This window comes from Nicotiana tabacum, chromosome 18 (assembly GCF_000715075.1).
Source record: "Nicotiana tabacum cultivar K326 chromosome 18, ASM71507v2, whole genome shotgun sequence".
Classification (NCBI taxonomy): Eukaryota; Viridiplantae; Streptophyta; class Magnoliopsida; order Solanales; family Solanaceae; genus Nicotiana; species Nicotiana tabacum.
The window spans coordinates 151861914-152006092 of NC_134097.1; the positions used below are offsets into that span (position 1 = coordinate 151861914).

General features: G+C 40.4%; 1 protein-coding gene and 1 pseudogene across 2 annotated transcripts; both read left to right on the forward strand.

The window, feature by feature from the left end:
• The first annotated feature begins 46179 nt into the window (after positions 1-46179).
• On the forward strand, positions 46180-111440 carry LOC142161762 (uncharacterized; annotated as a pseudogene). Its single transcript, XR_012701767.1, has 10 exons — positions 46180-46407; positions 46561-46803; positions 57077-57153; positions 57251-57403; positions 58060-58103; positions 58994-59085; positions 107710-107890; positions 107974-108016; positions 110004-110097; positions 110988-111440. The product of XR_012701767.1 is annotated as an uncharacterized LOC142161762 (transcript).
• On the forward strand, positions 110104-112641 carry LOC107820335 (pentatricopeptide repeat-containing protein ELI1, chloroplastic-like). Its single transcript, XM_075237510.1, has one exon. It carries the CDS (start codon positions 111750-111752, stop codon positions 112626-112628), a length of 879 nt encoding a protein of 292 aa, XP_075093611.1. The 5' UTR covers positions 110104-111749; the 3' UTR covers positions 112629-112641.
• The last annotated feature ends 31538 nt before the right edge of the window (positions 112642-144179 follow it).

Sequence of the window (144179 nt, forward strand, 5' to 3'; positions counted from 1 at the left end):
CCAGGAGAGGCTCAATTATTGGGTACGGATCTGGTTCACGAAGCCTTGGACAAGGTCAGGATTATTCAGGATAGACTTTGTACAGCTCAGTCCAGACAGAAGAGTTATGCAGACCGCAAGGTCAGAGATATTGCTTTCATGGTTGGTGAGCGGGTATTGCTCCGTATATTGCCTATGAAGGGCGTGATGAGATTTGGGAAGAAGGGCAAGATCAGCCCTAGGTTCATCGGTCCATTTGAGATTCTTGATCGTGTGGGAGAGGTGGCTTATAGACTTGCCTTGCCACCTAGCTTGTCAGCTGTGTATCCCGTGTTTCATGTATCTATGCTCCGGAAGTATCGCGGAGATCCATCGCACGTGTTGGATTTCAGCACTGTCCAATTGGACAAGGATCTGTCATATGAGGAGGAGCCGGTGGCTATTCTAGACCGGCAGGTTCGACAGTTGAGGTCGAACGAGGCCTTGAAAACCTCGCTTTTAGTTGCCTCGATTGGCGTGCGCAGTTCGGGCGCGTAGCCGGAAAGTTTTGATGTTAGAATATGTGAATTATGTGAAACATTTGATGAATTTTGGTATTAATATGCATAATGTTGACTTCGGTCAACATTCTAGGTAAACGAACCCGGACCTGTGATTCGACGGTCCCGGAGGGTCCGTAGAAAAATATGGGACTTGGGCGTGTGCCCGGAATCAAATTCTGAGGTCCCAAGCCCGAGAAATGAATTTTCGAAAGAAATTGTTTTTCTGAAATTTGATATGAAAATTTGAAATGAAAAAGGGGTTAGAAAATATAGGTATCGGGCTCGTATTTTGGTTCCGATGCCTGGTACAAGTCTTAAATATGTGTTAAGCACTATCTGTAAAGTTTGGCTAAAACCTGACGTCATATGACGTGTTTCGGACTAAAAATGGAGAATTTGAGTTATGAAAGTTGAAGAAAGAAAATCATGTGTTTGAGGCTTGATCCTATGTATATTATGTTATTTTGGCGATTTGATCGCACGAGTAAGTCCGTAAGATGTTTTTAAGGTTGTGTGCATGTTTGGTTTGGAGCCCCGAGGGCTCGGGTGAGTTTTGAATGGGACCGGGAGGTCTTAGACTTAGAAAAAAAAATATACAGGTTCAGATGTTGCAGGACCAGCGCGGCCGCGGCCATTTCTCCGCGGTCCGCGCTGGCAGCCACGCGACCGCGGTGTTTTTCTATGCGGTCCGTGTGGTGGGGTTCAGAGGGTCGACCAGCGCGGCCGCGCACCAAATCCGTGCGGTCCGCGCTGGGTGGGTTTAGAGAGAGCCCACTTCTCCCCTCCCTCGGCGCGGTCGCGGTGCATTTCTGTGCGGTTCGCGCCAGCCCCCAGAAAAATGTATAAATTTGGGATTTTTAGTCATTTTTCCACTTTTCAAAAACCCAAAACCTAAGAGGCGATTTTCCAAACAACATTTCTTCTTCAAAACGATTGGTAAGTGAATTCTAACTTAATTTCTTTATACCTTAATATCTTTGAATATAATTTCAACTTCAAATCAAAGATTTTCATGGGGAAAATTGGGTGTTTTGGGTAGAACCTAGGTTTTCTACAAATTGAGAAGTTGGACCTCAATTTGGGGTCTGATTTAAAAACAAATCATATATTTGGATTCATGGGGGAATGGGTAACCGGGTTTTGGTCCGAACCTCGAGTTTCGACCACGTGGGTCCGGGGGTATTTTTGACCTTTTTGGGAAAAACCTTGAAAAATCTATTTTCATGCATTGGGGATGATTCATTTAGTAATTATTAATGTGATTAAGTAACTTATGACTAGATTCGAGCAGATTGGTGGTGGAATCAAGAGGTAAAGCTATACTAGAAGCGTGAGTTGAGTTTGAAGCATTCGAGGTAAGTGTTTGTTCTAACTTTGGCTTGAGGGAATAAGATTAGGATGATATTTGCTACTTGCTAATGTGGAGTACGGTGTATAGGCATGGTGACGGTTATCTATGCACCGGAGTCTAGCATGACCGTGAGTCTTGATTGCTTTTAATTCGAATAATGTGACACAAGCTCCTTGTTTATTTGATGAGTTTCATATAATGTGAACGGTTGAGGTAAAATTGTGATTGGTGTACTTTTGGAGCGTTAGCTCGAACATGAATGTGTTAGTTGAGGAAGAATGGATTTAAAAAGGAGAATGTGTTGTGAATACTCCCTTGCCGGGATGTGTAGACTGATATATATATTCTCCCTTGTCGGGATATTTTGGGTTGTTAGTTGTACCCTTGCCGGGTTAAAGTGATATGTTGTTGATTTCCCTAATGGGACACGCCGTCCACTTATATATGATATTATGGGATCGTGTGGCACGTCGTCCACTTATATATGATATTATGGGATCGTGTGGCACGCCGTCCACTTATATATGATATTATGGGATCGTGTGGCACGCCGTCCACTTATATATGATATTATGGGATCGTGTGGCACGCCGTCCACTTATATATGATATTATGGGATCGTGTGGCACGCCGTCCACTTATATATGATATTATGGGATCGTGTGGCACGCCGTCCACTTATATATGATATTATGGGATCGTGTGGCACGCCGTCCACTTATATATGATATTATGGGATCGTGTGGCACGCTGTCCACACACACACACACACACATATATATATATATATATATCATGGGAACCGGAGTCTCTTCTGCTTATTTTCAATATTTCATTTTTTTATTTGTTACTCCACGATAGCATGTCCCCTCCCAGTTTTACTTTGTATTATCTTGTTATTGTTTTCTTGCACTTGTTGTATATATATCTGTACAGGTTAATTGTGGTAGGTACTGTCTAGCCTCGTCACTACTTTGCCGGGGTTAGGCCAGGCACTTACCAACACATGGGGTCGGTTGTGCTGATGCTACACTTTGTGCAAATTTTTGTGCACGGATCAGGGAGCAGCTTACGGACCACAGCAGTAGGATTTCTGGGAGTTGTCTTCAGTCCAGGGGACTCTCGAGGTAGCCTAGCTGGCGTTCGCAGGCCGAAGTCCCTTTCCATGTTTTTTTGTTTGTTCATCTTGTATCAGACAAACATGATGTATTTCCTTTCAGACATTGTTTGTAGTATTCTATAGTAGTCCGTGAGCTCGTGACACCAGACCTTGGGTAGTGATGTGTATTAAACTTCCGCACTTTTGGTACTCCAAAAACATAGCAATCTTTAGAGAAATTATATAATACATCTGAATACATAAATTATATTAATTAAAAAAAACATATAAATACATTCATGGCATATATAGAGATAGTGAATACAATGAAATACATAGAATACAACGGGATACATTGAAATACAATGAGAAAAAAAGACAGTGAATACAATGAAATACATGAAATACAACGACATACATTGAATTACAATGAAAAAAGACAATGAATATAATAAAATACATGAAAATAAAGTGTGATACATTGAAAATACATTGAAATATATTAACAGAAAAATCAAGTTGCTCAGCCCCAAAATCCGTCGTCTTTGTTCAAGAACAAACCCTAATTTCCTGGGAATCCGCCGTCGAGCAAAAATCCTGAATCTCGTTGTTCCCACGCATCCTGTATATTGCTTCTGACACATCTGGCAGTACCATCATAGCTTTTGTAAACCCTTAGCTTTGATTGTTTATGATAAGTATGGTATGGCATATAACGATAATACTAGTGACAAAGAGGAATGAGTAAAGTCCAAAAGAACTGTGATCCTACTTGGGGTTTATCTGTATGCGAAAATATTGGCAGGGCGTGGCAGCTGTATGGATACACAGCGATTCTGATACAATTTTATATGTTGTTTCTTTCTGGGATTGAGATGAAAAAGATTTATAATTGCGTAAATAGAAGAAAGGAGGCAGTGAAACTGTAGCAAAGGATCAAAATATTGGCCTCCGACGCGGAGGAGAGGTGCTTTTGGATCAACGAATCCGGTATTATTTGGAACAGAAAGTGATATGTATCAAATTAGAGAGAGAAAGAAAATAGTGTAATTGAATAGCGTATTTAGTGGTTCAGGAGTAGGAGATGCCAAAATTAAATATTTTGCTATAAACAGTAAAAGGTATCTATAGAATATAATTTTTTTAAATGGTATTTATTTAAAATAAATAAGGTGAAATTCCAAAAAACAACAGCAGCCGAACCTTTTTTTTTAAAGCACGTGTTTTTTTTCTAAATTAAAAAGACTTTTGACTATAGAAAGAAACCTAATGTCATGAGAGCACAAAACTCCTTTTCTTAGAAGAGATTATTTCTCTTCTTTCTTTTTCTTCTTAATCACTAAAAATAATATAAGTTTAATGAAGGATTTTGAAGGAAAAAACTTGTTTCTCTTCTTCCTTCACATGCTGCAGTCATCACTTCCATGGCTATTGGAGCATGAAGCTCCATGCCTACTTGACTTTCAAGCACCCACCATCCTTTTGACAGTGGTCAGCGGTGGCGCTAGGCGGCGATGGGCAGATTGGGACTACTGATCGAAAATCCTTTTTTCTAAACAGTTCTGATTAAGGAAAACTGATTTCTATAATCAAATAATTACCATATACAAAAGCAAGCAATGAAAGGTAATTTGCTGCAAATCAGCTTAACTAATAGTCACCGTCTCATCTGTTTCACGTACTTTATGTTGTCCAATATTTTTTTTAATTATTATTTTGAAAACTAATTTCAAAATCAGTAGAAGATAAAAGATTAATGGGACAAAACGATTAACCTTAATCAACTACACAAAAAATTCTACATGGATAAATATATTGTTCTAGATACCAAAGTATATAGCAAATTGTGTTATCATTCAAAAAATACTATATAGGCGTAGTTCTATACACAGAGTAATCGGACTATTCTTTATATGTTTTTGGACTAGAAAATCATTCTTTATATGTTTTTGGACTAGAAAATCAGTCTATGGCTTTGATACCAATGAAAGAACACGTTAACCTAAACACATTAGATAGCGCGTAAATTATAAAATGAAAACTTACTTGTTCTTCGTGAAGCGGAAGAGAAAACAGATTGAATCGCGGCTGGAATTACTAGTCGGCTGTGACTAGCGTAGAAAAATACTGCAGAGGGTCTCTTCTTTATTGTACACAGTAAGTGTACTTATATAAAGAATATTATGGTTAACTAATAAACCTATTGGATCTTAGAGCACCCCTTATGGGTGAACCCAATATTTCCTACCATAAGTGTTACCTTCTGAAGTATGATATGTGCCCTCCTCAACATTGGTTACTATGGGAGGTGCACTGTTCAAGCACACCTACATAATATAATAAGGGTGTACATGGGCCGGGTTGATTCGGTTTTTATCAAAACCAAACCAAATCAACTATATCAGTTTGGATTTGTTCGATATTGTTGGATTTTTCGGGTTTTTTGGATTTTTTGTTACTTAAATATTATTTCAATCTTACTTTGTTAATTTTTTATAAATAAATATATGTTTAGTAAAAATATAAAAAATTGACAAGCATATTATCTATTAAAATATTCTTATGGGAGAATTTTCTTAGTAACACATAATAGTTATTTTCTTAGTCGCCTAAAGATAATTTTTCGTTGATGTACACTTTCAAGCTTAACCGAATTTTATAATTAAACATAAAAATCAATATGATACCTAAATAATAATACGCACTTCACATTCGAAAAAGATATAAGAATTTAATAGATCTTAGCATATGATATGAATATGGAAGAAAAAAAAGATTGTTGCATTTCAGCAACATTTTATGAGAAAGTGATCATACAACCCATTATTTAAGGTTAATAAACATGGAGCACTTCATATACTATTAAATATTATATCCCGCAAAAGAATCCCAAATATTTCTAGATATTTTTTAAAGAAAATTCTATATAAAATCTTAAAAGTATATATAAAAATTATATTTATATGTGGGTTTGGTTTGAGTTTTTTTACTCAATATCAAACCAAACCTAATCGGGTTTTTAATCGGTTTGGCTTGACTTTTCGGTTTGGTGCGATTTTCGAGTTTGATTTGTACACCCCTATATTGTAATGCTTATATTTCTCAGTTATCTTACTAATTTGCCTAATGAACATCTTTGTTGCATAAATAATTATAATTAGACTCTTAGTGACAATTTTAAAATTGTGTTTTCCTATGCCTAAAGCAGACAAATTACTAGCAGATTGGATTATTACATATGGTATCACTCCACGTGCAAGCTTGGGCGACGATGAGTATATTTTTATGTTTATTGAGTTTAAATAAATTTTACATCATTATGATAGGTGGTAAGGAAAATCTCAATTGAGTTTTGATAAACCCCACATCTTTGAGATGATATAAGACAAATCTCAATGATGATGTTGGGTCCCTAAGGATTTGTTTGGAAAGCCACCAGGTAATTGGAATTAGTGTATTACTAGGGTAGTAATTACATAGTTGTGTAATTACGATGATCTGTTTGTTTGTCATAGTGTAATTACAAGTTTACTATTTGATTGCACAAGTGTAATTATACAATTAGATAAAATTTTGAATGAAATAATTATCAAAACTTAAAAATTAATATAATAAATATATGCCTATAATTTTTTATAAATACAAATGATACTATATTTGGTATTTAAAATGTATATTTTTCGTGAATATACATTAATTAGAAATCATATATTTAAAACTAATATTGTAAAAATAATTTTTATATATTTTTTAGATTAATAATATTTAGTTTAGATACTTACAAAAACTAAAAACATATACTTTGTAAAAATATCATGAAATTCATGTTTGATAAAATAAATTAATATTTGTACATATAATGTCATAACATTATTCAAATATTTGACAAAATTAATCTATCAATTCTAACTAAAAACTGAACAACATGCAATGTGAGCCAATACTACTAAAACATGTAAATTGGAACCATGAATATAACACAATTTTAAAATCCATAAAAAAAAATTAGTTTAACATATGTCAAATTCCAACATAATAATAGTAAGTTTCACCACAACTTAAGATTAGGAAACATAATAAGTTTATAACCATATCTACAACGAAATTTTATTTTAATTGCATCACTTATTATATATCAAGTTTATTAATGACTCATTATTTCTAATATTATGAGGTGTAGTTTTAAAAAATATAATAATAAAATAAATTCAAAAATAAAATATAAGTAATTACATAAAATGATAAGAAGTAAAGGTAGAAAAATAAAAGATAAATAATGTATAAATAAAAATATATTTTAATTTTTTTTTAAAAAAAATTAAATATAAAAAATTATAATAATAGAAATAAAAAGTTATAAAGAAAATAAATTAAAATAAAAACAAAAAGGAAAGAAATTAAAAAGTAACCTTGTAATTACACAGTGTAATTACCATTAATTCCCACCTCCCTCTTGAGAATTGGAGAATGTAATTACACTCCTCTTAGTGAAGATGTATGTAACATCATAAGCAAATTCAAATTGAGGAGACAAAATGATGGATATATAAATAAGCAAATTTTGGGGGATTTGCATCTATACCAGTTTTTGGGTCACATTTTAACTCATAGCAAAAATTTATGTCTGAAGTTTGAACTTCGGAATTTTTTGCCTGAAGTGTAGCCTTATAAAAGCAAAACTTCAAATATTTCTGCCTGAAGTTTGGTCTGAATTGCAAAAGCAATCACGAAAACTTTAGTTTTATTGTGTAATGGCAAACTTCAGTTCAATAAAACTACAACATGTTTTGGCTGAAATTTTTGTTTTTTAATTGCTGAACTTCAGCATTTTAGGAGCTGAAGTTTGTTTTGTATTCGCTAAACTTCAGCATTCTAGGAGCTAAAGTTTGTTTAGTATTTGCTGAACTTTAGCATTCTAGGAGCCGATTGAAGTCTGATCCGAAGGCCCAATACAATCCAGCCCCTTTCCTTTTACAAACATACTCAATATCGAAGGAGCTCTTCTTTTCTTTTTCTGATGGAACACTTTCCTTTCTTCATCCGCAACGATCAAAAACCTATATTTGTCCTTCTTTAGCTCAATCTTCATCTCATTCAAGAACCCACCACCTTCAAATCTTGATAGAAAAATTAAGATCCATCTCGAAGTAAAAGGTAAGAAAATGAAAATATCTTGTTCCACAGTTACTCATTTTTTTTTCTTTTGTTGTTCTTATTGTGGGATTGAGAGAGAAAAGAAGAAGCGGAAAAGAAGAGGAGGAAGAACGTAACGCATAGGTCAGGAGGAAGAGGAGAAAGCTGAAGTTGCCAAAATTAGGATATAGGTTAAAGAATAAAAATATGGGTATAAGTTAAATGGGGGCAACCAAATAGAGCGCTCGTATAATTTTTACGCAAATTTTAGATCCTAGTGACACGAGAAGACGAGGAATATCAATATTGGTCTGCATATTATATGTTGTCATTGTTATTATTATTATTGAGTGAAAATTACAAAAGAAGGACCAAAAGATTAAAAATAAGATTGCGGGTTCGACTTTCCTTAAATCGTCTCTACGATGTTCTTGTATTGCTTAAGAAGAAGAGGAAGCAGTGTTATTGTGTGGAGGGATATTTTTATCCAAACATTATTTACTACTACAGTACTACTTAAGTAACTATTAAGAAAATGGCTGTATTTTAAATAGTTACTCCATTAAAGCATATATGAATTGTCAAGAGCGGCATTAGAGTGGCTATTTATGCCCTTCTGCCCCAAGAATCGGCCTTATTATCAGCGGCCCAATCCCATTAAACGACAAAATCATATTTGCAAATTGGAGCATTTGTATCTATACCCGTTTTTTGTGTCACATTTTAACTTGTGCCCGCTTTGCAAAAAAAATTACAAGCGTACCCGCTTTTTCGCATAACTTCAGCACACGGGGCTGAAGTAGTAAAGGCAATCGCGCAAAATTTCAGCATTCTGGTAGCCGGGCCTGAAGTTCAGCTCTAGAGCTGAAGTTTTTATTTTGTAACTGGCAAACTTCAGCTCTAGAGCTGAATTTTTTGTGTTGTAACTGGGAAACTTCAGCTCTAGAGCTGAAATTTTTATGTTGTAACTGGGAAACTTCAGTTTGTAACTAGGGAATCCCACTATCAAGATGTTCTAGTTTTTGATAACTCACCCAACTTTAGTTTACCGTTATTAGATTTTATGTAATCGGATCCATCGTTCAGTTCCATCTACTGTGTACTCTGTTAACTTTCATGTTTTAAATATATCAAGAGCTACGTTTCATAGCCAAAAAAAACTCAAAAGAGAAAAGAAAAAGAAGAACAAACTCCATGTGCATGGGAAATAATGAATTTGAAACTTACTGTTAAAGGCTGGGTTCCTTGTGCAGAAACATTCACGGTATCAAGTAAATTTCCAGCAATGGATGACGGAGTTGTGTTTCCAGACAATGAGGAAACTGATTTTTAATGTTATAATAATCCAAATGGAAGTCCTCAGTATATTTTGTTTAGCTTCATTAATCAAAGAGAGCAATGTTGAAGTCATCGTTGTAGAAGAAAAAAAAATGAAGGAGGAGAAGGGGGAGGAGAAATGGAGCTGAAATTGTTTAAGGGGTGGGTAAAAGTTAAACGTTTTAAAAAAAATAGGTATAGGTTAAATGAGGGTAACCAAATAGTGCGCCCTGTGCAATTTTTACTCGCAAATCCCAATCCTCAAGTGAATAACAGGAAAAGAAAATAGATAGTATCAAATTAACATAACGATCCAGCCGGTCGTTTTAAGAATTTACGCCCAGATCCCCTATTAACTGTATTCCCCGTGTTTGTTTCTGCTATTGTGAGTTTCCAAGAGGATTTATTTTGTGTTTCGGAGTGTTTTGGGACACTTAGTCCCTAAATAAGAGATTTAGCCTTAGAATTTGGACCGTAGTCAGAAGCAGTATGAAGACGGCTTCGGAATGGAATTCTGTTGGTTTCGTTAACTCTGTTGGGTGATTTCGGGCTTAGAGGCGTGTTCGGATTGTGTTTTGGAGGTCCGTAGATTAATTAGGCTTGAAATGCCGAAAGTTAAATTTTTGAAGTATCCGGTTCGATAGTGAGATTTTGATATCTGGGTCGGAATGGAATTTCGGAAGTTGGAGTAGGTCTGTTATGTCGTTTGGGACGTGTGTGCAAAATTTCAGGTAATTCGGATGAGGTTTGATAAACTTTTTGATCAAAAATGAAAATTAGAAGTTTTGGAATCCTTAGGCTTGAATCCAAGGGTGATTGGGTATTCCGGCATTGTTTTGAGTGTTTCGAGGATTGGTACAAGTTTGAATAGTGATATATGACTTGTTTGTATTTTTGGTTGAGGCCCGGGGGTCTCGGGATGATTTAGGAAGGTTGACAGAAGAAATTGGGAGATTTGGGAAGCAGCTTCAGCTACTGAAGTGCTGTCATAACCGCACCTGCAGATTGGGGACCGCAGGTGTGGGCCCGCAGAAGCGTGTGTCTAGTCGCAGATGCGGTCTTAGGCGGAATTGGATTTGGCCGCAGATGCGTCCCAGGCATCGCAGAAGCGGCACCGCATCTGCGGAATTAAGGTCATAGGTGCGGAACTTTGCTATTTAATGAAAAGTCGCAGGTGCGACTTGGTCTACGCAGAAGCGGGATCGCAGGTGCGGTCCCAGAGCCGCAGATGCGGTTCCACTGGTCGGAAAAGGGCAAAATCGGGGGTTTAGTCTCAAACCTTAGAAATTTTATTTGGGAGCTCGGGATTGGCGATTTTGGGACACATTTTTCACTTGGGTGTTTTAGGTAAGTAATTCTTACTCGGTTTTGATTAATTTTCACGAATCTATACCTAAATTCTTCCTTTAAATTCGAATTTGGGGTGAAAAATTGGAGAAATATTGGAAAAGTTCTTAGGCCTAATTTTGGAGTTTTAATCAAGATTTTGATGTCGGATTGGAGTAATTTCTATATATATGAACTCGTGAGAGTGTGAGGATTCCTGTCATGACCCTAAAGCCGGACTCGGTCGTGATGGCGCCTCTCGTGAAGACAAGGCCAGTCGACACACATGCCCAATTCATTTTAAGCAATTAAAATAATATCAATTGAGTCTTTAACATATTAATAATCCCAAAATAAAGGTAAATAATACAATTTGTGGAATAGACATAGCCTGACATCGGGGTGTCACCAGTCATGAGCATCTACTAACAGATTAAAGCAGGAAGAGTCTACACAGTCTATTACAGAACTAAAATAAGACAAGATAAAATAGGGGAGAAGCACTGGGCTGCGAACGCCGAACAGCTACCTAGTGAATCTCCGAATCCGCCTGAGCTGGAAGAAATCAACACTCGGTAGTAGGACCTGAAGCGCCTGAATCTGCACACATGGTGCAGGGAGTAAAGTGAGTACTCCAACTCAGTGAGTAATAATAATAAATGAAGATTGAACGATAAGAAATCATGTAAAAGCACAACAACATGCTATACAGAGGTAGAGTAAAAACCAGTAAAATGTAAGAAAAACAGTGAAAACATATAAAGTTGCCTTAGTTCAGAATAAGCTTCTTTAAAATACCTTTTTAACAGTTAAATAAGTAAATGACAGGCAGCTAGAAGAGATAAACACATAAAAACCGCCCCTCAGGCACAATACCAACAGAATTAGCCCATTGGGCAACAACATGGAATAACACCAGCCCCTCGGGCTATATCTCATATCACAATGGGTACCCGCGCTCACTGGGGGTGTGCAGACTCCGGGAGGGGCCCCTTACGACCCAAGCACAATATCAAGCCATCTCGTTGCATAATCAATAGACTTTCGGCCTCATATCAACAAGCCACCTTGTGGCGTACAATCTCAGGCCCTCGGCCTCATAATCATAAATCAGTGTATCTTCACAACACAGGGCCTAGACCTTACTTAGTCAAAATCTCATAAGCCACTCGGGCAATAATAAAACATGATGTTCAGCCCAAATTATCATTTAAAATATTATTTAATGTGTTAAAACAGAGTAAACATGGCTGAGTTATGAAAATAATTGAATAGCATGACTGAGTACAAGTATAAAGTCAAAACAGTGAGGAAATATCAGTAAAAATCCCCTAAGGGTCCAAATAGTTGGCACGAGGCCCAAATATGGCATTCCGCCCAAAACATGATGATAGCAAATAGTTTTCAATCAATTACGCGGTAAAACAGTCATTCAGGATGGACTAAGTCACAATCCCCAACGGTACACGACCGCATGCTCGTCATCTAGCGTGTGCGTCACCTCAATATAGCACAGCGATGTGAAATCCGAGGTTTCATACCCTCAGGACAACATTTAAAATCATTACTCACCTCAATCTGGTCCAAACTCTATCCTCAGGCCCACGTCTCGGAATTCGATAAAATTTACATCAATAGATTCCTTATCTCCCCACGAGTTCATACATCTCAAAAGTCCCAAAATCCGACTACAAATGGCCCCTCAAATCCTCAAGTCTAGGTCTCCAATTCTCAAGCCCTAGTTTCCCAATTTTTAACCCTAAATTTCCATAATTACAGCTCTAATCCGTGAATTAATACCATAGAAACGAGTTTTAGGTTCAACAATCTTACCTCAACGAAGCTCCCTTGAATTCCCTCTTCAAAATCTCCCAAAAAGCTCCAAAATCGACTTAGAAATGGTGGAATAACCCAAAAATTCGCAAAGGAAATAATTTATACCTTCTGGCCCAGGATTTTCACACCTGCGGTCCAGATCTCGCTCCTATGGTCCTGCTTCTGCGGTCTAGACCACCGCACCTGCGGTTTTCACTTACTTGACCATTTCCAGATCTGCGGTTAAAATATCACACCTGCGCAACCACAGGCGCGCCTCCTCGATTGCTTCTGCAGTTTCAGCTAATCTTCTACTTGGCTGCATCTGCGGCTGCCTTTTCGCCTCTCCAAGGCCGCACCTGCGGTCCCCTAGCCGCAGGTGCGGTTATGACAACAATGGAACATCTTCAGCTGCCAAAACCAACTTCCAAACTTTCCGCCAACCATCCGAATCACCCCAGGACCTCAACCAAAAACACCAACACATCATATACCACTACTCAAACTTGTACCAATCTTCAAAACACCTCAAACAACATCGAATCAGCCAAATCACATCGAAATCAAGCCTAAGATTCCAAAATCTTCCGAATTCTGCTTTTGATCAAAAAGTCTACCAAACCATGTTCGAATGACCTGAAATTTTGCACACTCATCCCAAATGACACAACGGACCTGCTGCAACTCCCAGAATTTCATTCCAACCCATATATCAAAATCTCACCTAACAACCGAAAAATACCAAAATTCTAATTTCGTCAATTCAAGCTTAATTCTACTCCGGGCCTCCAAAACACATTCCGATCATGCTCCTAAGTTTCAAATCACCTCCCAAAGTTATCTGAACTATCGGAACTCACATCTAATCCCTCTAACATATAAGTCAACATCAAGTTGACTTTTCCAACTTAAGCTCACTCAAAAGAGACTAAGCGCCTCAAACTTTACCAAAATCTCTGCGAACCTGAGGCAACCAACCCGGTAACACAAAAATACAGCTGAACTAGGTAATAAGAAGCAGAAATGGGGTAAACGAAGCGGTAACACATGAAACTACCGGCCGGGTCATTACATCTTCCTCTTAAACAATATTTCGTCCTTGAACGAGTCAAGAAACATACCTGAAGCCTCAAACAAGTGAGATCTCTACTTCACATCTCCTATTCGGTCTCCCAAGTAGCCTCCTCCACAGGCCGACCTCTCCACTACACTTTCACTGAAGCTATATCCTTTGATCTCAATTTTTTAACCTGATGCTCCAAAATAGCTAATGGCTCCACATCATAAGTCAAATCATCATCTAACTGAACCGTGCTGAAATCCAGAACATGAGACGGATCCTCAATATACTTTCGGAGCATAGAGACATGAAATACCAGATGCACACTCGATAAGCTGGGTGGCAAAACAAGCTCATAAGCCACCTCCCCAATCCTCCGAAGCACCTCAAAAGGCCCAATGAACCGAGGACTCAATTTACCCTTCTTCCCAAATCTCATAACACCCTTCATGGGCGAAACCTTCAACAGAACCTTCTCACCAACCATGTAGGACACATCCCGAACCTTCATGTCAACATAACTCTTTTGTCTCGACTGCTCTGTACAAAGCCTCTCCTGAATTACCTTCACCTTTTCTAAAGCATCCTTCACCAAGTCTGTCCCCAGTAGCCTAGCCTCACCCGGCTCAAACTAACCAACTAGAGACCTACACCGCCTCCCATACAAAGCCTCATATGGAGCCATCTGAATACTCGACTGGTAGCTGTTGTTATAAGCAAACTCTGTGAGTGGTAGAAACTGATCCCATGACCCTCCGAAATCAATGACACAAGCACGCAACATGTCTTCCAATATCTGAATAGTGCGCTCGGATTGCCCGTTCGTCTGAGGGTGAAAAGTTGTGCTCAACTCAACCTGAGTACCCAGCTCTCGTTGCACAGACCTCCAAAACTGTGAAGTAAACTAAGTGCCCTTATCTGAAATGATGGAAATTGGGACACCATGCAAACGAACAATCTCCTGGATATAGATCTCTACCAACCGCTCTGAAGAATAGTTAGTACACATAGGAATAAAGTGCACGGACTTGGTCAGCTGATCCACAATCACCCAAATAGCATCGAACTTCTTCAAAGTCCGTGGGAGCCTAACTACAAAGCCCATGGTGATCCTCTCCCACTTCCACTCTGGAATATCCATTTGCTGAAGCAAGCCACCCGGTCTCTGATGCTCATGTTGACAATTGAGACACCAAGCTACAAATCCCACAATGTCTTTCTTCATTCTCCTCCACCAATAATGTTGTCTCAAATCTTGATACAACTTCGCGGCACCCGGATGAATAGAATACTGCGAGCTATGAGCCTCCTCCAGAATCAACTCCCGTAGCTCATCTACATTTGGCACATATATTCGGCCCTAAATCCTCAACACCCCATCATCACCAATAGTCACATCTCTGGCATCATCGTGCTAAACTTTATCCTTAAGTACAAGCAAATGAGGATCATCATACTGGCGCTCTTTGATGCGATCATATAAGGAAGACCGAGAAATCACACAAGCCAATACCCGACTGGTCTCTGAAATATCTAACCTCACGAACCGATTGGCCAAGGCCTGAACATCAACTGCAAGAGGTCTCTCCCCAACTAGAATATATGCCAAACTTCCCATACTCACTGCCTTTCGGCTCAAAGCATCGGCCACCACATTGGTCTTCCCCGGATGGTAAAATATAGTAATATCATAATCCTTTAGCAACTCCAACCACCTCCGCTACCTCAAATTGAGATCCGTCTTCTTGAACAAGTGCTGGAGTCTACGATGATCCGTAAACACCTCACAAGACACACCATATAAGTAATGCCTCCAAATCTTCAACACATGAACTATGGCAGCCAACTCTAAATCGTGAATGGGGTAGTTCTTCTCATGGGGCTACAACTGGCGAGAAGCATAAGCAATAACTCTACCCTCCTACATCAATACATACCCAATACCAACTCTTGAAGTATCACAATACACGGTATATGGACCTGAAGCTGATGGCAAAACTAATACTGGACCTGTGGTCAAGGCAGTCTTGAGCTTCTGAAAGCTCTTCTCACACTCATCCGACCATACAAATGAAGCACCCTTCTGAGTCACCTTGGTCAAGGGCGATACGATAGATGAAAATCCCTGGACAAACCGGCAATAATAGCCTGCCAAACCAAGAAAGCTGCTAATCTCTATGGTTGAAGACGGTCTAGGCCAACTCTGAACCGTCTCTATCTTCTTCGGATCAACCTGAATACACTCGCTGGACACCACGTGCCCCAAGAAAGCCAATGAACTAAGCGAAAACTCACACTTGGAGAACTTTGCATAAAGCTTCTCCTCGCTCAATATCTGTAACACAACTCTTAAATGCTCTGCGTGCTCCTCCTGACTATGCAAGTACACCAGAATATCATCAATGAAAACTATGATAAATGAGTTGAGATGAGGTCGGAACACGTTGTTCATCAAATGCATGAACGTTGTTGGGGCGTTGGTCGGCCCAAAAGACATTACCAAGAACTCATAATGACCATATCGGGTCCTGAAAGTTGTCTTAAGAATATCCGAGTCCCTGATCTTCAACTGGTGATAGCCTGAACGGAGATCAATCTTGGAGAACACTCTCGCTCCCTGAAGCTGGTCAAATAAATCATCAATGTGAGGCAGAGGATACTTGTTATTAACTGTTACTTTGTTCAACTGCCTATAATCAATGCACATCCTCATCGTGCCATCCTTCTTCTTCACAAATAGAACCGACGCACCCCAAGGCGACACACTAGGCCAAATGAACCCCTTATCAAGGAGTTCCTGAAGCTGCTCCTTCAACTCCTTCAACTCCACTGGTGCCATATGATACGATGGAATAGAAATGGGCTAAGAGTCCGGCACCAGGTCAATACCAAAATCAATATCCCTATCCGGCAGTATGCGCGACAAGTCTGCAGGAAACATATCAGGAAAATCCCTCACAACTGGAATAGAATCAATACTGGGAGTCTCTACACCGACATCCCTCACAAAGGCTAGATACAAAAGACAGCCCTTCCCAACCATACACTGGGCCTTCAAGAATGAAATTACCCTATTAGGAACATAATCAGTTGAACCTCGCCACTCAATCCATGGAACACTCGGCATAGCCAATGTCACTGTCTTAGCATGACAGTCAAAAATAGCACGACATGGAAATAGCCAATCCATGCCCAATATAACATCAAAATCCACCATATATAACAACAAAAGATCCACTCAGGTCTCCAGACCCCCAATAGTCACCACATACGACCGGTACACACGGTCTACTACAACAGTATAACCCACCGGAGTAGATACATGAACAGGTGAAATAAGAGACTCAGGGGCGTATTCAAATAACGAGTAAAGTATGATGACACATAAGAATAAGTGGAACCGAGATCAAATAATACAGAAGCATCTCTGTGGAAGACTAAGACAATACTTGTAATAACAACATCAGAAGCAATAGCATCGGGTCTAGCTAGAAGTGCATAAAAACGGTCCTGACTGCCACCTGATCGACCTCCCCCTCTGGGCCAGCCTCTAGCTAGCTGTCCTCCGCCCTAGCTGACTGGGTGGGTGGTGGTGAAGTAACTGGTGTTGAAGCCAATGGTTGACTCCTCTATTGAGATGAACCCGTAAGACGACGAGGACACTGCCTTCACATATGACCCATCTCTCCACACTCATAACAACCCCCGGGTGCTGGAGACGGGGACTGTAAGGAACCCCTAGCACCGGAATGACTAGAAGATGCACCTGGCATAGAAGAGCTCTGAACTGATGGAGCACGGGACGAACTCTAAGCTGGAAGGGCACTAAGTGATGACTGACCCTGATAAGAACTGTAAGAACCATGACCCGATGACGCCCCACGATAACCTGGGCAAGCTGGCTGAGCATGCCTAAATGGACGGCCTCTGCCGTGCTAAAACTGACCTCACGAAGGAGCACCACCATAACTACTAGATCCTCGAGGACTCTTGGCCTCCCTCGCATCTCGTTCCTAGCGACGAACTGACTCAATCTCATGAGAAATGTCTACAACCTCCTCAAAAGTAGCACTAAACACCCTCTCCCTGGTCATGAGAATACGAAGCTGATAAGTGAGGCCATCCACAAACCTCCTAATCCTCTCTCTATCTGTCGTAACCAACTAAATAGCATGACGAACTAACTCCAAGAACCTCATCTCATACTGCATCACAGTCATCTCTCCCTAACGCAACCACTCAAACTCCATGCGCATCTCCTCTCTACAAGACTGCGGCATACACTTCTCCAAAAAGAGAACGGAGAACTGCTGCTAGGTAAGGAGTGCTGCACCAACAAGCCTACGACTCTCATAAGCCTCCCACCAAGTGAAGGTAGCTCCAGAAAACTGAAAAGTAGTAAAAGCAACCCCGCTGGTCTCCAGAATACCTATTGTACGAAGAATCCACTGGCACTTGTCCAATAAACCCTGGGCGTCCTCGCCCTCTACACCACTAAAAGTCAGAGGCTGAAGTCTACCAAACCTCTCCAACCTACGATGTTTGTCCTCTGGCATGGAAGGAGCTACATAGTCCTGAGTAGCTGCAACCGGCTAGGCTGGATGTGCCCCCGGTGTCTGAAGTCCCTGAATGACCTGCTCAGTGTGCAAGCGGTGGGAGTCTGAGTGCCTCCCCCAGCCTGAGAAGTAGTTGCTGCTATAGTAACTGAGACCGCCTGAGCTACGTAGTGCATACTAATATAATCTGAGCCAATGCCTCTTGAATACCCGGAATCATAATGGGCACAACTGGTGCCTGAGCTGGTGCTGCTGGAGCGTTCACCACTGGGACCTGATCCTGAATTGGGGTGGCTGGTGGATCTGCAGATGCTGCCCTAGCTACTGTGTAGGCCACACACATTCCCCTACCGCAACCACGACCGCGTCCTCGGCCTCTAGTGTCCACAACAGGTGGTACTGGTAGTCGTCCATCCTAACCGGTAGCGCGTGTCCTCACCATCTGTGAGAGAATAGAATAACAAAAGTTTAGTACTCGGATCAACATATTCGCACGACAAGAGTTTCAAGAATATGAAGTATTTCACTAATGTTTGAATTAGTTCTAGTATGAATTAATATAAACAACTTAAAATCATTCCCTAAAATTCAATATCGGTTACTATATGTTCTCATTTTCATACACCATATCTTCTTAGTTATATGCATGAGTCGTAATAAAAATACTTCTCTAGTAATATCAAACGTTTATGACTGCTAGGAATTTTTCCCTTAGTCGCTTTTTTGTCCAAAACTATAATGACCAATTCTAGGCCAGTTGCGGTCAAATTCTTAACCTGCTATACTGTAGGGTCTGTCATCTAAATTATCATCATCCAACTTGTGGCTCAATTGCTAAGAATTAAAAATGAAAATTTTCTGTGAGGTAAAACGCATCCAGATACACAACCATACATAAACATGTCCTTCAGAGATACCATCACCTTATAAATCACTTCCTACACAATCCGGCAAGTCCTGGTCTTAATTCAGACCTAAAACATGTGAAAATTTTGCTACAATCACTGTTCTTACATTTTCTCTTAGCACCTGTAGGCATCACCGTATACTCCCAAGTCAGCAGACGTTGGATACACTGAAAATTGGAGATCTGGTAACTAAATAAGAAATAACTAGCATACTGAATAACCATAAACCTGCTAACTGAAAGATTGTATAACTGGTAACTGAGTTAAACTGATAACCATAAAATATAATGACTGCTCTTGTACTTTCTGATAAGGTTATGCTCTAATCTGTACTACTATCCATTGCATTGCATTTTCAACATCCTCTCAAATCTGATTTGTTACCAACATGAACTCCATAGTAATACCACAATAGGCAAATCATCCTTCCAGGACCTTGGGCTTTTTTTTTCCCTGCACATCTTTTGAGCATTCAATACGTCTGGAATTCGATAGGAAGAGAAGGTTACCTATTGCTCTAAGCTTCATGGCATGATCTAGAGTAGAAAGAAATGAGACAATCCTGGATGTCTTGGTAGTTAACCGTTTATATGAGTGGCCAGCACACACATATAAAGGAAACTCCACTGGACATGGCTTCATAGACTTCCTAGGACTCTTGAACCTAGGGCTCTGATACCAAGCTTTGTCACACCCCGAACCTGGGCCTGGATGTAACACGCACCCGATGTCTGACTACTGTGACCGAGCGAACCAACTGGCTGGCTGGATCAACATGTGACATCATAACATACTGAATGTAGAAGATAAACTAACACATGCTGATATACTGAAAGTCTAGATGATATAAATCAAAGTGCGAAAATACTAATACGATTCTGAAACATATTTGCAGCCAACATTGTTAATACAAAAAGCTTGTGACTCTGTCTAATTGATACTCTAGTCTATGAAGCCTCTGATGAAGTACTGAAAACACTAAATGTCTGAAAATACTGAAGACTATAAGATAATGATAATTCCCTGAACAAACTAGGGTTCACCAAATAGCCGATACGATCATCCTAGCGTTCTGAATCGTCAACCTGTAAATCATTATCTGTATCGTGAGATGCAGGACCCGAGCAAAAAGGATGTCAGTACATTTGAATTGCACTGGTATGTAAAGCAACTAAAAGAAAGAATAAATGCTAAAACTGAAACTAAGTTGATAACTGAGAATTGACATTTGATAACTGAAATGATAACTATTGAAACTGAAACTGAAATGATAACTGATAATTGGTAACTGAAATGATAACTGATAACTGAAATGATAGTTGATAATAGAAATGATAACTAATAACTGAAATGATAGCTGATAACTGAAATGATAACTGATAACTGATAACTGATAACTGAACTGAACAAAGGAAGTAAGGATATGAATACTCCCTCTTCTGAATGATGAACAACCTGTTTATTTGAATATTAAACTGCGGCCTCAGGCCTAATATATATGTGCATAACTGCAGCCTCAGGCCCAAAGATACATACATCATAAACTGTGGCCTCAGGCCCAAAGATGCATAAAGCATAAACTGCAGCCTCAGGCCCAACTACAAGTGTTCAACATTCAGGAACTGAGAATCATACTGAAATACATGATGGTGAAATACTGAACCATATTGAGTTACATGATACTTGAATGCTGAATAGAGCTAGACTGAGACATGTATTTATGACATGCTGAGTACTCTAGACTGAGACTCATGGGCATCAAACCCAAGTCTATATTGATTACGCACTAATTTCACAACGTTCAGAATGAAAGTCATGAACGAGTTACGAAGCTAGAGAATAGAAGTTCTGCAACTATTCAAGGAACTAGGATTAACTATATTTCTGAGGCAATTGGTGTAAGCACGTGATTTTTGCTTCACGGACAATCACTCCAAAAGAAAACAAAAATAGTGACCAGTGACCTCGCTGTACAAATTTTCAATTTTTCATGACATGTACTGCTAGTCATTTGTGGTTCGTCCCATTTTTGCATTTTTGATCTTATCAGTCAAAATACAAGGTATGTCTGTCATAGTAATCAAACCGTAATTCGGTCGTTGAAAGAAAATTCAAAAATATATATGTATTGTTCATTCTAGGTTGTGATTTAACCTACTTAAATATTTTTATATGTGTGTGATAATTGTTTTAAAGTGTGCATTGTTGTTTGTTTTAATTTCATTTTTTTTATTTATTTCATTTTTGTTTTAAAATTAGAAAAAAAAAAACAAAAGAAAAGAGTGATGAAAATCGGTTTGGGCCCAAAAATGAAACAAAAATAGGCCCAAAACCGGCACTCAAGTCCAGTCCAAATCTGGCCTGCCCAAACATTGATTCAAACGACGCCGTATCAACGTCCTTATTGGAGCCGTTGATCTGGCTCAAACAAACGGTCCTGATCAGGTTGATCACTTCACCTCAACGACGCTGTTTCAGTCAAATTAATCTGAACCGTCCAACCCTTAGATCCAACGGACCCAGGCCTTCCCCCCTAAACCCGTCCAATTTTGACCCGATCCAGCCTTACCCGGTCTCACCCACTATCAAACCCAAAACGACACCGTCTTCCCTAAGTGAATAGATCCTGGCCATAGATCTCATCTGATCCAACGGCCAGGATCTAAACCCCTAGATCGTATATAAGCTTTCTATCGTACCCCACGCCCCCTATCCGAACCCCCCTCCACTCATCGTCTTCACCAAACACTGAAACCCCCCAAACCCTAGCAGCCGCCCTGATTTCCCTTTCACCAGAACCCGGCGGCATGAACGCCGATGACCACCTTCTGAACACCCTAGGACCACCTCACTGTCCTGAACATGGATCTGTTACCCCCTAGCCTCGAATCACCTTCCTTTGTCTCGAATCTTCATTTGAAGATTCGAGTCGAAATCTGACCTACACCAAACCTCACCATCTTCACACTAGACAGTCCCCGAACCTCCCTCGTGACCAAACCATGTTTGGTTTGGTCCGAATCTGACCAGGGAAACACGAATCCCAGATCTGCTGTTTCGAACCCTAGGGTTCTTCGTGCCTGTTCCGTGTATGTTCCGTGCCTGTTCCGTGCCTGTTCCGTGCCTGTTTAAACCAAGAGTTTATGGTCTAATGGACCTTAATCGAAGTGTTTCTCAAAACACTTCGATTAAGGGTTCCTCGTGCCTGTTCCGTGCCTGTTTAAACCAAGAGTTTATGGTCTAATGGACCTTAATCGAAGTGTTTCTCAAAACACTTCGATTAAGGGTTCCTCGTGCCTGTTCCGTGCCTGTTCCGTGCCTGTTTAAACCAAGAGTTTATGGTCTAATGGACCTTAATCGAAGGGTTTCTCATTTGAGAGACACTTCGATTAAAATCCGTTAAACTTTGAGAAGGGTCTGTTCAAACACAAGTTGATTTTCCTGATTTTTTCTTTCAAAGATTTTAAGGTAAGTTTGTCTTCTCTTCTTCATTCCAGTTTGTGTGTGTGTTAAAGGTCTATTCGTATGGCCAAACATCTTGTTCAAATTGTGTTTTGAATTTTACCAACTGTTTTCTCACACCTTGCCTGGACCTCTGTTATTTGATCAAATGTTTCCTCATTCACTGATAATGCGTGTGTATGTGAACTGCATAACTTACTGAATTGAAACTGTTTGAGTAATCAATCCCCAAGTTAACCTCTGTATTGACATGTGCAATCTGACCCCTTGCTGATACTGTTTGATTCTAATCCTTGGCTTTGATTGTGTATGTTGTAATTAGTATAGTCGATTCGATACATGTCGTTAAATAGTTTTAGCTGTTTGAATGGTAACAGCTTGATTTGTCTCGTTGAACATTGCTTGAATCAAAATTGAAGATCGACTATAGCTATTTACAATTGATGTATTTGAATCAGAAATATAAAGGGATTGATTTTGTTTAGTTGCAGTTAGAATTGGAGGGCATGTGCACTTGTGCACAACATGTGCATAAAGCCCTTTTGGATTAAAATAGTCTGACAGCACATGCTGTCAGATTATATTCTTGCTGCCCATGGCCTGTTTTAGTTTAATAAATGTTAAAAAGGGGGCTGTCAGGGATGTCATGGGAGTCTGTTTATTTAAAATAGCTGAGTGGAAAAAAACAGCAGGGAGGGGGAATTTTGAGTAGTCACACAGACTGTAAAGTGCTGAATTCAGGCTATAAAAGAGGCAGACCTTCCATTGAGAAAAGGGGGATTTTTTGGAGAGATTTTTGGAGCCGGTGGAAAGGATTTTCTTAAAGGCTGGACATTTTTAGTCTTCAGGAAAAAAAAACAAGAAACATAAAGTCTCAGAATATCGTAACCAAACACTGTCTGAAAATTACATAAGAGTTCATGTTGGTCTAGCTTTTTTGGCCGATTGATGTTGGTTGCCTGTTGAGCTGTTTGTGATTGTTGAATTGCTGGTGTGGTTACACTGAATACTCTGTTGTTTCTGTTGGTTCATTACTCTGTTTCTGGGATTGTTTGTTTGTGGCTCGACTGCTCGTGAGCTCCATCATTGTTGGCTGGTTGTTGTTGCTGTGTTGTTGCTGTGTATCTGCTGTGTATCTGCTGTTGCTGTGTTTGTTGCATACTACTCAGCTTATCATTCCTTTCTTCTTTTGCTTGGCTATACCAGGTACACGATTAGAACATTGTCAATGTAACTTGAAGGTTGAGCATGAATACAAAATAGAAGATCTGAAGATTTTTTTTATATAGACTGTTATGTTAAACCTCATGTAATGCATGATAGTTTGCAGTGTTATTTGGATACTGAAGATAGTTTGCATGCCTAGTAGATATCAATTGTAGGGTAATTAAACGTTAGTTTGTATATGCAGGCTGGTAGATAAAAGTATTCCCAATGCAGTAGGTTGAATCTTAGATTTGGTTTAATTGTGTGGTATATTCTGTAATGTATGCCAAGCATGAAAATTGTACATTATTAGCTAAGCTCTTTCTCTTCTGATAAATTGTCTCATATAACTGGTAAACCACACGTTAAGACAAAGAACACAAATCTTGCAATCTCAACCTCATGAAGGTCGAGCCCAGGTCAAAACAGACCAAGCAGGCCCGCATCGAACAAACAGTGGCCCAGGTCTGGCCCATCCTGCATGAGCTGGATTTGGGCCCGTAATGTTCAATCAGCTGTCCGTGTGCGTAATCACGTTTACTTATTCTGTAAAAGCATTTTGAATCCTGCTATAAATAAGCCTATAAGCATGTAATTAACTAGAACTATTTCTGTTTTCTATTAGTTGAGACAAACGCGACAAGAAACGTAGTTGTTATAGGATATCCTTTTAAAATAAGGACGAGATGAGCCTCGACAAAAATAAAGAAAAACGCACAAATTGCGGGGCCCTCATTAAATGTATATATTGAAGCATTCGGTCCCCAAGGTGGGTTGTTTAGCGAATCTCACGACCCTCCCGGAATAATAACGCGATAGCCTCTTTAAGCGCGTATTTAATAATTTTACCTTCTTAAATTTGGGTGCACATTTTATGTGACTCAAATCCAAATCTCGACGGATTCGAGATGTGTTTCTAATCACGGGTACATTGATTGTGACGTGGTTCGAGATGCGTGTCCATGATGTCGCAAAATTCCTTTTAAAAATAAAAATGAGACGAGCCTCGCCAAACAAAAGGGACAAATTGCGGGGCCCTCATAAAATATATGTATTAAATACTCAAAATCCGGGACAGGCCGTTTAGCAAATTTTACGGTCTTCCCCAAAATAACAATACGTTAGTCACTTTAGGCGCGTCTTAATAATTTATTCTCCTTAATTCGGGGGCACATTTATGTGACCCAAATCCAAATCTCAACCGAGTCGAGATATGTCAATAACCACGGGTGCATTGATGTAACGTGGTTCGAGATATATTTTCACGACGTTGCAAGTCCTATAAAATAGCAGTGAATAATAAAAGCGGTTAAAAGTTAAAATTTGCACATAAGTTCATATTTGTATAAAATCAGATAATCAAGCCGAATATAACAGTTGAGCGACCGTGCTAGAACCACGGAACTCGGGAATACCTAACACCTTCTCCCGGGTTAACAGAATTCCTTATCCGGATTTCTGGTACGCAGACTGTAATATGGAGTCATTCTTTTCCTCGATTCGGGATTAAAATTGGTGACTTGGGACACCCTAAATCTCCCAAGTGGCGACTCTGAAATAATCCTGTTTCGATTGTCCTTTAATTGGAAAAAACTCCCTTGCACCCTTGCGGGTGCGGAAAAAGGAGGTGTGACAATTGGTAACGTCGTAAAAGAAACGAACCCAGAATCTCTGGTTCAGGGTTCAAGAATTCGAGCTTAAAATAACTGTTATAGTTGGCTTTATTTATTATCTGATTTTTACATGATATATGCTTAATGTGCTAAGTGATGCTTTTACCGCTTTAATATTATCTGAATTGTGTATATAAAACTGTTGCGAAACCCTTCTCCTTTCTAAGTCTTCTAAATTAATGGTGTACACGTGCGCGTGACCCACCTTTCTGTTAAAAGTCATACCAAATAAGACGAAGTTGGGACAAGTAACTAGGCCAGGTAGACTTTCGTGCTCCCGGTACGTTGCCCCCGCTTCGGCTCAAACTGTCCGTTTGGGTAAGCCAGGTTTAGAATAATATGCCTCAGGTTTTTACCTAGAATAACTCAACAATGTACCGGATCCCTAGTAGGAACGTATATTTGCATCATGTACATCTGACCTTGGAGACTCAACACAGGGGTTGGGTCTGTCTAGGACAGGTAAACCCGAAATAAAAAGACCATCCTGATGCATCCTACTTGCTACCTGTGCACTCATTTGCCTCGAACATGCTTGTTGACCAGCTTAAATGAAATCATGGTGAGAACTGAGGAATAAAATGGGTTGTTTTTTTAAAAAAAAAATTAAAAAAAAATAGTTTTAAATCTTGAAATAATGGTATTTAATCTTGAAAGGTATTTAATCTTGAAAATAGTTTGAAAAATTCCCAAAATAGTTTTAAATCTTGAAAATAGTTTTAACTGAAAATAATTTTTTTAGTGCATATTTTCAAAATGAGTCTTGACTTTATTAAATTAAATTTCAGATACAAAATTAGCACCACTCAAAACCCCCCATCCACGAATACAGAAGAGTTTCTATTTCAGCTTCAAATGTGGTGGTGTGAATTAGGCGCAGATGGTCAAAAATGGGTCGTCAAGCATTTGGGAAATCTCACGGATATTATGAAAGTTAAACCCCATGATGATCTGATTGCGGCATTAGTAACTTTTTGGGACCCTGTTCATAATGTCTTTCGTTTCTCTGACTTCGAGCTCACTCCTACATTAGAGGAGATAGCTGGATATGTTGGTTTTGACGGAAGTTTAAGGAATCAAAGCCTGATATTCACAAAGGCTCCCTCGGTACATCGATTCTTCGGTCTTCTGAACATCAGCAGTCAAATCAGGAAAAGCAATGTCATCAATGGATGTTGTTCTTTCAACTTTTTGTATTCAAGGTTCGGAAAGTCAGATGGGTTCAAAATTCATGAGAAAGGCCTTACTAACAAGCAAGACAAAGACGCTTGGCAGGTCCACCGTCGCTTCGCCTTCATGGTGGTTTTTCTAGGAATCATGGTCTTCCCAAACAAAGAGCGAACAATCGATATTCGCACCGCAAAAGCTGTGCAAATCCTCACCACCAAAGAAAACCACACCCTTGTCCCCATCATTCTCTCAGACATTTATCGGGTTTTGACTTTATGTAAAGCAGGAGAGAAAGTCTTCGAAGGATGCAAAATTTTGTTGCAAATGTGGGTGATGGAACATCTCCAACAACAGCCCAAGATCATACAGTATGGGCCAAGCAACGATAATCGCATCGAGGGTTATGAGGAAAGAGTAAAAAATTATCAGGGTCCAGAAGGGATAGAAGCATGGGTATCTCATCTAAGGGCTTTAACGGCAAATCAAATTGAATGGACTTTGGGATGGCTCCCGATGAGGGAAGTGATACACATGTCAACCTCAAATAGTTATCTGCTACTATTGGGATTGAGAAGCATCCAGCCGTATGCGCCACTGAGAGTCCTAAGACAACTAGGGAGATATCAAGTAGTTCCTGATGATGAAGATTTGAGTACACAAGAAATCGAATTACACCCAGAAGCCACTATTCCTGAGGCTCTACTTCAGCAGATGTGGAATGGATGCCGATACTTGAAAAGTGATACTCAAGTCCCAGACACTACAAAGGGTGAGATAAATCCTGGATATGCATGGTGGTTAGAGAAACGGTCTCGCGTAGATGATGTACCAGAACCTAAGCTAAGAAGGCCAACCAAAAGACCCCATATTCAAAACTTTAATGATAAAATCCAAGAGCGGTTGATCTGGGGAGAAAAAGAAAAGGGGTACAAAGCAACTATCCACGCCCTAAAGGAAAATCTAAGGAACCTCAGTCTGGAGAAAGATTTGCAAGCACAAGAAGCTGAAGGCGAGAAGAAGAGTCTAGCTTGTGAGAATGAAAGTCTTCATGCTCGATTTCTGAGAATGAAAAAGGCTTCTGAAACGCCAATGAGGAATTGGAAGGATCAAAAAACCATCGCCAATCTTTTTGAAAAAATGCAAGATTATGATTCCGTTCTTGCTGCAAATGAAAGGGCGTTAAGCAGAGCAAAAGAAAGGATCCAACAATTAAACGAAGAAGCCAGATCTGATAAGGAACGCCAAGATAGGAAATCCAAGAAAGACAGGGCACAATTTAAGAAGGAAAAAGACCATTGGATACGATCAGAAGACCAACTTCGTGCACAACTCGAAGAGGCAAGAAGGTACAACAGAGAGCATCAACAAGCGGACATTGACAAAGAAAGAGCGCATGCAAGACTAGAGAAGGCCAGGCTCCGAGCTCTATTAGAGTCAGCCCTAGATCGTGAAGACCGTATCAGAGATATAGCCACCACTCGCCAGCAGCAATTGCAGAATCAAGGCCAACATCTCCAAGATTTCAGGGCACAGATCCACGACCTGGCGGTCTACACCTCTCAAAGTTATGTAAACTGCCAATGAAAGGTTTACAGAGCATGCACCCACTTTTGCCCGTCATCTAGCGATGGAGTTGGAAAGGATGTATCGTACGCTGGGAGGTCATCCAGGTCAAGCCCCGCCTTGAGCAAATGATCTAATAATTTACAACACAAGTGGAAAGTGGGGCACGTTGTGAGATGTTAAGAATTGTATCTTTTTATTTCGATTTAAATGTGTGTATTTCAAGACATTTTCTTACAAAGTTTTCAAATGTAATGTTTGTTCATCTTTTTATAAATGAAAATGTTAGCCTCATGGCAGAACTACGCCAAGTCTGATTCGCGCGGGGACGTGATACGTAGGCAATCCCCATAAGATTCGACCGCTCTTAATAAAAAAAAGAAAAAGAAAATACAAAAATAAAATAAAATAACAGAAAAGGGGACAAATGAGCAAACCGGGATGACGCATGTTGTTCGAAGCAAAGCATGTAGAAACGGTTAACTGCCTAGGAGCATTGCATCCTCTATGTGTTATGATCAAATCTGTTAAACTCTAACGCTAACAAAGTTTGTTGTTGTCTGATCCAGACAAGTTAGTTGTTAAAGAACTCTGGCAACACACTCCTATCAAACCAGATCCAAAGGACCGATAGCAACAAGCATGACTACTTCAGAGAATAGTAATGAGGAAGAGAGGCCGATGAGCCAGTTGTTAAAAGAAGCGATGGAAAAGATTGAAAGGATGGGACTAAAGATGAATGCAATGCAGCTAGCCATAGCCAAAACACAAAAGAGCCCTGAAACACTGGGACACATGCCGGAATACCCTCACTCCGGCCCTTCCACAAGCATCCCAAATCCCCGTTATCATCAAGAAAGAAGCCCTCATGATTCCCAAGCTCCACCACCCCATCAACCTCTCCCAACACCCAGTATTCCACTTTTGTGGGACCCACATCAGCCCCTTTGCAAAGGATGACCAGTGAGCCATTGTTTCAGGCTCACGATACGCAATACTATCCCCCCGAGCCTACGTTTCATGCCCCCGAGCCACAGGCTTACAATCCACACTTGGAAGTGCCGGCAGAGATTGAAAAGCCGGTTAAATCCCCTGAACAGGATGAGGTATTGAGAAAGTTCAAAAGCCTGGAGCAGTCCTTCAGGAACTTGCACGGACTGGGCAACCAAGTCAGCGTGGCATACAAAGATCTATGCCCTTTCCCAGACGTCCAACTCCCGGCTGGATTCAAGATGCCTAAGTTTGATCTATATAAAGGGCACGGTGATCCCATGGCACATTTGCGGGGATTCTGTAGCAAAATGAGAGGGGCAAGCGGCAAGGATGAGCTGCTAATAGCTTATTTCGGCCAAAGTCTGAGCGGATCTGCGCTAGAATGGTATACCAGGCAAGATTCCAGTAGGTGGTATACTTGGGACGATCTGGCGCAAGCTTTCGCAGGTCATTTCCAGTACAATCTCGAGATAGTCCCTGACTGTCTCACATTATTAAGAACTGGGAAGAAACCCGAGGAAAGTTTTCGCGAGTTCGGATTCCGCTGGAGAGAACAAGCAGCTAGAGTCGATCCTCCCATGAGAGAAGGAGAGATGGTGGACTATTTCTTGCAAACATTGGATCCAACCTACTTTGGTCACTTGGTGACAACAGTTGGAAAATCTTTCAACGAGGTGGTCAAGATAGGGGTCATGATAGAAGAGGGTCTGAGGTCTGACAAAATCTTGAACTACTCGGCACTCAAGGCCACAACCCAGGCTATTCAGAGCGGCACGGGAGGTGTGCTGAGAAGAAAGAAAGAAGAGGTTGTCACGATCGAGGCAGACAGTTGGTCCAGGGCTGGCAAGCCACACTACAACAAACCCAGACCTCACAGGTCCAACTACCCATACAACCCACCACAAAATTTCTATCCACCTCGAGAACCATATTGTTCCATACACCAGGCCCAGGCATACACTCCGCCTCCGGTTTGCCTGCAATGGCGCGCGCCGGCTCCCCAGAACATATATGCACCACCACAAAACACCTATCCTCCACCGAGGGCGTATAGAAACCCTTCAGGGGCAGGCTTTCGGGGAAATCCAGATGCTAGGAATGACAGGTTGCGGAAACAGAGAACTTTCACGGAGTTGGGAGAAACCTACATCGCTTTGTTCCACAAGCTGAGGCAATTGGGTTTGGTTAGTCTTGTCCAGACTCGAGAACCAAATCCCCCACCTCAGAATTTGGATCGATCAATAAGTTGTGAATACTACTCAGGGATGCTCGGGCATGATACCGAGAAGTGTTGAAAATTGAGGCATGCCATACAGGATCTTATTGACACCAATAAGATCGAGGTCCAGACACAGGAGGCTCCTAACATCAACCAAAACCCACTGCCAGCACACCACGAGACTCACATGATTGAGTTGGTGTATGAGGGTGGAGAGTTGAGAAAACCCTCACAAACAGTGATGATGATCCAGGCCGCCCCGAAAGAAGTCTCAACCAGTGGAGGAACAAGGGTACAGTTGCAGGGAGAAGGCGTCAAACCAATAGTGATATTGGGAAAGAGCTCGTCCGCCATAACAAGCAAACCCGAGCCAAACAAGTTGGTAATATCAGGGATTCCGCCCGCACCTGCAGTTGTGTTGAATGGGGCATATAGAGAACTGGTCACCATAAAGCCTGTAGTCCAGCTGCCGATGATTGATAGCAAGGCTGTGCCTTGGAAATATGAAAAGGCGGTGGTGATGTACAAAGGAAAACAGGTGGAAGAAGTCAGTTGTGAAGTGTAAGGGCTGACTCGATCAGGTCGTTGTTTTGCTCCAGTGGAGCTAAGAAGAACCAACCCGGCTGCAACCAAGAAACCTGTGTCCGAAGAAGAGGCTGAGGAGTTCCCGAGGAAGATGAAAGTGCAGGACTTCTCCGTGGTCGAACAGCTGAGAAAAACACCGGCCCAGATCTCACTGCTATCATTGCTGATTCATTTTGAGGAGCATCGGCGGGCCCTAATGAAGATATTAAACGAAGCTCATGTACCCAATGAGATTTCTGTAAACTACCTAGAAACCATTGCCAACAAGATTTTCGAGGTGAACAGGGTAACACTCTCAGATGATGACCTGCCGATGGAAGGTACAGAGCATAATAAAGCTCTATACCTAGCTGTCAAATGTGAAGACTCGGTGGTAACTCGAGTATTGATAGATAACGGCTCAAGTGCCAATATTTGTCCACTATCTACCCTGAACCAGTTAAAGATCGACCACGGAAGAATCCACAAGAACAACATCTGTGTCCGAGGGTTCGACGGAAACGGAACAGCCACTGTGGGGGATGTTGTACTTGAATTGACCATCGGTCCAGTCCTGTTTACCATGGAGTTCCAGGTGTTAGATGCCACAGTATCTTATAACCTTCTGTTGGGACGACCGTGGATTCATGCAGCCAAAGCAGTGCCCTCCACCCTACATCAGATGGTAAAGTTCGAGTGGGAAAGACAAGAGGTCGTGCTACACGGCGAGGACCCGGCGTGCACCATGGGTGGCGCCATTGTACCTTTCATAGAGACCACTGACGACAAAGGTCCTTGGGTCTACCAGATTTTCGATACAGGGTCGGCCAACAAAATCTCTGAAGGAGAGATCATCCTGCACCCTAGGATAGTTGCCGCAACAGTCATGATGATCTCAGAAATGCTGGGTAATGGATTTGTACCGGGAAAAGGCCTGGGAATCGAGCTGCAGGGGATTGTCCAACCTGTCACCTTGCCTAAAAATCTGGAAACTTTCGGGTTGGGGTTCAAACCAACCACAGCAGATAGGAAGCAAGCGCGAAAAATGAAGAAGAGGGTCTGGTTTCTGCCTAAGCCGGTGCCACGTCTCTCAAGGTCTTTTGTCAAAGCAAGTGCCAAGGGGTCACCGGTCCCAAAGATTCTAGGACCATTGATCGGTATAAATGAGGACCTGAATCAGAGTTTTGAGAGGCTATTCGCTGATGTCAGTGTGGTAGAAGCTGGAGAAGGTTCCAGCAGAACAGAGATACAGTTTGTGGGGCCTGAGGCCAAGACCAACAATTGGACAGTTACTCCTCTTCCTGTCCGAGGGGAGTTTTGGTAGTAGGCTTTGATTTATGTTTTGTTTGTTTGTTTGTTCGGATTATTCCAGGGTGTAATCCAAATTTTACTTTTGTTTTGTAAAAGTGTGAACCCTTTTATCCCGCAAGTTTAATAAAGTTCTCTTCTTTTGCCCATTTTAATTTTGTTTTGTTCTTTTTTTTTTCTGAACAGTTCTCTTTTTACTGGTTCTAATGACATGGCATGCACAGCGGATCTTCGACCTAGTCTAATAAATCAATCTGAATCCGACTCAATGATGCAAGAGGTCGTTTACGACGATGAATTTGAATATGACGAAGATAAGGCCTTTGAAGAGATAAACCGAGAACTGTGCCAATTTGAAGAAAAACCCAAGCCCAACCTAAATGACACCGAGGCTATAAATCTAGGAGACGCTGATAACGTCCAAGAAACCAAAATCAGCATCCACATTGAGCCGAATGTCAGGAAAGAATTGATCAAAACCCTCATGGAATTCAAGGATGTTTTTGCATGGTCATATGACGATATGCCTGGATTAGGCACCAATTTAGTGGTTCACAAATTGCCCACTGACCCGGCATACCCTCCGGTCAAGCAAAAGCTAAGGAAGTTTAAAACAGAAATGAGTGTAAAGATCAAAGAAGAGGTGATTAAGCAGTTGCAGGCGAAGGTCATTCGGGTCACTCGATATCCCGAGTGGTTGGCCAATGTGGTACCAGTCCCAAAGAAGGATGGGAAAATCAGGGTGTGCGTCGACTACCGCAACCTCAACAAAGCAAGTCCCAAGGACAATTTTCCATTGCCCAACATCCATATCTTGATCGATAATTGCGCTGGGCGCGAGATCGGATCCTTTGTAGATTGCTATGCGGGTTATCATCAGATCCTAATGGACGAGGAGGATGCGGAAAAGACAACGTTTATTACGCCATGGGGAACCTACTGCTATCGGGTAATGCCGTTCGGATTGAAGAACGCCGGGGCAACGTACATGCGAGCAATGACTGTTGTGTTTCATGACATGATACACAAAGAAATCGAGGTATACGTCGATGATGTGATCATAAAGTCTTGGCGTCAGGAGGACCATGTAGCAGACCTAAGGAGATTTTTCCAAAGACTCCGAAGGTATGATATCAAGCTCAACCCGGCCAAATGCGCATTCGGGGTTCCATCAGGAAAGCTGCTAGGATTCATCGTCAGTCGACGGGGGATTGAGTTAGACCCATCCAAAATTGAATCCATCCGAGATTTGCCACCGCCAAGGAACAAAACAGAGGTAATGAGTTTGCTGGGTAGACTCAATTACATCAGCAGGTTCATCGCTCAACTCACAGCAACTTGTGAGTCCATATTTCGGCTGATGAGAAAGGATGCTGCGGTAGGTTGGACGGCAGAGTGTCAAGAGGCCTTCGACCAAATCAAAGGGTATCTGTCTAATCCACCCGTATTGGTCCCGCCTAAGCCTGGGAAGCCCTTAATTCTTTACCTGACGGTCCTGGAAAATTCGTTTGGTTGTGTATTGGGGCAACATGATGACACAGGAAGGAAGGAGCAGGCCATCTACTATCTTAGCAAGAAATTCACAGTACATGAGGTCAAGTACACTCAACTCGAGAAAACATGTTGCGCCCTAACTTGGGTAGCTCAGAAGTTGAAACACTACCTGTCTTCGTATACTACTTACCTCATATCCCGTTTGGACCCATTGAAGTATATCTTTCAGAAACCTATGCCCATGGGAAGGTTGGCAAAATGGCAAATTCTGCTCACAGAGTTTGATATCGTCTATGTAACGAGGACAGCCATGAAAGCCCAGGCGCTGGCCGACCATTTGGCAGAGAATCCCGTTGATGAAAAGTACAAGCCCTTAAGAACGTACTTTCCCGACGAAGAGGTAATGCATACAAATGAGATGGAATTAACTGAGGAACCGGGTTGGAAGCTTTTCTTCGATGGAGCTGAAAACGCGAAAGGGGTTGGAATAGGAGCAGTACTCATTTCCGAAACGGGACGCCATTATCCTGTTACGGCCCAACTACGCTTCTATTGCACCAATAATATGGCCGAGTATGAAGCTTGCATTCTGGGTCTGCGCTTGGCTGCTGACATGGATGTCCAACACGTCTTGGTCTTGGGAGACTCGGACCTCATGGTACATCAGATTCAGGGTGAATGGGAAACGCGAGATCTAAAGCTCATACCATATCGACAATGCTTACATGATCTGAGCAAGCGATTTCAATCGGTGAAGTTCAAACATATCCCAAGAGTTCACAATGAGGTTGTGGATGCCTTGGCCACCTTAGCATCAATGCTGCACCACCCTGACAAAATGTATGTTGATCCTCTACACATCCAGGTCCGTGATCAGCACGCTTATTGCAACACCGTAGAAGAGGAACCAGATGGCGAACCCTGGTTTCATGATATCAACGAATACCTCAGAATGGGGACATATCCAGAACAGGCCACTGGAGACCAAAAAAGAGCCCTTCGGCGTTTGTCGAATGGTTTCTTCCTCAGCGGAGGAGTGTTGTACAAAAGAACCCCAGATTTGGGATTGTTGAGATGCATAGATGCCGGTCAAGCCACAACGGTTATGGCAGAGGTACATGCTGGAGTTTGTGGGCCACACATGAGCGGATATGTATTGGCAAGAAAGATCCTTCGAACAGGGTGTTATTGGCTCACCATGGAACGCGACTGTATCACTTTCGTGAGGAAATGCCATCAGTGCCAGATACATGGAGATCTGATCCATTCTCCGCCAACAGAGTTACATACGATGTCAGCACCCTGGCCGTTTGTGGCATGGGGCATGGATGTCATTGGACCTATTGAGCCGGCAGCATCCAACGGTCACAGGTTCGGGATCCCAAAAGTAATCATCACGGATAACGGTGCGAATCTTAATAGCAGCCTGATGAGAGAGGTATGCCAACAATTCAAGATTACACACCGCAATTCCACCCCATATCGTCCCAAGGCGAATGGAGCGGTCGAAGCAGCCAATAAGAATATCAAGAAGATACTGCGAAAGATGGTGGAAGGGTCCAGACAATGGCACGAGAGATTACCCTTTGCTTTGTTGGGTTACCGCACTACCGTCCGAACTTCCATAGGTACAACTCCTTATTTGTTGGTGTACGGAACTGAGGCTGTAATACCAGTGGAGGTCGAAATTCCGTCCCTTCGGATTGTCGCTGAAGCCGAGATTGATGATGATGAATGGGTCAAAGCTCGATTGGAACAGTTGAGTTTGATAGACGAAAAAAGATTGGCAGCAGTATGCCATGGTCAGCTGTATCAGAAGAGAATGGCGAGAACATATAATAAGAAGGTGCGCCCCAGGAAGTTTGAAGTAGGGCAGCAGGTATTGAAGAAGATCCTCCCACATCAGGTCGAGGCAAAAGGCAAATTCGCCCCAAATTGGCAAGGGCCTTATATCGTGACCAGAGTATTGTCCAATGGTGCTTTGTGTTTGACAGATATCGAGGGGAGATGTGTCGACATGGCTATCAATTCTGATGCAGTCAAGAGATATTATGCGTAATTTCTTTAATTATGGCAATTTTTGGTTCGTTTGTTTGTATCTGGTATTTATTGGATAATGAGATGACGGAGGCAATCCTTTCTTCTATCCAAACACTTTTAACCCTTGCTTCCCCCTTTTGAGCCTTAAGTTATTCTTTCATACCCCTCTTTTGGAATCACTAATGGAAAAGACATGAAAAAAAATGAAAAAAAAAAAGAAAAGAAAAGAAAAAGAAAAAAATGAAAAGAAGGAGAAAGAAAAGAAAAGAAGGAGAAAGAAAAGAAGATAAAATCATAAGAAATACAAAACCGTGGGAACTATGTTTGACCTGATTCCTCAAAGAGGATACGTAGGCGCCTCACGGCTCGGTCATAGTGTGCATAATAGGCCCAGTGTGCGTAACGCACGTAGCTCAACATAAATGTAAAAAAAATAAAATTCCCCAAGCAAGAAAACTGGGGCAGAGGTTATGTTTTAAGTTCCGACAAAGGTTTGATTCCAAAAGTTGTAGCAGATCACCCGTCGAAATTATTTCGTTTTTGATAAGCCTTTCTTCTAGCCCCACACCAAAAACAACATCGACGTCCAAAATACCTCCCGATCAATATCCAAGAGATGCCAAGTCAGGCAAATAAAGCCGAGAATAATGCACCGATCCCCAGCAAAAAAGAGGATCATAAGACTGGGAATGAATTGATGGTCAAAGGAATCGCCAGAAGAGAGGGTCGTATCGACAACACCCCGATTCCTCGATGAAGAAATAAAATGAGAGAGACTTATCGGTGAAAACCTTCACAGGCACCGAAAGGCGACATAAGATGAGAGATATAAAATGAGAGAGTCTTATTGGTGAAAACCTTCACAGGCACCATAAGGCGCTGGGAGCTGAGAGAAAAGAGAGAGTCTCATTAGTGAAAATCCCTCGAAGGGCACTATGAGACGACAAGACAGATCAACAAAAAAGCGACCACATTCGCAACGAAATGGACACTCATTTATCATCCCCAGCAAGTCAGACCATCGGGCAAATAGATTGATACAACTAGCCTGGGTCGGGAATCTATGGTGCACGTCATGATCACGGGGACCAGTCATGTCCTTCAGATAAGTTCTTCTGAATTTCTTCTCCCACCAAATAATTGGTTCAGAAAGATTTTCTCCTTTTTCTACCTTTTATTTCTCTTCCTAAAATTTGTCTTGAAAAGGATTTTTCAAAGCTTACTACCAGAGACCGAAGGGGGATTCATCCAATGCAGGATAACCCCAACAGTCCTAAAGGCTGGCCCCAGGCAATGCAATGTTGTGCCCCGCGGTTTTGGAGGAAGTAAACTCCTAAAGGGAGTGGTTTCAGGAGTAAGAGCAGACTCCCATAGCATGTACTGTAAAGAGAAAGCAGAAAAGGGGATAAATTGAAAACCAATCCCCAGCAGGCCGAATACCCCCAGCAAGCAATTTTGTCCACCAACCAATTATGGAGGCATAGAGCAAGAAAAGGGGAAGAGAGAAAAATCATCCGCCAGAAAGGCACCTCCTCCCACCACGATTAAAACTAACTAAATTCTTTTGTCTGCTGCAGGAAAACGAAGGATTGATAATGGCAGCAAGACGCAACGCCAGGGAAATCACCAAAAAACCGGGGCAGAAAATTTTATGCCAATTGTCAAAAAATTTCTCGGAAGAACGGGGAAACTATTGGAATACATTTAAGTTCTAGGTCGCCCACCAGTAAAATGCGGGAATATATTTAAGTTCTAGGTCGCCCACCAGTAAAATGCGGGAATACATTTAAGTTCTAGGTCGCCCACCAGTAAAATGCGGGAATACATTTAAGTTCTAGGTCGCCCACCAGTAAAATGCGGGAATACATTTAAGTTCTAGGTCGCCCACCAGTAAAATGCGGGAATACTTTTAAGTTCTAGGTCGTCCACCAGTAAAATGCGGGAATACATTTAAGTTCTAGGTCGCCCACCAGTAAAATGCGGGAATACATTCAAGTTCTAGGTCGCCCACCAGTAAAATGCGGGAATACATTTAAGTTCTAGGTCGTCCACCAGTAAAATGCGGGAATACTTTAAGTTCTAGGTCGCCCACCAGTATAATGCGTGAATACATTTAAGTTCTAGGTCGCCCACCAGTATAATGCGGGAATACATTTAAGTTCTAGGTCGCCCACCAGTATAATGCGGGAATACATTTAAGTTCTAGGTCGCCCACCAGTATAATGCGGGAATACTTTAAGTTCTAGGTCCCCCACCAGTAAAACGCGGGAATACTTTTAAGTTCTAAGTCGTCCACCAGTAAAATGCGGGAATACATTTAGGTTCTAGGTCGCCCACCAGTAAAATGCGGGAATACATTTAAGTTCTAGGTCGCCCACCAGTAAAATGCGGGAATACTTTTAAGTTCTAGGTCGCCCACCAGTAAAATGCGGGAATACATTTAAGTTCTAGGTCGTCCACCAGTAAAATGCGGGAATACTTTAAGTTCTAGGTCGCCCACCAGTATAATGCGTGAATACATTTAAGTTCTAGGTCGCCCACCAGTATAATGCGGGAATACATTTAAGTTCTAGGTCGCCCACCAGTATAATGCGGGAATACATTTAAGTTCTAGGTCGCCCACCAGTATAATGCGGGAATACATTTAAGTTCTAGGTCGCCCACCAGTATAATGCGTGAATACATTTAAGTTCTAGGTCGCCCACCAGTATAATGCGGGAATACATTTAAGTTCTAGGTCGCCCACCAGTAAAATGCGGGAATACATTTAAGTTCTAGGTCGTCCACCAGTAAAATGCGGGAATACTTTAAGTTCTAGGTCCCCCACCAGTAAAACGCGGGAATACTTTTAAGTTCTAAGTCGTCCACCAGTAAAATGCGGGAATACATTTAGGTTCTAGGTCGCCCACCAGTAAAATGCGGGAATACATTTAAGTTCTAGGTCGCCCACCAGTAAAATGCGGGAATACATTTAAGTTCTAGGTCGCCCACCAGTAAAATGCGGGAATACATTCAAGTTCTAGGTCGCCCACCAGTAAAATGCGGGAATACATTTAAGTTCTAGGTCGCCCACCAGTAAAATGCGGGAATACTTTAAGTTCTAGGTCCCCCACCAGTAAAACGCGGGAATACTTTTAAGTTCTAAGTCGCCCACCAGTAAAATGCGGGAATACATTTAGGTTCTAGGTCGCCCACCAGTAAAATGCGGGAATACATTTAAGTTCTAGGTCGCCCACCAGTAAAATGCGGGAATACATTTAAGTTCTAGGTCGCCCACCAGTAAAATACGGGAATACTTTTATGTTCTAGGTCGCCCACCAGTAAAATGCGGGAATACTTTTAAGTTCTAGGTCGCCCACCAGTAAAATGCGGGAATACATTTAAGTTCTAGGTCGCCCACCAGTAAAATGCGGGAATACATTTAAGTTCTAGGTCGCCCACCAGTAAAATGCGGGAATACATTTAAGTTCTAGGTCGCCCACCAGTAAAATGCGGGAATACATTTAAGTTCTAGGTCGCCCACCAGTAAAATGCGGGAATACATTTAAGTTCTAGGTCGCCCACCAGTAAAATACGGGAATACATTTAAGTTCTAGGTCGCCCACCAGTAAAATGCGGGAATACATTTAAGTTCTAGGTCGCCCACCAGTAAAATGCGGGAATACATTTAAGTTCTAGGTTGCCCACCAGTAAAATGCGGGAATACTTTTAAGTTCTAGGTCGCCCACCAGTAAAATGCGGGAATACTTTTAAGTTCTAGGTCGCCCACCTGTAAAATGCAGGAATACATTTAAGTTCTAGGTCGCCCACCAGTAAAATGCGGGAATACATTTAAGTTCTAGGTTGCCCACCAGTAAAATGCGGGAATACTTTTAAGATCTAGGTTGCCCACCAGTAAAATGCGGGCATGCATTTCATAATTTTGCATTTAAGCAACTTTTGGTTTTATATTACAGATTTTTGGAATCAGTAACCCCACCTGGAAGAAGAAGGTTACAACAGAGATCCCCCGGCAGGAAACAATAAAATCCCCAGCACCAAGAAGCAGAAGGCTGCAAAGGCAAGCGCGCGATTCAAAAGGAAGAAGGAACGCGTCTCAAAAGAAACAGTTTGGGAACGTTATAGCATGGCCAACATAACAATTTTGATGAGGAAAGCTATACCACTGAAGAAACCATTGAAAGGCTTAAAGAAGAGGGCCATGTTCCCAGCAGATCAAGCGGAGTGATGAAAACTGGCATTCAGAAAAGGCGAAGGACCAGTATCATCCCCTGAGTTCACAAAATAAAGGCATCGGAGGAAAGCACTAGCCGACAAGAAAGCAAGGCAACAAGAACAAGTTGAAGATAGATGAGATCTCATGATCCATACTCTAGCTTAGCTTCTTGTTTTTCCTTTCAGAAAATGTAACAAGGAGATAGGTGAGCGGTAGCATCCTACGGCAGCATGCAACAGCGCACAGCAGCAGCTAACACTACAGTCACGCGGTAGTCCCAGCTACCAAAATTTTCCGAACTACATTGACCTGATTCCTGTTCAGCCCAGGATATGTAGGAAACCTCTGAAGCAAAGGTTCGGTCAAACCTTTTTCAAAAAAAAATGCTTCACACGAAGTATTCGCACGGGCAAAAATCGCTCGCTTTATCTTTGCGCGAAAACCCTTCGTTTCTTCGTGCAAAGAGGGGCAGTTGTAAGCACGTGATTTTTGCTTCACGAACAATCACTCCAAAAGAAAACAAAAATAGTGACCAGTGACCTCGCTGTACAAATTTTCATTTTTTCATGACATGTACTACTAGTCATTTGTGGTTCGTCCCATTTTTGCATTTTTTATCTTATCAGTCAAAATACAAGGTATGTCTGTCATAGTAATCAAACCGTAATTCGGTCGTTGAAAGAAAATTCAAAAATATATATGCATTGTTCATTCTAGGTTGTGATTTAACCTACTTAAATATTTTTATATGTGTGTGATAATTGTTTTAAAGTGTTGCATTGTTGTTTGTTTTAATTTCATTTTTTTTATTTATTTCATTTTTGTTTTAAAATTAGAAAGAAAAAAAAACAAAAGAAAAGAGTGATGAAAATCGGTTTGGGCCCAAAAATGAAACAAAAATAGGCCCAAAACCGGCACTCAAGTCCAGTCCAAATCCGGCCTGCCCAAACATTGATTCAAACGACGCCGTATCAACGTCTTTATTGGAGCCGTTGATCTGACTCAAACAAACGGTCCTGATCAGGTTGATCACTTCAACTCAACGACGCCGTTTCAGTCAAATTAATCTGAACCGTCCAACCCTTAGATCCAACGAACCCAGGCCTTCCCCCTAAACCCGTCCAATTTTGACCCGATCCAGCCTTACCCGGTCTCACCCACTATCAAACCCAAAACGACACCGTCTTCCCTAAGTGAATAGATCCTGGACATAGATCTCATCTGATCCAACGGCCAGGATCTAAACCCTTAGATCGTATATAAGCTTTCTATCGTACCCCACGCCCCCTATCCGAACCCCCCCTCCACTCATCGTCTTCACCAAACACTGAAACCCCCCAAACCCTAGCAGCCGCCCTGATTTCCCTTTCACCAGAACCCGGTGGCATGAACGTCGATGACCACCTTCTGAACACCCTAGGACCACCTCACTGTCCTGAACATGGATCCGTTACCCCTAGCCTCGAATCACCTTCCTTCGTCTCAAATCTTCATTTGAAGATTCGAGTCGAACTCTGACCTACACCAAACCTCACCATCTTCACACTAGACAGTCCCTGAACCTCCCTCGTGACCAAACCATGTTTGGTTTGGTCCGAATCTGACCAGGGAAACACGAATCCCAGATCTGCTGTTTCAAACCCTAGGGTTCTTCGTGCCTGTTCCGTGCATGTTCCGTGCCTGTTCCGTGCCTATTTAAACCAAGAGTTTATGGTCTAATGGACCTTAATCGAAGTGTTTCTCAAAACACTTCGATTAAGGGTTCCTCGTGCCTGTTTCGTGCCTGTTCCGTGCCTGTTTAAACCAAGAGTTTATGGTCTAATGGACCTTAATCGAAGTGTTTCTCAAAACACTTCGATTAAGGGTTCCTCGTGCCTGTTCCGTGCCTGTTCCGTGCCTGTTTAAACCAAGAGTTTATGGTCTAATGGACCTTAATCGAAGGGTTTCTCATTTGAGAGACACTTCGATTAAAATCCGTTAAACTTTGAGAAGGGTCTGTTCAAACACAAGTTGATTTTCCTGATTTTTTCTTTCAAAGATTTTAAGGTAAGTTTGTATTCTCTTCTTCATTCCAGTTCGTGTGTGTGTTAAAGGTCTATTCGTATGGCCAAACATCTTGTTCAAATTGTGTTTTGAATTTTACCAACTGTTTTCTCACACCTTGCCTGGACCTCTGTTATTTGATCAAATGTTTCCTCATTCACTGATGATGCGTGTGTATGTGAACTGCATAACTTACTGAATTGAAACTGTTTGAGTAATCAATCCCCAAGTTAACCTCTGTATTGACATGTGCAATCTGACCCTTTGCTGATACTGTTTGATTCTAACCCTTGGCTTTGATTGTGTATGTTGTAATCAGTATAGTCGATTCGATACATGTCGTTAAATAGTTTTAGCTGTTTGAATGGTAACAGCTTGATTTGTCTCATTGAACATTGCTTGAATCAAAATTGAAGATCGACTATAGCTATTTACAATTGATGTATTTGAATCAGAAATATAAAGGGATTGATTTTGTTTAGTTGCAGTTAGAATTGGAGGGCATGTGCACTTGTGCACAACATGTGCATAAAGCCCTTTTGGATTAAAATAGTCTGACAGCACATGCTGTCAGATTATATTCTTGCTGCCCATGGCCTGTTTTAGTTTAATAAATGTTAAAAGGGGGCTGTCAGGGATGTCATGGGAGTCTGTTTATTTAAAATAGCTGAGTGGAAAAAAACAGCAGGGAGGGGGAATTTTGAGTTGTCACACAGATTGTAAAGTGCTGAATTCAGGCTATAAAAGAGGCAGACCTTCCATTGAGAAAAAGGGGATTTTTTGGAGAGATTTTTGGAGCCGGTGGAAAGGATTTTCTTAAAGGCTGGACATTTTTAGTCTTCAGGAAAAAAAAACAAGAAACATAAAGTCTCAGAATATCGTAACCAAACACTGTCTGAAAATTACATAAGAGTTCATGTTGGTCTAGCTTTTTTGGCCGATTGATGTTGGTTGCCTGTTGAGCTGTTTGTGATTGTTGAATTGTTGGTGTGGTTACACTGAATACTCTGTTGTTTCTGTTGGTTCATTACTCTGTTTCTGGGATTGTTTGTTTGTGGCTCGACTGCTCGTGAGCTCCATCATTGTTGGCTGGTTGTTGTTGCTGTGTTGTTGCTGTGTATCTGCTGTTGCTGTGTTTGTTGCATACTACTCAGCTGATCATTCCTTTCTTCTTTTGCTTGGCTATACCAGGTACACGATTAGAACATTGTCAATGTAACTTGAAGGTTGAGCATGAATACAAAAGAGAAGATCTGAAGATTTATTTTTATGTAGACTGTTATGTTAAACCTCATGCAATGCATGATAGTTTGCAGTGTTGTTTGGATACTGAAGATAGTTTGCATGCCTAGTATATATCAATTGTAGGGTAATTAAACGTTAGTTTGTATATGCAGGCTGGTAGATAAAAGTATTCCCAATGCAGTAGGTTGAATCTTAGATTTGGTTTAATTGTGTGGTATATTCTGTAATGTATGCCAAGCATGAAAACTGTACATTATTAGCTAAGCTCTTTCTCTTCTGATAAATTGTCTCATATAACTGGTAAACCACACGTTAAGACAAAGAACACAAAGCTTGCAATCTCAACCTCATGAAGGTCGAGCCCAGGTCAAAACAGACCAAGCAGGCCCGCATCGAACAAACAGTGGCCCAGGTCTGGCTCATCCCGCATGAGCTGGATTTGGGCCCGTAATGTTCAATCAGCTGTCCGTGTGCGTAATCACGTTTACTTATTCTGTAAAAGCATTTTGAATCCTGCTATAAATAAGCCTATAAGCATGTAATTAACTAGGACTATTTCTGTTTTCTATTAGTAGAGACAAACGCGACAAGAAACGTAGTTGTTATAGGATATCCTTTTAAAATAAGGACGAGATGAGCCTCGACAAAAATAAAGAAAAACGCACAAATTGTGGGGCCCTCGTTAAATGTATATATTGAAGCATTCGGTCCCCAAGGTGGGTCGTTTAGCGAATCTCACGACCCTCCCGGAATAATAACGCGATAGCCTCTTTAAGCGCGTATTTAATAATTTTACCTTCTTAAATTCGGGTGCACATTTTATGTGACTCAAATCCAAATCTCGACGGATTCGAGATGTGTTTCTAATCACGGGTACATTGATTGTGACGTGGTTCGAGATGCGTGTCCATGATGTCGCAAAATTCCTTTTAAAAATAAAAATGAGACGAGCCTCGCCAAACAAAAGGGACAAATTGCGGGGCCCTCATAAAATATATGTATTAAATACTCAGAATCCGGGACAGGCCGTTTAGCAAATTTTACGGTCTTCCCCAAAATAACAATACGTTAGTCACTTTAGGCGCGTCTTAATAATTTATTCTCCTTAATTCGGGTGCACATTTATGTGATCCAAATTCAAATCTCAACCGAGTCAAGATATGTCAATAACCACGGGTGCATTGATGTAACGTGGTTCGAGATATATTTTCACGACGTTGCAAGTCCTATAAAATAGCAGTGAATGATAAAAGCGGTTAAAAATTAAAATTTGCACATAAGTTCATATTTATATAAAATCAGATAATCAAGCCGAATATAACAGTTGAGCGACCGTGCTAGAACCACGGAACTCGGGAATGCCTAACACCTTCTCCCGGGTTAACAGAATTCCTTATCCGGATTTCTGGTACGCAGACTGTAATATGGAGTCATTCTTTTCCTCGATTCGGGATTAAAATTGGTGACTTGGGACACCCTAAATCTCCCAAGTGGCGACTCTGAAATAATCCTGTTTCGATTGTCCTTTAATTGGAAAAAACTCCCTTGCACCCTTGCGGGTGCGGAAAAAGGAGGTGTGACAATTGGTAACGTCGTAAAAGAAACGTAGTGTAGGGAGAATCATTAAAATTCCCAAACATAGAGAGTTAGCCTCTCATACCTCAATTTCGCTCCTTAGTGCTACTACAATAATCCACAATACTAAGAACCTTCAATCTACAATAGCAATATCCAACGGAACCAATATTAGTAACAAATTCCATAACTTAAGTCATTTAGGCATATTATCAAATACCTTGTAGGTATAAATCTCTACATCCCATCACCATATAATTAGTTCATCCAACTACCATCATTCATCAACAAATTATCCCACCATCATGATGAACCAATTTATAACTTCCAACATCACATATATGACCATCTATCCACACCCAACCAACAAAATTCTATCAATTAATCATCTTTCAATCTCTACAATAGTTATGTAATTAAATAGGAAACTTATGGCTTCCAATCACTATACCAAGAGTTTCAATAATTATTCATACTCATATTCCCTTAATAAATTCATACATGTAAGTCTAAGAGTGTAATTCATACTCATATTCCCTTAATAAATCCATACATGTAAGTCTAAGGGTGTAGGATTACCTTTTTGGAAGAAATCTTGCAAAACCCTCCTTTGAGTTCTTGAAGAAATCTCTTGAAGATCTAAGTATTTTATGTGAAGATTTCATCAATACTAGTATAGAAATTGTGAAATTTCACACCAAGATAATGGGAATTGCTTACCTTGAAGATGGGAGGGGTTGGAGGTCTTGAGAGAGTAGAGGAAAACCCTAAAAGTCGTCCAAAAGAAATGGGGAAAATAAATCCCGAAATTGTGTTTATAAGCCCAGATTTTGAATGCGGACGTGGATGCTTCGCATCCCGGCAGTCCTCCGCTCAGGAGATCGGATGCTATGGCAGCACTTCACTGCCAGCCCCTCTTTTCGGATGCGGCCTCGGATGCTTCGCATCCGCACACTCCTCCGCCAGCCTTTGATAATTTTGTCATAACTTCTTATAGGAAAGTCCAAATGATAAATGGTTTGAAGAGTTAGAAACTAGACTCAAAGGCCTTTCATTTGATAGGTTGTGCACCACCTAAAGCCATATATATATGTAGGTATGCTCGTCCAAAGTGTGGTCTTGTGCGTACTCATTTGGAATTTTAGTCTTTCATGTAGTTTTCCAACTTGGCTTAGACTTAGGTCTCTCCTTGGATCCTAAATCACTTATGATATACCTCGTACACTTATTATCATAATCAATTGATAATCATCACATTAATACTCATTTAATGTATCCACAACTGATTCAAATTTACGGGGTGTTGCACTATAGAAATATGAATGACCTTTACGTGGTCTTATTTCCAGGAAACTGATTTTAAAGAATGGAAGCTGGTGGTTCAGGAAATAGTTAAGTTTCTAAAAGCTGACTCAACATTTATGAATACCAGGCCATTGAGATATAGTGTCGTATTGGATCTTCATCCAGATTGCCTACCACACGTTGTTGAAGCAAAGAGAAAGCTAATATTACGAGATACTCTACTGTGCAGCTACCATCCCAAAGAGGTGAGTCTTTCTTCCCTTGGCATGTCTATCTTCTATTCCAATTGGAAGTGACTGGGTTTATTGTGCAGCTTACTAATGAACTTGATTGTCCTATTTTCATCTTGATCAACTGTATTAATATTTGCTCATCTTCTCTTTCAATGCAGTGATCAGGTTAAATAGTCAGAGCTGACTCTTGACACTTTTCGAATGCTACAATGTATGGAGTGGGAACCTAGTAGGTCATTTTATCAGACGGGTGGGATTCCTCCAAGTGGGGCTGGAACTGGTATTGGCCAGAATGGAGCACCCGGACCTAGTCGAGTTAATTATTCACAAGATATATCTGATCCTACTCTGCCTTCTAACCCTCGCAAGACCATCCTCTATCGCCCGTCTGTTACAATTTTTTTAGCAGTGAGTAGTTGCATTTACCTAGTATTTGTTCAGGATTTATGTTTATCGAAAAAGCAAATTGTAGATTCTGTGCTCTCACCTGACATTGATCAATATACTCTTATGACTTCACTGAGCTTCATTGAAACTAAAATTTTATTGTCTATCACATCTTCAATATCATATCAGTACAATCTGAATTAACTTGGTGGATGTGAAAGCTTGAACTTGAGACATAGTTATTGTTGTTGTAATGTGAAAGCCTGAAACTTGTTTTGGCACAAATGTGAGATGGGAAAGGTAACTGCTTACTTTTTAGGAAATTAGTTTTACTTTCGTGGTAGCATATTGTCATGACCCGCGACATCATCATGCCACGTAGGTGTCACTTGGCATATATTTTTTCCATATTGAAATATTACATAAGTTAGGGACAAGATCTTGGTGGAATATTCTAGAACTATGGAGAATCTCCTAGGGAAAAGCTTTAGATATTTATGCACTTGTAGGAAGGTTCTAGAGAAATATAGAGGTTTCCCTAGGAAGACCCTACACTACTAGAAATCCGGTAAAAAATGACCACAAAAAGCGACCAAAGTTAGTCGCTTATAGGCCTAAAAGCGACCAAAAAACGACCAAACATGCCTGGTCGCCATATTGCTGGTCCCTTTATTTTAGGGACCATAGTTGGTCGCTAATTAGCGACCAACTTTGGTCTCTAAAGTAAAAGGACCAAATATTCCGGGTAAAGACTATTGCGACCAACTTTGGTCGCTTTATTATTTTAATAATATAATTTTGGCGACCAAAGTTGGTCTCTAAATGTATAATACGTTATTTATTTATTTATTATTAATCATAAAATAGCGACCAACATTGGTCTCTAATCCAAATATTATATTTTAAAATCTGGAAAATAGAGACCAAGATTGGTCGCCTTTTTATTAATCTTTTTAATTTTTTTTAAAAATAAGCGACCAGAGTTGGTCGCTAACTTCAAGAAATAATTTTTTTTTAATTATAAGCGACCAACTTTGGTCGCTATATTTCCAGAAATTTTTTTTTTTTAAATGGAATAGCGACCAAAGTTGGTCGCTTTTTTTGGTATATTTTTGGCAGAAAATGCCTGTATTGACAGCTACACCACCTGTCAGCTTACCAAAAATCCTAAATAGGCATTTTATGCCAACAACAACATTAAAACTAACAAACTATAAAGTTCAATAGAAGTAATACATTAAGCTAAACAAACTAAGTTAATTGCTATTACAAGTCCATTCGAAAACCGATTGTATTTGTCTAGTTGAAAGTGTATAAAAGTCAAGGATTGTTTTGTACATCATTATCATCACCGTCTGATGAACTGTCATCACTAAGACGGTATCCATAAGGGTGTACTTGTCTAGGATGAAAAGAGCGATCACGGGGAGGACGTGAGGAATGGGCACGGGGAAGGCGAGCCTCTGGCGATGAGTCACGAGACCGGGGAATCGGAAAACTGCTTGAAGCTAGGAGAGATTTGATCTGCTCTTGCATGCCAATGTACTGAGCATCTCTAATCTTTTCTCTCTCCTTGGCGGCTTCTAGCTCGGATGTGAGCTTTGTCACAGTCTCCCGCATAGAGGGGAGGCTCTCCCCATCAAGTTGCTCGGCTTGCGAGGAAGTCCCTATTCCTTGCATTCCACACTTATAGCGATGGAATTTCTTAGTAGGAAGCCCGTATACCTTCCCCTATTTTGGACCCCCAGCAGCCTGCATCCAGATTCTTTCAACATCCTCGTCGGCAAGTTGGATTGGGTCGCCCGACTCACTAGGTGGCTGACTGCGTATGAATTCCTCCACTTCAGCTGTGAAGCGACCCTATAAGAAAAATTACATTGAATTAGTATTTCAAAATTCATATAAAAGTAAATCAAAATACTTAATGAAAAGTGAAAACTTACATGTACAGTCGAGGCTCGGCCCTCAACTCACCTTTCTTGATCCGTCTCTTTCTTCTTCTTTACAATATGAGTCTCCTTGAATAGCTCATCTTGGTTCATCGGACGCCCCAACTTCTTCTCCTGAAAACTCATAAATTTTAGTTAATAAACAGAATAGATATACTTTGAAAATTAAAATAAATTAAGCAATTACGAACCATTCTTCTCTTTATTGTCCCTAGGCTGATCGCACCTCCAGTGTGCAAGGATCCTCCCTTCTCAGATGCACGAGCTTTCTTTCCTTTTTCGCTCTTCTCTAAGAACTCTACGGTAAGTCATTGCCTTTGCAAATCCTCCCATAAATTCTGAAGCAACCAGCCAGGCTTCTGGTTCAACTTTCTAGCTTTGGAGAAACAATGCGACAACTGCTTGCGAGCTTTGAGATGAAAATTTGCAGCCACATCCGCGCTATAGTGGTGTTCCCATACACACTTGCTCTGTATTTCAAAAGTTAAGTATTATATGGAAATATCATAAATTCTATTTTTTTTATTAACATAAATTCTATATTCGATATATTATACTTAGCTTTTGTTAGCTAATAATTATTCAAAAGTTAAGTGCATTAACTGCTTATAATATAGTATATAGTATAATAGTGCATTAGCTAATATATGTATATATATAAGCTTTTATCGAATATATATAAAGGTTATATTCGATATAATATTAACTAATGCACTAATACTTAGTGCATAGTGCACTAATACTTAGTGCATAGTATAGTGTAAGTATATATATAGATGGAAATATCATAAATATAAATAATTGTACTGCTTAAAAGAACATTTATACCTTAAAGGCATTGAAAATTTGCTCCTTCAGCGTGAATGGGAAATCACTCCAAGACGCATAAGGGCCATCATAAAGCTTTCTGGTGGCTTTGGTGATAATCCTTGTAGTAATATTACTAGGGATGAACCTGCAATTTAATAAAAAAATACATTAATATCTTAGTAAAACTGTACAAAACAATAAACGTAAAAATAACAAATAACTCTTACCCATCACCCTCAGGGACTATGATGATCCTGCCATACTGATCATAATGCACCTCCTCGTCATCATCAGCATCACCGTCTGAAGCATGTATATCAGAGGCATGTGTGGAAGGTATAGGGGGTCAGAGCTAGTATCTCGCAGGCGAAGGCCTGAAATAGGTGGAGTTTCAGATGAAGATGGCTGCGAGCCCTGTGACTGCGGCATAGCTGTATGGCCCGCAAGTGGACGTGACACTGATAGTTGTGACCCGAGTGGCTATGACACTGATGCCTGTGATCCATGTGGATGTGACATGGATCGATGCGATCCATGCGATGCAGATGGCTGCGATCCACGTGGTCGTGTGGCAGCTGGACTGTATATCGGACGTACAGTCCTATGGCCCTGTGACTAAAGACCTGGTGTCTGCACGAAGGTGTAAGGCTGGTGATGCTGTGGCAGCTCAGTATAGCCATGGGGTAGAGGCTGTGGCATAGTGATAGGCATAGGCATCTCTGAAGAGGCTGGAAAAGATGGAGGATTATCTTCTACCCTCCTCTTTGGTTTCTTAGCCTTTTATCGACCCTTGCCTGTTCACTGCATAATATAATATATATTTAGATTGAAACATATAAAGAAACTAGCTATAAACGAGAGTTATTAAAGAAACCAACTTTTTAAAGCTCATCGACGTATATTTCCTCGTCTGAGAATTCTTCTTCCTCACTAGTTTGAGCTTCATCAGTTGATTCGTCTTCCTTGTTTTCTATAATTCTTACTTCATTTATATCAACTTCTTCCAATATGTATTCAGGATGTTCCAAATCATTTTCTAAAACTTCGTCCACTATTTGGTCAACACTGGAGATATCGTTTTGATATGCAACATCTAACACATTCTCGACTTCCACCCTACCCACAGGCTTAGTTTTTATTACAACCCACCAATCGGACTTATTCCGGCGCAATGGATAAGGAGCATAATATACTTGCCTAACATTATGTGCAAGTATGAAAGGATCATAGCGATCATACTCCCTCGTATGATTAACCTCAATTATGTTGTATTGATTGTGTACTCTTGTACCTCTTGTTGGATGTGGGTCAAACCACTTGCATCTAAAGAGTATCAATTTCTTATATGGCCAACCTGTATATTCTAGTTCTATTATTTCTTTGAGCACACCATAATAATCAATATCTCCATCTTGGTTGCCATCGCCACCTTGAACCCACACCCAACTGTTGTTGCTATGTTTATTTTTAGAGCAATCCTCTCTATGAAACTTATAACCATTCACAACGTACTTAGACATTGTTGTGACCTCAACCCCAGGTCCCCAAAATATATCTTTCAAAAATTGATTTACACCATTATTTGGATCATTTACCTACATATTGTTAAAAATATTTATAAGTTAGCATAACTTTCAAATATTGTTTACCTACATAGTGTTAGAATATTTTAAGGAGAAACTTACAAATTGTTTGAACCACGTATCAAATCTCATATATACAGCATCATGGCCAAATTGACCCACGAAGTGACTGTGACACATCAAATATTTTTAGTAGTTGCATTGAGATGTAATCATAGTAATTTTTATATTTTGATAACCACTAAATCAATACTTACTTGAGAAATGGTACAACTTCTGGACAATTTAGCAACACGTGAAGTGTAGCTGACTTGAACTCTATATCACTCAAACTTCTCTTTCTAACATCCTTAGAACATCTGTCTGGTTGATTGAATATGGACATAGGCGGATATAATAGATCATTCCTAAGGTCGACCGTGTGCATGTTGGGCCTATTCCTAGCACATGGCACATTACTCTCAAAATAATAAGAACAAAAATGAGCAGTTTCCTTTGCAAGATAAGCTTCGTCTATAGATCCTTCAATCCTATTCCTCTGCTTAATAAATTGTTTGCATTTGCCAATTGTCCTACATAATTTCAGGTTAGCCAAGAACATTCAAATAAAACAGAAAATTACATCAAATATATAATATTACCTCTCAAAGGGATACATCCATCTGCATTGAACAGGCCCTCCAAGTCGTGCCTCGTATACAAGGTGGATTGGAAGGTGTTCCATCACATCAAAAAACTCACATGGAAATATATTTTCCATCTTAGAAGAAGTTACACGAATGTTCTGATCCATCCAGTGTAGGTTTTCTTCCCTTAATGTGGAAGAACACAAGTCTTTGAAAAACAAACTAATCTCTGTGATGGGTTTCCAGATTCTTTCAGGCAAACCACAAAATGCAATAGGCACTAAGGTCTCCATGAAAACATGACAGTCATGACTTTTCAAATGGCTCAACTTCCCTACCTTCATATCAACTTTTTCCCCAAAATTCGACGCATAACCCTCATGCATCTTCAATTTCGTTACCCAATCACAAATCTGCCGTCTTTCCTCCAAAGTGAATGTGTAACTTGCTTTGGGATTGAATATCTTACCATTGTTTGTTGTCTGCAAGTGTAATTCAGGCCGCCTACAATATTCTTGTAAGTCCATTCTAGCCTTCGGGTTATCCTTTGTCTTACTTTTAACATCCATCACTGTGTTGAACAAATTGTCAAAATAATTCTTCTCAATATGCATGACATCAAGGTTGTGACGGAGAAGATTATCCTTCCAATAAGGCAACTCCCAAAATATACTCTGTTTGGTCCAATGAGTAACACCGTATCCGGGGAATCTATAAGGTGGAGCTTCAGTAATTTTACTGAAGTTCTGGACCCTCTCCCAAATTTCCTCACCTGAAAGTATCGGAGGTGGATAATCATATTCCATTTTATTCTTTTTGAATGCATTTTTCAATCCTTCTAAACTCATGACCCTCAGGCAAGAATTGACGATGACAATCAAACCATGATTGCTTTCGGCCATGTTTCAAAGTAAACGCTTTACTATTTTCCATGCAGTAAGGACAAGCTAGCTTCCCAGCAGTCATCCACCCAGACAACATTCCATATGCAGGAAAATCGTTAATTGTCCATATTAAATTAGCACGCAAATTGAAATTATGCTTGGTTGATATGTTATATGTTTCAACACCATCGTACCACAATTGTTTTAGCTCTTCAATCAAAGGTTGAAAATATACATCTATCAAACTTTTCGGATTACGTGGACCGGGGATAATACAATTTAAGAATATATATGGACTAGTCATGCACAACTCGGGTGGTAGATTATAAGGTGTAAGAAAGACAGGCCAACATGAATACGGTGTCGCAGATACAGAAAAAGGCGTGAAGCCATCCGCACACAAACCTAACCGAATGTTCCTTGGCTCACTAGCAAAATCTGGATATGTCCTATCAAAGTATTTCCAAGCTTCTCCATCTGAAGGATGACACATAACACCAGGTGGTCTTCTATTTTCAAAGTGCCATCTCATATGAGGAGCAGAACTCATCGACGCATATAACCTCTTTAGCCTAGGTATAAGAGGTAAATAATGCATCGCCTTGATAGCGACCATCTTGCCGTTGGAAAGCCTCTTGAAACGAGGCTTTTCGTAAAATTTACAACTGCTTAAATTTGCATCATCTTTATAATATAACATGCAACCATCTTCACAACAATCAATTCTTATTGATGAAAGTCCTAACTTAGAAACTAATCTCTTTGCCTTATAGGAATCACCAGGTAATTCGATATCGGAGTCAACTAGTTCACGCATAAGGTCAATGACAGAGTCCATGGCTCCTTGAGAAATATTCCAATCAGATTTGATACTTAGTAATCTAACTGCAACAGACAACTCAGAGTGCGGACTTCCTTTACGTAGTGGATGACTAGCTTCCTCTAACTGTTCATAAAAATATTTTGCTTCATCATTAGGAGTTTGTTCAACATTTTCATTGGGCTCACCCCCTAAGTGCATTCCAAAAGCATCTGCAACCATATCATGAATTCTGGAATCACGATTTGTATTCTCCACCGACTTACTACTTTCACCAATAACCATGTTATGAAATATCCCATGGCTACCATCGATCTCTCTATGATTAGTCCACACAAAGTAATTCGCTATAAACCCCTTACTATAAAGATGAACCTTAACTTCCTCCGATTTTCCAAACCTCATACAGTCGCACCTAACACAAGGGCACCTAATTACTCCTTCATTTATGTATGGCGGAAGTGACATTGCATGTCTAATAAAGTCATCAACCCCTTCTACAAAATCCTCTTGCAATCCCCGCCGATTAGGATAATTCCTATTGTAATGTTCCATCTATATAAATAAAGCAAGAACAAATTATAAAAGTCCAATTCATATCCTAATCTTTTTTTAGTTAACTAAAAGTCCAATTCATATCCTAAAAGTCCAATATGACCTTAAGTTCATAATTAATACATTAATAAACTCCTCCCTTTAATTCTTTTTTTCTTATTTTATAAAAGTATAATGCATAGTTTAAAGCATGAATTTAGGTACTCTTATTTAGGTATTGCTCCTCTTCTAAGACAATGAATTATTTCTTTTCACAATTGAACTCAATATAAATTAATACAAGAACTAACAGATTATAATTTCTACCTTAAATTCATAAATCTAATGTACTTCAAACCAAAAACCCTAATACTAAATAGACAAAAACTCTAAAAAATTACATAAAATTATATAGCAAAAATTAAAAATTAAAAAGCTAATAAGGTAGATTACTAACCTTGGTAGATTAAAAGGAGGATTAAAAAGCAGTGGTGGCAAGGGGCGGGGGACAGCAGCTCTGGCGACAGTGGTGGGGCGGACAACGGCTCCGGCGACAGGTTTAGCAGCGGCTCCGGTGTGGTGGCGCGCGGTCACAGTGGTGGCAAGGGGTGGGGGGATTGATTTGTGTAAGGGAAATAGAGAAGAGGGGAGAATATGTTGAGAGAGAGTTTGGGAAAATTTTGGGGAGAAAATAAGAGATTGGGAGGGGAAACCCGATTTTTACTCCTGGATTTAAAAATAGCGACCAACTTTGGTCGCTAATTTGGTAGCTATATAAGTATTGACTGTTTGACCAAAATAGCGACCAAAGTTGGTCGCTATTTTACAAAAAAATGAATTTACTTTTTTTTCTATTTTGATATTATATATATATATATATATATATATATATATATATATATATATATATATATATATATATATATTTCTACTATATACATATCGAATATAGCTTATATATATAATATATATATATATATATACTTATACTATACTCTGCACTATGTATTAGTGTATTAGCTAATATTATATCGAATATAGCTTATACCTATATATATATATATATATATATATATATATATATAGGTATAGCTATAAGCTATATTCGATATAATATTAGTTAATGCACTAATACTTAGTATATGTACTTACACTATACTATGCACTAAGTATAAGTGCATTAGCTAATATTATATCGAATATAGCTTATATATATAATATAATATATATACTTACACTATACTATGCACTAAGTATGAGTGCATTAGCTAATATTATATCAAATATAGCTTATATATATAATATATATACTTACACTATACTATGCACTAAGTATCAGTGCATTAGCTAATATTATATCGAATATAGCTTATATATATAATATATATACTTACACTATACTATGCACTAAGTATCAGTGCATTAGCTAATATTATATCGAATATAGCTTATATATATATAATATATATACTTACAATATACTATATATATATATATATATATACTTACACTATACTATGCACTAAGTATCAGTGCATTAGCTAATATTATATCGAATATAGCTTATATATATATAATATATATACTTACAATATACTATGCACTAAGTATGAGTGCATTAACAATGGTCAAAATTAAAAATCACTTTTGTATTTACTATCTAAATAATATAAATATAAATCGTTAATACTTTTGTAATACAAGGGATGAATAGTACTACGAATCGTGCGTGTGTGTCTATATATATATATATATACGCATATACTTATACTATATATATATTATATATATAAGCTATATTCGATATAATATTAGCTAATGCACTCATACTTAGTGCATAGTATAGTGTAAGTATATATATATATATATATATATATATATATATATATATATATATATATATATATATATATATATATATATATATATATATATATATATAAGCTATATTCGATATAATATTAGCTAATGCACTCATACTTAGTGCATAGTATAGTGTAAGTATATATATTATATATATATAAGCTATATTCGATATAATATTAGCTAATGCACTCATACTTAGTGCATAGTATAGTGTAAGTATATATATATATATATATATAGACACACACGCACGCTTCGTAGTACTATTCATCCCTTGTATTACAAAAGTATTAACGGCTAACATTTATATTATTTAGATAGTAAATATAAAAGTGATTTTTAATTTTGACCATTGTTGACCTGAATAGAGACCAACTTTGGTCGCTAATTATACATGAATTTAATTTAGCTACCAAAGTTGGTCGCCAAATTTAAATAAGATTTATTTATATTTTATATAATATTTAAATTAATAATATAATTGTTAAACATTAGAACTGGGCCCCATATTAGCGACCAAAGTTGGTCTCCATTCCGTTAAGCGACCAACTTTGGTCGCTAAGTTTGAATTATATTTGTTTATATTTTATAAAAAATTTTAAATAAAAATATATTTATTAAAATTTTATAACTGGGTCCCATTTTGGCTACCAAAGTTGGTCGCTATCTTCTGACCCTTTTGATTGGCGACCAACGTTGGTCGCTATTTTAAATTATATATATTTATATTTTATAATTTTTTTAAAATAATAATATAATTATTAAAATTTTGTAGGTGAGTCCCACTTTAGCGACCAACATTGGTCGCTAATATCAGTATACCTTTGACCAAGCAAGTCTGACCAGTCCAGTCAACAGTTTGACTAAATTAGCGACCAGTCTCTTGTGTTCTTTCTACCATTATCTTAGCAATTTTAAGTATAGAAAGGCTGACTTGGTATAGCAAGAACGTTGTGCAAGATCGTGAGCAAGTTATCAAGTGTCACACGTGTACTTAGTTAACGGCTAAGGACGTGACAATATGCTCTATTAAAATCACACAGAGCTTTATTGCAACTAAAATTATTTGCACTAGGTCGAAGTTATTGAATATCCTTTTAGCGTCTTCTATAAAGCTGGCCTCCCTTGGATATGGATATTTTTAGCTCCTGGATTATCTGTATCTTCCTCGTCATTCTCTTTACCTATTCTTCCTTAAATTAACTTTGCCATTTGTTGGCAGGTTTTGGCGACAATCTGCGAGGAGCTATCTCATGATGGAGTTCTTTTACTATATTTATCTGCTGCAGGTAGTAGAAGGTGTAAAGCTCTTATATGTTGACTGAGTTATTCTTTTAAAACTAAATTTTTCAAATTAAACTGATCCTGTTAACAATTTAAATTTCGTGACAGAAAGGTCTCAGAACTTTTTTTCTTCTCCATCCCATGGTGCAGGAAGGAGCTTTATGTCTCGTGCTGTTGACGTAGAAGCCACCTCTACATCTTCGCTGAACTCTGATAATGAAAATGCAAATACCACTTCTACCAGGGAGGATTGCTTAAGTGAGCAGTGTAGTTGCGTACAGAGGCGGATCCAGGATTTTGACAGGATGGGTGCACTATTAAGAAGGGATGGGTCCATGGTATAAATTCTACATGTTCAACCTTTAGGTCTTACTATTGCGCACCCTTTGCACATTCGAATTATAAGTTCAAAATTAAAATTTAAAAAAAAATATATTTTTCTTGCATCTATATCTCTTATCCCGTTGAAAATATCGGGATCAGTCAAACCCATTGATTATATACTACATCATACAATTTTACTAGTTTTAATATACATATTTTGTTTAATCATATAAGATTTTACGGTGACAAAAGAAGAATAAGAATTTTAATGTGTGAAAATTTTGAAAGAATAAATCAACAAAAAAAGAAATAAAAGAAAAAAATACTTCATTAATATGCAAAAAATAATACCAGACATATTATCTCCCGTGGGCGTCTAGTTCTAGGGAAAAAAAAAAGAAAAAAACAACGAGATTGATATAAGATTTGACCTTACAACCTCACTTAGAGAGATAGACTCAGTAACTATCACATTATATAATACTTTGAATATGGGTGCGCACACACATATATTTAAGTATTTTTCGAAAAAATATAACATTACTGTACCTGATTTAGAGAGGGGAGCATGGGTTCACGTGGGGAGGATTGCTTAAGTGAGCAGAGTAGTTGCGTATACATTGGTTCTCGTGGAACTGGAGGTATTGAACACTTTCTCCATTATGTAAATACAATTATCCAACCACAAACAGCTTTGAGGCGAAAAACAATTCTGTATTCATTCTCTCATTGATGTATCAGCTGGTAGAATAGCATATAGGTCTTGTCACATTGTGTATATATGACTCTAAAAGCATTTTCATATTTTCAGAGGAAAGTGATTTGACTAACACTAAGAGCTAATCGTTTCAAGTTATAAACTAGTGAGTAGAGTATTGTTCAGTAAGAATTACCAAATAAAGTGATTATATTATATGTTGTTGGAGATATTGAATAATGGTATTTTGACTAAAAACCAATTAAAAAGAAACTAAGGACTATAAAAATGAGGATTTCATGTAAAGATAATTGAAGGCAAAAATAAGTGTTGCAAAGATTTGGATAGTGTAACACTATGAGCTGTAACGTTAGGGGATTGACTTCACCTATACCTTCTATTAGAGGGTTTTTTCATCAATAAGTATTGCAAGTAAAATATCAACTTGATTTCACGATGAATTAATGTTAGTAGCCATGCCTTTAAAAGAGAAAGCTCAAAAAATTGGCAAAGTCGATAGTGGAGTTTGTGGGGTCGGGCGTGCCATATTAAAAAATTGGATTTCTTAATTGATATTTTTTCACGACATGTGGACTCAAAAGTTGATGGCAGCACCAATTCTTCTCATCTAACTAGTTGAAGCAAATCTGTTACACTCCATTTCTGTCACCTGGCTGGTATTTTGTTTTTACCCTCACATTACATATGCCGATCGATATCTCTTCTACGAATAACACAAAAAGTTATCTTAACCATTTCTTTTTCTGAATTGAAATTAATATGTCATCTTTTGGCTGTACAAAACTAATTCTGAAACTTTATTTTCCTTTTTAGGTGTGAATGGGATTTATCCATGTGACTTGTTGCCATTCACTAGAAGACCGCTTTTTCTGATCATTGACAGTGACGACAGTAAAGTATTCACGGTATGCATCCTGATGATCGCATGTTAATATAGGGACTAACACAGGAAGATACTTGCGTTGCAGATTTTAAACAATCACAAAATACAAATAACCTACAAGGGTTTGGTTGGACTTAAATTTATCGGCATTTAAAACTGTTGAAATGTCAGATCTAAGTTCATGATTTAAAGCTTATGAACTATTTTATGGTCTGAAATGGCCTCTTTTCCGATGTTTTGTGCATGTTTCAAGAGAATTTCTGGGAGAGGCAAAACTCTCTAACATAATTCAACGATTTTCCAACATCAGCTAACAAAATAACTAGTTTGCATGTCATCACTGTGACGACCCGGGCGCTCCAGCAGCACCAGCTCAGGCACCAGCTGTGCCCATTGTGTTTCCGGGTCTTCAGGAGGCCTTGACTCAGATCTTATCAGTTGCACTAGCCTAGCTCAGGCGGTTTCAGCCACTACAGCCGCAGCTACTTCTCAGGCCGGGGGAGGCAATCAGACTCCCGCCGCTCACACACCTGAGCAAGTCGTGCAGGGACTTCAGACGCCGGGGGCACATCCAGCCCAGCTGGTTGCAGCTGCTCAGGACTATGTAGTTCCTGCCATGCCAGAGGATGAGCAGCGTAGAATAGAGAGGTTTGGTAGGCTTCAGCCTCCGACCTTCAGTGGTGCAGAGGGCGAGGATGCCCAGGACTTATTGGATAAGTGTCAGAGGATGCTTCGTACAGCGGGTATTCTGGAGACCAGCGGGGTCGCTATCACTAGTTATCAGTTTTCTGGAGCTGCCTTCACTTGATGGGAGGCTTTTGAGAGGCGTAGGCCCGTTTGTGCAGCACCCCTTACTTGGCAGCAGTTCTTCATTCTCTTTCTGGAGAAGTATGTGTTGCAGTACCGTAGAGAGGAGCTGCGTAGGGAGTTTGAGTGGTTGCGTCAGGGAGAGATGACTGTGACGCAGTATGAGATGAGGTTCTCCGAGTTAGCTCGTCATGCTATTTGGTTGGTTCCGACAGATAAAGAGAGGATTAGGAGGTTTGTTGATGGCCTCATTTATCAGCTTCGTATTCTCATGACCAGGGAGAGGGTGATTGGTGCCACCTTTGAGGAGATTATAGACATTGCTCGGGAGATTGAGTCTGTTTGACGCCAGGAGCGCGCGGAGAGGGAGGCCAAGAGGCCTCGAGGATCTGGTAGTTACAGTGGTACTTCTTCGAGAGGTCAGTTTCAGCATGGCAGAGGTCGTCCATTCAGTCATGCTCAGCCAGCTCACCCAGGTTATCGTGGGGTGTCATCGGGTCACGGTTCTCACAGTTCTCATTAGGGACAGTCATCACTTAGTGCCTTTCCAGCTCAGAGTTCGTCCCGTGCTCCATCGGTTCAGGGCTCTTCTATGCCAGGTGCATCTGCTAGTCACTCCAGTGTAAGGGGTTCCCTTCAATCCCCTTCTCCAGCACCTGGGAGTTGTTATGAGTATGGTGAGATGGGTCATATGTAGAGGCAGTGCCCTCGTCGTCTTGCGAGTTCTTCTCAGCAGAGGGGTCGGTCATCGGCTTCAACGCGAGTTACTTCACCACCACCCGCCCAACCAGCTAGGGGTGGAGGTCAGTCGGCTAGGGGTCGCCCCAGAGGGGGAGGTCGATCAGGTAGCGGTCAAGCCCATTTCTATGCACTTCTAAGTAGACCCGATGCTATTGCTTCAGATGCTGTTATTACAGGTATTGTTTCAGTCTACCACAGAGATGCCTCTGTATTATTTGATCCTGGTTCCACCTTTTCTTATGTGTCATCATACTTTGCTCGTTATTTGGGTACGCCCCGTGAGTTTCTTACTTCACATGTTCATGTATCTACCCCGATGGGCGATAATGTTGTTGTAGACCGTATGTACCGGTCGTGTGTGGTGACTATTGGGGGTCTGGAGACCCATATGGATCTTTTATTATTGTGTATGGTGGATTTCGATGTCATTTTGGGCATGGATTGGCTATCTTCATGTTGTGCTATTCTGGATTGTCATGCCAAGACAGTCATATTGGCTATACCGGGTGTGCCATGGATTGAGTGACGAGGTATGACTGATTATGTTCTCAGTAGAGTGATCTCATTCTTGAAAGCCCAACATATGGTTGGGAAGGGTTGTCTTTCGTACCTAGCCTTTGTGAGGGATGTCGGTGCTGAGACTCCTAGTATTGATTCTGTTCCAGTTGTGAGGGATTTTCCCGAGGTGTTTCTTGCAGATCTGTCGGGCATGCCACCGGACAGGGATATTGATTTTAGTACTGACCTAGTGCCGGGCACTCAGCCCATTTCTATTCTGCCGTATCGTATGTCACCAGCGGAGTTAAAAAAATTAAAGGAGTAGCTTCAGGAACTCCTTGAAAAGGGGTTCATTCAGCCTAGTGTGTCACCGTGGGGTGCACAGGTTCTATTTGTGAAGAAGAAGGATGGCACTATGAGGATGTGCATTGATTATAGGCAATTGAACAAGGTAACAATTAAGAACAAGTATCATTTGCCTCGCATTGATGATTTATTCGACCAACTTCAGGGAGCGAGAGTGTTCTCCAAGATTGATCTTCGTTCAGGTTATCACCAGTTGAAGATCAGGGACTCGAATATTCTTAAGAAAACTTTCAGGACCCGATATGGTCATTATAAGTTCTTGGTTATGTTTTTGGGCTGACCAATGCCCCAGCAGCGTTCATGCATTTGATGAACAGCGTGTTCCGTCCTTATCTCAACTCGTTTGTCATAGTCTTCATTGATGATATTCTGGTGTATTCGCGTAGTCAGGAGGAGCACGCGGAGCATTTGAGAGTTGTGTTGCAGAGATTGAGAGAGGAGAAGCTTTATGCAAAATTATCCAAGTGTGAGTTTTGGCTCAGTTCAGTGGCTTTCTTGGGGCACGTGGTGTCCAATGAGGGTATTCAGGTTGATTCGAAGAAGATAGAGGCGGTTCAGAGTTGGCCCAGACCGTCCTCAGCCACAGAGATTCACAACTTTCTTAGTTTAGCGGGTTATTATCGCTGTTTTGCTCAGGGATTCTCATCTATCGCATCGCCCTTGACCAAGTTGACTCAGAAGGGTGCTTCATTTGTATGGTCAGACGAGTGTGAGGAGAGCTTTCAGAAGCTCAAGACAGCTTTGACCACAGCTCCAGTGTTAGTTTTTTCATCAGCTTCAGGTTCATATACCGTGTATTGTGATGCTTCGAGAGTTGGTATTGGTTGTGTATTGATGCATGAGGGTAGAGTTATTGCTTATGCTTCTCGATAGTTGAAGCCCCATGAGAAGAACTACCCGGTTCATGCTTTGGAGTTAGTTGCCATAGTTCACGTATTGAAGATTTGGAGACATTACCTGTACGGTGTGTCTTGTGAGGTGTTCACTGATCATCATAGCCTCCAGCACTTGTTCAAGCAGAAGGATCTTAATTTGAGGCAGTGGAGATGGTTAGAGTTGCTAAGATTTTGATATTACTATATTGTACCATCCGGGGAAGGCCAATGTGGTGGCCGATGCTTTGAGACGAAAGGCAGTGAGTATGGAGAGTTTGGCATATATTCCAGTTGGGGAGAGACCTCTTGCGGTTGATTTTCAGGCCTTGGCCAATCGGTTCGTGAGATTAGATATTTCGGAGCCTAGACGGGTATTGGCTTGTATGGTTTCTCGGTCTTTCTTATATGATCGCATCAGAGAGTGCCAGTATGATGATCCGCATTTGCTTATCCTTAAGGACAGAGTTCAGCACGATGATGCCAGAGATGTGACCATTGGTGATGATGGGGTGTTGAGGATGCAGGGCCGGATTTGTGTGCCTAATGTGGATGGGCTTCGGGAGTTGATTCTGGAGGAGGCTCATAGCTCGCGTTATTCCATTTATCCGGGTGCCACGAAGATGTATCAGGATTTGAGGTAACACTATTGGTAGCAGAGAATGAAGAAAGACATTGTGGGATTTGTAGCTCGGTGTCTCAATTGCCAGCAGGTGAAATATGAGCATCAGAGACCGGGTGGCTTGCTTCAGTGGATGGATATTCCAGAGTGGAAGTGGGAGAGGATCACTATGGACTTTATAGTTGGACTTCCACGGACTTTGAAGAAGTTCGATCCTATTTGGGTGATCGTGGATCAGCTGACCAAGTCCGCGCACTTCATTCCTGTGTGTACTACCTATTCTTTATAGCGGTTGGCAGAGATCTATATCCGGGAGATTGTTCGTTTGCATGGTATCCTAGTTTCCATCATTTCAGATAGGGGCACTCAGTTTACTTCGCATTTTTGGAGGTCTGTGCTGCGAGAGTTGGGTACTCAAGTTGAGTTGAGCACAGGTTTTCACTCTCAGATGGACGGGCAGTCCGAGCGCACTATTCAGATATTGGAGGACATGTTGCGTGCTTGTGTCATTGATTTTGGAGGGTCATGGGATCAGTTTCTACCACTTGCAGAGTTTGCTTATAACAACAGCTACTAGTCGAGTATTTAGATGGCTCCATATGAGGCTTTGTATGGGAGGCGGTATAGATCTCTAGTTGGTTGATTCGAGCCGGGTGAGGCTAGGTTATTGGGTATTTGTCTCATGTTCTGGATTTCAGAATGGTTTAGTTGTATGATGATTTGACCTATGATGTGGAGCCAGTAGCTATTTTGGGTCATCATGTTCGAAAGTTGAGGTCAAAGGATATAGCTTCAGTGAAAGTGCAGTGGATAGGTCAGCCCATGGAGGAGGCTACCTGGGAGACTGAGCGGGAGATGCGGAGCAGATATCCTCACCTGTTTGAGGCTTCAAGTATGTTTCTTGACTCGTTAGAGGATGAACGTTTGTTTAAGTTGGGGAGGATGTGACGACCCGGCTATTCGTCTCATGAGTTACCGCCCTGTTTCCCCCATTTTTGCTTCTTTATGCCTTGTTTGTCCGTGTTATGTGGTATCAGATTGGTCAGATCGAATCCAGAATGATTTTGGTAAGGTTTGAGACACTTAGTCTCTTTTGAGGAAGCTTAAGTTGGAAAAGTCAATCAGATATTGACTTATGTGTTAGAGGGCTCGGATGTGAGTTCCGATGGTTCGGTTAGCTTTGGGAGGTGATTTGAGACTTAGAAGCGTGATCGGAATGAGTTTTGGAGGTTCGGAGTAGATTTAGGCTTGAATTGGCGAAAGTGAATTTTTGGCGACTTCCGGTTGGTGGGTGAGATTTTGATATAGGGGTCGGAATGGAATTTCGAGAGTTGTAGTAGTTCCGTTGTGTCATTTGGGATGTGTGTGCAAAATTTCATGTCAATCGGACGTGGTTTGGTTAGGTTTTTTATCAAAAGCGGAATTCGGAAGATTTTGGAAACTTAGGCTTGAATCCGATGTGTTTTGGTTGATTTGATGTTGTTTGAGGTGTTTTGAAGATTGGTACAAGTTTGAATAAGGTGTTGGATATGTTGGTGCTTTTGGTTGAGGTCCCGGGGGCCTCGAGGTAATTTCGGATAGTTGACGGGGAGTTTGAGGAATTGTTGCAGCTGCAGATTTTGCTGCTTCTGGTATTTTCGCACCTGCAGATTGGGGACCGCAGGTGCGACAGCGCATGTGCGGGAGATTGGTCGCAGAAGCAAAAAGGGGCTTGAAGAGCAGGGACCACAGAAGCGGTTAAGAGTGCCGCATCTACGAAGTCGCAGATGCGGACAATGGGGAGTTAAGTGATTTCCGCAGAAACTGATGAAGAACCGCAAATGCGGTACCGCAGAAGCGGTAAATAGGACTGCAAATGCGAAAATGCCTGGGCAGAAGGTATAAATTGTGTCCTTCGTGATTTTGAGCTATTTTCACCATTTCTAATTCGGCTTGGGAGCTTTTTGGACGATTTTGAAGGGGGATTTTAAGGGAACTTCATTGAGGTAAGGAATTTGGACCTAAAACCCGTTCCTATGCTATCATTTCATGGATTAGAGCTATGATTAATGGAATTTAAGGGCTAAAATTGGGGAAACTAGGGCTTGGAAACTTAGACCTTTGCTTGAGGATTTGAAGGACCATTTGAGGTCGGATTTCAGAACTTTTGATATGTATGAACTCGTGGGGAGATAAGGAATCTATTGATGTAAAAATTATCGAATTCCGAGATGTGGGCCCGGGGGTAAGGTTTTGCTAATTTCGGAATTTATGTTGTAGATTGATTATTTTCGCTTGGGCTTCGTTCCCTTAGCATATTTTGACACCGTGATTCTAATTTTGGATAGATTCGACGCGAATGGAGGCCGATTCGAGGGGCAAAGGTGTCGCGAGCTAGAGATTTGTCCGGCTTGAGGTGAGTAATAATTGTAACTGATGTTCTGAGGGTATGAAACCCCGGATTGCACATCGTTGTGCTATATTGAAGTGACGCACACGCTAGATGACGAGCGTGGGGTCGTGCACTATTGGGGATTGTGACTTAGTCCGTCCCAAATGACTATTTTATTGCGTATTTGACTAGAAACTATTTGCTATCATCATGCTTGGGGCTGAATGCCATATTTGGGCTTCGTGCCAACTATTTGAACCCTTAGGAGGATTTTATTGATATTTCCTCACTGTCTTGACTTTATACTTGAACTCAGTCATGCTATATTTCACTATTTTCATAACTCAGCCATGTTTACTCTGTTTTAATATATCAAATGATATTTCAAATAATATTTTGGGCTGAGCATCATGTTTTACTGTTGTCCGAGTGGCTTATGTAATTTTGATTGAGTAAGGCCGAGGGCCTGTGCTGTGAGGATACTTTTGGGTCGGGCTGCACGCCGCAACGGTGATACACAAATTATGATTATAAGGCCGAAGGCCTGAGATATGTACGCCACGAGGTGGCTTGTTGATATGAGGTCGAGAGCCTAGTGGTGACGCCACGAGATGGCTTGATATTGCACTTGGGTCGTAAGTGACCCCTCCAGGAGTCTGCACACCATCAGTGAGCGCGGGTACCCATTGTGATGTGAGATTAAGCCCGAGGGGCGGATTTGTTGATACTGTGCCCGAGGGGCGAACCTTTATGTGCTTATCTTTTCTTAATTGTCTGTCAATTGCCTACTTAATTGTTGAAAAAGGCTTTTCATACAGTTAAATTTGAGTTAAAGGATTTTTACCTATCTTTCACTGGTTTACTGTTTTAAATGATTTTACTGCTTCATTATAACATGCCTTGTGCCTTACGTGATTTCCTGCTTTCAGTATTTATTTATGATTATTACTCACTGAGTTGGAGTACTCACTTTACTCTCTGCACCCTGTATGTAGATTCAGGCGTATCTAGTCCCGCTCCCAAATGCTAATCATTTCCAGCTTAGGCGGATCCGAGGAGTCTCTAGGTAGCTGTTGGCGTTCACAGCCCAGAGCTCTTCCCTATCTTATTTCTTCATGTTATTAGTTTTTGTATTAAACTCTGTAGTTTGATTTGGAGTATTCCGGATTGTTTAGATGCTCATGACTAGTGACACCCCAGTATCAGGCTATGTTGGGTTATTTTCCGTGAATTATGCTATTAACTGCTTAAACCTTGGTTTATTTGATCATGCTTAAACTATTTCTTATTGCTTAACTGTTAAATACTGAAATGGGTAGTGTCGACTGTAAGCATGTGATTTTTGACCCTCCCCGAGAATTTTCACATTTTTAGCGTGAATATGTGAAATTGGGTCTAGTATAGCTATTTTAACTATTTTACTTTATTTCGTTGCAAAAAGAAAAAAAATCACAAAATATATATATAAATTTTAGTTTATGTATTTCTCATAAACTTGAAAAATACAAAAATTGTACTTTATTTTGGTACTTTATATAAATTCGAAAATTACAAAAAATATAATTCTATTAATATTCTATAGTCATTTTAACTTTGAAAAATACAAAAAAAAATATTGCTTCATATTTTATCTTAATGTTTAAAAAAAAACGAAAATTACAAAGATAGTTTTATTAATATTTTGTAGCTATTTTAAATCTTGAAAAAATATTTAAAAAAAAGATATAGTTTTGTTTGAATACTAGTCTTATTTTTGGTAGTTATTTTGCTTGCATAGGACTAGTTAAGCAACGTGTTCCAATTTCTCGGGTCCGGGCAAAAGAATAATATTCGGGTTCAAACTACCCGGTTTTAGGCCTAATTTCGGACCTAACCCATAATAAACCGTGTCCAGAACACATGGGGAACCCCACCACGCGTGGAGGACATAAGTCTCGAACCCCACCACGCGTGGGACTCATTTTTCTGGGCAAACCCATACAAATGCACGGATGAAACATTTGGAAAAGGGGGACTTTTGAATTTTTTGAAAAAGAGGTACTGTACATCTTCTTCTTCAAAAGAAGAAGAAGAAACCCTACTTCCCCCGCGTCAAAACCCACCGGCAACGACCCTCCTCCTCCTGTCCAAACAGCCCCCTCCATCACCCGAACAACGCCCAGCTCCTCCGAACGACCACCATCGTAGTTACCATCTCCGCCATCGTCGACCACCACCCCTACTGTCGCAACCAAAACCCTACACCAAACAGACCCTCCCGTCGACCCTTCCAGCTTTTCCGACGTCACTCACCGGCGACCACCTGCTGTCCACCATTGCTGCTGCACCACACTGCCCAAACGACCTCATATCAAACTATCATCCCCACCAGTCCAAAAGCTACCATGAGCAGCCCCTCCCGTCGTCACTGCCCAAGGTGACCATCCAGTCGCACCCCTACGTCCAAACGACTGCCTGCAACGTCCAGCCATGAACGACCCTTCCCCCCTTGCCATGGCTGACCGAAAAACACACACACACACACCAGCTGAAGCTTAACTGAAAACGTACGAAAAGGTAGCCCAGAAGTTCTGTCCGGGGTGAGGTCCGTTGAGGTCGTCAAGGTCCGGTACGTCGAGTTTGTTGTCCGAGGTTTCGTCGCAGGTCCAGGCATCGGACGATAATATCAAGTAGGTCATCTCTGTCCGCGTCCTTCATATTTACTGTTTAGTAACATGTACATGTGTTTTCTTGAAATACAATCCTAGTTCATGCGAATAGTATGCAAATGAGCGAGACATATCCATATGATGTTTGCAAATTGCTATATCTTGTTAATTAACTCCGTATGATATCGAAATTTGGTCGTGAACGTATTTCCTTTGTTTCGTCATGTTAAGTAGTTATTCGGCATTTTGTTTCTCCATGTTCAGATTATTGTTATCTAAATGTTTGTCTTAATGGTCGTTTGTACATGTAGTAGTAATGTTAAAATCATAGTAGTAATTTAATCCCGCAAAAAATACTCGTTTCATCAAATAAGTTTAATCTACAACCCATGACCCCGCAAAGTAGCCAAGAAATGTAGTCATTTTAGCCTTGTCCTTTTTCTAAAAAAAAAAAGAAAAAAGAATAAATAAATAAATAAAAATGAGACGAGCCTCGCCAAAAAATACAAGCTGCGGGGCCCTCTAAATGTATATATTAAATACTTAGATTCCGGGACGGGCCGTTAGCAAATTTAACGGCCCTACCCAAAATAATAATGCGCTAGTTGCTTTAGGCGCGCCTTTAATAATTTAATTTTCCTAAACTCGGGTGCACATTTATGTGACCCAAATCTAAATCTCAACGGACTCGAAATGTGTCTCTAATCACGGGTATATTGATTATGGCGTGGCCCGAGATGCATTTCCATGACGTTGCAAATCCCTTTAAAAAATAAGAACGAGATGAGTCTCGCCGAATAAAAACACGAATTACGGGGCCCTCAGTAAATACTTGTTTAAAATTACTTAGAATTCAGGAGGGTCGTTTAGCGAATTTCACAGCCTCCGCAAAATAATAACGCGATAGTCTCTTTAGGCGCGTGTTTAATAATTTATTTTCTTAAGCTCGGGTGTGCATTTCATGCGACCCAAATCCAAATCTCAAAACATCAAATAAAATGCGTTCCGGATTGTGGGTGCATTTCATGTGACGCAGTCCAAAGACGTGTTTTAAGCGATGTTCACATTCTTGTAAAAACAATAATAATAAAGCGGTTAAAAGTTAAAATTTGCACATAAGTTCATACTTGTATAAAATCAGATAATCAAGCCGAATATAACAATTGAGCGACCGTGCTAGAACCACGGAACTCGGGAATGCCTAACACCTTCTCCCGGGTTAACAGAATTCCTTATCCGGATTTCTGGTACGCAGACTATAATATAGAGTCATTATTTTCCTCGATTCGGGATTAAAATTGGTGACTTGGGACACCCTAAATCTCCCAAGTGGCGACTCTGAAATAAATAAGCAAATCCCGTTTTGATTGTCCTTTAATTGGAAAAAACTCCCCCTGCGCCCCCGCGGGTGCAGAAAAAGGAGGTGTGACAGCTCTGGCGACTCTGCTGGGGATTTCTATCCAAAACCACTGGTTCAGGGTTAGAAATTCGAGCTTAGATAAATTGTTATATTTGGTTTTATCTGATTTTTACATGTTTGAGCCTATTGTGCTAAATGTTGCTTTTACCGCTTTGATATTATTTGAACTGTATATAAACTGTGCCGAAACCCTTTCCTTCTTACCTCCGGGGAGAAGCTCGCTGGTCGAGGCTCCCTATTCTGTTAGTGTCAATACCCGAAATAAGAAAGAGGACGGATAAGTTACGAAGCCGGACGGCCTTTTGGTTCCCGGTAAGTTGCCCCCTCCTCGACTCGAGTTGTCCGCTCGGGTACACTATCTAGAACCCCGACCCAGGTTATGAACTTAGAATAACTCAGCTTCATGCCGGATCCCTAGTAGGAACGTTTATTTGCATCATGTGCATTTGGCTTAGGGGACTCAACACAGGGGTTGGGTCCGTCTAGGACAAGCAACTTGAAAATAATAGACCATCTTTGGCATCCTATGTGCTACATGTTGTATTTAGTCAAGGGCGAATGGGTCATTTGGTCATTTCCAGCATGGTGTTATTTTAATCAAAGCATGAGGAACATTTGTGGAATCCAAGGAGCCTTGGAATTCCCTATGTCCCCCACGCTTCATTTTTGGGAAAAACACCTAGGGAACATTTGTGGAATCCAAGAAGTCTTGGAATTCTCTATGTCCCCCACGCTTCATTTTTGGGAAAAGCACATGGGGAACATTTGCGGAATCCAAGAAGTCTTGAAATTCCCTATGTCCCCCATGCCACATTTTTGAAAATATAATAAATATAAAAAATAAAATATATATGTATATATATAAAAAAAAACATTGAAAATTCGAAAAAAAAGATTGTGTATGTTTTCATCATCATCCACAAATTAGAAAATAGTGAAAAATAGGAGAAAATAACAGTGTAGAGATATAACTACTTATTGTTAGAAAAAAAAAATGTCCAAGTAGTGTCGAAACTCTGCCGAAATTTTGAGGATATAAAATAAAAAAAATATATGTCTTATTAGTTTGTTTTATTAAAGCAAAGGAAAAGTAGAAAAAATAATCATTGTTTTGTCTTATTTTTTTTCTTTTTTTAAAAAAAAAAACATTAATAGAAAAGAAAATAGTTTGTCTTGCCATAAAAATGAAAAAAGAGTCTTTTTTCTAAAATTTGTGTTATTTATTTGTTTATGAAAATGACAAAATTAAAATAATCCAAAAATATTTTCTCCATTATTGACTTCTTTAGGAAGTCTTTCTAATTGTTTTCAAAAAATAATATAATATATAAAAGCAAATTTTGAGAAACATTTCTTTTATTAAAAGCAAATTTCCGAAAAAATATTTTCTTCTTCTTCTTTAGAATAAAGAAAAAAAAAGAGCAAATGAAAATTCAAAAATATATCTTAGAAGTGTTTCTTGTAAAAAGAAAATCAATCAAAAAATGCTTCCTTTCTTCTTTTAAAGTAGTTCTTTTGCCCGAACTACGCGGGTTTGATTCTCACCGGATGTGAGATACGTAGGCAACCCTCATCGGGTCCAACCCCACCATTTTGCTAAAAAGCCAAAAATAAATAAATAACAAAAATATATGTCAAATTTTGGTGATGCTGTTTTGTCATAAATAGCCGAATGTTCCCGAAAGGGACGCCGGAAGGCTGACTTTGTACAAACAGCCACTTTTGGGTCATTTTTAAGACTTGGTCCAGTTGACCCCCACAACCTAAAAATCTTCGTCTCCGAGACGTCGAAAGGCCGTGTTTGCAATATTGAGTTTTCTAAATTTGAAAAAAAACGATAAAAAGAGTCATAAATAAGCCAGGTGATTCTGCTTTGTCATAAATAGCCGAATGTTCCCGAAAGGGACGCCGGAAGGTTGACTTTGCATAAATAGCCACCTTTGGGTCATGTTTAGGATTGTTGGTTTAGTTGACCCACACAGCCTCTTAAACCTTCGTCCCCGAGGCGCTAAAAGGGCTGTGTTTGCAACACCAGGCTTTATTGCAATTTGAAAAAAAAAAATAAAGAGTCAGCGGTTAGGTGAATACCGTTTGAATTTTTAGTCAAAAATAAGTCGAGCCAGCTTCGGCCGCGTCTTAAACCGTTCTTGCCGAAATAGCCTTAGAGTATCTTTTAGTTGTCGAAAGGTTATTTTCGTAAAAGAATGGACAAGTTTGTAAAGTGTCGAAATAATCCTCCCCGGCCTCAAAATTCATGTGAAATTTGGAAGGGGCCACATTTGCAAAAAATAACCATTTGGTTGCATTTGTCGAACAGAGAAAGGGAGCTGGAATTTTGTTTTTGAGTCTACCAATCTTTTGATTAGAGCATGCGGGTTGTTTGATTTTCAAGTTTGTGGGTAATCTTTAAATCCTTGAAACCCAGTTTGTTTTAAATTTAAAAAGAAAAAGGTTTAGTATTATTTATCTTTCAGCGGTCCGAACTACGCAAGGTCTGATTCATGCGGGGTCATGATACGTAGGCAATCTCCATAAGATTCGACCACAGCAAAAAAAAATGAAAAAAAAAAAAGCAAAATGAAAAAGCAAAAAAAGAGAACGGAAAAAGAGAAAGGAAAAAAAAAACATCAAAAAAAAAGAGAAAAAGAAAAGATGTTGTCAATAATGAGGACCGACTTAGTCCATTCTAACCTGTTTGTTTTGCAAATAAGTTAAGGTGGTTGGTTTGTGGTAAGACGGACAATGACACCCGGAATCCTTTACTTGACCTCATGATGCACACTTTGCGGGGATCAGGCCTGATGACAGAAGCATTCGAGTCCTATTGGGAACTTGTTGATTAAGGATAATGATATTGAAGTCATTGCAATACTAATGCAAAGCTCAGTGGCTACGATGCCACGTTTGATAAAATGGAAGGACGCTCCGTTCCTTGGTTAACAAGAGAGAAGCAGTTGGTGGCTTATTTTGTTGTCATTTCTGTTGTTCGGATTATTAAGGTTGTAATGTGGATTTTGTCCTGTGTCAAACCTTCTTATCTTTTCCTTTTGTCATATCAGTTTGTTTAAGTTTTGTCCAGGTTGTTTAGGATTTTTATTCCGGTTTGTTTTTATTCTTTCAAACCATTTCACCGGTACTCTAATACAAAATCCGGTCTTCTATTTATTTTCAGTCATCTTTTGTTTAGTCCTTTTATCATTTTGTGATTCCATGCCGATTCTAGGGACATGATATGCGCACACACTTTGGGCCTAGTCTTTAAAGTTAATCATAAAACCCTGGAAAGGCGATCAGATCATTTAAAGAAAATAAGGACGATTTGAGATTATTCAGAGCTCGAGTCATGTGGAACTGGGGCAAGTTAAGCACAAAGAAAACCGTTAAAAGCAAGATTCGCCAAATTGGCATGAGGGTCGGTCATGATAATGAGAGTGTCGCCCAACGGTGCTTTAGAAAGGACCGATGAAAAAGCAAATGTTGAATATAATTGCCGAGTCAAGCACCATCAGAAGAGACTATAAATTTAAATTGTGTTGTTTGCACTTGGCATGTTTGAAGACTGGAATGACGAAGGCATTTTGTTCTGCTACCTAAACACTTTATCCTTCGTTACCCCTTTTGAGCCTTACTTACTTTTCTTTCATACCCCTCGTTCGGAATCAGTAGCAACGACTAGAAGATGCGAACATGGAAGATAAAAAAAAAAAAGAATAGCAAAACAACAACAACAAAAAAACAACAACAAAAAAAAAGCAAGAAGAAAAAAGGCAAAAGAGAAAAAAGGAAAGATAAGAAATGAGTGAAAAGAAAGTCACAAGGAAAAAAGAGGAATTGGAAACTACGTTTGACCTGATTCCTCAAAGAGGATACGTAGGCGCTTCACGGCTCGGTCATAGTTTTGAAAAATGAAAAAAAAACAATTAAGATATCCCCAAGCAAGAAACTGGGGCAGAGGTTGCGGTCGTTGTAAATAAATCTAATTCCGAAGGTTGTAACTAATAACCCAAAATTAATGCATTTTTGAGCCTTTTATACCTTTTCTTTCTAGCCTATCCAAAACCCACATTACGGTCCAAAGAAAGACCTTCTGATCAGTTTTCAAAAATGCCAAGTCAGACAAATGAAGAGTCTTACCGGCGAACATAACATTCTGTTCCACAGCAGAAAGGACTCTAATCTCCAACAGAAAGAGTCATACCAGCAACACTCCAAATCCCCAGCTAGAGAGAGATATAAAACGAGAGAGTCTTATTGGTGAAAGCCTTCACAGGCACCATAAGGCGATGAAAGCTGAGAGAAAAATCCAAAAATGAGAGAGACTTGATAGTGAAAACCCTTCGAGCACTACAAGTCGAATAAGATTGAGAATCAGAGGGGGAATCGCCAATTGAAGATCTTGAAAGATGATTGACGGTAAAGGATAGGCCACATACGCATGTCATGGCCATTAGAGTCGGTATCTGCATTTGATAGGTTTTTATTTATAGTTTCTTTTGTTAAAGAGTCATCTTTTTCCTTTGTCCTTTTATTCTGTCCCCTTTTATCTATCTCCTTTCATAGAAAATTCCCCAATAGAGTCAGTTTGATCAGAACAAGTGTGAATTGACTTCAAAATAGGCCATCAGCTTTCCAAAATGAGATCTGACTAGTACATCCAAGTGGTATAGTCAGCAGGGAACAAACGCGAGGCCAGTGTCAAAAAGATATCCCCAGCAAAAGGGAATTGACAGAAGGATTGACAAGTGTCAAGAGGGATACCCTTGCCAAAATCAAAGGTTATAAACCTCAAGGCCAAAGCCCGTGGGCAAATCAAGGAGAGCAATGAGCATGATTTGGGAAATTCATACTAGACTAAAAGGTCGGGGAAATGCCAGTTTCCGAGCTATGCCACAAAAGAAGAGGGATATCCCCAGCAGGAAGGGATTATCCCCAACAAATAATATCATCCCAACCAGTTGTGGAGCGCAGAGCAAGGAAGGAGAAAAGGGAAAGCCATCCCAGTAGGAGTATCACAACCAACCACCATGTTTTAAACTAACAAATTTTGTTTGATTTGAAACAGGTAAAGGAAATGGCATTGATGCAGAAACGCATGCCACAAGGGATATTATCAAACTGGGGCAGAAAATTTTACTTCCATTTAGAAAATTTTCTGGAAGTCGGGTACCCCCAGCTGATAACATTTTACCCCCAACAGGTAAGTAAATAATCCCCACCAAGTTTTCCAAATAAGACATTTTCAAGTCTTAAGGATATATTGGGTTCATCCGCCCGCGAAACAGGATATGTCGGGTTCATCCGCCCTCAAATAGGATATGTTGGGTTCATCCGCCCTCAAATAGGATATGTTGGGTTCATCCGCCCTCAAATAGGATATGTCGGGTTCATCCGCCCTCAAATAGGATATGTTGGGTTCATCCGCCCTCAAATAGGATATGTCGGGTTCATCCGCCCTCAAATAGGATCTGTCGGGTTCATCCGCCCTCAAATAGGATATGTCGGGTTCATCCGCCCTCAAATAGGATATGTCGGGTTCATCCGCCCTCAAATAGGATATGTCGGGTTCATCCGCCCTCAAATAGGATCTGTCGGGTTCATCCGCCCTCAAATAGGATATGTCGGGTTCATCCGCCCTCAAATAGGATCTGTCGGGTTCATCCGCCCTCAAATAGGATATGTCGGGTTCATCCTCCCTCAAATAGGATATGTCGGGTTCATCCGCCCTCAAATAGGATATGTCGGGTTCATCCGCCCTCAAATAGGATATGTCGGGTTCATCCGCCCTCAAATAGGATATGTCGGGTTCATCCGCCCTCAAATAGGATATGTCGGGTTCATCCGCCCTCAAATAGGATATGTCGGGTTCATCCGCCCTCAAATAGGATCTGTCGGGTTCATCCGCCCTCAAATAGGATATGTCGGGTTCATCCTCCCTCAAATAGGATATGTCGGGTTCATCCGCCCTCAAATAGGATATGTCGGGTTCATCCGCCCTCAAATAGGATATGTCGGGTTCATCCGCCCTCAAATAGGATATGTCGGGTTCATCCGCCCTCAAATAGGATATGTCGGGTTCATCCGCCCTCAAATAGGATATGTCGGGTTCATCCGCCCTCAAATAGGATATGTCGGGTTCATCCGCCCTCAAATAGGATATGTCGGGTTCATCCGCCCTCAAATAGGATATGTTGGGTTCATCCGCCCTCAAATAGGATATGTTGGGTTCATCCGCCCTCAAATAGGATCTGTCGGGTTCATCCGCCCTCAAATAGGATCTGTCGGGTTCATCCGCCCTCAAATAGGATCTGTCGGGTTCATCCGCCCTCAAATAGGATATGTTGGGTTCATCCGCCCTCAAATAGGATATGTTGGGTTCATCCGCCCTCAAATAGGATATGTTGGGTTCATCCGCCCTCAAATAGGATTTGTCGGGTTCATCCGCCCTCAAATAGGATCTGTTGGGTTCATCCGCCCTCAAATAGGATATGTTGGGTTCATCCGCCCTCAAATAGGATATGTTGGGTTCATCCGCCCTCAAATAGGATATGTTGGGTTCATCCGCCCTCAAATAGGATATGTTGGGTTCATCCGCCCTCAAATAGGATATGTTGGGTTCATCCGCCCTCAAATAGGATATGTCGGGTTCATCCGCCCTCAAATAGGATATGTTGGGTTCATCCGCCCTCAAATAGGATATGTTGGTTTCAGTCTTTACTTTTAAGTGTTGAAGTTGGGAGCCCGCCCAGATAACAGAGGCATACATTCAGTCTTTTTATTTCAAGTGTTGAAATTGGGAGCCCGCCCAGATAACAGAGGCATACATTTCCTTCCTAAGTTGATTTCACCAATAGGAGACGCACTTCCTAAGTTAAGTTCACCGATAGGAGACGCACTTCCTAAAAAGTTTGGAGCCCGCCCAGATAACAGAGGCATACATTCAGTCTTTTTATTTCAAGTGTTGAAATTGGGAGCCCGCCCATAATAACAGAGGCATACATTCAGTCTTTACTTTTAAGTGTTGAAATTGGGAGCCCGCCCATAATAACAGAGGAATACATTCAGTCTTTACTTTTAAGTGTTGAAGTTGGGAGCCCGCCCATAATAACAGAGGAATACATTCAGTCTTTACGTTTCAAGTATTGAAGTTGGGAGCCCGCCCAGATAAGAGAGGCATACAAGTCCATTTTTACCCATAGGAGACGCATTTCCTCCTAAGTCTAGTTTTACCTATAGGAGACGCATTTCCTCCTAAGTTTACTTTTGCCAATAGGAGACGCATTTCCTCCTAAGTTCAGTTCTACCAATAGGAGACGCACTTCCTAAGTTCAGTTCTACCAATAGGAGACGCACTTCCTAAGTTTATTGTCACCAATAGGAGACGCACTTCCTAAAGTTCAGTTTTACCATAGGAGACGCACTTCCCAAGCTCAGTTGTACCAACAGGAGACGCACATCCTAAGATCAGTTTCACCAATAGGAGACGCACTTCCTAAAAAAAATAATTTCACCAATAGGAGACGCACTTCCTAAGGAGACGCACTTCCTAAGATAAGTTTCACCATAGGAGACGCACTTCCTAAGTTAGTTTCACCAACAGGAGACGCACTTCCTAAGCAAGTTTCACCAGTAGGAGACGCACTTCCTAAGTAAGTTTCACCAGTAGGAGACGCACTTCCTAAGCAAGTTTTACCAGTAGGAGACGCACTTCCTAAGATAAGTTTCACCAGTAGGAGATGCACTTCCTAAGTTCAGTTTCACCAATAGGAGACGCACTTCCTAAAAATATTTCACCGATAGGAGACGCACTTCCTAAGTTCAGTTTTACCATAGGAGACGCACTTCCTAAGTTCAGTTTCACCAACAGGAGACGCACTTCCTAAGCAAGTTTTTACCAGTAGGAGACGCACTTCCTAAGAATAGTTCACCAATAGGAGACGCACTTCCTAAAGTTTAGTTCCACCAGTAGGAGACGCACTTCCTAAGTTCAGTTTCACCAACAGGAGACGCACTTCCTAAGCAAGTTTTTACCAGTGGGAGACGCACTTCCTAAGAATAGTTCACCAATAGGAGACGCACTTCCTAAAGTTTAGTTTCACCAGTAGGAGACGCACTTCCTAAGTCAGTTTCACCAACAGGAGACGCACTTCCTAAGCAAGTTTTTACCAGTAGGAGACGCACTTCCTAAGAATAGTTCACCAATAGGAGACGCACTTCCTAAAGTTTAGTTTCACCAGTAGGAGACGCACTTCCTAAGTCAGTTTCACCAACAGGAGACGCACTTCCTAAGGAGACGCACATCCTAAGATAAGATTCACCAAGAGGAGACGCACATCCTAAGTTTAGCTTCACCAATAGGAGACGCACTTCCTAAGGAGACGCACTTCCTAAGCAAGTTTCACCAATAGGAGACGCACTTCCTAAGCAAGTTTCACCAATAGGAGACGCACTTCCTAAGTTAATTTCACCGATAGGAGACGCACTTCCTAAATTTATTTCACCAATAGGAGACGCACTTCCTAAGTTCAGTTTCACCAATAGGAGACGCACTTCCTAAGAATAGTTTCACCCAGTAGGAGACGCACTTCCTAAGAACAGTTTTTCCCAATAGGAGACGCACTTCCTAAGTTTATTGTACCCACAGGAGACGCACTTCCTAAATCCATTGTACCAGTAGAAGACGCACTTCCTAAAAAGTTTTACCATAGGAGACGCACTTCGTGAGGAGAAGCACTTCCTAAGCAAGTTTTACCAGTAGGAGACGCACTTCCTAAGACAAGTTTTACCAGTAGGAGACGCACTTCCTAAGACAAGTTTCACCAGTAGGAGACGCACTTCCTAAGTTGATTTCACCAATAGGAGACGCACTTCCTAAGTTAAGTTTTACCAATAGGAGACGCACTTCCTAGATCCATTGTACCAATAGGAGACGCACTTCCTAAGAATAGTTTCACCCAGTAGGAGACGCACTTCCTAAGAACAGTTATCCCAATAGGAGACGTGTAAGCACGTGATTTTTTCTTCATGGACAATTGCTCCAAAAGAAAAAAAAAATAGTGACAAATGACTCCGCTGTACAATTTTTCGTTTGGTCGTGACGCGTGTTGTCAGTCACTGGTGGTTCGGTCCATGTTACATTTGATGCTATCAATCAAAAATACAAAGTATGTCTGTCCTGGTAATCAAACCGTAACTCGGTCGTTAAAAGAAAATTCAAAATATATGTGCATCGTTCGTTCTAGGTTTCTAGTTAACTTACTTAAATATTTTTGTGATAATTGTGTTAAAATGTTACATTGTTGTTGGTTTTAATTTCATTGTTTTATTATTGTTATTTCATTTTTGTTTAAAAGAAAAAATAAAATAAAAATATAATAGAGAACAAAAGAGTGAATGAAAATCGGGTCAGGCCCAGGAAATAAAACAAAAAAAATGGGCCCAAACCAGCACAAGTCCGGTCCAAACTAGGCCTGTCCAAGTACGAACCCAAACGACGTCGTTTCAGGGACGGTTGATCTGAGCCATTCATTTCCATTGATCCGATGGCCTTTATTGGCCCTCATGACCCGACCCATTCCCATTTTTGACCGACCCCCCTACTTAACCAAACGGCACCGTATGGTTAAGCTTCCCCAATCCTGGCCATCAATTGTGATCAATCCAACGGCCAGGATTGAATCAGCCTCCCCGTATATAAGCCTTCTATCATACCCCACGCCCCCTATTCGAACCCCCCTCCACTCATCGTCTTCACCCAAACACTGAAGCCCCCCAAACCCTAGCAGCCGCCCTAGCTTCCCTTTCACCAGAACCCGGCGGCACGAACGCCGGTGACCACCTCCTGAACACCCTAAAACCCCCTCACTCTCCTGAACATGGATCTGTTACCCCCTAGCCTCGAATCACCTTCCCTCGTCTCGAATCTTCATTTGAAGATTCGAGTCAAACCCGGACCTATACCAAACCACCCCATCTTCATACCAGACACTCCTCGGACCCTCCTCGTGACCAAACCAGACTTGGTTTGGTCCGAATCTACCCACAACTCCTAAAAAACCAGATCTGAAAATCCAGACCTTAGAACACATGCACCTGGGGAATCCGGCCGGTCTTGAAAGGGGTTTGAGGTTTAATGGATCTTAACCAAGGTGTTCTCATGTGAGAACACCCTGGTTAAAATTTGTTCGGCCTCAAATGGTCAAAGTTGAGTCTGATTTAGGTCTGTTTGGTTTAAACATTGTTCGGTAAGTTTTCCTTTCCCTTTGTTTAGTTCTAATTAAGTTGTCAGCATGTTTCGTTGTGTTTGTTTGTTCTTTTGTTATTTTTCTGATTTCTTCCGTCCTTGTAAAGACCTTTTATTTGGTCGATTGTCTTCTGTGTATGTTTTGAACGTATTCTGTGATATACATGTTCGATTAGATTAGTCGACGCATAAATAGTTCATATAGGTTCCCAATAATTGAACAAAAGTTGTTTGATGCCTGTAGGTCCCTGTATGTGTTTGTTTATTTGAACGACTGATTATTACCTGTTATAATTAGTATAGTCGACTCGATAAACGTCATCGATTAGTTTTCTATAACTAATGGATCGAATGAGCTAATAATGTCACATGACTAATTGAACCTTGTCACTGACTGAATGCCCAGCATTGTCTGAAATAAGTTTGTTTGCATTGCAAAAATGACTGAAAAGGTTCAGTCCAGGGTAGTCCTGAATTTGAACTTTCATGAGTTCAAAATACCGTGATGATGCAATGGGCAGGGCAGTAATAATCAAGGTTAAGCAGGGGTATTCTGGGGTGTTAAAAAGAATAGAAGTAATTAGTTTTAGTGAGCTGACAAATGGGGTACTGAATTAGGATTAAATTAATGCCAATGGGGGACCAGACCTAAGAGTATGAGAATTAATTGAATACTTAACTAAACCCATAACCCTTGATTAGAGTAATGAGACAGGGCATGGGGGCTGATTAAGGATTTCGAGAAAGATGCCTTTAGGCATGGGGAGTTAAGGGGTATGGGCAGATTGCAACTGGCAGGATCCAGGCAGCTTGACTGCACTGGATTGTTGGCTTATAAATAGGCCATTTGAGAACTTAAAAGGGGCTGAAAAATTTTTAGTCTAAAGAGAGGTCTTGTGAGTTTAAAGAAAAAGACTGAAAACATAAGTTAATTTCCAGTAAACACTGTAACCAAACACTATCTGAAAAGTTGTATAAGAGTTCATATTGGTCAAGCTGTCTCGGCCAAGTTCTGTGGTTTGCATTGACTGAGCTGCTTGTGATTGTTGAACTGTTGGTGTTGCTGCATTGAATACTCTGTTATTGCTGTTGTTTCATCACTCTTTCCTGGGATTGCTCATTTGGTGCTCGACTATTTGCTGGTTTTCTTTGTTCTGGGAAATATTGCTGGTTGTCTGTGGGCTGTGGAAAACATTTGTGGTTGTTGGATTGTTGCTGTGTTATTGTTGTTTATCTGCTGTTGTTGTATTTGCTGCATACCACTCAGCTGACAATTCTCCTTCTTCTTCTGCTTTGCTATACCAGCTGACAATTCTCCTTCTTCTTCTGCTTTGCTATACCAGGTACACGATTAATAGTGCCAATGTAACTTGAGAGTTTAAGCATGAATATAAAAGAGAAGAGCTGAAGTTGTTTATTTCGTACATAGACTGTTATATTGAACCTCATTTAATGTATAATAGTTTACATTCTTGTTTAGATACTGAAGGTAGCCTGTGTGCCCAGTAGATATCAATATATGGTGATTGAATGTTAGTTTGTATATGTAGGCTGATAGATAAAAGGGTCCCCAATGCAGTAGGTTGTATCTTGGGTTTTATAGGGTTAGCATGTCCTTAAATACATAGAACTATCCATGTTAGTTAATTTTGTGTCCTTTTGATAAATTGTCCCCCTATAATTGGCAAACCATTGCCTTAAAATAAACGGCGCAAGCCTGCACTTCTCAACCTCACGAAGGTCGATCCCGGATCAAACGAACCCAGCAGGCTTTCATCAGAAAGGCATCGGCCCAGGTCCAGCCGATACTGTGTGGGCTCGGTTTGGGCCCACAATGCTCGATTAGCTGCCCATGTGCATGGCCATGTTTTCTTATTCCGCAAAGGCACTCGGAATTCCGTTATAATAACCTGCAAGCATGTAATTGAGTAGGGTCATTTTTATTCTCAACTAATGGAGACAAATGCGACAAGAAACGTAGTTGCTATAGGATATCCTTTTAAAATAAAAACGAGATGAGCCTCGACAAATAAAAATGCACAAGCTACGGGGCCCTCGCTAAATGTATATTATCGAAGCATTCAGTTTTCCAGGACGGGTCGTTTAGCAAACCTCACGGCCCTCCCAGAATAATAACGCGATAGCCTCTTTAAGCGCGTATTTAATAATTTTACCTTCTTAAAATCGGGTGCGCATTTATGTGACCCAAATCCAAATCTCAACGGATTCGAAATGTATTTCTAATCACGGGTACATTGATTGTGACGTGGTTCGAGATGCATGTCCATGACGTCGCAAATTCCTTTTAAAAGTAGAACGAGACGAGCCTCGTCAAACAAAAATGTACACAGCTGCGGGGCCCTCTAACTGTATATATATTAAAACACTTAGAATTCGGGACAGGCCGTTTAGCGAATTTTTCGGCCTTCCCCAAAACAACAATACGCTAGTTGCTTTAGGCGCGTCTTAATAATTTATTCTCCTTAATTCGGGTGCACATTTATGTGACCCAAATCCAAATCTCAACCGAGTCGAGATATGTCAACAACCACGGGTGCATTGATGTAACGTGGTTCGAGATATGTTTTCACGACGTTGCAAGTCTTATAAAATAACAGTAAATGATAAAAGCGGTTAAAAGTTAAATTTTGCACATAAGTTCACACTTGTATAAAATCAGATAATCAAGCCGAATATAACAATTGAGCGACCGTGCTAGAACCACGGAACTCGGGAATGCCTAACACCTTCTCCCGGGTTAACAGAATTCCTTATCCGGATTTCTGGTACGCGGACTGTAATATAGAGTCATTATTTTCCTCGATTCGGGATTAAAATTGGTGACTTGGGACACCCTAAATCTCCCAAGTGGCGACTCTGAAATAATTAAACCAATCCCGTTTCGATTGTCCTTTAATTGGAAAAAACTCCCTTATACCCTCTCGGGTGCGGAAAAAGGAGGTGTGACAGCTCTGGCGACTCTGCTGGGGACTTATCTTCGACCCAGAACCACTGGTTCAGGGTTAAGAATTCGAGCTTAGAATAATTGTTATTATTTGGCTTTATTTATTATCTGATTTTTACATGTTTGAGCCTAATGTGCTAAATGCTGCTTTTACCGCTTTGATATTATTTGGACTGTATATAAACTGTGCCGAAACCCTTCTCTTCTTACCTCCGGGGAGAAGCTCGCTGGTCGAGACTCCCTATTCTGTTAGTGTCAATACCCGAAATAAGAAAGAGGACGGATAAGTTACGAAGCCGGACGGCCTTTTGGTTCCCGGTAAGTTGCCCCCTCCTCGGCTCGAGTTGTCCGCTCGGGTACACTGTCTAGAACACTGACCCAAGGTTTTGAACATAGAATAACGTGACTTCATGCCGGATCCCTAGTAGGAACGCTTATTTGCATCACGTTGCATTTGACTTAGGGGACTCAACACAGGGGTTGGGTCCGTCTAGGACTAGCAACCTGATATGAAAGGACCATCCTAATGCATCCTATTTGTTTTCCGTGCATTTATTTGTCTCGAGCCCGCATGCTGACCGGTGTTTGAATAATGTGAAATTGGAAAAAAAAAGGGCATAGCGGTTAAGGAGCTAATTGTTTATTTTTGGAAAAAGCCAATGCCAAAATACTGTCAAAACTCTGCCGAAATTTTGAGAAAATGAAAAGAAAACGTCTTATTAGTTTTGTTTTATTAAAAGCAAAGGGGTCGTTGTTCTGTTTTGTTTTTCAAAAATATATAGTTTGTCTTGTCACAAAAATAAAGATGAAAAAGAGTCTTATTTTTTTATTTTTTTTAAAAAAAATGTTTTTTTATTATTTTTATGAAAATCCGAGTAATATATATATATATATATATATATATATATATATATATATATATATATATATGTCTTTATTTGTTGCAAAAATATTTGTCTTGCCAAAAGGTCTTGAAAAGTTTTTAGACCCCTAATTCTCAAAAAAGTTTGTTTTATTGTCTAAAAAATATATGTCTAAATAAAGTTTTATTTTATTCACTTGGCATAATCACCCTAATAAATGTGCAGGATGAGCACGATACAAAACGAACCTTTTTCAGTAATGACCAAGATCCCGTTTAAGTTGCGGTTATGGTGGAACGACTTAGGAAAAGAAGGGCAAGACAAAGTAAGGAAATATCTGAAAGGTCTCCCGGACCTACTAAACGTTCAGCCTCGGGGTGATATCATCAGATCATTGGTCACTTGTTGGGATTCCGCACACAACGTGTTCCATTTTTCGGACTTCGAGCTCACCCCGACGTTGGAAGAAATAGCAGGGTACATCGGAAGTGATGAAGCACCTTTTAGGTTCAAATACTTGATTGCACCTAGAGCTGTCACGGTACACCGGTTTCTGGATTTCCTAAAAATACCTCGAACGTTCCACCATCCAGATCTTGCCAAGGGATTCTGCAGTCTCCACCTCATATATGCTAGATACGGCCACGTGGGCGGGTTCAATAAGCCGGATTTCAAACTATGCAGTAGAGGCAACCGACAAAAGTGGGACGAACACAGGCTAGTGGCTTTTATGACAGCCTTTCTGGGTCTTATAGTGTTCCCTAGGAAAGATGGAAACATTGATCTAAAGATAACCGGGGTCGTCAATACTTTGCTTACCCAAGATAAAAGTACTCTGGCGCCTATGATTATGGCTGACATTTTCCGGGCTCTCACTGCTTGTCGAGCCAGGGGCGACTTTTTCGAAGGATGTAACCTACTGTTGCAAATGTGGATGACCGATCATTTATGCCATCGCTCCTCGCTTTTGGGTTATGGTTCGCCAGAGAAAACTTGTATTGGAGAATTCTACACGAGAATCAAAGGGCTCAATTTACCTGAGGGAGTCACATCAAGGACCTCATTTCTCCGAACTCTCACTGCCAGCCAAATCCAATGGACGCTCGGATGGTCACCTATTGAGGAAATCATATACATGCCGGCAACCCGGCCTCACTTTCTGTTGATGGGACTGAAAAGTATCCAACCCTATGCACCGTATCGGGTTTTGAGGCAACTTGGGAGGTACCAAGTGGTACCGAAAGATGAAGATTTGAGTACCCAAGTGATTGAAATCAGTCCAAACGGTCATTTCCCTGAAGAGGAAGTTCGCCAAATCTGGAGTGAATGCCAACATCTGACAGCAAACACTTGTGTGATTGATACGGCAAAAGGGGAAGTCGCCCCAGGATATCACGCTTGGTTTAGAGGTATCCTGTCCTACGAAAGACCGGCTAAGAGACCGCATCTCAAAGATTTCGTAGAATCATCCCAAGGGCAATGGAACTGGTTAGCAAAAGAGAAGGGTAATCGGGCAGAGATTGGTGATTTGAAGCTGCAAATGGACAGTCTGAAATTCGATAACAGCGTACAAATCGCGGCGGATCGAAGCGAAAAGAATAGATTGATCCAAGAGAATGAAGAACTTAAGACCCAAATCCAAAAATTGAGATTGTCTCTTGATGAGCAGCCCAGAAGTCGATCAGACCAGCGGTTGATAAAGGGTTTGAAAAGAGAGATCACGGAATGGCGAGACGGGTTAGAAGAATCCGAAAAGGTCATGGCAGAGTTCAAGGCACAGTGGGGAACAAGAGTAGATAAGCATCGCCGATGCTTGAACCAATTGAAATGTGACCACGAGAAGACTGTTGCCGAAATAAAGAGGGAGATGGCTACACTTGAGTTTAAAGCAGTTAAGCAGGCCAGGGATTTCCAATTAGAGAGTAGATACTGTTACGACTTGTTGGCCCAAATGAAGACAGAAGTGCGGCAGCTGAAGAATCAGCATATACAGGACTCACAGGTATTCAAGACGTGCAGTGATCAGATAAGACACCTACTCATAGAGAAGAAACAAACCAGAGATAAGATCAGGGCCATTGCCCATGCCATCATCAGACGGTGTCGGCGGTGTGAGAACATGACCTGCGTTACCGTTCTCTCAGCAGTGATGGGTTATGTCAAACAGACCATGCACGAGTTGGAGCAGCTCGAAAGGGATCTCGCACCTAGACCCGCGAAAAGGCCGAATGATGCCTCGCGGGTCCCTAAGTTGGAAAATTAACCTTTGGTCGAGTCTTGTTTATTTAGGCTTTGATGTTTTCCCATATGTTGTTTTCTATTTTCTTCAATCAAATAGGGTCAAAGAACCGTGGAGTCTGTATTGTTGCTATTCCTTGTTTGAAGTAATTTGTAATGGCAAATTTTAAGAATGAATTTAATGATTTCACAAGAATTTTGTATTTCTTTACTTTAAGGCAGAACTACGCCTGGTCTGATTCACGCGGGGACGTGATACGTAGGCAATCCCCATAAGATTCGACCGCTTTTAATAAAGAAAGAAAAGAAAGTACATAATAAAATAAAATACAGGGTTTCCCAAAATACTTTAAAAAAGGGACGAATGAGCAAACCGGGATGACGCATGTTGTTTAAAGCAAAGCATGTAGGAACGGTTAACTGCATAGGTGCATTGCATCCTCTATGTGTTATGGTCAAATCTGTTAAACTCTAACGCTAACAAAGTTTGTTGTTGTCTGATACCAGACAAGTTAGTTGTTAAAGAACTCTGGCAACACACTCATACCAAACCAGATCCAAAGGACCGGTAGCAACAAGCATGACTACTTCAGAGAATAGTAATGAGGAAGAAAGGCCAATGAGCCAGTTGCTAAAAGAAGCGATGAAAAAGATTGAAAGGATGGGACTAGAGATGAATGCAATGCAGCTAGCCCTAGCCAAAACACAAAAGAGCCCTGAAACACTGGGACACATGCCAGAATACCCTCACTCTGGCCCTTCCACGAGCCGCCCAAATCCCTTTTATCATCAAGAAAGAAGCCCTCATGATTCCCAAGCTCCACCACCCCGTCAGCCTCTCCCAACACCCAATATTCCCATTTTTGTGGGACCAATATCAGCCCCTTTGCAAAGAACGACCAGTGAGCCATTGTTTCAGGCTCACGATACACAATACTATCCCCCTGAGCCTACATTCCATGCACCCAAACCACAGGCTTACAATCCACATTTGGAAGTGCCGGCAGAGGTTGAGAAGCCGGTTAAGGCCCCTGAATAGGATGAAGTATTGAGAAAGTTCAAAAGCCTGGAGCAGTCCTTCAGGAACTTGCACGGATTGGGCAATCAAGTCAGCATAGCATACAAAGATCTGTGCCCTTTCCCAGACGTCCAACTCCCGGCTGGGTTCAAGATGCCTAAGTTTGATTTATATGAAGGGCACGATGATCCCATGGAACATTTGCGGGGATTCTGTAGCAAAATGAGAGGGGCAGGCGGCAAGGATGAGCTGCTGATAGCTTATTTCGGCCAAAGTCTGAACGGATCCGCACTAGAATGGTATACTAGGCAGGATTCCAGCAGGTGGTACACGTGGGATGATCTGGCGCAGGCTTTTGCAGGTCATTTCCAGTACAATCTCGAGATAGTTCCTGACCGTCTCACATTATTAAGAACTGGGAAGAAACCCGGGGAAAGTTTTCGCGAGTTCGGGTTCCGCTGGAGAGAGCAAGCAGCTAGAGTCGATCCTCCCATGAGAGAGGGAGAGATGGTGGACTATTTTTTGCAGACATTGGATCCAACCTACTTTGGTCACTTGGTGACAACGGTTGGAAAATCTTTCAACGAGGTGGTCAAGATAGGGGTCATGATAGAAGAGGGTCTGAGATCTGACAAAATCTTGAACTATTCGGCACTCAAAGCCACAACCCAGGCTATTCAAAGCGGCACGGGAGGTGCGCTGAGAAGAAAGAAGGAAGAGGTTGCCACGATCGAGGCAGGCAGTTGGTCTAGGGCTGGCAGGCCGCACTACAACCAACCCAGACCTCACAGGTCAGAATACCCATACAACCCACCACAAAATTTCTATCCACCTCGAGAACCACATTGTTCCGTACACCAAGCCCAAGCATACACTCAGCCTCCGGTTCGCCCACAATGGCGCGCGCCGGCTCCCCAGAACATATATGCACCACCACAAAACACCTACCCTCCACCAAGGGCGTATAGAAATCCTTCAGGGGCAGGCTTTCGGGGAAATCCAGATGCTAGGAATGACAGGTTGCGGAAGCAGAGAACTTTCACGGAGTTAGGAGAAACCTACACCGCTTTGTTCCACAAGCTGAGGCAATTGGGTTTGGTTAGTCCTGTCCAGACTCGAGAACCAAATCCCCCACCTCAGAACTTGGATCGATCAATCAGTTGTGAATACTGTTCAGGGATGCTCGGGCATGATACCGAGAAGTGCTGGAAATTAAGGCATGCCATACAGGATCTTATTGACACCAATAAGATCGAGGTCCAGACACCGGAGGCTCCTAACATCAACCAAAACCCACTGCCAGTGCACCACGAAACTCACATGATTGAGTTGGTGTGTGAGGGAGGAGAATTGAGAAAACCCTCACAAACAGTGATGATGATCCAAGCCGCCCCGAAAGAAGTCTCAACCAGTGGAGGAGCGAGTGTACAGTCGCAGGGAGAAGGCGTCAAGCCGGTAGTGATATTAGGAAAGAGCCCATCCGCCATAACAAGCAAACCCGAGCCAAGCAAGTTGGTAATATCAGGGATCCCGCTCACACCGGCAGTCGTGTTAAAAGGGGTATGGAGAGAACTGGTGACCATAAAGCCTGTGGTTCAGCTGTCGATGATTGACAGCAGGGCTGTGCCTTAGAAATATGAAAAGGCGGTGGTGATGTACAAAGGAAAACAGGTGGAAGAAGTCAGTTGTGAAGCACAAGGGTTGACTCGATCAGGTCGATGTTTTGCCCCGGTAGAGCTAAGAAGAACCAACCCAGTTGCAACCAAGAAACCTGTGTCCGAAGAAGAGGCTGAAGAGTTCCTGAGGAAGATGAAAGTACAAGACTATTCTGTGGTCGAACAGCTGAGAAAAACACCGGCCCAGATCTCACTGTTGTCATTACTGATCCATTCTGAGGAGCATCGTCGGGCCCTGTTGAAGATATTGAACGAAGCTCATGTACCCAGTGAGATTTCTGTAAACCACCTGGAAACCATTGCCAGCAAGATTTTTGAGGTGAACAGGGTAACATTCTCAGATGATGACCTTCCGGTGGAAGGTACGGAGCATAATAAAGCTCTATACCTAGCTGTCAAATGTGAAGACTCGGTGGTAACTCGAGTATTGGTGGATAACGGCTCAAGCGCCAATATTTGCCCACTATCTACCTTGAACCAGTTAAAGATCAACCACGGAAGGATCCACAAGAACAATATCTGTGTCCGAGGGTTTGACGGAAACGGGACAGCCACTGTAGGGGATGTTGTACTTGAACTGACCATTGGTCCAGTCCTGTTTACCATGGAATTCCAGGTGTTAGATGCCACAGTATCTTACAACATGCTGTTAGGACGACCATGGATTCATGCAGCAAAAGCAGTGCCCTCCACCCTACATCAGATGGTGAAGTTCGAGTGGGAAAGACAAGAGGTCGTGTTACACGGCGAGGATACAACGTGCATCACGGGCGGAGCCATTGTACCTTTCATAGAGACTGCTAATGACAAAGGTCCTTGGGTCTACTAGATTTTTGATACAGGGTCGGCCAACAAAATTTCTGAAGGAGAAATCATCCCGCGCCCTAGGGTAGCTGCCGCAACAGTCATGATGGTCTCAGAAATGCTGGGTAATGGATTTGTGCCGGGAAAAGGCCTGGGAGTCGAGCTTCAAGGGATTGTCCAACCTGTCTCCCTTCCTAAAAATCTGGAAACTTTCGGATTGGGGTTCAAACCAACCGCAGCAGATAGGAAGCAAGCGCGAAAAATGAAGAAGAGGGTCTGGTTTCTGCCTAAACCAGTGCCACGCCTCTCAAGGTCTTTTGTCAAAGCAAGTGCCAAGGGATCACCGGTCCCAAAGATTCTAGGACCTTTGATCGGTATAAATGAAGACCTGAATCAGAGTTTTGAGAAGCTATTCGTGGATGTCAGTATGGTGGAAGCTGGAGAAGGTTCCAGTAGAGCAGAGATACAGTTTGTGGGGCCTGAGGCCAAGACCAACAATTGGACAGTTACTCTTCTTCCTGTCCGAGGGGAGTCTTGGTAGTAGGCTTTGATTTATGTTTTGTGTTTTGTTTTGTCCGGATTATTCAAGGGTGTAATCCAAATTTTACTTTCGTTTTTGTAAAAGTGTGAACCCTTTTATCCCGCAAGTTTAATAAAGTTCTTTTCTTTTGTCCCATTTTAATTTTGTTTTGTTCTTTTTCTTTCTGAACAGTTCTCTTTTTACTGGTTCTAATGACATGGCATGCACAGCGGATATTCGACCTAGTCTATTAAATCAATCTGAATCCGACTCAATGATGCAAGAGGTCGTTTGTGACGATGAATCTGAATATGATGAAGGTGAAGCCTTCGAAGAGATAAACCGAGAACTGTGCCAAATTGAAGAGAAACCCAAGCCTAACCTAAATGACACTGAGGCTGTGAATCTAGGAGACGCTGATAACGTCCAAGAGACCAAAATTAGCATACACATTGATCCGAATGTCAGGGAAGAATTGGTCAAAACCCTCGTGGAATTCAAAGATGTTTTTGCATGGTCATATGATGATATGCCTGGTTTGAGCACCAATTTAGTGGTTCACAAATTGCCCACTGACCCGGCATACCCTCCGGTCAAGCAAAAGCTAAGGAAATTTAAAACAGAAATGAGTGTAAAGATCAAAGAAGAAGTGATTAAGCAGTTGCAAGCGAAGGTCATTCGGGTCACTCGATATCCCGAGTGGTTGGCCAATGTGGTACCAGTCCCAAAGAAGGATGGAAAAATCAGGGTGTGCGTCGACTACCGCAACCTCAACAAAGCAAGTCCCAAGGACAATTTTCCATTGCCCAACATCCATATCTTGTTCGATAATTGTGCTGGGCGCGAGATCGGGTCCTTTGTAGATTGCTATGCGGGTTATCATCGGATCCTAATGGACGAGGAGGATGCAGAAAAGACGGCGTTTATTACGCCATGGGGAACCTACTGCTATCGGGTAATGCCGTTCGGGTTAAAGAACGCCGGGGCAACGTACATGCGAGCAATGACTGCCGTGTTTCATGACATGATACACAAAGAAATCGAGGTGTACGTCGATGATGTGATCATCAAATCTTGGCGTCAGGAGGACCATGTGGCAGACCTAAGGAGATTTTTCCAAAGACTCCGAAGGTATGATATCAAGCTTAACCCGGCCAAATGCGCATTCGGGGTTCCATCAGGAAAGTTGCTAGGATTCATCGTCAGTCGACGGGGGATTGAGTTAGACCCATCCAAAATTGAATCCATCCGAGATTTGCCACCGCCAAGGAACAAAACAGAGGTAATGAGTTTGCTGGGTAGACTCAATTACATCAGCAGGTTCATCGCTCAACTCACAGCAACTTGTGAGCCCATATTTCGGCTGCTGAGAAAGGATGTTGCGGTAGGTTGGACGGCAGAGTGTCAGGAGGCTTTCGACCAAATCAAAGGGTATCTGTCTAATCCACGCGGATTGGTCCCGCCTAAGCCCGGAAAGCCCCTAATTCTTTACCTGACGGTCTTGGAAAATTCATTTGGTTGTGTGTTGGGGCAACATGATGACACAGGAAGGAAGGAGCAAGCCATCTACTATCTTAGCAAGAAATTCACAGTACATGAGGTCAAGTACACTCAACTCGAGAAAACATGTTGCGCCCTAACTTGGTTAGCTCAGAAGTTGAAACACTACCTGTCTTCGTATACTACTTATCTCATATCCCGCTTGGACCCATTGAAGTATATCTTTCAGAAACCTATGCCCACGGGAAGGTTGGCAAAATGGCAAATTCTGCTCACAGAGTTTGATATCGTCTATGTAACGAGGACGGCCATGAAAGCCCAGGCGCTGGCAGACCATTTGGCAGAGAATCCCGTTGATGAAAAATACGAGCCCTTAAGAACGTATTTTCCTGACGAAGAGGTAATGCATACAAATGAGTTGGAATTGCCTGAGGAACCGGGTTGGAAGCTTTTCTTCGATGGAGCTGCAAACGCGAAAGGGGTTGGAATAGGAGCAGTACTCATTTCTGAAACAGGACGACATTATCCTGTTACGGCTCAACTACGCTTCTATTGCACCAACAATATGGCCGAGTATGAGGGTTGCATTCTGGGTCTGCGCTTGGCTGCTGACATGGATGTCCAAGACGTCTTGGTCTTGGGAGACTCGGACCTCTTGGTACATCAAATTCAGGGTGAATGGGAAACACGAGATCTAAAACTTATACCATACCGACAATGCTTGCATGATCTGAGCAAGCAATTTCGATCGGTGAAGTTCAAACACATCCCGAGAGTTCACAATGAGGTTGCGGATGCCTTGGCCACCTTAGCATCAATGTTGCACCACCCTGACAAAATGTATGTTGATCCTCTACACATCCAGGTCCGCGATCAGCACGCCTACTGCAATGCCATAGAAGAAGAAGCAGATGGCGAACCCTGGTTTCATGATATCAAGGAATACCTCAGAATGGGGATATATCCAGAACATGCCTCTAGATACCAAAAAAGAGCCCTTCGGCGTTTGTCGAATGGTTTCTTCCTCAATGGAGGAGTATTGTACAAAAGAACCCCGGATTTGGGATTGTTGAGATGCATAGATGCCAGTCAAGCAACGACGGTTATGGCAGAGGTACATGCTGGAGTTTGTGGGCCACACATGAGCGGATATGTATTGGCAAGAAAGATCCTTCGAACAGGGTGTTATTGGCTCACCATGGAACACGACTGTATCACTTTCGTGAGGAAATGCCATCAGTGCCAGATACATGGAGATTTGATTCATTCTCCGCCAATAGAGTTACATACGATGTCAGCACCCTGGCCATTTGTGGCATGAGGCATGGATGTCATTGGGCCCATCGAGCCGCCAGCATCCAACGGTCATAGGTTCATTCTAGTGACCATTGATTACTTCACCAAATGGGTTGAGGCTAAAACCTTCAAATCGGTAACCAAAAAGGCAGTGGTGGACTTTGTTCATTCCCATATCATCTGCAGATTTGGGATCCCAAAAGTGATCATCACGGATAACGGTGCGAATCTTAATAGCAGCTTGATGAGAGAGGTATGCCAACAATTCAAGATTACACACCGCAATTCCACCCCATATCGTCCCAAGGCGAATGGAGCAGTCGAAGCAGCCAATAAGAATATCAAGAAGATACTGCGAAAAATGGTGGAGGGGTCCAGACAATGGCACGAGAGATTACCCTTTGCTTTGTTGGGTTACCGCACTACCGTCCGAACTTCCATAGGCACAACTCCTTATTTGTTGGTGTACGGAACTGAGGCCGTAATACCAGCGGAGGTCGAAATTTCGTCCCTCCGAATTGTCACTGAAGCCGGGATTAATGATGATGAATGGGTCAAAGCTCGATTGGAACAATTGAGCTTGATAGATGAGAAAAGATTGGCAGCAGTGTGCCACGGTCAGCTGTACCAGAAGAGAATGGCAAGAACATATAATAAGAAGGTGCGCCCCATGAAGTTTGAAGTAGGGCAGCAGGTATTAAAAAAGATCCTCCCACATCAGGTCGAGGCAAAAGGCAAATTCGCCCCAAATTGGCAAGGGCCTTATATCGTGACCAGAGTATTATCCAACGGTGCTTTGTGTTTGACAGATGTCGAAGGTAGATGTGTCGACATGGCTATCAATTCAGATGCGGTCAAGAGATATTATGCGTAATTTCTTTAATTATGGCAATTTGGTTTATTTGTTTGTATTTGGCATTTATTGGATAATGAGATGACAGAGGCAATTCTTTCTTCTATCCAAACACTTTTTACCCTTGCTTCCCCCTTTGAGCTTTAAGTTATTCTTTCATACCCCTCTTTTGGAATCACTAATGGAAAAGACATGAAAAAAAAAGAGAGAAAGAAAAAGAAAAGAAAAAGAAAATGAAAAGAAGGAAAGGAAAAAAAGAAGATAAAATCATAAGGAATACAAAACCGTGGGAACTACGTTTGACCTGATTCCTCAAAGAGGATACGTAGGCGCCTCACGGCTCGGTCATAGTATGCATCATAGTGAATATAGGATGCATAATGTACATAGTGTGCATAATAGGCACAGTGTGCGTAACGCACATAACACAACATAAGTGTAAAAAAATAAATTCCCCAAGCAAGAAAACTGGGGCCGAGGTTATGTTTTAAGTTCCAACAAGGTTTGATTCCAAAAGTTGTAGCACATCACCCATCAAATTATTTTCATTTTATAGCCTTTCTTTAATCCCACACCAAAACCAACATCAACATCCAAAAGACCTCCCGATCAATGTCCAAGAGATGCCAAGTCAGGCAAATAAAGCCGAGAATAATACACCGATCCCCAGCAAAGAAGAGGATCGTAAGACTGGGAATGAGTTGATGGTTAAAGGAATCTCCAGAAGAGAGGGTCATATCTGCAACACCCCGAATCCCCGAAAGAAATAAAATGAGAGAGTCTTATCAGTGAAAACCTGCACAGGCACCGAGAGGCGATGTAAGATGAGGGATATGAAATGAGAGAGTCTTATTGGTGAAAACCTTCACAGGCACCATAAGGCGCCGGGAGATGAGAGAAAAGAGAGAGTCTCATTAGTGAAAACCCCTCGAAGGGCACTATGGGGCGGCAAGACAGGTCAACAAAAACGACCACATTTGCAAAGAAACGGACAATCGTTTATCATCCCCAGCAAGTCAGACCATCGGGCAAATCGATTGATACAAATAGACTGGGTCGGGAATCTATGGTGCACATCATGATCACGGGGACCAGTCATACCCTCCAGATAAGTTCTTTTGAGTTTCTTCTCCCACCAAAATATTGGTTCAGAAAGATCTTCTCCTTTTTCTACCTTTTACTTCTTTTCCTAAAATGTGTCTTGAAAGGATTTTTCAAAGCTTACTACCAGAAACCGGAGGGGAATTCATCCAATGCGGGATAATACAAACAGTCCTAAAGGCCGATCCCAGGCCATGCAGTGATCGTGCCCGGCAATTTTGGAGGAAGTCAGCTCATAAAGGGAGTGGTTTCGGGAGTTAAAAACAGACTCCCACAGCATGTGCTTAAAGAGAAAGAAGAAAAGGGGATTAATTGAAAGTCAATCCCCAGCAGGCTAGAGACCCCCAGCAGGCAACTCTGCCCATTAATCAATTATGGGGACATAGAGCAAGAAAAGGGGAAACGAGAAAAATCGTTCGCCGGAAAGGCACCCTCTACCACCACGATTAAAACTGACTAAATCCTTTTGTCTGCTGCAGGAGAACAAAGAATTGATAATGGCAGCAAGACGCAACGCCAGGGAAACCACCAAAAACCGGGGCAGAAAATTTTCTGCCGATTATCGAAAATTTTCTCGGAAGAACGGGGAAACAATTTCAATACATTTTAAGTTCTAGGTCGCCCACCAGTATAATGCGGGAATACATTTTAAGTTCTAGGTCGCCCACCAGTATAATGCGGGAATACATTTTAAGTTCTAGGTCGCCCACCAGTATAATGCGGGAATACATTTTAAGTTCTAGGTCGCCCACCAGTATAATGCGGGAATACATTTAAGTTCTAGGTCGCCCACCAGTATAATGCGGGAATACATTTTAAGTTCTAGGTCGCCCACCAGTATAATGCGGGAATACATTTTAAGTTCTAGGTCGCCCACCAGTATAATACGGGAATACATTTTAAGTTCTAGGTCGCCCACCAGTATAATGCGGGAATACATTTAAGTTCTAGGTCGCCCACCAGTATAATGCGGGAATACATTTAAGTTCTAGGTCGCCCACCAGTATAATGCGGGAATACATTTAAGTTCTAGTTCGCCCACCAGTATAATGCGGGAATACAATTTAAGTTCTAGGTCGCCCACCAGTATAATGCGGGAATACATTTAAGTTCTAGGTCGCCCACCAGTATAATGCGGGAATACTTTTAAGTTCTAGGTCGCCCACCAGTATAATGCGGGAATACGTTTAAGTTCTAGGTCGCCCACCAGTATAATGCGGGAATACATTTTAAGTTCTAGGTCGCCCACCAGTATAATGCGGGAATACATTTTAAGTTCTAGGTCGCCCACCAGTATAATGCGGGAATACTTTTAAGTTCTAGATCGCCCACCAGTATAATGCGGGAATACGTTTAAGTTCTAGGTCGCCCACCAGTATAATGCGGGAATACATTTTAAGTTCTAGGTCGCCCACCAGTATAATGCGGGAATACATTTTAAGTTCTAGGTCGCCCACCAGTATAATGCGGGAATACATTTAAGTTCTAGGTCGCCCACCAGTATAATGCGGGAATACATTTTAAGTTCTAGGTCGCCCACCAGTATAATGCGGGAATACATTTTAAGTTCTAGGTCGCCCACCAGTATAATGCGGGAATACATTTTAAGTTCTAGGTCGCCCACCAGTATAATGCGGGAATACATTTTAAGTTCTAGGTCGCCCACCAGTATAATGCGGGAATACATTTTAAGTTCTAGGTCGCCCACCAGTATAATGCGGGAATACATTTAAGTTCTAGGTCGCCCACCAGTATAATGCGGGAATACATTTTAAGTTCTAGGTCGCACACCAGTATAATGCGGGAATACATTTAAGTTCTAGGTCGCCCACCAGTATAATGCGGGAATACTTTTAAGTTCTAGGTCGCCCACCAGTATAATGCGGGAATACGTTTAAGTTCTAGGTCGCCCACCAGTATAATGCGGGAATACGTTTAAGTTCTAGGTCGCCCACCAGTATAATGCGGGAATACATTTAAGTTCTAGGTCGCCCACCAGTATAATGCGGGAATACATTTTAAGTTCTAGGTCGCCCACCAGTATAATGCGGGAATACATTTAAGTTCTAGGTCGCCCACCAGTATAATGCGGGAATACATTTAAGTTCTAGGTCGCCCACCAGTATAATGCGGGAATACATTTAAGTTCTAGGTCGCCCACCAGTATAATGCGTGAATACATTTAAGTTCTAGGTCGCCCACCAGTATAATGCGGGAATACATTTAAGTTCTAGGTCGCCCACCAGTATAATGCGGGAATACATTTAAGTTCTAGGTCGCCCACCAGTATAATGCGGGAATACATTTAAGTTCTAGGTCGCCCACCAGTATAATGCGGGAATACGTTTAAGTTCTAGGTCGCCCACCAGTATAATGCGGGAATACATTTTAAGTTCTAGGTCGCCCACCAGTATAATGCGGGAATACATTTAAGTTCTAGGTCGCCCACCAGTATAATGCGGGAATACATTTTAAGTTCTAGGTCGCCCACCAGTATAATGCGGGAATACATTTTAAGTTCTAGGTCGCCCACCAGTATAATGCGGGAATACATTTAAGTTCTAGGTCGCCCACCAGTATAATGCGGGAATACATTTTAAGTTCTAGGTCGCCCACCAGTATAATGCGGGAATACATTTAAGTTCTAGGTCGCCCACCATTATAATGCGGGAATACACTTAAGCTCTAGATCTTGGAATCAGTAACCCCACCTGAAGACGAAAGGTTACAACAGAGATTCCCCCAAGCAGGAAACAGTAAAATCCCCCAGCACCAAGAAGCGGAAGGCTGCAAAGGCAAGCGTGCGATGCGAAAGGAAGAAGGAACGCTTCTCAGAAGAAGCAGTTTGGAAACGTTATAGCATGCCCAACATAACAATTTTGATGAAAAAAGCCATAGCACCGAGGAAACAATTGAAAGGCTTGAAGAAGAGGGCATGTTCCCAGCAAGTCAAGCAAAGTGATGAAAACTGGCATTCAGAAAGGGCGAAGGACCAGCATCATCTCCCAAGTCCACAAAATAAGAGCATCAGAGGAAAGCGTTAGCCGACAAGAAAGCAAGGCAACAAGAACAAGTTAAAGATGGATGAGATCTCATGATCCTTAGTCTAGCTTAGCTTCTTGTTTTTCCTTTTAGAACAATGTAACAAGGAGATCGGTGAGCGGTAGCATCCTACAGCAGCATGCAACAGCGCACAACAGCAGCAAGCACTACAATCACACGGTAGTCCCAGCTACCAAAATTTCCCGAACTACATCGACCTGATTCCTGTTCAGCCCAGGATATGTAGGAAACCTCTGAAGCAAAGGTTCGGTCAAATCTTTTTCAAAAAATGCTTCACACGGAGTACTCAGACGAGCAAGAATCACCCGCTTTATCTTTGCGCGAAAACCCTTTGTGTCTTCGTGCAAAGAGGGGCAGTTGTAAGCACGTGATTTTTGCTTCATGGACAATTGCTCCAAAAGAAATCAAAAATAGTGACAAATGACTCCGCTGTACAATTTTTCGTTTGGTCGTGACGCGTGTTGTCAGTCATTGGTGGTTCGGTCCATGTTACATTTGATGCTATCAATCAAAAATACAAAGTATGTCTGTCCTGGTAATCAAACCGTAACTCGGTCGTTAAAAGAAAATTCAAAATATATGTGCATCGTTCGTTCTAGGTTTCTAGTTAACTTACTTAAATATTTTTGTGATAATTGTGTTAAAATGTTACATTGTTGTTGGTTTTAATTTCATTGTTTTATTATTGTTATTTCATTTTTGTTTTAAAAGAAAAAATAAAATAAAAATATAATAGAGAACAAAAAGAGTGAATGAAAATCGGGTCAGGCCCAGGAAATAAAACAAAAAAAATGGGCCCAAACCAGCACAAGTCCGGTCCAAACTAGGCCTGTCCAAGTACGAACCCAAACGACGTCGTTTCAGGGACGGTTGATCTGAGCCATTCATTTCCATTGATCCGATGGCCTTTATTGGCCCTCATGACCCGACCCATTCCCATTTTTGACCGACCCCTCTACTTAACCAAACGGCACCGTATGGTTAAGCTTCCCCAATCCTGGCCATCAATTGTGATCAATCCAACGGCCAGGATTGAATCAGCCTCCCCGTATATAAGCCTTCTATCATACCCCACGCCCCCTATTCGAACCCCCCTCCACTCATCGTCTTCACCCAAACACTGAAGCCCCCCAAACCCTAGCAGCCGCCCTAGCTTCCCTTTCACCAGAACCCGGCGGCACGAACGCCGGTGACCACCTCCTGAACACCCTAAGACCCCCTCACTCTCCTGAACATGGATCTGTTACCCCCTAGCCTCGAATCACCTTCCCTCGTCTCGAATCTTCATTTGAAGATTCGAGTCGAACCCGGACCTATACCAAACCACCCCATCTTCATACCAGACACTCCCCGGACCCTCCTCGTGACCAAACCAGACTTGGTTTGGTCCGAATCTACCCACAACTCCTAAAAAACCAGATCTGAAAATCCAGACCTTAGAACACATGCACCTGGGGAATCCGGCCGGTCTTGAAAGGGGTTTGAGGTTTAATGGATCTTAACCAAGGTGTTCTCATGTGAGAACACCCTGGTTAAAATTTGTTCGGCCTCAAATGGTCAAAGTTGAGTCTGATTTAGGTCTGTTTGGTTTAAACATTGTTCGGTAAGTTTTCCTTTCCCTTTGTTTAGTTCTAATTAAGTTGTCAGCATGTTTCGTTGTGTTTGTTTGTTCTTTTGTTATTTTTCTGATTTCTTCCGTCCTTGTAAAGACCTTTTATTTGGTCGATTGTCTTCTGTGTATGTTTTGAACGTATTCTGTGATATACATGTTCGATTAGATTAGTCGACGCATAAATAGTTCATATAGGTTCCCAATAATTGAACAAAAGTTGTTTGATGCCTGTAGGTCCCTGTATGTGTTTGTTTATTTGAACGACTGATTATTACCTGTTATAATTAGTATAGTCGACTCGATAAACGTCGTCGATTAGTTTTCTATAACTAATGGATCGAATGAGCTAATAATGTCACATGACTAATTGAACCTTGTCACTGACTGAATGCCCAGCATTGTCTGAAATAAGTTTGTTTGCATTGCAAAAATGACTGAAAAGGTTCAGTCCAGGGTAGTCCTGAATTTGAACTTTCATGAGTTCAAAATACCCTGATGATGCAATGGGCAGGGCAGTAATAATCAAGGTTAAGCAGGGGTATTCTGGGGTGTTAAAAAAAACAGAAGTAATTAGTTTAAGTGAGCTGACAAATGGGGTACTGAATTAGGATTAAATTAATGCCAATGGGGGACCAGACCTAAGAGTATGGGAATTAATTGAATACTTAACTAAACCCATAACCCTTGATTAGAGTAATGAGACAGGGCATGGGGGCTGATTAAGGATTTCGAGAAAGATGCCTTTAGGCATGGGGAGTTAAGGGGTATGGGCAGATTGCAACTGGCAGGATCCAGGCAGCTTGACTGCACTGGATTGTTGGCTTATAAATAGGCCATTTGAGAACTTAAAAGGGGCTGAAAAATTTTTAGTCTAAAGAGAGGTCTTGTGAGTTTAAAGAAAAAGACTGAAAACATAAGTTAATTTCCAGTAAACACTGTAACCAAACACTATCTGAAAAGTTGTATAAGAGTTCATATTGGTCAAGCTGTCTCGGCCAAGTTCTGTGGTTTGCATTGACTGAGCTGCTTGTGATTGTTGAACTGTTGGTGTTGCTGCATTGAATACTCTGTTATTGCTGTTGTTTCATCACTCTTTCCTGGGATTGCTCATTTGGTGCTCGACTATTTGCTGGTTTTCTTTGTTCTGGGAAATATTGCTGGTTGTCTGTGGGCTGTGGAAAACATTTGTGGTTGTTGGATTGTTGCTGTGTTATTGTTGTTTATCTGCTGTTGCTGTATTTGTTGCATACCACTCAGCTGACAATTCTCCTTCTTCTTCTGCTTTGCTATACCAGCTGACAATTCTCCTTCTTCTTCTGCTTTGCTATACCAGGTACACGATTAATAGTGCCAATGTAACTTGAGAGTTTAAGCATGAATATAAAAGAGAAGAGCTGAAGTTGTTTATTTCGTACATAGACTGTTATATTGAACCTCATTTAATGTATAATAGTTTACATTCTTGTTTAGATACTGAAGGTAGCCTGTGTGCCCAGTAGATATCAATATATGGTGATTGAATGTTAGTTTGTATATGTAGGCTGATAGATAAAAGGGTCCCCAATGCAGTAGGTTGTATCTTGGGTTTTATAGGGTTAGCATGTCCTTAAATACATAGAACTATCCATGTTAGTTAATTTTGTGTCCTTTTGATAAATTGTCCCCCTATAATTGGCAAACCATTGCCTTAAAATAAACGGCGCAAGCCTGCACTTCTCAACCTCACGAAGGTCGATCCCGGATCAAACGAACCCAGCAGGCTTTCATCAGAAAGGCATCGGCCCAGGTCCAGCCGATACTGTGTGGGCTCGGTTTGGGCCCACAATGCTCGATTAGCTGCCCATGTGCATGGCCATGTTTTCTTATTCCGCAAAGGCACTCGGAATTCCGTTATAATAACCTGCAAGCATGTAATTGAGTAGGGTCATTTTTATTCTCAACTAATGGAGACAAATGCGACAAGAAACGTAGTTGCTATAGGATATCCTTTTAAAATAAAAACGAGATGAGCCTCGACAAATAAAAACGCACAAGCTACGGGGCCCTCGCTAAATGTATATTATCGAAGCATTCAGTTTTCCAGTACGGGTCGTTTAGCAAACCTCACGGCCCTCCCAGAATAATAACGCGATAGCCTCTTTAAGCGCGTATTTAATAATTTTACCTTCTTAAAATCGGGTGCGCATTTATGTGACCCAAATCCAAATCTCGACGGATTCGAAATGTATTTCTAATCACGGGTACATTGATTGTGACGTGGTTCGAGATGCATGTCCATGACGTCGCAAATTCCTTTTAAAAGTAGAACGAGACGAGCCTCGTCAAACAAAAATGTACACAGCTGCGGGGCCCTCTAACTGTATATATATTAAAACACTTAGAATTCGGAACAGGCCGTTTAGCGAATTTTTCGGCCTTCCCCAAAACAACAATACGCTAGTTGCTTTAGGCGCGTCTTAATAATTTATTCTCCTTAATTCGGGTGCACATTTATGTGACCCAAATCCAAATCTCAACCGAGTCGAGATATGTCAACAACCACGGGTGCATTGATGTAACGTGGTTCGAGATATGTTTTCACGACGTTGCAAGTCTTATAAAATAACAATAAATGATAAAAGCGGTTAAAAGTTAAATTTTGCACATAAGTTCACACTTGTATAAAATCAGATAATCAAGCCGAATATAACAGTTGAGCGACCGTGCTAGAACCACGGAACTCGGGAATGCCTAACACCTTCTCCCGGGTTAACAGAATTCCTTATCCGGATTTCTGGTACGCGGACTGTAATATAGAGTCATTATTTTCCTCGATTCGGGATTAAAATTGGTGACTTGGGACACCCTAAATCTCCCAAGTGACGACTCTGAAATAATTAAACCAATCCCGTTTCGATTGTCCTTTAATTGGAAAAAACTCCCTTGTACCCTCTCGGGTGCGGAAAAAGGAGGTGTGACAAGACGCACTTCCTAAGTTTATTGTACCCATAGGAGACGCACTTCCTAAGTTTATTGTACCCACAGGAGACGCACTTCCTCAAAGTTTAGTTTTGCCCATAGGAGACACACTTCCTAAGTTTACTTTTACCCCATAGGAGACGCACTTCCTAAAATATTTTCATTCATAAGAGACGCACTTCCTAGTTCAAAATCATTAAGGTTTCACCCATAGGAGACGCACTTCCTAAGACTATTTTATTTTAGGAGACACACTTCCTAGTCTGGTTCACTCAGGTTATACTTTTGCTTTAGGGGACGCACTCCCGAGTTTGGATTTTTAGATTATATTTTATTTCAGGAGACGCACTTCCGGAATTGAGATTTCACCCCTAGGAGATGCACTTCCTAGTTTGATTCATTTTAAGTTCGACCATAGGAGACACAATTCCTAGTCCAGTTTTTTGAAGTTTACCCGTAGGAGACGCACTTCCTAATCGAGATTTTATTCATAGGAGACGCACTTCCTAGTTCTAGTCACTGAAGTTTTCACCCTTAAGAGATGCACTTCCTAGTTTTAGCTCATTCCGATTCAACCATAGAAGAAGCACTTTCTAGTTTGAGTCATTGAGGTTTTAGCATACGCATTTGCCAGCAAGAGTTTTGGTTTTACTCATAGGAGATGCACATCCTAGCCTAGTCTTCAGTTTACTCTCATCATTGCATCAGTAGTGTAAGTGAGTTACGATTTTGCTAACGACTCACAAATCTTCCCAGTTCAAACTGGTTAGGAAATTTTGTTTGTTTTGTTTGTTTTGATTTTTAGGGACCCGCCTGTAGAACGGAGTTTGTTGCGTGTCGAAGATAGAAGAAGTCAGGAGTCCGCCTGTAGAACGGAGAAACATTTTTCAAAATCAAGCAGTGACCCACTGGAAAGCAGAAGGATTACAACAGAAATCCCCAGCATTCAATCCAAGTTAGAAGCTCGCCTCAAGAACGCGAATCAATAGTCTGGGATGATCAACAGAAGCTGGTCACAAAAACAAAAAAAAAACAAAAAAAAAACAAAAAAAAACAAAAAAAAAAAGAAGAAGAAAGAGAAGAGCCCAAAATACGGAAGTGGAGAACAAATGTGGTATGCTCAAGAACTAGCACCTACAACTAACAAGTATCAAGGTTCAGATCCAAAGTCTGTATGAAGCACCATTCAAGACTCAAGACCAAGTTTCAGAAGACTTAAGAGATAGGAATCTTTGTAACTAGTAGCTGATAGGCTTAGTTAGTCTTTTTCAGTTTTCATTTTTGTTGTAATGATAGGACCGCGGACCGGAACCTCAACGGAACGGCACCTCGATCGGCTCTCCACCTCGGTACAACTTCACTATATTTCTCATATCCCGAACTACACGTGGCCTGATTCCTATATAACCAAGGATATGTAGGCAGCTCAGATACCAGGGCTCGGTCACATTCCCTCCCTTTCCTTAAGTGTAGTCCGTCCAAGTAATGGTCGGGTCAAAAACACGTCTAGTCGTTCTTTGTCGGAAAACTCTTCGTGTTTCCAGTCAAAGAGGGGCAGCTGTAAGCACGTGATTTTTGACCCTCCCCGAGAATTTTCACATTTTTAGCGTGAATATGTGAAATTGGGTCTAGTATAGCTATTTTAACTATTTTACTTTATTTCGTTGCAAAAAGAAAAAAAATCACAAAATATATATATAAATTTTAGTTTATGTATTTCTCATAAACTTGAAAAATACAAAAATTGTACTTTATTTTGGTACTTTATATAAATTCGAAAATTACAAAAAATATAATTCTATTAATATTCTATAGTCATTTTAACTTTGAAAAATACAAAAAAAATATTGCTTCATATTTTATCTTAATGTTTAAAAAAAACGAAAATTACAAAGATAGTTTTATTAATATTTTGTAGCTATTTTAAATCTTGAAAAAATATTTAAAAAAAAGATATAGTTTTGTTTGAATACTAGTCTTATTTTTGGTAGTTATTTTGCTTGCATAGGACTAGTTAAGCAACGTGTTCCTATTTCTCGGGTCCGGGCAAAAGAATAATATTCGGGTTCAAACTACCCGGTTTTAGGCCTAATTTCGGACCTAACCCATAATAAACCGTGTCCAGGACACATGGGGAACCCCACCACGCGCGGGGGACATAAGTCTCGAACCCCACCACGCGTGGGGCTCATTTTTCTGGGCAAACCCATACAGATGCACAGATGAAACATTTGGAAAAGGGGGACTTTTGAATTTTTTGAAAAAGAGGTACTGTACATCTTCTTCTTCAAAAGAAGAAGAAGAAACCCTACTTCCCCCGCATCAAAACCCACCGGCAACGACCCTCCTCCTCCTGTCCAAACAGCCCCCTCCATCACCCGAACAACGCCCAGCTCCTCCGAACGACCACCATCGTCATTACCATCTCCGCCATCGTCGACCATCACCCCTACTGTCGCAACCAAAACCCTACACCAAACAGACCCTCCCGTCGACCCTTCCAGCTTTTCCGACGTCACTCACCGGCGACCACCTGCTGTTCACCATTGCTGCTGCACCACACTGCCCAAACGACCTCATATCAAACTATCATCCCCACCAGTCCAAAAGCTACCATGAGCAGCCCCTCTCGTCGTCACTGCCCAAGGTGACCATCCAGTCGCACCCCTACGTCCAAATGACTGCCTGCAACGTCCAGCCATGAACGACCCTTCCCCCCCTTGCCATGGCTGACTGAAAAACACACACACACATACCAGCTGAAGCTTAACTGAAAACGTACGAAAAGGTAGCCCAGAAGTTCTGTCCGGGGTGAGGTCCGTTGAGGTCGTCGAGGTCCGGTACGTCGAGTTTGTTGTCCGAGGTTTCGTCGCAGGTCTAGGCATCTGACGATAATATCAAGTAGGTTATCTCTGTCCGCGTCCTTCATATTTGCTGTTTAGTAACATGTACATGTGTTTTCTTGAAATACAATCCTAGTTCATGCGAATAGTATGCAAATGAGCGAGACATATCCATATGATGTTTGCAAATTGCTATATCTTGTTAATTAACTCCGTATGATATCGAAATTTGGTCGTGAACGTATTTCCTTTGTTTCGTCATGTTAAGTAGTTATTCGGCATTTTGTTTCTCCATGTTCAGATTATTGTTATCTAAATGTTTGTCTTAATGGTCGTTCGTACATGTAGTAGTAATGTTAAAATCATAGTAGTAATTTAATCCCGCGAAAAATACTCGTTTCATCAAATAAGTTTAATCTACAACCCATGACCCCGCAAAGTAGCCAAGAAATGTAGTCATTTTAGCCTTGTCCTTTTTCTAAAAAAAAAAAAGAATAAATAAATAAATAAAAATGAGACGAGCCTCGCCAAAAAATACAAGCTGCGGGGCCCTCTAAATGTATATATTAAATACTTAGATTCCGGGACGGGCCGTTAGCAAATTTCACGGCCCTACCCAAAATAATAATGCGCTAGTTGCTTTAGGCGCGCCTTTAATAATTTAATTTTCCTAAACTCGGGTGCACATTTATGTGACCCAAATCTAAATCTCAACGGACTCGAAATGTGTCTCTAATCACGGGTATATTGATTATGGCGTGGCCCGAGATGCATTTCCATGACGTTGCAAATCCCTTTAAAAAATAAGAATGAGATGAGTCTCGCCGAATAAAAACACGAATTGCGGGGCCCTCAGTAAATACTTGTTTAAAATTACCTTGAATTCAGGAGGGTCGTTTAGCGAATTTCACGGCCTCCGCAAAATAATAACGCGATAGTCTCTTTAGGCGCGTGTTTAATAATTTATTTTCTTAAGCTCGGGTGTGCATTTCATGCGACCCAAATCCAAATCTCAAAACATCAAATAAAATGCGTTCCGGATTGTGGGTGCATTTCATGTGACACAGTCCAAAGACGTGTTTTAAGCGATGTTCACATTCTTGTAAAAACAATAATAATAAAGCGGTTAAAAGTTAAAATTTGCACATAAGTTCATACTTGTATAAAATCAGATAATCAAGCCGAATATAACAATTGAGCGACCGTGCTAGAACCACGGAACTCGGGAATGCCTAACACCTTCTCCCGGGTTAACAGAATTCCTTATCCGGATTTCTGGTACGCAGACTATAATATAGAGTCATTATTTTCCTCGATTCGGGATTAAAATTGGTGACTTGGGACACCCTAAATCTCCCAAGTGGCGACTCTGAAATAAATAAGCAAATCCCGTTTCGATTGTCCTTTAATTGGAAAAAACTCCCCCTGCGCCCCCGCGGGTGCGGAAAAAGGAGGTGTGACATCGGCTGGCCTTGTCTTCACGAGAGGCGTCATCATGATCGGGTCCAGATTTAGGGTCGTGACAATCACAATAGCTTGTTTGGTGTTACAATAAAACTTAATGTATGATTTTGGGTGCCTTGAGGTAGTTAGGTGGTGTTTGGTTTGCAGATACGCAGCTCCCCTGCATAAAATAGAGGAGGGGCTCCATTTGGGTGCATACTTCCAATATGGAATTTAAGACAACCATGATTGACAATTGTTAAATGTGCTACATAGGGTTCCCAGGGATTTGGTACAATGGCAAAGGTAGTATAGTGCAGGATGTATGGTCAGCACACTTCACGATTTCAAAACCTGGTTGTTGCAAGTGAACAAGATTGTTTAAGTAGAGAAGGGTAAGAGTCCATTATCCCTGAATTTTGAAGTTGAAACAGCGGATTTCGGTCACTAAAAGAAAGTATTAGGTGGATTATTAGTAGTGGTTTGGCAGGCATAAGCAGACTGGTGAGAGAATATTTTGAAACTTTCTTTGGTTGCAAGAGAATCATTACACTGGAATATCTACTGCAGCTTGTATTCAGATAACCGGGCTACATAGGCTTTTCGAAATATGATATAATCCAGGAGTGACTATGATGTATTATTCTGCATTTGCTACTGGGTAAGTTTCCTTAAGTTTTTGTTTCTTGATTTATGCTATTATCTTTGTGCCCCTCAACATCATGGAGTTTAAACTATGATACCTTAATCTTCGTAGTTATCGTATTTTTTAACTTAATTTCCAGGGGTCAATTGTTTTGTTGTTAATACATTTTGCTCAACCAAAATCGTCAGCTGAATGGTGTTCTAGAAGCCCTATCTATGTGTGAAATAGACTACAAATTTTGATGATGTTATATAGTATCAGTCTTGATCTCTGATAGTATATTAGAGTTTCTCCTAGTGTCATTTCAAGCTAGGACAATATTTAGGTTGCACTTTTCTTTTTTCCAGCATGCTTTCTTTTGCAAAACATACTTCATCAGCTCATTCTGTTGTCTTAGTGGGAGCTATCTCATTGTTTCTTGATATCCCTGTATGCTTTCGAGTAGATAAGTCTGAAGTAATTAAGATGCAACAGAAAACATATGTGGGAAATCCTGGAAGTTAACGTAAATGTCTAAGAATACTGGTTTTTAGTTTAATGTTGATCATTGGTTAAATTATTTAGGGAATGAGCCTTTTGCTTTTATTCATTCCAGTCGCATGAATAATATTTCTTTTGTTGAGGTCGCACGAATAATATTATTTTTGCATGAATGTGAATAGGCTTTAAGTGGGTCAGAGAAGGGAGAACCAGTTGACAATGCTACTCTCTCCCACAATTTCACTGCCTATATCTGCTATGGATTCTCGTCAGCCAAGTGGAAGCTCATTCACCGGCTTTATTACAGTTCCTTTACAAGCTTTTATTTTGATGCTTGGTTTCACAGCTTCCGACATTGACGTGGTGTGTTAGCTTAAACTTCAACTTCATCTTATCTGTTCTTTCATACATGCTTGATTTTCTCAAGTATGTATTCTTGCTTTCAGGATATGTATGGTAAGGCTGAGAAACTTCTTTCTTCATCATTAAATTAGTCAACTTATCCGCGCTTTGCGCTGTCAAATACATGAAATTATGAAATGCTTAATCTTCTTCGTAAATATATTTGAGATAAGAGAATAAAATTTTCATGCATATACATAAAGCAATTAATTGCAAAAATTGATTAAATCACAAACATAAATATTTTTCCCTCGTGCTCCAACACTTTTTATATTACTAATTTCACTTTAACAACATTCGTTATATGAATAGAAATAAAATATAGTTGTATTAAAATTACAACGATTTATACTTTCATACAAAAGTACAACAAAATTGTGTTTGTGTATCAACTTTAAAAATATACATAAAAAAAAAAAAACCACCGTCAGCAAACATTACAACAATATGCACTTTAAATACAAAAGTACATAGTAACAAAATTGTATTTGTGCATTAATTTTAGAAATATTATACATATATAAATAAAAAAAAAGGATCTGACAATCCGCAAATATTTAGGTAGCAAACTATTTTAACTGCCGATGAATCTTAATATCTCTCCCTGTGTAGTATGGCATACTCGAAGTAGGTACTGAAAAAATTTATCCTCAACATGAGTCTTGCTTATGTCAAAGAAATTTGAAGATGAGTGCCGAAATTTTGGTCAATATTCTGCAATTCAAATTCATAAAGCTCATCTTAATCTTGCTATCATGGCATTTCAATAAAACTTCTTGCATGATCTTCAAAATTTCAGAAAGATTTTTTTTATTTTAAAAAAATAGTAATATTCATAAGATTTACCTGAATTGAGAACTTTGAATATATTAATGCATTCATCAAGATCCGCTTTAGCGCCACATACCTTCCTTGGACATAGCATCAAAACAAGCTTCCGCTAAAAGAAACTCTATTAATTCTTGAATAGACTATAGTTTTCTCACCAAATTTTGATTTATGTTTCTTGATCTAGCTAGTGAATTTATATAGGCATATATGAGAGAATACAAAATGGTGCCATAAATTAACACATTAAATAATATTTGAGAGTTATGGACATAATCAACAAAATTTAGTAATGGAATATAGGGAAGGGGAAGTTTGAAAGAGCATAAATGCATATTAAGATGTTTAATAAAGACACAATCATAGGAGGAAAAAGTTGACTTTGTATTTAAAGAATTAATTTTGGACTATTAATTAAAAATAAGATATATAAAAAATGAGGAAGCAAAGCCCAAAAAAAAGAGAGAAAAAAGATAAATGAGTTTCTTGGCCAAGGTCATCTTCTTTTTTCCTTCAATACATTCATAAACTAATTTTGCCTAATAAATTTACTCGTGATAATAGTCATAAATTTTTATTTATATATAAGACATATATGCAAAAACAAATTACAAAGATATGTATAAGAAAAAAATATATAGAAAACAAAGACACAAAAATAGAATGAGATAATTATAGTTTTATAATGTCAGAATACATTTAGAATGTCTAACGCAAGACCTCTTACCTAACTTTCTTGTTTAAATGTTCTACATAAAAATTTGCCTGCACTTTGTGGTTGCATGAAGAATTAAAGTATGACTAAATGATTAGTCTCATAATTTTTATATAAAAAAAAAATTATATGAAACAACTAAGACACAAAAATAACTCAACATGATTGCAGGTGAGAGAAACGATTAGGAATAAAGAGAGGCTAATTAAATGGATTAAAAGGTGCAACTTTTGTTTTTTTTTTGCAATTAAAACATGGTATTTGCTTATTTAACAATGATAGTGAGAAACCCAATAAACTGGAAAATTTGGACGTTAATTGGTGTCTTTTGTAACTGAAATAAATACTATAATGAGATGTAATAAATAGGATAGAGAATGATCAATTTCCAATTACTAAATAATTTTAACAAAAAATGAAAAGAATAAAAGGGAAAAGTCAAAAAAAGGATAAATAGGATCTTGGCCAGAGAGTTGTCTAAGTCACTTTTTTATTTTATCTTTATATATATATATATATATATATATATAGATGAGAAGGGTTTGTTACTGGCAGCATCAGACAATCTTAATCCTGTTTGGTCTCAAACTCTTGGAGATCCATTTTTACGGAGGCTCATTTTAAGGTCGGTTGCTACTCTTCCCCAACATTTTCTTCAGTATTCATGTGATTAATCAAGTTTGAAGTAACCCTCGACTGCTTGAATATGGGAGCTTGAATATGTTTTCAGATTAGAAATCCATAGATGGCTATCACAGTCCAATAAACGTTCCAAATCAGTTTCAAATCTTGATTTTAATGTAAGAACAGTAGATTAAAGATGATCTCCGTTGAAGTACCCTGTGTGCATCCATAGGCTACTTGTTGGCAGTAGTTGATTTAACATCGGAACATGTATAAGGGCAAAATCTATTACTCCACTTGGAGAAACTGATGAATCACTCGTACATCAAATTTTATGTTCCAAAAATGTTGGTTCAGAGCATCAGTTAAGTTGATTTGAACTTGTATTTCTTTCGGTTTTTTGGGGGTGAGTGTTGGGGTTAGATGTGAACTCTTTTTTATTTTGATTAAGTGTTTACTGTTGTATCTCAAAAATGTGACAAGGACATGGTCATTTGAGGTGTCGTGTGGGAACGTAGAAAAATCTGGTGTTACTGTCAGAAATAACACCAGATATTTCTGTGGGTAGGAAGGCTAGTTGCATAGAAAGCTGAAGTTTGCAGTAGAAGGGAGGAAACAAAACTGTTCGCGGATAGGCATTTGTGTGTAGATAGTAAAAAGGTATAAAGCATATAGCAGATACAAAATACAGAGGTAGTCATATTCCCTACATATAATTCGCAGTCTTGCTAGGTACATATGGGGGTTACGTTGAGTAAACCTGGTAGGCTAGTATTCTAATTTTTATCTCTCAAAGGAGTTATACGCATATACTTTTCTGTTGCTTACGGAAACATAACTTTGAGTCCATAACGAAACAATTGAATGGAAAAAACACTCCGGATAATGCAGATTCATATTCTGTCGGGCGGCGCTGGCACTCTACGCTCCAACCTTCAACAAGATAGAATTTCTCCCTGAATGCATCCCTTGCCTTCCAGATGCTGTCTTGCCAACAAGTGCTGCCTGTCAAAGGACTATGTTGCAACTTGCTGATATCTTTGGTGCAACTAGCAAGTTCAATTTTTCGAAAGAGACGGTGCTTTCCGATGACAGAAGCCAGGAGAACTGAAGTTGGTTACTGATTTTGTCAATTCTGGTAGCTCTGTAAATTTGATTTGAATATGAAGAGGCTTCTTTATTCTGTACTTCTTCTTTTTATTTCATGTTTGGCTGTTAATGTTATTTTGAGTTCTGTAGGTTGATATATTTGTCCTATTAGTCATATCTGATTCTTCTGAAGTCTGAACAATGCCCCTCCAACGTTTTCAGTTCAATTCATTCCTCAAATGTTTTTAAGTGCAAGCAACTTGCGCCACACTGTGTATTGGTTAAACTCTATTTTGTACATCAAACTAGTGGCTTTTCTCTTTATGTTCCATCTGTTAATGAGAAAATCATGTAAATAACGATTTATCTCTTCTTGGACTTGCTTCAGAAGCCAGCTGGGAGAGTGTTGGTTAATTGTTTAATAGTTTCATGCTTGGTTTCAGATCCATGCTTTGTTTGCGAAGGAGAGGAAAGAATGTAAAGTAAGAGAAAATTGTACTTTACATTTCTCGATAAGCAAAATGTAAGTATCGAATTGAGCCAAAGATTGAGCACTATGGTTGCATGGTGAATCTTCTTGGACGAGCTGGACAGTTAGAAGAAGCTTATGAATTTGTCAAAAGTATGAAGATTGATTGCGATCCTATTTTATGGGGAACATTACTGACTGCTTGTAGGATTCAGGGGAACATAAGGCTCGCAGAGAAAATTATGGAGTTCCTGGTGCAACAGGATCTTGCTACTTCAGGAACTTATGTTCTGCTATCCAATATATATGCTGCTGCTGCTGATTGGGATGGTGTGGCAAAGGTCAGGGCATTGATGAAGAGTAGCGGGGTAGACAAGGAACCTGGTTGTAGCTCCATTGAGGTCAATAATAAAGTGCACGAGTTCCTTGCCGGTGACATGAAGCATCTCAAAAGCAAAGAAATTTACAGAATGCTGGAGGAGATGAACAAGTGGCTCGAGGCTCATGGTTACATGCCACAGACTGATGTAGTCTTGCATAATCTTGGGGAAGTTGAGAAGCAGAAATCGCTTGTTGTTCATAGTGAAAGGCTAGCCATTGCTTGTGGGCTAATTAGTACTCAGCCAGGAACTACAATCAAGATTGTCAAGAATCTCCGTGTTTGTCCAGATTGCCATGCTGTCACCAAGCTTGTATCAAAAATCACAGGACGCAAGATCATAGTGAGGGACCGGAATCGCTTTCATCATTTTGTGGAGGGTTCATGTTCTTGTGGTGATTTCTGGTATAACTATTACCTAATGCTAACAAACAGGCAGGCTTCCATATATAGCTTTTTTTGGTACATTTTTTGGCTGTTTTGGATAGAAATTTCACTTTTCAATTTTCTGGAAGTTATTGGCTTCCGTTTGTATTGTACTAACATTTTTAGAAGAAATGGGAACAAAAGGAGCATATTAATAGGGAGAAGCTGAAATCATTTTTTGGCATTCATGTATTTCAATCTTTATGATAGGGAATTCTTCCATACTTTCTCGCTAGTGCATTCTAACTCATTTTAGTTTGAAAACGGTCGTAATTAGGGGTGCTTATCGGGCGGATTGGGCAGATAATTATGCTTAACGGTTCGGCTTATCGGTTATCGGATTATAAATATTGTGATCCGCTAGCCATCCAAAAAGATAACAGACGGATTTGTATTGAATTAACAATTATCGGGAGGTTATCAGGCGGTTTAACGGATAAATCAAATAAAAATTTTTTTGAACAATATTAATTTATTGCTACATGATAGAATTTATTAACACTTTATAATTTGTATTTGATTGTCGAATGAATAAAAAAAAAGTATTTCCACCTATAAATTAAGGCTATTATGCTACATAACAAAGCTCCTAATCTATACTATATTAAAAGCACGAAGGGCCTTAGCGAAATGTTGTTCTTCTTTTTATCCTTTAAAAATAGATTTCACGTCGGAATTGTAATTTAATTATTATTTCCTAATATTAAGAACTTTAAAAACAACTAGAATTTCTTTCTTTGTTTGTTGCAAATCCTAATATTTAGAAATTGAAAAAATAACTAAACTTACCTTATAAATTTCTTTTCCTTAGTTGAATTGTGTAACGACTCGACTAGTCGTTTCGCTTTTTAGAACTCCGTTCCTCTAAATAAGACTTCCCGCGCTTGCTTTAACTAATTTACGACTTGCGGGGATGGTTGGTTCAGGATTTGGAAGAGTTTGGGTTGAAATAGGCACACTTGATTCCCTAAGATTTCTTAAAAGGCTAAGTTTGTCTTTGGTCAACATTTTTAGTAAACGAACCAGGACTGGTATTTTGACGGTCCCGAAGGGTCCGTAGGAAAATATGGGACCTGGGCGTATGCCCGGAATCGAATTCCGAGGTCCCTAGCCCGAGTAATGAATTTTTGTTAAAAATTGTTTAAACTGAAATTCCAAGGATTTAAAGAATTTAATAATGTTTGATCATGATAGTATCGGGCCCGTATGTTGGTTCCAGATCCCGGTACAGGTCCAATATAATATTTAAGTCTTGTCTGTAAAATTTGGTAAGAAACGGGACTGATTTGACGTGATTCGGACGTCCGGTTGTAAAAATAGGAATTTGAGTGTTCTTAAGGATTTCATGCGTTTTGGAGTTGAATTCATAGTTTTAGATGTTATTTCGGCGATTCGATCGCTCGAGCAAGTTTGTACAAGGTTGTTGGACTTGTGTGGGTATTCGGAATGGAGCTCCGAGGGCTCGTGTGAGTTTCGGGCATGGGTTGGGGTGAAAAACACCCCCGTTTTCTGGTGTTTTTGTGAAAGGTTGCAGGTCTCGCAAATGCGAGGTATTGTTCGCAATTGTGGATCTCGCATTTGCGAGGAAACCATCGTATTTGCGATGAAGGCAGGCGGTGGGCAGTCGTCGCATTTGCGACCCCAGGATCGCAATTGCGATCAAAGCAGAAGGAGGGTCAGTTCGCAATTGCGAAGCTTTTGTCGCAATTGCGAAGCTTTTGTCGCAATTGCGAGTTCGCATTTGCGAACCTGATGTCGTAAATGCGACATCAGAGGCCTGGACACAACTTTTAAAAATGGGACTTAGGCCATTTATTTCATTTTATCTCTACAGTTGGGCGATTTGGGAGCTTTCAAATAGGGGATTTCAACATAGCATTGTGAGGTAAGTTATTTCTACTTAATGTGAGTTTAATACTTGGGTTTTGGGTAGATTAACACATAAAAATTAGTGAAAAATCATGGGATTAGAGCAAAACCTAAGGTTTTGATAAAACTTAGATTTTACTACGAAATTTGTTATGGAAAGAAATAGAAATCATATATTATTGATCCTTAGGTTATAAAGAACAACTTTTTTCGAAAAATTTTGGAATCCGGACACATGGGTTCGAGGTCAAATTTTAGGAAACTTATGATTAAGGTTGGAAAATTACTTTAGTAATTATAATGCGAACTCTTGAGCTTGTATTGACTAGTTCCTACCTCGTTTAATTAGTTTTGGATCGTTCGGCTCCAAATTGAGGGTTTGAGCACGTTCTTGATATTAGAAGTACGCTTTGGAGCGAGGTGAGTCTCCTATCTAACCTTGTAAGAGGGAATTGTCCCCATATGTATAATAATTGAATAATTTGCCACTAAATGTGGGGGCTATGTACGCATTAGGTGACGAGAGTCCGTGTGTAGCCACTATTATGCTTAAGTCCGGGTAGTCTAGGACCCAAAAGCATGTTGTATGTGATATTCTTGTGACTTTATGGTTAATTTGGATTGCTTAAACCATGTTGAATGTGGTGAATGAAATTAATACGAGAAACATCACTTTCTTGATCTTTTAAAGAGGAGTTGACATTTCTGTGGGTAATTGCTCCCCTGATATATTCTTGTTTGTCTGTTTGTTGTTCTTAATTACATTTGACCGCGTCACTTGTATGATTCATGAGTGGGGTAATAGATGCATCTATGGTTCGCGCCGTTCGACCCTCCAACAGTGCACACTTTACTTTTATGTTGGATCGGGTCGTACGACCTCGACACTACTTGAGTATGCTTCTCGCTCGGTATATTGTTGTGGATTGAACTTGTTTATATGCCCTGAAATATAAATGGCTAACTGTGATATTATCTAGGAAAGGACCTGTTACTTCTTGCTATAAGTTGTTATTCATTTGTGCTATCCATGCTTAGTATAACGCCTTCTCATATTATTTGACCCTAGTAAGTGTCAAGTCGACCTCTCGTCTCTACTTCTTCGAGATTAGACATGATACTTACTAGGTACATAATGTTTATGTACTCATACTATACTTCTGTACTTAATTGTACATGATCTTAGGCAGGTACATCTGGTTACCAGGCTGGTGCATACTCTTGATCCGACCCGAGATTCCACGGTGAGCTGCTCCTTTCCTACGTCGTTCAGCAGCCCGATGGAGTCTTTCTTTACTTTTGGTTGTCTATTATATTTCAGACAGTAGGATAGATTTATTCTTTTGTATATTCTACTAGATGCCCACATACTTGTGACACCAGGTCTTGGCACATACACTAGTAGACTATTTTATGTTGGGATTGTATGACTATTATGGTACGATGTTAATTATTGCTTATTTTAAATTCAAACTTAGAGATTCTGGTAACTATTTTGTAAAAAGTAAAACTGGAACTTATTAGTATTTCTGTGTTGGCTTGCCTGACAACGGTGTTGGGCGCCATCACGACCTGAGGTAAAATTGGGTCGTGACGACATGGTATAAGAGCACTAGGTTCATATAGGTCTCACGAGTCATGGGCAAACCTAGTAGAGTCTTGCGGATTGGTACGGAGACGTCTGTATTTATCTTTGAGAGGCTATAGGGTGTTAGGAAGCTACTCTTTCTTCATTCCCTATCGTGCAGTGGTTAGTACACTAAATTTCCCCTCTTTTATTCTCTCACAGATGGTGAGGATGCGCACAACAGCTATTCCAGACCTAGGAGGAGCTGCTCCCCCCGTTGCTAGAAGCCGAGGTAGAGGCCGGGGGAGGGCATCGGCCCGAGGTAGGGGATGAGGGCGTCCCAGAGCTATCCCAGTAGCACCACCCCGACGTACTTCATGACAGCACCGAGATTTCAGGAGGTCATGGGCCGTATGCTACGGTTCATGGACACCATGACTCAGGCTGGGTTATTTCCAGCGGATCCAGCTACATCACAGGCAGGAGGGGGAGCACGGACTCCTACTGCTCAGGCTCCTGGACATGCAGCTGTAGTGTATCAGACTCAGGGTGCACTACCCACGTATGGGGCTCAGCTAGTTGCTGCAGTGGTGCCCGATCCCAAACCAGCTGCGGATGGTAGCCCACAGAAGTTGTTAGATAGATGGACTAGACTTCACCCTCCTGTCTTCGGGGGTGAGCGTCATGAGGATTCCCAGGACTTCATTGATAGGTGTAGGGATAGACTGCACAACATAAGGATATAGGAGTCGCATGGGATCAACTTTACTACTTTCCAGCTGAAGGGCAGGGTCCGTAGGTGGTGGTAGTCGTATGTTCTTGGTAGACCAGCAGGTTTTCCTCCTATCACTTGGGGTCAGTTCACACAGTTATTCCTCGACAGGTAATCCCACCCTCTAAGAGGGAAGAGCTACAGTACCAGTTTGATCAGCTGGAGCAGGGTCAGATGTCCGTGATCGACTATGAGGTGAGGTTTTCTGAGTTATACCGCCATACACTGATGATACTTCCTACTGATGCAAAGAAGGTGCGGAGGTTTGTTGCAGGGTTGCATTCTGGCCAACATGGCCCGAGAGGTGGAGATGGGGACTATATATCAGCTAGTGGTGGAGATTGCTCGGAGGATTGAGGGTTATCGTCTGAGAGGTAGAGAGCAGGCGCAGTAGGACAAGAGGGCCCGATTCTCCGGAGAGTTCAGAGGTGCCCGGGCTAGGGGCATAGGTCAGTTTGGGAGGGGCCAGCCTAGTAGGCCCCCATATTCAGCACCACCACCTACTCGAGGTGCTCCAGCGCGCCCCTATTTCAACGATATCCCAGAGAGTTCCTACCATCCGCCAGCTATTCAGGGTTCTTCTAGTGAACATTCATGTCCTCAGAGTTCTTCTGGTTCCTATTCCAGTGCTATGCCAGAGAGTTCATACAGTCCTCCAGCCATTCCGAGTTCCTCCGGTGGGTATTCAGGACATTAGGGTCAGGCTTCCGGACAGCAGGTTGTGTTGTTGAGAGGTTGCTACAAGTGTAGAGATCCAGGTCATATGAAGAGGACATGCCCCAGGCTTCGGGGCAAGGTAGTACAGTAGGGTTAGTAGCCTATGATTTTAGCACCGGTTGCCCAGCCGCCTAGAGGAGGGGGACAGAGTGGTAGAGGTCGTCCTAGAGGTGGAGGCCAGATAGGGAGAGGTCAGCCAGCTACTGCTCAGTCTGGTGGAGGCCAGCTAGTCGGCGCTCCAGCTAGATTCTTTGCCCTTTCGGCCAGACCAGATGCATTGGCCTCAGAAATCACAGGTATTATATCCATCTGCGGTAGAGATGCTTCGGTATTATTTGATCCAGGGTCCACCTATTCATATGTATCATCTCTGTTTTCTCGTTTTCTGGTTATTGCTCCTGAGCCTTGTGAAAAGATGCCAAAGATGAAGAGGTAAAACATCTCAAGGTAGATCTTCTGATTCTTCATTGCATGTCCATGTGAATTCTCAATTATTTTACGCATCATATTAGAACCAGGATGGACCAACCGGTCATGCCAAATAATAAAATTGTCTTGATTAGTAAACTTCTCGTTTACTATGGCATGTGTTTCAATCCTGCTAATACTTGTGTAGTATAAGCCGGAGGAAAGAGCAGGTAACATTTCAAGCACATATTTCTTACCGGACATTATTGTAGTAATATAAAGATATTTAATCTTTTCATCATTTGTAGTCTCAATATGATAGCCATTTTGGCGAATATCTTTGAAACTTAATAAGTTTCTTTGAGATTTACTACAATATAGTGCTTCATCAATAGCCAAATTTGTTCCTCCTGGTAGTAATAAATTGGCTCTTCCATAACCTTCAATTAATCTTGTACTACCGGATATTGTATTAACATTCGCTTCTTTCATTACCAAATAAGAGAAATATCTCTTATCTTTTAAAATAGTGTGTGTTGTAGCACTATCCAGAAGACATATATCATCTTTATTAATCTTGAGTCCAACTGAAGACTGTGGAATTTTCATATTCTTCATAGAAAAAACAAATAATACATCATAAGAAATATGAAAGACAAGCGGAAAAAAAACATTAAGAAATACATTAGGAATGTAGAAACTAGCAACACATGATGCATTAGGAAAATACACTCAAGAAAAATAAACTAGTTGCAAACATAAAAATAACAACTTTTATAGCTTCATTCTCCAGTAAGATGATTAGTTCTTCAGTCAATATCCTCAAAGAAGTCTCCAACTTCTAAATGAGTAATATTTGTTAGGCCTTCAAAATCATCATCTTTATATGCAAGATGTGCCTTAGAATCATATTTATTTGAGGGACCTGCTTCATCATCATTATTTTGAAAGGTCAAGTGTGCCTCCACATTATTTTCTTTTTTCTTGAGGGAGACTTCATAAAGTTTGACAAAATGTTCTGGCATATGACAAATGCGTGCCCAATGACCACTCAGACCACATCGGTGACACATACTAGCTTTACCTTTTGAATGATTAATTTGAGAATCCTTATTGTTCTCCAATTTATTTCCACCATAATGACGATAATTGTTTCGCCCCCTGCCACATCCACGTTTACGACCATGTCCACGACCATGGTAATTATTTTGTTTTCTTTCAAACTTATCATACGTTGCTACAACATTCACTTCCGGAAATGGAGCTGACCCAGTGGGACGAGCTTCATGATTTTTTATTAATAGAGTATTCTTCTGCTCAGCCACAAGTAGGCATGTGATTAACTCAAAATATTTCTTAAAACCTTTTTCATGGTATTGTTGTTGTAGCACCACATTTGAAGCGTGAAAAGTAGAAAATATTTTTTCCAATAAGTCCTCATCTGTGATAGTGTCTCTACATAATTTTAATAGAGAACTTACTTTAAAGATAACAGAATTATACTCACTTACGATTTTAAAGTCTTGCAACCTTAAATGTATCCACTCATACCAAGCTTTCGGTAATACCGTAAGTTTTAGGTGGTCATATCGATCCTTCAAATTAATCTATAATTCAAGCGGATCTTTTACGGTTAAATATTCAGTTTTTAACCCTTCATGTAGTTGATGACGAAGGAAAATCATGTCCTTCGCTTTATCCTGATTTGATGCTTCATTTCCTTGTATAATAGTATTTCCAAGACCTTTAGCGTCAAGGTGAATTTCAGCATCAAGAACCCATGATAAATAGTTCCTTCTGGTGATGTCAAGTGCCACAAATTCAAGTTTTGATAAATTTGACATAGTGAAAACTATCATAAAAGATGAATAAGTTAGAGAAATAATTATAATAATAAATAATTAATGAAAACAAAACGATTAAGGTAAAAGAAATGAAAATAGAGCTATATCATGTTAACAATCTACTATTTCATTTTATTCTTGCCATAAAGTAGAAATTACATACTTGTTTCAGTCCGTCCAAGTAATGGTCGGGTCAAAAACACGTCTAGTCGTTCTTTGTCGGAAAACTCTTCGTGTTTCCAGTCAAAGAGGGGCAGCTGTAAGCACGTGATTTTTGACCCTCCCCGAGAATTTTCACATTTTTAGCATGAATATGTGAAATTGGGTCTAGTATAGCTATTTTAACCTTTTACTTTATTTCGTTGCAAAAAGAAAATTTCAAAAAAAATACATATATAAATTTTAGTTTATGTATCTCTCATAAACTTGAAAAAATACAAAAATTGCACTTTATTTTGGTATTTTATATAATTTCGAAAATTACAAAAAAAATATAGTTCTATTAAGGTTTTATAGTCATTTTTTAACTTTGAAAAATACAAAAATATTACCTCATATTTTATCTTAATATTTAAAAACGAAAATTACAAAAAAATAGTTTTATTAATATTTTGTAGCTATTTTAAACCTTGAAAAATATTTAAAAAGATATAGTTTTGTTTAAATACTAGTCTTATTTTTGGTAGTTATTTTGCTTACATAGGACTAGTTAAACAACGTGTTCCTATTTCTCGGGTCCGGGCAAAAGAATAATATTCGGGTTTAAACTACCCGGTTTTAGGCCTAATTTTCGGACCTAGCCCATAATAAACAGTGTCCAGAACACATGGGGAACCCCACCACGCGTGGGGGACATATGCCTCGAACCCCACCACGCGTGGGGCTCATTTTCATGGGCAAAGCATTACAAAACACGGACAGACTTTGAGGGATGGGGGGACTTTTTAAAAAATGGGAAAAAGGGGTACTGTTCCCTTTTCTTCTTCATAAAGAAGAAAGAAAGGAACAGAAGGGGACGACGGACTTTAGGAGATTTTTGGAAAACATATACTACTGTTCACGCTTCTTCTTCAAACGGAGAAGAAGCAAAAAAACCTACTGTGAAAGGAGGACCCCGTCACCTTCCCCACACCCTCACGACCACAAACTCCATTCCCCACTTCCTTCTCGCCGGAAACAACCACTCCCCGTCACCACCAAACAGACCCCAAACCATCTACAAACCTCCCAACTGCTCTTCGACTACTGTTCTTCCGTCTTCCTCCTGGAGCAAAACCCAGAAAAACCTACTGCCCCCCCCCCCCCCAGCGTCGAGAACCCACGAGGACCCTCATCCTCGCAGCGTCCAAACCAAACGACCTTCCCCGGCAGCCCCATCATCGTCAAACACCACCCTAACACCACCACAAACAGATTTCTCCACCTCCAGTCGCACCCCCCCCCCCAACGTTCGAAGCCCAGCAACCTTTCGTCACCACACCCCCGACGCCATAACGTGAAACCTCCACTTCCTCACGTCAAACCATCCTCGCACCCCGTCGTCACTGCACAAACGACCCACCATTGTTGCTGCGTCGTCACTGCACAAACGACACTCCATAGCTCCTCCTTCTTCGCATCCAAACGACCCCTTCCTGTTGCATTTCTTGCGCCAACCTGCTGCGTCGAAAATTCAGCAGCAGCTAACCTCTCGAAAAATCCGGCAGCAGCAACAGTTTTTCGGCCAAGCTTTCTATTTCATCGAGGTCGTCTTTGGTTCGTCGAGGTCCGGTACGTCGAGGCGCTGTCCGAGGTTCTGTCGTTGTTCTTCGTTCAGAAAGGTCCGGCTTAAGTTCCGTCGGAATCGTGTTTGTCGCTCTGAGTTGGTCGAGGTGCTAAGGTTAGTAAACCTCGATGTATTAGATAAATAAACTTACGTTGAATGTTTGAGATGCAATATAAAAATTGGTATGGAAATTTTCTGCCTATGTTTCATTGTCTGCATTTTGGTTCATTCTCATGTTATGTTATTCTTATTTATTTGATGACGTTTAATTAAGTTTGACTAGTTGTTCTATGACACAAGTTTGACGTTAATTTGTTCGTCCTTTACTTCGCTTAGTTCATTCAAAAAAAATTATTATTAGTACATGTTATTACTAATCCCGAAATACTCATTCGCTAAAACTCTTTTATTAAACCTCTAACAAGTTATGAGATTTTAGTTGTAAAGAAGCTGTAAGGTTTAGTATGGTTAAAAGCGTAAAAATGGCATCCCTTTAAAAATAAAAAAAAATAAAATAAAAAAAATAAATAAATAATAATAAAAAAAAAAATGAGACGAGCCTCGCCAAATGAAAGGGACAAATTGCGGGGCCCTCACAAAGTATATGTATTAAATACTTAGATTCTGGGATGGGTCGTTTAGCAAATTTCACGGCCCTACCCCAAAATAATAATGCGCTAGTTGCTTTAGGCGCGCCTTTAATAATGTTATCTCCCTAAGCTCGGGTGCACATCTATGTGACCCAAATCCAAATCTCAACGGAGTCGAAATATGTCTCTAGTCACGGGCGCATTGATTGTGGCGTGGCCCGAGATGCATTTCCATGACGTTGCAAATTCTTTAAAAAATAAGAATGAGATGAGCCTCGCCGAATAAAAATACAAATTGCGGGGCCCTCAGTAAATACTTGTTTAAAATTACTTAGAATTCAGGAGGGTCGTTTAGCGAATTTCGCGGCCTCCGCAAAATAATAACGCGATAGTCTCTTTAGGCGCGTGTTTAATAATTTACTTTCTTAAGCTCGGGTGTGCATTTCATGCGACCCAAATCCAAATCCTAAAATATCAAATAAAATATGTTTCGGATTGTGGGTGCATTTCATGTGACACAGTCCAAAGATATATTTTAAGCGATGTTCACATTCTTATAAAAACAATAATAATAAAGCGGTTAAAAGATAAATTTGCACATAAGTTCATATTGTATTAAAAATCAGATAAATAAGCCAAATATAACAGTTGAGCGACCGTGCTAGAACCACGGAACTCGGGAATGCCTAACACCTTCTCCCGGGTTAACAGAATTCCTTATCTAGATTTCTGGTACGCAGACTGTAATATAGAGTCATTCTTTTCCTCGATTCGGGATTAAAATTGGTGACTTGGGACACCCTAAATCTCCCAAGTGGCGACTCTGAAATAAATAAACCAATCCCGTTTCGGTTGTCCTTTAATTGGAAAAACTCCCCTGCGCCCCTCGGGTGCGGAAAAAGGAGGTGTGACAGCTCTGGCGACTCTGCTGGGGATGAAAAACCCAGAACCACTGGTTCAGGGTTAAGAATTCAAGCTTAGAATAATTGTTATTATTTGGCTTTATTTATTATCTGATTATTACATGTTTTGAGCCTAATGTGCTAAATGCTGCTTTTACCGCTTTGATATTATTTGAACTGTATATAAACTGTGCCGAAACCTTTCTCTTCTTACCTCCGGGGATGTGCTTACTGGTTGAGACTCCCTATTCTGTTAGTGTCATACCCTAAATAAAAGAGGCTCGGAAAGTTTCTAAGCCGGCTGGCCTTTTGGTTCCCGGAAAGGAGCTCCTTCCTCAGCTCGAGTTGTCCGCTCGGGTACACTGTCTAGAACACCGACCCAGGTTTTTTAACCTAGTATAACAAAGCCACATGCCGGATCCCTAGTAGGAACGTTTATTTGCATCATGTGCATTTGACTTAGGGGACTCAACACTGGGGTTGGGTCCGTCTAGGACAAGCAACCTGAAAATAATAGACAATCTTTCGGCATCCTATGTGCTACATGTTGTATTTAGTCAAGGGCGTATGGGTCATTGGGTCATTTCCAGCATGATGTTATTTTAATCAAAGCATGGGGAACATTTGTGGAATCCAAGAAGCCTTGGAATTCCCTATGTCCCCCACGCTTGCTTTTTGGGAAAACACATGGGGAACATTTGTGGAATCCAAGAAGTCTTGGAATTCCCATATGTCCCCCACGCTTCATATGTTGGGAAAAGCGCATGGGGAGCATTTGCGGAATCCAAGAAGTCTTGGAAATCGTTATGTCTCCCATGCCACATTTTTGAAAGAAATAATAAATAAATAAAAAAAAATTACAAATAAAACAAAGCATGAAAATTCAAAAAGATTTTGTATGTTTTCATTATTTTCCACAGATTAAAAATAAATCGTGAAAAAGAGGAGAAAATAACAGCATAGAAGTCCGAGTAGAGTCGAAACTCTGCCGAAATTTTAAAAATGAAAAAATGTCTTGTTAGTTTGTTATATTAAAAGCAAAGGAAAAATAAAAAAAAATCACCATTGTTCTGTCTGTTTTTTAAAAAAATATTAAAGAAAATAGTTTGTTTTGCCATTAAATGAAAATGAAAAAGAGTTTTTATTTTATTTTATTTTGTTTGCCTATGAAAATGCCAGAAATAAAAATAAAAAGAGTCTGGCGTTGAATGTGATTTTATTATTTGTTCCAAAAATAAGTATATATATAATCCAAAAAAAAAATCAAAAGAAAGTTCAAAATTCAAAAAGATAAAATAGATAAATAAAAATCCGAAAATATTTTGATTCTTCTTTAGAAAATTCAGAAAAAAAAACATTTTAGAAGCATTTCTTTTATTAAAGGTAAAATTCCAAAAAATATTTTCTTCTTCTTCTTTAGAATAAAAAAAAAAGCAAATGAAATTCAAAAATATATCTTAGAAGTGTTTCTTTTAAAAAGAAAATCAATCAAAAATAAAAAAAATATACTTCCTTTCTTCTTTTAAAGTAGTTCTTTCAAATTCAAAAAAAAGTTAGTTCATCTACTTATCCTTGATTGACCGAACTACGCGGGTTTGATTCTCACCGGATGTGAGATACGTAGGCAACCCTCATCGGGTCCAACCCCACCTTCTCAAAAAGAAGGAATGTTTTATGTTTTTCGTTAATTTGTTTGTTTGTTATGAATGAAAAATAATAGTCTATTTGATTGTTGTGAAAAAAGAATAATAATAAAAAAAATAGAAATACAAATGGAAAAGGGTCTTCTCAAAAATAGCTTATTTACCCGAACTACGCGGGTTTGATTCTCACCGGGTGTGAGATACGTAGGCAACCCTCATCGTCCAACCCCACCTTTTGCTAAAAAGCCAAAAACAAATAAATAAATAAAAAAAAACATGTCAAAATTTTAATTTTGTCATAAAGAAGTCGGGTGACGCTGTTTTATCAAGACATAGCCGAATGTTCCCGAAAGGGACGCCGGAAGGCTGACTTTGCATAAACAGCCACTTTTGGGTCATTTTTAAGACTTGGTCCAGTTGACCCCCACAGCCTAAAAATCTTCGTCCCCGAGACGTTGAAAGGCCGTGTTTGCAATATTGACTTTTCTAATTTGAAAAACGATAAAAAGAGTTATAAATAAGTCAGGTGATGCTGTTTTGTCATAAATAGCCGAATGTTCCCGAAAGGGACGCCGGAAGGCTGACTTGGCATAAACAGCCACCTTTGGGTCATTTTGAGATATGGACCCACACAGCCTTAAAAAGCTTCGTCCCCGAGACGTCGAAAGGCCGTGTTTGCAATACAAGGTTTTTATCATAATTTGAAAAAAAAAACAAAGAGTCAACGGTCGGGTGAATGCCGTTTGGATGTTTAATCAAAAAAAAATATATGAAAAAATAGGATAAGCCGAGCCAGTTTCGGCCACGTCTTAAACCGTTCTTGCCGAAGTAGCCTTAGAGTATCTGTCAGTTGTCGAAAGGTTATTTTCGTAAAAGAACGGACAAGTTTGTAAAAGTGTCATAAAATAATCCTCCCCGGCCTCAAAATTCATGTGAAATTTGGAAGGGGCCACATTGGCAAAAAAAAAAACCATTTGGTTGCATTTGTCGAACAGTGAAAGGGAGTTAGCCTTTTGTTTTTGAGTTTATAAATCTTTTGATTAAAATAGGCGGGTTGTTTGATTTTCAAGTCGGTAGGTCATCTTTAAACCTTTGAAACCCAGTTTGTTTTAATATGAAAAGTGAAAAGAAAAATGTTCATTATTGTTTATCTTTTATTGGTCCGAACTACGCAAGGTCTGATTCATGCGGGGTCATGATACGTAGGCAATCTCCATAAGATTCGACCACAACAAAAAAAAAATGAAATGAAAAAAGAAATGAAAAAAGAAAATGAAAAAGAGAATGAAAAAAGAATGAAAAAAAATGAAAAAGAAAAAGCGAAAGAAAAAAAAAACATCGAAAAAAAGAAAAAAAAAAGATGTTGTTAATAATGAGGACCGACTGAGTCCATTCTAACCTGTTTGTTTTGCAAAAAAGTTAAGGTGGTTGGTTTGTGGTAAGCCGGACAATGACACCCAAAATCCTTTACTTGCACCTCATGATGCACACTCTGCGGGGATCAGGCCTGATGACGGAAGCATTCGAGCCCTATTGGGAACTTGTTGACTAAGGGTAATGATATGGAAGTCGGCAATGGTCATTGCAATACTAATACAAAGCTCAGTGGCTACGATGCCAAGTTTGATAAAATGGGAGGACGCTCCGTTCCTTGGTTAGCAAGAGAGAAGCTGTTGGTGGTTTATTTTGTTGTCATTTCTGTTGTTCGGATTATTCTTAGGGTTGTAATCCGAGCATTGTCTTGTGTCAAACTTTCTTATCTTTCCAGTTTGAGTTAGGATTTTATTCTGGTTGTTTTGTTTGTTTTTTTTATTTCAACCATTTCGCCGGTAGTCTAATGCAAAATCCGGTCTTTGATTATTCCCAGTCATCTTTCTGTTTAGTCATTTTATCATTTTTGTTCAATGCCGATTCTAGGGACATGACATGCGCACCCAGTTTGGGCCTAACCTTAAAAGTTAATCATAGAACCCTGTAAAGGCGATCCGACCATTTAAAGAAAATAAGGACGATTTGAGATTATTCAGAGCCCGAGTCATGTGGAACTGGGGCAAGTTAAGCACAAAGAAAACCGTTGAAAGCAAGGTTCGCCAAATTGGCATGAAGGTCGGTCATGATAATGAGAGTGTCGCCCAACGGTGCTTAGAAATGACAAAGGAAAAATAAAATGTTTAACATAATTGTCAAGTCCAGCACCATCAGAAGAGACTACAAATTTAAAGTGTGTTGTTTGCACTTGGCATGTTTTGAAGACTGGAATGACGAAGGCATTTTGTTCTGCTACCCAAACACTTTATCCTTCGTTAGCCCTTTGAGCCTTATTTATTTTCTTTCATACCCCTCGTTCGGAATTAGTAGCAACGAATAAAATACGCAAGCATGGCGGGTAAGAGAAAAGAAAGAAAAGAAAACAACAAAATGGAAAAAGAAGAATAAAAGAAAAAGAGAGAAAGAAAAAAAACGACAAAAAGAAAGGAGAAATGAGAAAAGAAAAGAGAAAAGAAAAGAAAAGTGATAAAAAAAAACAACAAAAGAAAGTCGGAATGAAAAGAGGAATTGGGAACTACGTTTGACCTGATTCCTCAAAGAGGATACGTAGGCGCTTCACGGCTCGGTCATAGTTTTGAAAAATGAAAAAAAAATCAATTAAAATATCCCCAAGCAGGAAACTGGGGCAAAGGTTGCGTTTGTTGTAAATAAATCTAATTCCGAAGGTTGTAACTAATAACCCAAATTAATGTATTTTTTGAGCCTTTTATACCCTTTCTTTCCAGCCCTATCCAAAACCCACATTACGGTCCAAAGAAAGACCTTCTGACCAGTCTTCAAAAGATGCCAAGTCAGACAAATGAAGAGTCTTACCGGCGAACATAACATTCTGTTCCACAGCAGAAAGGACTCTAATCTCCAGCAGAAAGAGTCATACCGGCGACACTCCAAATCCCTAGCTGGAAAGTGATACAAATGAGAGAGTCTTATCGGTGAAAACCTTCACAGGCACCATAAGGCGATGAAAGCTGAGAGAAAACCAAAATGAGAGAGACTTGATAGTGAAAACCCTTCGGGCACTACAAGTCGAATAAGATTGAGAATCAGAGGGGGAATCGCCAATGGAAGATCTTAAAAGATGATTGACGGCAGAGGATAGGCCCCATATGCATGTCATGGCCATTAGAGTCAGTATCTGCATTTGATAGGGTTTTATTTATAGTTTCTTTTGTAAAAAAAAGTCATTGTTTCCTTTGTCTTTTATTTTGTTTCTGTTATCTTTCTCCTTTCATAAAATTTTTTTTCCCCAATAGAGTCTGTCCGGTCAGAACAAGTATGAAATGACTTCAAAATAGGCCATCATCTTTCCAAAATGAGATCTGACTAGTACATCCAAGTGGTATAGTCAGCAGGGAACAAACGCGAGGCCAGTGTCAAAAAGATATCCCCAGCAAAAGGGAATTGACAGAAGGATTGACAAGCGTTAGGAGGGATACCGTTGCCTTTATCAAAAGTTATAAACCTCAAGGCCAAGGCCCATGAACAAAGCAAGGAAAGGAGAGCATGATTTGGCGAAATCCATACTAGACTAAAAGGTCGGGGAAAATGCCAGTTTCCAAGCTATGCCACAAAAGAAGAGGGATATCCCCCAACAGGAAGGGATTATCCCCAGCACATAATATCATCCCCAACAAGTTGTGCAACGCAAAGCAAGGAAGGAAAAAAGGAAAAACCATCCCGTTGGGAGTATCACAACCAACCACCATGTTTTAAACTAACAATTTTGTTTGATTTGAAACAGGTAAGGGAAATGGCATTGAGGCAGAAACGCATGCCACAAGGGATATTATCAAACTGGGGCAGAAAATTTTCCTTCCATTTAGAAAATTTTCTGGAAGTCAGGTACCCCCAGCTGATAACATTTTACCCCCAACAGGTAAGTAAATCAAGGGAGGTAGTCTTTGAAGGAAGAAGCTATGCAAAAACAAAACAAAAAAGGAATAAAAAAAAGAATAATAATAAAAATTTGGGGAAGGTAGAAAAGGAAAATTCATCCCAATCCCCAGCAAGTATTCGAGGTAAGACATTTTCAAGTCTTAAAGATATTTCGGGTTCATCCGCCCTCAAATAGGATCTGTTGGGTTTATCCGCCCTCGAATAGGATATGTTGGGTTCATCCGCCCTCAAATAGGATATGTCGGGTTCATCCGCCCTCAAATAGGATCTGTCGGGTTCATCCTCCCTCAAATAGGATATGTTGGGTTCATCCGCCCTCAAATAGGATCTGTCGGGTTCATCCGCCCTCAAATAGGATATGTTGGGTTCATCCGCCCTCAAATAGGATATGTCGGGTTCATCCGCCCTCAAATAGGATATGTTGGGTTCATCCGCCCTCAAATAGGATATGTTGGGTTCATCCGCCCTCAAATAGGATATGTTGGGTTCATCCGCCCTCAAATAGGATATGTCGGGTTTTTCCGCCCTCAAATAGGATATGTCGGGTTTTTTTCGCCCTCGAATAGGATATTTTGGGTTCATCTGCCCTCGAATAGGATATGTTGGGTTCATCCGCCCTCAAATAGGATATGTCGGGTTCGTCCGCCCTCAAATAGGATCTTATTTTCAAAGTTATTGTTAAAGACAGGCGCCCACCTGAATAACGAGAGGAATACATTTTGTCTTTTCATTTATGTTCTAGGTCACCCACCAGTATAATGCGGGAATACATTTAAGTTCTAGGTCGCCCACCAGTATAATGCGGGAATACTTTTAAGTTCTAGGTCGCCCACCAGTAAAATGCGGGAATACATTTTAAGTTCTAGGTCGCCCACCAGTATAATGCGGGAATACATTTTAAGTTCTAGGTCGCCCACCAGTATAATGCGGGCATATCATTTTTCATATCTTTACAACAGGCGCCCACCTGAATAACGAGAGGAATACATTTCTGTCTTTTCATTTTTTGTTCTGGGTCACCCACCAGTATAATGCGGGAATACATTTCTGTCTTTTCATTTCTGTTCTAGGTCACCCACCAGTATAATACGGGCGTATCATTTTTCATATCTTTACCACCAGGCGCCCACCTGTATAACGAGAGGAATACATTTCAGTATTTAAATTTCATACCAGGCGCCCACCTGTATAACGAGAGGAATACTTTTATGTCTTAGTTTAAACAGGCGCCCACCTGAATAACGAGAGGAATACATTTTTGTCTTTTCATTTCTGTTCTAGGTCACCCACCAGTATAATGCGGGAATACATTTCTGTCTTTTCATTTCTGTTCTAGGTCACCCACCAGTATAATGCGGGCATATCATTTTTCATATCTTTACAACCAGGCGCCCACCTGTATAACGAGAGGAATACATTTCAGTCTTTTTTTACTTTCAAGTGTTGAAATTGGGAGCCCGCCCAGATAACAGAGGCATAAATTCAGTCTTTTTATTTTTAAGTGTCGAAGTTGGGAGCCCGCCCAGATAATAGAGGCATACTTTCAGTCTTTTATTTTTTAAGTGTTGAAATTGGGAGCCCGCCCAGATAATAGAGGCATACATTCAGTCTTTTATTTTAAGTGTTGAAATTGGGAGCCCGCCCAGATAACAGAGGCATACATTCAGTCTTTTTATTTTTTAAGTGTTGAAATTGGGAGCCCGCCCAGATAACAGAGGCATACATTCAGTTTTTACTTTCAAGTGTTGAAATTGGGAGCCCGCCCATAATAACAGAGGAATACATTCAGTCTTTTATTTTAAGTGTTGAAATTGGGAGCCCGCCCAGATAACAGAGGCATACATTCAGTCTTTTTATTTTTTAAGTGTTGAAATTGGGAGCCCGCCTAGATAACAGAGGCATACATTCAGTTTTTACTTTCAAGTGTTGAAATTGGGAGCCCGCCCATAATAACAGAGGAATACATTCAGTCTTTAATTTTAAGTGTTGAAATTGGGAGCCCGCCCAGATAACAGAGGCATACATTCAGTTTTTTTATTTTATTTCAGGTGTTGAAATTGGGAGCCCGCCCAGATAACAGAGGCATACATTCCACGTCTTTACCCATAGGAGACGCACTTCCTAAGAAAGTTTCACCAGTAGGAGACGCACTTCCTAAGCAAGTTTCACCAGTAGGAGACGCACTTCCTAAGCAAGTTTCACCAGTAGGAGACACACTTCCTAAGCAAGTTTTATCAGTAGGAGACGCACTTCCTAAGATAAGTTTCACCAGTAGGAGACGCACTTCCTAAGCAAGTTTTATCAGTAGGAGACGCACTTCCTAAGATAAGTTTCACCAGTAGGAGACGCACTTCCTAAGCAAGTTTCATCAATAGGAGACGCACTTCCTAAGTCAGTTTCACCATAGGAGACGCACTTCCTAAAGCAAGTTTCACCAATAGGAGACGCACTTCCTAAGCAAGTTTTATCAGTAGGAGACGCACTTCCTAAGATAAGTTTCACCAGTAGGAGACGCACTTCCTAAAGTTCAGTTTCACCATAGGAGACGCACTTCCTAAGTTCAGTTTCACCATAGGAGACGCACTTCCTAAGTTCATTTCACCCATAGGAGACGCACTTCCTAAGTTTAGTTCTACCAATAGGAGACGCACTTCCTAAGTTCAGTTTTACCATTAGGAGACGCACTTCCTAAGAATAGGTTCACCAATAGGAGACGCACTTCCTAAGCAAGTTTCACCAATAGGAGACGCACTTCCTAAGCAAGTTTCACCAATAGGAGACGCACTTCCTAAGTTAATTCCACCGATAGGAGACGCACTTCCTAAGTTTATTTCACCAATAGGAGACGCACTTCCTAGGTTCAGTTTCACCAATAGGAGACGCACTTCCTAAGCAAGTTTCACCAATAGGAGACGCACTTCCTAAGTTAATTCCACCGATAGGAGACGCACTTCCTAAGTTTATTTCACCAATAGGAGACGCACTTCCTAGGTTCAGTTTCACCAATAGGAGACACACTTCCTAAGCAAGTTTTACCCAGTAGGAGACGCACTTCCTAAGAACAGTTTTCCCAATAGGAGACGCACTTCCTAAGCAAGCTTCACCAGTAGGAGACGCACTTCCTAATTTGATTCATTTTAAGTTCGACCATAGGAGACACCATTCCTAGTCCAGTTTTTTGAAGTTTACCCGTAGGAGACGCACTTCCTAGTCGAGATTTTATTCATAGGAGACGCACTTCCTAGTTCTAGTCACTGAAATTTTCACCCTTAGGAGACACAATTCCTAGTTTAGCTCATTCCGATTCAACCATAGAAGACACACTTTCTAGTTTGAGTCATTGAGGTTTCTATTTTAGCAGACACATTTGCTAGCAAGAGTTTTGGTTTTACTCAGAGGAGATGCACATCCTAGCCTAGTCTTTAGTTTACTCTCATCATTGAATCAGTAGTGTAAATGAGTTACAATTTTGCTAACGACTCACAAATCTTCCCAGTACAAACTGGGTTAGAAAATTTTGTTTGTTTTGTTTGTTTTGATTGTCAGGGACCCGCCTGTAGAACAGAGGTTGTTGCGTGTCGAAGATAGAAGAAGTCAGGAGTCCGCCTGTAGAACGGAGAAGCATGTTTCAAGATCAAGCAGTGACCCACTGGAAAGCAGAAGGTTACAACAAAAATCCCCAGCACTCAATCCAAGATAGAAGCAACAAGAAGCTCGCCCCAAGAATGCAAGTCAACAGTCTGGGATGATCAACAGAAGCTGGTCACCAAAAAACAAAAAAAAAACAAGAAGAAAAAGAGAAAAAAAAAGAAAAAAGAAAGAAAAAGAACCCAAATTACGGAAGTGGAGAACAAATGTGGTCTGCTCAAGAACTAGCACCTACAACTAGCAAGTATCAAGGTTCAGATCCAAAGTCTGCATGAAGCACCATTCAAGACTCAAGACCAAGTTTCAGAAGACTTAAGAGATAGGAATCCTTGTAACTAGTAGCTGATAGGCTTAGCTAGTCTTTTCAGTTTTCATTTTTGTTGTAATGACAGGACCGCAGACCGGAACCTCAACGGAACGGCACCTCGATCGGCTCTTCACCTCGGTACACTCTACCATCTCTCTCATTCCCGAACTACACGTGGCCTGATTCCTGTATAACCAAGGATATGTAGGCAGCTCAGATACCAGGGCTCGGTCACAATCCCTCCCTTTCCTTAAGTGTAGTCCGTCCAAGTAATGGTCGGGTCAAAAACACGTCTAGTCGTTCTTTGTCGGAAAACTCTTCGTGTTTCCAGTCAAAGAGGGGCAGCTGTAAGCACGTGATTTTTGACCCTCCCCGAGAATTTTCACATTTTTAGCATGAATATGTGAAATTGGGTCTAGTATAGCTATTTTAACCTTTTACTTTATTTCGTTGCAAAAAGAAAATTTCAAAAAAAAATACATATATAAATTTTAGTTTATGTATCTCTCATAAACTTGAAAAAATACAAAAATTGCACTTTATTTTGGTATTTTATATAATTTCGAAAATTACAAAAAAAATATAGTTCTATTAAGGTTTTATAGTCATTTTTTAACTTTGAAAAATACAAAAATATTACCTCATATTTTATCTTAATATTTAAAAACGAAAATTACAAAAAAATAGTTTTATTAATATTTTGTAGCTATTTTAAACCTTGAAAAATATTTAAAAAGATATAGTTTTGTTTAAATACTAGTCTTATTTTTGGTAGTTATTTTGCTTACATAGGACTAGTTAAACAACGTGTTCCTATTTCTCGGGTCCGGGCAAAAGAATAATATTCGGGTTTAAACTACCCGGTTTTAGGCCTAATTTTCGGACCTAGCCCATAATAAACAGTGTCCAGAACACATGGGGAACCCCACCACGCGTGGGGGACATATGCCTCGAACCCCACCACGCGTGGGGCTCATTTTCATGGGCAAAGCATTACAAAACACGGACAGACTTTGAGGGATGGGGGGACTTTTTAAAAAATGGGAAAAAGGGGTACTGTTCCCTTTTCTTCTTCATAAAGAAGAAAGAAAGGAACAGAAGGGGACGACGGACTTTAGGAGATTTTTGGAAAACATATACTACTGTTCACGCTTCTTCTTCAAACGGAGAAGAAGCAAAAAACCCTACTGTGAAAGGAGGACCCCGTCACCTTCCCCACACCCTCACGACCACAAACTCCATTCCCCACTTCCTTCTCGCCGGAAACAACCACTCCCCGTCACCACCAAACAGACCCCAAACCATCTACAAACCTCCCAACTGCTCTTCGACTACTGTTCTTCCGTCTTCCTCCTGGAGCAAAACCCAGAAAAACCTACTGCCCCCCCCCCCAGCGTCGAGAACCCACGAGGACCCTCATCCTCGCAGCGTCCAAACCAAACGACCTTCCCCGGCAGCCCCATCATCGTCAAACACCACCCTAACACCACCACAAACAGATTTCTCCACCTCCAGTCGCACCCCCCCCCAACGTTCGAAGCCCAGCAACCTTTCGTCACCACACCCCCGACGCCATAACGTGAAACCTCCACTTCCTCACGTCAAACCATCCTCGCACCCCGTCGTCACTGCACAAACGACCCACCATTGTTGCTGCGTCGTCACTGCACAAACGATACTCCATAGCTCCTCCTTCTTCGCATCCAAATGACCCCTTCCTGTTGCATTTCTTGCGCCAACCTGCTGCGTCGAAAATCCAGCAGCAGCTAACCTCTCGAAAATCCGGCAGCAACAACAGTTTTTCGGCCAAGCTTTCTATTTCATCGAGGTCGTCTTTGGTTCGTCGAGGTCCGGTACGTCGAGGCGCTGTCCGAGGTTCCGTCGTTGTTCTTCGTTCAGAAAGGTCCGGCTTAAGTTCCGTCGGAATCGTGTTTGTCGCTCTGAGTTGGTCGAGGTGCTAAGGTTAGTAAACCTCGATGTATTAGATAAATAAACTTACGTTGAATGTTTGAGATGCAATATAAAAATTGGTATGGAAATTTTCTGCCTATGTTTCATTGTCTGCATTTTGGTTCATTCTCATGTTATGTTATTCTTATTTATTTGATGACGTTTAATTAAGTTTGACTAGTTGTTCTATGACACAAGTTTGACGTTAATTTGTTCGTCCTTTACTTCGCTTAGTTCATTCAAAAAAATTATTATTAGTACATGTTATTACTAATCCCGAAATACTCATTCGCTAAAACTCTTTTATTAAACCTCTAACAAGTTATGAGATTTTAGTTGTAAAGAAGCTGTAAGGTTTAGTATGGTTAAAAGCATAAAAATGGCATCCCTTTAAAAATAAAAAAAAATAAAAAAAAATAAATAAATAATAATAATAAAAAAAATGAGACGAGCCTCGCCAAATGAAAGGGACAAATTGCGGGGCCCTCACAAAGTATATGTATTAAATACTTAGATTCTGGGATGGGTCGTTTAGCAAATTTCACGGCCCTACCCCAAAATAATAATGCGCTAGTTGCTTTAGGCGCGCCTTTAATAATGTTATCTCCCTAAGCTCGGGTGCACATCTATGTGACCCAAATCCAAATCTCAACGGAGTCGAAATATGTCTCTAGTCACGGGCGCATTGATTGTGGCGTGGCCCGAGATGCATTTCCATGACGTTGCAAATTCTTTAAAAAATAAGAATGAGATGAGCCTCGCCGAATAAAAATACAAATTGCGGGGCCCTCAGTAAATACTTGTTTAAAATTACTTAGAATTCAGGAGGGTCGTTTAGCGAATTTCGCGGCCTCCGCAAAATAATAACGCGATAGTCTCTTTAGGCGCGTGTTTAATAATTTACTTTCTTAAGCTCGGGTGTGCATTTTATGCGACCCAAATCCAAATCCTAAAACATCAAATAAAATATGTTTCGGATTGTGGGTGCATTTCATGTGACACAGTCCAAAGATATATTTTAAGCGATGTTCACATTCTTATAAAAACAATAATAATAAAGCGGTTAAAAGATAAATTTGCACATAAGTTCATATTGTATTAAAAATCAGATAAATAAGCCAAATATAACAGTTGAGCGACCGTGCTAGAACCACGGAACTCGGGAATGCCTAACACCTTCTCCCGGGTTAACAGAATTCCTTATCTAGATTTCTGGTACGCAGACTGTAATATAGAGTCATTCTTTTCCTCGATTCGGGATTAAAATTGGTGACTTGGGACACCCTAAATCTCCCAAGTGGCGACTCTGAAATAAATAAACCAATCCCGTTTCGGTTGTCCTTTAATTGGAAAAACTCCCCTGCGCCCCTCGGGTGCGGAAAAAGGAGGTGTGACAGAGGTCACTGACATTACTTTTTCTTTCATGAATCAAGTACCCTCACACAACAAAAGAGAGTAGTTCCACACACAATACAATTTAAGAACAATTAGGAACTCAAGATAGAAAGAATTCTCTCACTCTCAGAAATAACATTCATATGCCACAAAAGATGCACCATAGGCTTGCCCGTAGTGTATTACTCTACTAATCGAGCTCATTCAATCTAAGATCAAGTAGGACTTTATGCGGTTGTAATGTAGGCAGTCGGTCGGGTAGTATACATTTAGATATAATAGTGACTATACCTCCCTAAGCACTTTAATATATACACTTTAACATTTAAAATCCATACTTATGTCAAACCATAACTCCACCTTCACATCAATATATATTGACTCATCACTTCTTTAAGCACAATTATATCAAGAGTCACCACTATCACGTATTTTCACAACAATACAACTATCTTTTTTTTCTTTTTCAATTCAAGTGGCTCTTACTTTTTTTCAAAACACTGCACCTTTCTCCTTATTTCATTAGTTCCACTGAAAAGAAAAACCAACCACCCCACATTTTAACTTTTGCAAATTTCATAACAATTCAAGTGCTCATGAGAGGTGAAAAGGTTCAAATAGGTGGTCAATTCAAACAAATGGGTAAGGCTTGTAATGTGGTTGCCAAAGAAACAGGATTACAAGCTCAAAGGGGTTAACTATGATACATAGCAACTAGGCGGGTAAAATATATATATGTCTCAGCAAAGAAATGTCTATATCACTTCCAAGACTGGGCAAAACTACTATTTCGCTTTGCAAACATACGGGGCAAGTTCTAGACATAAAATGCAATGCACAAAATAACACAAAACCTTACACACACATGACGCATAACTCACTTAGGATTGGACTCATCAAGACACTCTAGTCAAAGAAGTTAAGCAAAGTTAAGATCATACAATTCAAGGTACTTATACAAGAGTCAAAAATTGAGCCTAAGCGTCACCACCAAAGTACTCACTATTGTCAAGGCCTGACAAAGTTAAAAGATATTGCTTCAATTCAATTATAAGTATAAGTTTTCCTAGTTCTAAAAAAAATAAAAACTAACTATACCCGGTTCAAACAAAACCCTTGGAAAAGAACCGCTGCCTAAAGAAAAACCAAGGCGGAATTACTACACTACCTACAAAGAAAATCTTTTTTGGCCTTTTTCTTTAGACTTAAATCCCTCAAGAAAATTGTCTAGGAGATCCATCGTCGGGAAAAGTCTAATTTTTCTAAAATTTTTTTACAAAAACCTACTACACTAAGAGCGAGTACTACAACTAAGCTAAGATAGCATAGAATCTCACCCAAACAATCTCCTCACCCCACACTTAAAATTGTGCAATGTCCTCAATGCACACTGAAAATAACAATAGGGTAAAAGAGACTCCCTGATAGACCAAAGGCCGAAGCATTAGCAGCTCACGGGATACTCAGACTTCTCCCAGGTATGATCCCTTGTGCGGGTACCTCACACTCAGTTTCAAACACATGCTCGCTTTTGCACTCGTCTATTGTCTTTGACCCCATACTGCTACTGGTACAAAACACAAAAATAACACTACAAATATAACACAATAAAAAATAAAAAATATAAATAAAAAATAGAATTGGGTTGCCTCCTAACAAGCGCCTTATTTAACGTCTTGGCACGACGCCATCACTTTCATCATTTTTCCTTCCACCTTTAGGATATAAATTGCGCCCCCAATTTTGCATCAATTTTTCTGTCTCGTTCCTGGGGCGGTGGTGTAAAAATAAAGGAACCAAGTAACAGATATTGCATCTTGCACTTCTTGGCCTTTAAGTGAGAAATGCAGTTTTGTCTCCTTGGTGTGGCAAATTCCAGAATATAAACACTTTGTTCCTCATCCATTGACTCCTCCATATGCTCGACTGGATCAATTCACATATCACCAACCAAACACAATGTTGAAAAATGGTTAGAATGAGGTGCAACATGCTCCAAATCCAAAATTGCATCATTTTTGACATCCTAAATTTTGCACTCTTCGTCAACCTTGGTATCATGAATAATATTTTGGTCGAATAGTTGAAGTTCCTCTTTCTGCTCCTCAAGCTGGCCAGTATCCACAAAAATTGGTTGTAGGGCATCAGATGCCTCAACCTTTTTATTCAATTGATCATGCAGGTCATGGATATCTAAGCCAAATTGGTCTATCTCTTGCCTGAGTTCAGTTCTTTCGTCTATCAGATGTTCTCTCATATTTGAAAGACCATCAAGGAGAAACTCATGAGATTTTATCAGTTGAGCTTGTTCCCCTAGCCAAAATTTGCTCACTATATTTGTTTCTTCTAAATTATCTTCTGGTGGTTGCTCTCTTCAGCCATTTCCTCTGCCTCGGTCTTCATTCTCATGATTGTTGTACTAATTCTTCATTGCTCCTATCAAACTCATAAACATTATTAGAAACATCATAATAAGAGCTCTGAGAAGGATACTAAGAATTAGGACAACTATCCCAATGGTCATCTTGACCACCACATATATTACAAATATTCCACTCAAATGATTGAGATTGTGCGCACAACTCGCTCCCGGGAACATTCTAATAATTTTTTCACCAGTGAGGTCCTCCACAATATGGACATGGATCATCATAATAAGAATAACCAATATTCAACCAATTCTCATTCCAAGATTCCATGTCAACAAAGATAATAAAATATTAAACTAAGTTAAAAATAAAAAAAAATAAAAACTTGAATAGGCAAAAAGTAAAAATCCAATCTAATTGGATAGTTAATTTATAAGTCCCCGCCAACGGCACCAAAAACTTGTTGTCCCCAAACGCACACGCAAGTATACGTGGTCGACAAGTAATATAGGATTGTAAGTCCAGATATCGTACCCACAGGAACTTGTGATTAATTATCAACTAAATTAAACAATTAATCTGTTCTAGTGAATCCTAATGTATGAATATTTAACTAAAATTAATCTAAAGTAGCAAACAAGGAGATTAAAGAAAACAACGACAAGCTTAACGACGAATTTAATGTGGCTGAATATTCTAGAGCTATGGGTTAGCTAACAACCCCGTTGAATTTTTCACTTAAATCATCTAATTAATTTATCTAGTTTATTGGTTGCCAGGGTTGATATTGCTCGTAACCTTATACCGAAGTACATCTCGCCTATTCAAGCTAATCTAACGCCTATATTCCTATGGAATTAGAATTAACAAGAACGCATTAATAATTCATGTATAGTAACCAAGCAAGGCGAATAGGTATATTCCTATCCTAACCGCAAATCCCCCCCCCCCGGAGTTAAGATCTTGCTCTACTCAATATTATATGCAATCTAGAATTCCCTCTCTCGAGTTCAATCCTATATTCATAGATAGTATTCAATTAGTGATCAAGAAATCAAATAATTAAGCGCAAGATTGAATAAATAAACATATATGATAAAATAATAATATCAATTCAAGATTCAAACCACAACGTTCATGTAGCTCCCAAAACTCTAGAATTAATAAACTATGAAACTAAAAAAAGAAAAGAGAAGAAAAACTAGTTAGGAGACTCCTCCAAAGTGTGGTGTGTGTTCCTCCACGGCTAAAGTGTGTCCCTAGGTCTAAGATGTATCAAATGTCCTCAAAATAGCATTTTTATATGTATTTATACCAAGTAGGGTCGGGCCCAAACGAAAACACCCTTTCCTGCGTGAATTAGGACTTGGCTCTGTAGATTTTGTAAAAGCGCGCCGCATAATGCGTCGCACAGTGTGGGGGCGGTAGTGGGAATCTGCCAAAATGCAAAACATAAAAGTTGTATCCCTTTTGAATGGCTTTCCAACGATATATTGTGGAGCCCAAACAGAGTTCTGAGCAAAAAGTTATTTGTATTCTGAGCCAAAATGCCCGCTCGGTTCTTCGTTTCGTTCTTAACTATCATATGTTGATCTGTTGATCTCCGAACACGATTCCGGCTTAATTCCTTGGGCTTTTACTCAGACTTCAAAGCTCCAAATCACTTGAGTTCATTCCATAATACCTACATAGATTGGAATCACTCCTACAAGGCATAAATACACATTTAGTGCAAAACACTAGCGATTAAAGCTTAAACTCAATTAAAATGCAGTAAATTAGAGTATAATTAGCGACTAAAATATACAATTATAGCCTATTATCAGTGGGATATATAAGATTCTTTCACCTTAATCAAATGTCTCGATTTCGAGCGAGATAGAAAAAATCTGGATAGAAAATGTTTCCCACCTTAATGGGCCTTACTCGGACGAAACCGAACAAGCAAAGACCACTTTTAGGCCCCCACCAAAACTATTTATATTTGTTAGTCGTAAAAGTAAATTTGTATTTTTTTGTATATAATATATATGAGCGTATTATATACAAATATATATTTCAACTATTATTTGTAGAGCAACTATACGATGTCATTTTTCGAATTCAAATTAGTCAAGGTTTGATTATCTTTGCTATTCGGATAGTTTATATCATACTGTCGTAAGGGTCATACTACTATCTTTAAGCTCTGTCTAATGATTAATGATATCTAAAATTAGTTTAGATTTGTAAATATTTTGGCATAGATTCTTGAATGATCGATAGTATCGCCCGATGTACTAAGCTCCAGCTATGCGCGGGGTTCGGGAAACGGCCGGAGCACAAAAGCTCCTGCTATGTGCAGGGTTCGGGGAACGGCCGGAGGAGGCTGTTTCCATGGCTCGAACCCTTGACCTCCTGGTCACATGGCAGCAACTTTACCAATTATACCAAAGCTCCTCTTCGATCAATATCATCGCCCTAAGTTTTTATATCCACTTATTCAGTATACATGTTGATGGGATATTGCAATTGTTAAATCGAGTAATCAAGAAGCATGACAAGCTAAAAAAGACACCGATTTTATGAAAATAAAAAATTAAAATATTCTTATTATTTAATATAATATCGCGTTTCAAAGATATCAAATTTCAAAAAATCTTCTATATTAATGATGATAGGCTATAATTATGTATTTTAGTCGCTTATTACACTCTAATTTACTGCGCTTTAATTGAGTTTGAACTTTAATCGCTAGTATTTTGCACTAATTGTGTGTTTTATGCCTTGTAGGAGTGATTTCGATCTATGTAGATGTAATAGAATGAATTTAAGTGATTTTGAACTTTGAAGTATGAGTAAAAGCTTAAGGAATTAAGTCGGGATCGTGTTCGGGGATCAACGAATTATAGTTAAGAACGAACGACGAATCGAGTAGGCATATTGTACACTGTTTAGTAAAATGCATATAACTCTTCTCTCAAAAATCCATTTGGGCTCCACAATATATGGCTGGAAAGCTAATTCAAAGGGATAAAACTTTCATGTTTTATGTTTTCCGAAATTCTAAACAGAACAAGGTGAAATGTGCGCGTCAAGGGCGAGGCCGCACAAATGGGGCAGAACACTGGTCAATATGCGCGGCCCATCCGTGAATTGTAAGACCTAAGCAACCTAGAGCTATGATACCAACTTGTCACGATCCGAATTACCCACCGTCGTGACCGTGATAGCACCTAATATTGAACCCGCTAGGCAAGCCAACGTTATTGATTATTCCACCTTTTCACCTTTATCTTTAACAGTTTACCAAATTAATGCAAGCATACAGTGGAATTAGAAATGTGGAAGAACATAATTTAATAGTTTAGCTAATACCAATATGAAATCCATAACAATACTCAACCCAGAACTGGTGTCACAATCTCATGGATTATCTATGAATACTACAAATAGGGTCTGAACAAAGAAAATACATGTCTGTCTCTGAAATAGAAAAGAACAGAAAGAAACAGGATAGAAGGGGACGCCAAGGCCTGCGGATGCCTACAGGACTAGCTCGGGTCTCCACTAGACTGAAGGCAGCAACCTCTAACTTTGGTTTGTATGCTCCAGTACAGGGATCTTCACAAAAAAATGCAGAGTGTAGTATCAGTACAACCGACCTCATGTACTGAGTAAGTGTCAAGCCTAACCTCGGCGAAGTAGTAACGAGGCTAGGACACAACAAACAACATAACCTGCAGTTAAACAATATTTAACAGAATAACCATAATAGAAGCAAATCAAAAGTAACGAGGAGGAGTAACATGCTATGGGGGATACCAACATAAAGAATCATAGAAATAACGGAATGAAACAATTAAGGCACTTGAACCGATAAGAACAAGAAAATCATAACAAACTGGCAATAAATGCACGGCATCACCCTTCGTGCTTTTACTCTCAATCCTAACCATGCAATCAATAATGAAAATGTGCACGGCATCACCCTTCGTGCTTTATCTCTCTTCCTCACCATATAAATATTAGAAATGTGCCCGGCATCACCCTTCGTGCTTTATCTCTCTTCCTTACCATATGCATCAATATCAATGTAAATGTGCACGGCATCACCCTTCGTGCTTTATCACTCTTTCCTCACTATATGCATAAGTATGAATGTTCTCGGCATCACCCTTTGTGCTTTATCACTCTTTCCTCACCCAAACAAAAGTAACAATCAATATCCCGACAAGGGAATCAACAATAAGAATAAATACATCCCGGCAAGGGAATCAACAATAAGAATTAAATACGTCCCGGCAAGGGAATCAGCTATAACCAATCTTGTTCCAACAATTAACTTCACAAATGAACCTCAACTGGAGCCAATGCTCAACAATAGACAAATACTACAAAAAATGACCATAAGTCTTAATCAACATGGGTAATCAACAATTTAGTCATTTATAGTACTTATCAAGAATCACAACGATTACAATTTAAGACTGACGGGCATGCTTGACTCCAACGTATAGATACTCGTCACCACACCTATGCGTCGTACACTATATTAGCACATAGCAAATAAGGCACAACACTTATTCCCCCAAGTTATAATGTTAGACCAAACACTTACCTTGATTCCACGGCCACGAATGAAGCCTCAACTATCGCTTTCCCTTTTGATTCCACTTCCAATTCAATTGTATCTAGCCAATATTAACTTATTAACATCAATAAATTCTAAAGAACTCGTACCCAATGCTTAATTATAGCTTTTCCAATATTTTTCCAGGCTCACTTGGTCAAAACTCGAGGTTCGGACCAAAACCCAAATACCCATTCACTTGGAACTGTTCATGTGTCCACTCTTGTGGGTGACTCTATGGTTGTGATCGGATCTACCGGTCATGTGTGGTCACATTCTGTGGTTTCGATACTAGAGCATATCTTTTGTTGCTTAATATGATCGACTTTGTGGTCATCCTGGGCATGGATTGGTTATCCCCATACCATGCCGTCCTCGATTCCTATGCCAAGACTGTTACATTAGCGATGCCAGGGTTACTAGGGTTGGAGTGGAAAGGTTCCACAGTTGATACATCTAGTCGGGTTATCTCTTTCCTGAAGGCTTGGCATATGGTCGAGAAGGGGTGTTTGGCTTATCTGGCTTATGTTCGGGACACTATCGCAGAGTCTCCGAGGATTGATTCAGTTCCAGTAGTTCGGGAGTTCACTGATGTGTTTCCTTCTGATCTTCCTGGCATGCCACCAGATCGTGATATTGATTTGGCTCCAGGTACCCAGCCTATATCTATTCCACAGTACTGTATGGCTCCGAAAGAGTTGAAGGAGTTGAAGGAGCAGCTTGAGGAGTTGTTGGCAAAGGGGTTCATTAGACCTAGTGTGTCACCTTGGGGTGCACCAATGTTGTTTGTGAAGAAGAAGGATGGCAACATGCGGATGTGCATTGACTACCGTCAGTTGAACAAGGCTACCATCAAGAATGAGTACCCATTGATGTGAATTGATGATTCGTTCGACCAGTTTCAGGGTGCTAGGGTGTTCTCTAAGATTGACTTGAGATCAGGGTACCATCAGTTGAGGATTCGGGACTCAGATATTCCGAAGACTGCTTTCCGTACTAGATATGGTCATTATGAGTTTCTGGTGATGTCCTTTGGCTTGATGATCGAGGCCAACCCTGCACTACTATTGAGTATCAAGAGAAGTCGAAGCAGCTTTTACCCGATTTAGGGTCGGGATCGATTTCCACAGGGAGCTAGAAGTTGGAGTCGGGTGTCTATCTAATTGAGAGTTGTTTATGTGTTCCAAATTACACTTCTTAACATTTTTGGGTTTTTAATTTACTTCTAATTATATAAAACTACAATGCTAAATTAAACTAAAGTAAGCTAAGATTAAACTATTGCGAGTTGTTCAAATGATTAAAAGGCACTAGGGTAGTGACTTTCACCTAGGTGGTCAATTGACGGATACTTGAGTCTAAGGCATGATTGACATATTTGGGGAGTATGATATAATCGTTGCACGATTCTAGCCAC

What these genes read in the sequence shown, in the direction of transcription:
- LOC107820335 (XM_075237510.1), top strand. Translation starts at nt 111,750, where the DNA reads ATGGTGAATCTTCTTGGACGAGCTGGACAGTTAGAAGAAGCTTATGAA.